Source organism: Hyla sarda, chromosome 10 (genome assembly GCF_029499605.1).
Source record: "Hyla sarda isolate aHylSar1 chromosome 10, aHylSar1.hap1, whole genome shotgun sequence".
Classification (NCBI taxonomy): Eukaryota; Metazoa; Chordata; class Amphibia; order Anura; family Hylidae; genus Hyla; species Hyla sarda.
The window spans coordinates 85,878,097-86,012,437 of record NC_079198.1 but is presented as its reverse complement, the minus strand read 5'-3'; the positions used below and the strand labels follow the sequence as shown (position 1 = coordinate 86,012,437).

Sequence of the window (134,341 nt, the reverse complement as noted above, 5' to 3'; positions counted from 1 at the left end):
AAGGAACTAATATTGTAAATTAGCTAATGACTTTTGAACATCTTACAATTTACATACAGAATTACTCATAAAATATAAACACCTTTAATTACTTATCTTGTATTTATTCTGAGTTAGTAATTTTTTTAAGCTGAACTGCACTGATTCTACATAATACAACTGCACCGTTTTTCCTATAATAAAATTTCCTTTTGATTTTAATGGGGGATGTTAAAAAAAAAAAAAAAAGTGTTGTTTTAAGAAAATAAATTACCCATTTTTTCCTCATGGACTTCAGTGACCTCATTTTCCAGTGCAGTTCCACATGGAAGCTCCCCTTGAAATTAAATGGGATCTTTACAAAATACATGGAAAAACTACATCAAAATCAGGACTAAAATCCACAAGGCAGATTCAGTTCTGATTTTGAGTCCCCCCCCAGAAATGATGTTGTCCATGAGACTATACCCTTATAGTCTGTATTTAAAGGGGTACTCCGGCCCTGAGACATCTTATCCCCTATCCAAAGGATGGGGGATAAGATGTCTCACTGCGGGGCTCCCGCCACTGGGGACCCCCGCAATCTTGGATTCGCCACCCACCTGTTTGAGTTGCACGCCGCAGTGCCACAAACAGCCGGGTGGCGACCACATGACTCTGCCCCCATGTGATGTCACCCCCACCCCCGCTATGCAAGTCTATGGGGGTCCATGGTGAATCTGCAGCAAAATCCGCAAAATCAAGCAGTGTTGGGAGAAGTCTTGGATCACTTAGATGACTACTCTCACTAACTCATTTTAAATTATGAAATCTCTGGACTTCTGTTACACGCTGCCGGTGGTTCGTGCAGTATAAATCATTTGAGAGAATGTGAGGTTATTCTTGCCATTGTATGTGTCTATAATTGTAAGGCTTCAAAATGACTAAACATTATTCTGATAACGTAAACCTATTGAACTGTTCATAAAATCTGCTTGTACTTTCTTATAGGTTACCTAGTAATAAAGCTTATACTAATCTTATACTATTTGTTTTATACTCATAGTTGAAGTAATATGCTGTTACTCATTAGAAATGTCACCTGTTGGATATGGTTTCAATAAAATGAACTAACTATTACAATTTTATTCAGAAATCCCGTTTATGACTAAGTGTCCATAAATTAAATGTTTAGTAGTAATGATACCAATTGTTTATGTCCTGCTGCCTAATACACGTCATGATTACACATTGATAGTTACATCACAATTGTTCAGTCATAATGTTCACAGCTCTGTTCACGACATGTCTGCGGTACAATCTCATGATTTATGTGTCTAATATCCCCATAGAGTATCAGAAGCCAAACCTATGCACATAAGTGACCTTTTGTCATACATACTGTACAAACATACATCTGCCTAAACTGTACTGAAATGCCATTCAGTACAACAAGAGCTAACAGATTCCCTTTAAGTCCTTCCCCCCTCAATACTGCTGCCCTAGACATAGGCTCTCAGGTGCCTATAGTTAAAGCGTACGTGTCATACTGGCAAAAAGAAAAAAAAAAAAAAAGTGATATGTTACTCAGTACCTAATCCTGATCATGTACATAAAATCTTTATGTGTCTTGGACCTATATATCTCTGACATCTAATATCTTGCTCACTTGCTTTGTGATCTTACCTTATGGAGGGGGCGTGTCCATCTTCTCCCTCACTGTGGATGACTCATCTGCTCATGGTCTGGCAGTCTGCAAATCACTGCACTCTGTAACCTTTTCCTCTCTGATTTTATGCTGTACATGTTACACAGAGAGAAAGATTATAGTTTGCCTGCAGTATTGCTAAGACATTATGGTGAGTTTATAACAATATTAAATGTTTAAATATAAAAATAGATCTTTCTAAATTAGTGCAAGGATTTTAGTGATAAAAGCACAGTAGTTTTATGCGTACCGTACATTTTCTATCTGCTCCTAGTAAAGCTGGATGCTAATCTACATAGCTGTCACTATGTGTGGCATTCAGCTTTCACATCCTCCTGAATGTCTGATCAGCTTCTTTGTCAGTCAGGAGTCAGAGAAAACTTTGGCTGTTTAAGCATGCTGGGAGTTGTAGTTTTGCAACAGCTGGAGCTGCAAGGTTTGTAAAGCACTATGTTATAGCAGTGTTGCCTTTAGCTGTTGCAAAACTACAACTCCCAGCATGCCCACACATCCTTTGTCTGTAGTTTTGCAAGAGCTGGAGGCACACAGATGGAGAATACACAGCTCTAACACAAAGTTTTACAAAGATTGTACCCCCCAGCTGTTGCAAAACTACAACTCCCATCATGGGAGTTGCAGTTTAGGAACACCTGAAGGCTGCAGTGGTAATCTCCTATACTGGATACCAACACACTTTACAGCCGATATTCAGTATGCTGCAAAACACAGAGTAGTCTGTCTGCATAAAGACAGATTTTCATTTTTTAGTATTTTTTTGTAAAATTGACATTTAAAAAATAAATAAAAGTATATTTATGCCTCTTTAAATACATTCCTGTGTATTGCTATAAAACTCCATCAGCTAAAAGTCAGACAACAGGTCAGGAGAGAATGGGTTAAACAGGCACAGATCAAGGAGTAATCACAAAACACAGGGAATAAACAAACAGACAGAGAAAGAGATGTCAGACAGGCCAAGTCAAAAGAAAAGAAAGCAGGAGAGTAGTCAGTTCACAAGCCATGGTAATAACCCAAGTATACAGGAATGCAACAGATAAAGAGCCAGTAACAAGGAAGAACCTCTTTCACAGGCAATGTATAAAGGACATGCTGAGGTTTAAACAGCCCACCTCAGGAGGTGCGCTTATTTGGCCATTGGCTTGTTGTCCATGTCCCCGGGCCCGGGCATCATGACGGCAATGAGTGTCACCGCCGCTGAACACAGGCGGTGTTCTAGAACCTCTTCTGCCAGAACCAGATGCAGGCACATCTGTTACATTATTCAACTCATTCTAAAATATTATTTAAAGTGACATCTAGAAGAGCTTCATATTTGTAGTTTATGAAAACAACAGGCACCTGACCCCATGATAAGCCAATGGAGTACATTGGGCACCGTGGGTGTCCATCTTGCAACAGATGTGTCACAGTATTGCAGCTTCTGCTTTAAAGAAAAAATACAGCACTGATATGTAGATGCTAAAATCTAATAAAGTCATTAAATGATAAAAATATGTATTCTTGAATAATAAAATCTATTGATGTTCTCATCCGGTGAAATCATGGCTGTGGCAGCTTCATGAAGCATTGTCCCATCTGTGTAGATTATGCATTCTATTTTACATTGAAGAGCTGCAACAGATCTGACTATTTTCTCTTGTCACATCCTATTGCTGTGAGTCCAGAAAAAAAACTAGGAGACATGGGATTCACTCTACAGATAATATAAGGCTCCACATTCATTGTCAGAACTCTGTATGTGAGGAGGTCTCAGATCAGTCAGATATTTGTCTTCAGAAAGGCTTCCTCCGCCGCTGATGGCCTCACATCCATAATTTAAATTATCCATGACGCTTATTAGATCAGTGAGCCGAATAAAATAAAGTTTAATGTTTAACGCTGCATGGAGTGAGCACACTTCTTGATCTAATCACAAAGCTAACAAGGTACCAGAGCTTGGCTGAAAACTTGATACCTCTCTAGGGCCTGATTCCGTACAATTATCAACCCGAGGGATGGGAAATCAATGGGGAGCAATTGTCTGCAGATTCATATTGCACTCTATCCCAGTGTATACATCAAACGTTCCTGTAATGTTGCTATGCATGGCGTCACTTAGAGATGAGACAGTCTTTACACATTATCTTCTACATTTATTTTATATGCTGCAAATCTGCACAGTTAGCTGTGACTTTCGAAACAAGTTAGCTCAACCGACTCTAATGTAAGTAGTCAGGTACTTGTATACCGGGGTATTGCTATAGGATTATTGCAGAGGTAGCAGGCGCACACAGGCCCAGACACCTGAGGGAGCCCAAAGGCAACTCTGTCACATAAACAAATACCAGTATTTATAAATAACACGTGAAATGTGGGTGGGTCCTGTTAAAGATTTTGCTGCTGGGCCCAGGAGCTTACACTTATGCTTGAATATATTCAAGTACTATTGAGAGGCTTGCTTAAAGGAGAAATTCAATAAACAAAAGAATGAGATTGTTAATGCAACAGTCGTAGGTTATATAAAGTTGACTTCTATTCATTGGACTTAAAGTGTAGCCGTGCTTTTCAGGATAAGCTGTTACTGTATGTATGCACATGAGCAGTTGCTCTATTTCTGCCTTGTATATGGCATTTTTCACCAGATTTCACCCACTGGCAGTCTAAGAAGTAAGGAACCTAATGTGGTGAGTGTGTGATGAGGGCAGATGGAATTACCCTAGGGGCAGATGGCATTAACCCCTTGTGTTCATGACGCCAGGGCATGGTTTAACCTCTACACAACCCGAAGGTATACCTCTGGATCCTGGGCTAGGCAAGGGGGGAAATAATGACTCAAATGCCAAGTTATGGAACAACGCCAGCTGTACTGTACTTAGACAGGTGTAACAGTCTTAACAGCTTGGCTCGGCCAAAGGAGGTGACCAGTGACTTCAGAAACCTCAAGGCTTGCTGGGACTTGTAGTGGGCTTGGACAATTTGATGCAGGGCCATGCTGACATGACACATATTAATCTTGACTGACTTGACTGGGACTGACTAGAGACAGACTTCTCCCCATTTGTAGCTTACCAGGTTTTGACGTTCACTTTTGGGGCAGTGGACTTGTGGATGCGTGGCTGCGTGGTAGGCTTCAGGCCTCCTCAGGACACTAGATATCCTCTCCCTGGACTTGACCTCACTGTAACTCAGCTAAGCAGGAAAAGAGACTGAACTAGCTCCCCCCTGGGTTTATATGGGGGTGACTCTGGAGGGGTCCCATAGGTCACCCTGTAGGTCACATGGTCACTGGTACCTTCCTTGGTTACAATGCATAGCAATATTACTTAAAGGTGTATGACAATTTATACACTTTACATTAGCTAACATAAGTGTATAACATTAGACATGGAACACAGGTACAGGGGGGGGGCAGGGGTCACTGAATGGAGTCTGCCTGACAGGGCAGCAAGGATACAGGGGTGCAACTCCTGTACTGGGCCACCACAAACTTCCCCTCTTAACAACAGCCATCCTTGATGCCCAGTCCTGGAGGCCGGACGACATGAAGTGACCACTGAGGCCTAGTGACAGCAACAAACAGTTCCTGGGGCATTTCACAAATGTCCTTCTCAGGGCTGGTGAACAAACAAACTGGGGAAAGAGTCTATGTGGCATAGCTTTCAGTGTCCTTACAAGCTCCATTTTGGTAAGGGTATGAATAACTGGGATAAACATGTTCACATGTGGGATTTTTAGGAATCACAACTGCATACTGGAGAACAAAGATGAATTCGGATTGGGCTGCCGGAAGATTTCTACCCGAATACCTCTGCTAATGGGGCCCTTTGGCTATAGCTACTTCTCCCTATAACATTATACAAGTCAATACACACTTTCTGACAACATATGACAATTTTTCACGGTCAGTAAGAACAGACTCAGGACTTCCAAAGGTTTGCACCCATTTAGAGTAGAACATCTGGGCCAATGTTTTGGCTGTGAGATCTTTGATAGGTACCACAGCAACCCACTTGGAGTAATGATTGACCATGGTGAGAGCATAGGTATACCTGGACCAGGTAGGAGACAATTTCACATGTTCTAGCACGACCAACTGGTTGGGTCTGTCATCCTGGATGGAATGGAGGAGTTCTCTTGCGTCCTTGTGCACATTCTTGGTGACGTTACAGACAGAACATTCACTGCATTATTTATCAATGTCGCTCCGCATTCCAATCCAATAGAATCTTCGCCTGACAGTGGCTTCGGTCTTGTGGACTCCAAAGTGTCCCGACTGGTCATGATATGCATTGAGGACCATCGCCGCATCTCTTCGGGGAACCAGAATCTGATGAAGTCAATCACCAGAGACTGGATCCAAAGAATTTCGGTACAACGGTCCTTTGTGCACAAAAAGTCGCCTCCTCTGTCGCCACAGACGTTTCAACTCGTATTCACACTGGGCCCGGCGTACACGGGTTGGTACCTTTTTTGCCAGAAGGTAGTCCAACAGATCCCCCATAACTCGACTTTCATCTTGTAGAGTCTTCCAGGTGTTCTTTAACCTTTTCAGATCTGGGCTCACCATCCATGAGGGCGGCCACAACATTCTGGTTCACAAATCTTTGACAAAATGGGGGCATCTCCACATCTTCCCACACGTCTTCACCGGGGGTCATCCGAGACAGTTCATCGGCATTGATGTTTGACTTGCCACTTCTGTGCCTGATGGTGAAGCTGTAATTAGCTAATCTTGAAACCAATCGTTGCTCAATGGCACCCAACTTGGCAGTGTTCAGGTGAGCCAGGGGGTTATTATCCGTGTAAATGGCATGGCAGCCAAATAATCTTTGAAATTTTCTGTCACGGCCCATACCAGGGCAAGAAGTTCCAATTTGAATGAGCTGTAATTGGCATCGTTCTTCTATGCTCCTCACAGGTTACGACTGGTGTAGGCATCACTCTCTCTTGTCCATCCTGAACTTGGGACAGGACAGCTCCCAGACCTTCAAAACTAGCATCAGTATAGAGCCGGAACTGCTGACTGTAGTCTGAAAACGCCGGGATGGGTGGTTCTGTCAGCAGGCGTTTAAGAGCTCGGAACGCTGTCTCTTGCTCTTTGGCCCATTCAATAGGTAATCTTCCATTGTAATTCTCCTTTACCCTACCCCATAGGAGAGCTGTGAAGGGTTCTGCAATTTGGGCGAAGTGAGGGATGAAGCTGCGGTAGTAGCCGGCAAATCCCAGGAAGCTCCTGACATCCTTCACCATGCGGGGGTAGGCCAGTTCTTGACAGCATCCACCTTTTCAGGATTTGGCTGAACTCCCTCTGTACTGACAACATGGTCCAGGTAATGGACTTGAGGTTTGAGCAAGTGACACTTTGATGGTTTGATCTTCAACCCATGCTTGATTAAGACTTGAAAGACATCTGACAGATGACTGAGGTGTTCCTGGTAAGACTTGGAGTACACAATGACATCGTCCAGGTACAACAAGACACTTTGGAAATTCAAATTACCCAGGCACCTTTCTATCAGATGCTAGAACGTAGCGGGGGCATTGCATAGCCCAAACGGCATACTTTTAAACTTGAACAACCCCATGGGTGTCACAAAGGCAGTCTTCTCCCGATCCTTCACAACCATGGGTACTTGCCAGTATCCGCTGGTCAAATCCAGGGTGGAGAAGTGAGCAGCAGACCTGAGGACCATAAGCGACTCCTCGATCCTTGGCAAAGGATAAGCGTCTTTATACGGTGCTGGATCATCAAAGTCTTCCCGAAGTCTGTGGGGTGTTTGTTGAAAGCTTCATGATACCTTTTGGCGACATTGATGACTCCATTGACCTGGTCCCTTGGGGTAGTATCATCTCCCACCTGGAGCTGCGCCCACCAGGGCTCTATAGCACTGGATCCATGGGTAACTTGAGCTGCATGCTGTCGGACCACCAAACATTCTGTCACAATGTCTTTCGACTCTAGGAGGTGCAACTGAGCCAATGGAATTTACTTGGGTAAGACAATAGCAGAATCATACAAGTTTACGAACCGCATTGGGACTCTCCTGTTGGTGACAGTGACGAGACTTCTGGCAGCTCAGGCGAGAGGATGATCTTCCAACTGCATAGGTTCCAGCAGGGTCTGATAGTCCCTATTCTTGACTCCGGGACGTGTACGACACCAGATGATGGTTTCAGTGTTGGGTTGTAAGGTCACTGACCTGATATCTTGAACTCGTACTCTGCAGATTTCACCTTGCCTGTTAGCAAACTTCTGCCCCGCCTGTAGGACTTTCAAGTGGTGCTGCTCAGCCCTCTGGCCTGAAGGGGACATATGGGGAAGAGAGACATACAATCATCTAATATCTCAGTGAAATAATTTTTCATAATGTTCATCCCCAATATAAACTCAGCAGACCCCTTATCTGTTACATTAGTTACAATTACAATTAAGGTTGTTCTTTTCTGTCTAAGTGCTCTCTGATGACACGTGTCTCGGGAAACGCCCAGTTTAGAAGAGGTTTGCTATGGGGATTTGCTTCTAAACTGGGCTATTCCCGAGACACGTGTCATCAGAGAGCACTTAGACAGAAAAGAACAATTTTAACTTCAGAAGCTCATAAGTACTGAAAGGATTAAGATTTTTTAATAGAAGTAATTTACAAATCTGTTTAACTTTCTGGAGCCAGTTGATATATATATATATATATATATATATATATAAAAGTTTTTTCCTGTATAACCCATTTAACTCCCTTGGATGTCACGGTCAAAAATGACTGTGGCATCTAAGGTATTTAACAGAAAAAGGGAACTACCTTATTCATCCAATACTTTGGTGGGAAAGGGGACTTAAATGGGCACTCATTAAAACTAATTTTGCTATTGCACTCCTTATGGGAAATAAAAAAATATTTCTTATATACTTTGTTTAAAAAAATCAAGTTTTCTATGTTTTATTTGTGTTTAGAAAAGCTGCCACTAGGTGTCTCCCTACTTATCCAGAGCACATTTCCCCCCATATTTTGCACAGAGTTTGGACTCCTGCTGGTCAAACACAGGAAATGCAGTCTGAAGAACTGAGGTGTGTGTGTCCAACCTTATCCAATCATAGCTCATCTCACACTTAACTGCTGTTTGCTGTTGGTTGCAGAGTAAGGAAGTTCTCCCCTGTATGGCTTCAGATGATGTCACACCTGCTGGGGAACCCCCCTTCCCAGTCTGTGAACCTGAATCTGAGCCGAAAATGCAGAGCAATATCAAGGTAGAAAACTAAGAAATAATAAAAATAAAATCGGGGGGTATCATGATGGGGGCAGAGAACTGGGAGGATTATAAAATGTATCAAGTCAATGAGAGGTACTCTTTAACATATGCCCCTAGGTGGGCCTATCATTTTGACAATGAAAGGCAATACTGCTTTCTTTCTACTTAGTATTCTAAAGCATTATAGTGATCCAAAGATTGCAGTTTGTACCCAAAATGGTGTAAATTTTTTTTTAAACTACACCTGTCGAAAAAAACAAAAAAAAACCCTATCCCACAAAAACAAGACTTTTTATGACTAACAGAAAAAATATAAGATAATGTTAATATGTCTTTTCTACTGGAGACCATTCTGATGAAATTCCATCAAACTCTGTTATCTTAATTCTTAACTTAAAACAAAATTAAAAAAAAAAATCAGCTTACTACTCCAAATGAGAGCAGCCAAGCAAGCAGAAATTTTATACACAATTTACTTGTAGTTTATGGGTCCCCTCAGTGAAACAGTGTGGTCCTGCCGCAACTATGAAAGCTCACAAATTGGTGAAGCTCCCAGATGTCAATACACTCATTTAAGATAACCTGTAAGCTGTTTCATGCTGCCCAAACCACCTTCACTACAATGCACCATGTATTCGTCTTTTCAGAGAAATCATAGTCTTAACGCGTACCTGTCATATCACAGAAAAAATAATGATCATATATGTTTCTCACTTAGTCATGCAGATGGTCTTTTTATATGTCAAGCTTATGTATTTGGCTCAAATATCCATCTGTTCTGCTGTTTACTTATTCTGACATCCATTGCTCATGAAAGGGCATTTCCGAGGCAAGGAATGAGCCCGACCTCACTTACCATGCATTCACTTCCTCCCTAAATCTGCTGTACTGTACATGGTCTCTTCATCCAATCACTTCAGACTACTGTGTCACCCCCTCCTCTTTGTTTTTAGACAGATAGGACAGGAGTGAGCACAGAGGAGGGCTAGTCCCACTCTCACATACTGGATCTTGTTCATGCCTGTGCGTCAGCTTGGACAAAGATGATTCAGCAGCTAGACAGGATTATGTTCTGGATAGTATGGGACCCCTAATGGTCATTTTTATAAGCTATTATTTCTATAAATAAAATATATATATATGTATACATATATATATATATATATATATATTGACATTTTTGTATATTAGAAAGGTTAATGTTTTGCCAAGATGTAAAACATATAAACATTTTTGATTTTGACAAGTGCCCATTTACAGATACATCAGCTACTCCCTGCCTCACTGGGCTTAACTGACAGATCTATCCCTAAATTTCTTAGCTTTAGGTGTTGTGCTTGTGGGTGAGATGATCTTACAATAATTAAAGATAATAGGGTAAGTGCAGCCGCAATTTTCCCAGGTTCTTGGGTTTCACCCTTGTGTTAGGGAGTAGAGTGGATCAGCTGGACAATGACCAATGAAGAAAAATGGATGCGAAGGGTATGGGTATGGAGAGGTATGTTGAGGTTTTGCTAAAGTCCCCATACAACATAAACTTGATTCACAGGGTTATTTTATTCAGACAACAGGTTTTATGTACTACATTCCACTTCCTCATGTCTATAAGTTACAACTAATTAAAAGACAACAAGTATATACATTAAAAGAAAATAGCAAGTTAATGTCCACAAGGATAAATAATCACATGATATACCTTGACGGCAGAAATGCTCGTCTGTTGTCTATAAAAAAGAGGCAAATGTAAGCGATGGTATAAAATTGACAAAATTAAACTAAATTGAATCATGCCGAGATGATAAAACACATCACCATAAAAATGTATATATATGCTAGAAAGTACAGAAAACAAATGACCTGCCGTGGGATTAATACAATATTTGTAATGAAACTGTGTTAATAAAACAATAAAAATAAATGTTCTCATTATAGAAAGGGAATGTTACGCCGAGCGCTCCGGGTCCCCGCTCCTCCCCGGAGCGCTCGCTACACTCCTCTCACTGCAGCGCTCCGGTCGGTTCCACGGACCCGGGGCGCTGCGATACCGCCTCTGGCCGGGATGCGATTCGCGATGCGGGTAGCGCCCGCTCGCGATGCGCACCCCGGCTCCCGTACCTGACTCGCTCTCCGTCAGTTCTGTCCCGGCGCGCGCGGCCCCGCTCCCTAGGGCGCGCGCGCGCCGGGTCTTTGCGATTTAAAGGGCCACTGCGCCGCTGATTGGCGCAGTGGTTCCAATTAGTGTTTACACCTGTGCACTTCCCTATATCACCTCACTTCCCCTTCACTCCCTCGCCGGATCTTGTTGCCTTAGTGCCAGTGAAAGCGTTTCCTTGTGTGTTCCTAGCCTGTGTTCCAGACCTCCTGCCGTTGCCCCTGACTACGATCCTTGCTGCCTGCCCCGACCTTCTGCTACGTCCGACCTTGCTTCTGTCTACTCCCTTGTACCGCGCCTATCTTCAGCAGCCAGAGAGGTTGAGCCGTTGCTAGGGGATACGACCTGGTCACTACCGCCGCAGCAAGACCATCCCGCTTTGCGGCGGGCTCTGGTGAAAACCAGTAGTGACTTAGAACCGATCCTCTAGCACGGTCCACGCCAATCCCTCTCTGGCACAGAGGATCCACTACCTGCCAGCCGGCATCGTGACAGTAGATCCGGCCATGGATCCCGCTGAAGTTCCTCTGCCAGTTGTCGCTGACCTCACCACGGTGGTCGCCCAGCAGTCACAACAGATTGCGCAACAAGGCCAACAGCTGTCTCAACTGACTGTTATGCTACAACAGTTACTACCACAGCTCCAGCAACCATCTCCTCCGCCAGCTCCTGTACCTCCCCCGCAGCGAGTGGCCGCTTCTGGACTACGACTATCCTTGCCGGATAAATTTGATGGGGACTCTAAGTTTTGCCGTGGCTTCCTTTCCCAATGTTCATTACACTTGGAGATGATGTCGGACCACTTCCCCACTGAAAGGTCTAAGGTGGCTTTCGTAGTCAGCCTGCTGTCTGGAAAAGCCCTGGCTTGGGCCACACCGCTCTGGGACCGCAATGACCCCGTCACTGCCTCTGTACACTCCTTCTTCTCGGAAATTCGAAGTGTCTTTGAGGAACCTGCCCGAGCCTCTTCTGCTGAGACTGCCCTGTTGAACCTGGTCCAGGGTAATTCTTCCGTTGGCGAGTATGCCGTACAATTCCGTACTCTTGCTTCTGAATTATCCTGGAACAATGAGGCCCTCTGCGCGACCTTTAAAAAAGGCCTATCCAGCAACATTAAAGATGTTCTGGCCGCACGAGAAATGCCTGCTAATCTTCATGAACTTATTCACCTAGCCACTCGCATTGACATGCGTTTTTCCGAAAGGCGTCAGGAGCTCCGCCAAGATATGGACTCTGTTCGCACGAGGCGTTTCTTCTCCTCGGCTCCTCTCTCCTCTGGTTCCCTGCAATCTGTTCCTGTGCCTCCCGCCGTGGAGGCTATGCAGGTCGACCGGTCTCGCCTGACATCTCAAGAGAGGACACGACGCCGCATGGAGAACCTCTGCCTGTACTGTGCTAGTACCGAACACTTCCTGAGGGATTGTCCTATCCGCCCTCCCCGCCTGGAAAGACGTACCCTGACTCCGCACAAAGGTGAGACAATCCTTGATGTCCACTCTGCTTCTCCACGTCTTACTGTGCCTGTGCGGATGTCTGCCTCTGCCTTCTCCTTCTCTTCTGTGGCCTTCTTGGACTCTGGATCTGCAGGAAATTTTATTTTGGCCTCTCTCGTCAACAGGTTCAACATCCCAGTGACCAGTCTCACCAGACCCCTTTACATCAATTGTATAAACAATGAAAGATTGGACTGTTCCATACGTTTCCGCACGGAGCCCCTTCTAATGAGCATCGGATCTCATCACGAGAGGATTGAACTTTTGGTCCTCCCCAATTGCACCTCGGAAATTCTCCTTGGACTTCCCTGGCTTCAACTTCATTCCCCAACCCTGGATTGGTCCACTGGGGAGATCAAGAGTTGGGGGCCCTCTTGTTCCAAGGACTGTCTAAAACCGGTTCCCAGTAACCCTTGCCGTAACTCTCTGCTTCCTCCAGTAACCGGTCTCCCTAAGGCCTATATGGACTTCGCGGATGTTTTCTGCAAAAAACAAGCGGAGACTCTACCTCCTCACAGGCCTTATGATTGTCCTATCGACCTCCTCCCGGGCACTACTCCACCCCGGGGCAGAATTTATCCTCTCTCTGCCCCAGAGACTCTTGCCATGTCTGAATACGTCCAGGAGAATCTAAAAAAGGGCTTTATCCGTAAATCCTCCTCTCCTGCCGGAGCCGGATTTTTCTTTGTGTCCAAAAAAGATGGCTCTCTACGTCCTTGCATTGACTACCGCGGACTTAATAAAATCACGGTTAAGAACCGCTACCCCTTACCCCTCATCTCTGAACTCTTTGATCGCCTCCAAGGTGCCCACATCTTTACTAAATTGGACTTAAGAGGCGCCTATAACCTCATCCGCATCAGAGAGGGGGATGAGTGGAAAACAGCATTTAACACCAGAGATGGACACTTTGAGTATCTGGTCATGCCCTTTGGCCTGTGCAACGCCCCTGCTGTCTTCCAAGACTTTGTTAATGAAATTTTTCGTGATCTGTTATACTCCTGTGTTGTTGTATATCTTGATGATATCCTAATTTTTTCGGCCAATCTAGAAGAACACCGCCAGCATGTCCGTATGGTTCTTCAGAGACTTTGTGACAATCAACTCTATGCTAAAATTGAGAAATGTCTGTTTGAATGCCAATCTCTTCCTTTTCTAGGATACTTGGTCTCTGGCCAGGGACTACAAATGGATCCAGATAAACTCTCTGCCGTCTTAGATTGGCCACGCCCCTCCGGACTCCGTGCCATCCAACGTTTTTTGGGGTTCGCCAATTATTACAGGCAATTTATTCCACATTTTTCTACCATTGTGGCTCCTATTGTGGCTTTAACCAAAAAAAATGCCGATCCCAAGTCTTGGCCTCCTCAAGCGGAAGACGCCTTTAAACGACTCAAGTCTGCCTTCTCTTCGGCTCCCGTGCTCTCCAGACCTGACCCATCTAAACCCTTCCTATTGGAGGTTGATGCCTCCTCAGTGGGAGCTGGAGCTGTCCTTCTACAAAAAAACTCTTCCGGGCATGCTGTTACTTGTGGGTTTTTTTCTAGGACCTTCTCTCCGGCGGAGAGGAACTACTCCATCGGGGATCGAGAGCTTCTAGCCATTAAATTAGCACTTGAGGAATGGAGGCATCTGCTGGAGGGATCAAGATTTCCAGTTATTATTTACACCGATCACAAGAACCTCTCATACCTCGAGTCTGCCCAACGGCTGAATCCTCGTCAGGCCAGGTGGTCTCTGTTCTTTGCCCGATTTAATTTTGAAATTCACTTTCGGCCTGCTGATAAGAACATTAGGGCCGATGCTCTCTCTCGTTCCTCAGATGCTTCTGAAATTGAACTCTCTCCTCAACACATCATTCCTCCTGACTGCCTGATTTCCACTTCTCCAGCCTCCATCAGGCAAACTCCTCCAGGAAAGACCTTTGTTTCTCCACGCCAACGCCTCGGAATCCTCAAATGGGGTCACTCCTCCCATCTCGCAGGTCATGCGGGCATCAAGAAATCTGTGCAACTCATCTCTCGCTTCTATTGGTGGCCGACTCTAGAGACTGATGTGGTGGACTTTGTGCGAGCCTGCACTATCTGTGCCCGGGATAAGACTCCTCGCCAGAAGCCCGCTGGTTTTCTTCTTCCTCTGCCTGTTCCCGAACAACCTTGGTCTCTGATTGGTATGGATTTTATTACTGACTTACCCCCATCCCATGGCAACACTGTTATTTGGGTGGTCGTTGATCGATTCTCCAAAATGGCACATTTCATCCCTCTTCCTGGTCTTCCTTCAGCGCCTCAGTTGGCTAAACAATTTTTTGTACACATTTTTCGTCTTCACGGGTTGCCTACGCAGATCGTCTCGGATAGAGGCGTCCAATTTGTGTCTAAATTCTGGAGGGCTCTCTGTAAACAACTCAAGATTAAATTAAATTTTTCTTCTGCATACCATCCTCAATCCAATGGACAAGTAGAAAGAATTAACCAGATCTTGGGTGACTATTTACGACATTTTGTTTCCTCCCGCCAGGATGACTGGGCAGATCTTCTACCTTGGGCCGAATTCTCGTATAATTTCAGAATCTCTGAATCTTCCTCCAAATCCCCGTTTTTCGTGGTGTACGGCCGTCACCCTCTTCCCCCCCTCCCTACCCCCTTGCCCTCTGGTCTGCCCGCTGTGGATGAAATTTCTCGTGATCTTTCCATCATATGGAGAGAGACCCAAAATTCTCTCTTACAGGCTTCTTCACGCATGAAGAGATTCGCGGATAAGAAAAGAAGAGCTCCTCCCATTTTTTCCCCTGGAGACAAGGTATGGCTCTCCGCCAAATATGTCCGCTTCCGTGTCCCTAGCTATAAGTTGGGACCACGCTATCTTGGTCCTTTCAAGATTTTGCGCCAGATTAATCCTGTCTCTTACAAACTTCTTCTTCCTCCTTCTCTTCGTATTCCTAATGCCTTTCATGTTTCTCTTCTTAAACCACTTATCATTAACCGTTTCTCTCCCAAATCTGTTCCCCCCACTCCTGTCTCCGGCTCCTCGGACATCTTCTCCGTCAAAGAAATTTTAGCATCTAAAAAGGTCAGAGGGAAAACCTTCTTTTTAGTGGATTGGGAGGGTTGTGGTCCTGAAGAGAGGTCCTGGGAACCTGAGGACAATATCCTGGACAAAAGTCTGGTCCTCAGGTTCTCAGGCTCCAAGAAGAGGGGGAGACCCAAGGGGGGGGGTACTGTTACGCCGAGCGCTCCGGGTCCCCGCTCCTCCCCGGAGCGCTCGCTACACTCCTCTCACTGCAGCGCTCCGGTCGGTTCCACGGACCCGGGGCGCTGCGATACCGCCTCTGGCCGGGATGCGATTCGCGATGCGGGTAGCGCCCGCTCGCGATGCGCACCCCGGCTCCCGTACCTGACTCGCTCTCCGTCAGTTCTGTCCCGGCGCGCGCGGCCCCGCTCCCTAGGGCGCGCGCGCGCCGGGTCTTTGCGATTTAAAGGGCCACTGCGCCGCTGATTGGCGCAGTGGTTCCAATTAGTGTTTACACCTGTGCACTTCCCTATATCACCTCACTTCCCCTTCACTCCCTCGCCGGATCTTGTTGCCTTAGTGCCAGTGAAAGCGTTTCCTTGTGTGTTCCTAGCCTGTGTTCCAGACCTCCTGCCGTTGCCCCTGACTACGATCCTTGCTGCCTGCCCCGACCTTCTGCTACGTCCGACCTTGCTTCTGTCTACTCCCTTGTACCGCGCCTATCTTCAGCAGCCAGAGAGGTTGAGCCGTTGCTAGGGGATACGACCTGGTCACTACCGCCGCAGCAAGACCATCCCGCTTTGCGGCGGGCTCTGGTGAAAACCAGTAGTGACTTAGAACCGATCCTCTAGCACGGTCCACGCCAATCCCTCTCTGGCACAGAGGATCCACTACCTGCCAGCCGGCATCGTGACAGGGAAAACAATCACTCACTAAAACCACCTCTCTCTATACACACATAGGGATAGACCTGTCACTCAAGTCCAGTGGGGCGGTGACTAGCAGCAGAAATCCAACCTCCTCGACTATATCATATTCCCAGATCATTTTTTAAAACTATGTTTTCTCCAGCAATGTAATGGCTAAGTTCACATATTGAAAAATTTAGCAATGCCATTTATTTTACGTATACATTTTTGTAAAAAAAATATATATATATAAAAAAATTGGATGAAAATACATACGTTGTGTGAACTTAGACTTATGCCTGGTTTATTTTGCCTGTGGTTCATGCAACATGAAACATCTGACAGGTTCCCTTTGGTTGAATAAAACATAAACATTCCCGTACAACCCAGCGTGGTGCAAATTTACATCCATTTTTATGACTACTTCTCCAACAAAGCTCATCCATACAAACAGCTGTATGAGGAAGCCCAAACAGCTTGCTTTTTAAGTCAAGTGAATTGCAAAGTGGTTTACTAATTCATTTTCAGTACAATGAATAATAAATGTTATAAACCACTTGTGTGACACGAGTGGATAGTGCAGAGAAAAAATGTGATCTGCAGTGGCACGGCCTTTCAGAGACCAAATCGATTCCAGTCCGGCTTAAAATATAAAAGCACATTGATTGGTATATAAGTATGAGAACAGACATGCAAGACGTGTTTCGTGGGCAAGTTCCCCCTTTCTCAATTGCAGAAAGGAAATGAGAATGGGGGAACTTGCCCCCAAAACGTATCTTGCATGTCTGTTCCCATACCAATAAATGGGATTTTATATTTTAAACCAGACTGGAATCAATTTGGTCTCTGAAAGGCCGTGCCAGATCAAATTTTTTCTCTGCACTATCCACTCATCTCCTTGCCGACCGACCAAGTATCCAGCCAGATCCTGCAGACTGCAGCACAAGATCTTTTCTCTGACCCCACACAGAGGGGTGATATGTCTTTATCAAGACAAACCCCAGATGAGCATAATTTATAACCGGGGTCTGTTTTGGGAATTTTACCCATGGAATTATGCAAAGTGCTGTCCTCTCCTTCCTTTTCTTCTTTCACATACACTTGTGTGACACCTTAGACATAGCTGTTAAGAGCAAAATCTTTTTACAAAATTGCAACCAGAGTAATACGGGGAATGGGAGGACTACAGTACCAAGAAAGATTTTCCGAATTAGGGTTATTTAGTTTAGAAAAAAGAAGGCTTAGGGGAGACCTTATAACTATGTATAAATATATCAGAGTACCATACAGGGATCTCTCCCATGATCTATTTATAAACAGGACTGTATCTATAACAAGGGGGCATCCTCTACATTTAGAAGAATGAAGGTTTCTACACCAGCATAGAGGGGGGTTCTTTACTGTAAGAGCAGTGAGATTATGGAACTCTCTGCCAGAGGAGGTGGTCATGGGGAACTTTGTAAAAGAGTTTAAAAGGGGTCTGGATGCATTTTTGGAGAGTAATAACATTACAGGTTATAGATACTTGATTTATAGGGACAGAAGGTTGATCCAGGGATTTATTCTGATGTCATATTTGGAGTCGGGGAGGAATTTTTACCTCTAGTATGAGTTTTTTTTTTTGCCTTCCTCTGGATCTCAGTATAGACTCATTAGGGTTATAGGTGGAACTTGATGGACACTGGTCTTTTTTCAACCTTATGAACTATGTTACTATGCTACTATGCCTAGCATTTATATTCCGGCTTTATACATCTTATCCCCTATCCAAAGGATAGGGGATAAGATGTATGATCTCAGGGGACCCACCGCTGGGGACCTCTGCAATCTCTGTGCAGCCCCCGGCATTCTGTGTCGGACGTTGCCTCCGAGATGGGGACATGGCGTCACAGTCACGCCCCCTAATGATGTCACGCCACGCCTCTCCATTCATGTTTATGGGGGGCATGAAGACATCATGGCCACGCCCCCTAGTGTCATCACACCCCCTACCGTGATGATGTCATGGCCACGCTCCCTAGTGACACGACCGTCACACCCTCTCCCACAGACATGAATGGAGGGGCGTGGTGTGGTGTGACGTCACGTCACATCCCTGTTTCGGAGGCAGCGCCTGCCACAGAATGCCGGGGGCTGCACCGAGATCGTGGATGTCCCCATCGGCGGGACTACTCCGATCATACATCTTATACCCTATCCTTTTGATAGGGAATAAGATGCATAAGGCCAGAATACAGCTTTAAGTTGTGGGGTTCTCCCGTTTATCACTTTAAAATATATACATGAAGAAGGTAACACTCAGATATAGACATATGTGAAGAAATGGGTTAAGACAAGTGAAGAAACGGTTGAAGACACCGTCACGGACTTTCACCCAGGCCTTCAGGTCACAGCTGTCTTTGCGGGATATGCTCCACTATCTATGTTTTCACAGATCATGTTCCACATAATTTGTACATGTTTATTTTCAATTAAAATGTATGTTCATCTATCATGGTTTCTTATTGGAATTAACATGTAGGAAGGAGCTGGGGTTTTAATATTCTTAGGCTTCTTTGGCCCATGGCTCTGCTCACAGTTGTACGGAAATGCCTCTTCCCCTCCCTTCTTCATCTTCTAAAACGAATCAGGAGCATATATTGCATTTATGCACATGAACAAGCCTGTATTCAAATAAATCTCCCATCTGAATAGAATGCAGACATAGTGGTGGACATCAGGTGTATGGCGTTAAATTATAAATGACGTGTAATTCTGTAAACACTATCATCTGCTGGAGCCGACACCTCCAAGCATAGCAAGGGGACCTGCATCTTGGCACTTTATAACTATTTATTATTGATCCTGACAGCTGCAGCTGACTCCTAGATGGAATTCTTCACAACTGGCAAAAATAATCTCATGAATTCTATTTTTTTCATAGATTGCTTTAAATAGTTTACCATGTGGACTCCCAGGGACATTCTTTTATGTCGTGTTCATTCTGGAGAGTAGTTTTCTGTAGTTCCTGCATAGAAAATTATAATAAAGCATGGTATTGTTAAATTATTATAGTGTTTATTGTCAAGTGACGTATAGCTTCTTCTTCTAGAAGTTAAACCTATGCGTTATACCAAATGTGAAAGAGGTTGTAAACTTTTGATATTCTGTTTTAAAAAAAAAATTTGTTGGTTATATGAAAGAAAGGTTAACAGAACAGAAGGTAACCTAAATCAAAGACATGTTCAAATCCAACATAGTGCGAATGTTTTTGCTTTTAGGGACCCCATTGACATCTGTAAAGTGTTATACTGTATGGGGGGTGAAATGGGAAAAAAATATGCAATTCTGGCATATTGTGGGGTTTCACTTTTACACTGTGGGGGGGGGGGGGGTGAAAAAAAAAGACATGTTAACTTAATTCTACAGTAATGTACAATATTAGTAATATATATATATATATATATATATATATATATATATATATATATATATATAGGTTTTGTTATGTTCTACTACATTTAAGATATAATAAACCAAATAAACTGCTTTGCATCACCATATTCTCACTCCTATGATTTTTTAGTCTTTAGGCTATACCATTTTAGGGTAGATGTGACTTTTTAATCAATTTTTTGGAATGTAACCAAAAAGAGCAACTCTGGCATTTGCCTTTTTACTCCTGTACATACACCATTCTGGATAGAAAATTCAATTTTATAATTTCGGAGATCAGCATTTAGGAATACTGATTATGTTTGTTTGTTAATTCATTTTTAAGTGTTTTTTTGCAGTTTGTTTTTATTTTTATATTATTTTGCTTTTGCATTATTTATTTGTATGTTAAATATTTTTAAATCAATTTTGGTTATATTTTTCTCTTTTCTAATGTTCCATTTTACTATCAGTATTGTAAAATAATTCTGAAATCCTGCAGTTTATTCTGGTGCCAGTTACAGAACTGTTCTGTAACTAGCACTTTTCAGGATTCTTCTCATCATCACAGACAGGATTACAGTAAAAAGTTACGCCAGCACATAGATAATATTGAATCAGACTAGTCACAACACAACAGAGCTCAGCCTCCTGCCACCTGGCATATTGGCCTCTGCACAGGTCACAGAGCATGTCTAGAAAGCTCTCACATAGTAGAGCCTGCTCCACATCATTGTACCTATGTTCATGGGGATTTCTGTAAAACATATCTTTAAATGCTGTGAGAAATTACTCAGGCAAGATGGCTGCCAAGAAGAATATTCTAATGTACTACAATCAGAAAATAGAAACTGAATACAAAAAAAAGGACATGTACAGTTTCAGTATCTGTCTCTAATAAATTAAGAAAAAATCTAGGTGATACATTTACTTTAAAGCATACCTATTGTTTCAAAGGATTTTTTTTTAAACCTTCATGGTTTTATTAGATTAGTGACACCATGATTTTAGAGCTTTTACTGTTGTTATTGAACACCTTAGAGTACCCTCCATGGTGCACAGCTATTTCTCCCTCTCTTCCTTTTAGGGGCAGGACCAGAGCTGGGCTGTTTGCTTGTAGTACACACATGGGCTTTGTACACTGACTTCACTGACCAGTACATACTTCACTCTGCTATGCCATGACATAATGTTGGTGAAAGTGCACTGAACAGGCTGGCGCTATTCTGGATATGATTTATACAGTACGGTACAGATCGCTGAGCTTTATAGGAGGTGGTTGGGGTAGGAGGATTAGGTGAGAAATAAAAGGGAAGTCTTGATTGACTTTTCAGGCACAGTGTGGATCATTATCAACTGGCAGACTGGCTCCCCCTCTCCCGCACATAGCAGTAGCGAAGCTCCACCTCAATGTCTGGTGTTCCATCTTGATCTAGCTGTTACTAAGAATAACAACAGGCTGTGAGCAGAAAATTGCAGAGAAGGGAGACACCTAGTGGCCAAGACTCTGGGTATAGAGTCATTTTCGGTAAATTAAGAGATTTACAAATATGGTAAAAATCACATCAAATGAAGGGCACATTTAAATATGCTACTGCCAAACTGTTATTTCCTTTACAATCTGAAGTTGTCCATATACTTTAGTCTAAAGTTGATCAAAATGGATGATTTCATCCAAAACAATTGTTCACAGGGTACATTTTTACAACAGGCTTTTGGGTGTGGTGCTAGAAGGCCCACCGGAACCCCCCCCCCCCTCACCTGGATAGGAAAGGACCAAAGGGCTTGGTGGGGTCCTACCAACTACAGGAGAATACTCCCACAAGTTTCAGATCAAGTACCTTGCTGAAGAACTTTAGTCACTTCCTCCTTTTCCAACAGGGATGCACAAACTTAAACAACGTTCTAATTACCACAACGCCGAAATGTGCACAAGATAGCTTCAGACCACTACCCTCACCAAGCACTTTCATCTTTGACCACACACCACTGTATGTGCGGTTCAAGGGCCAGACTACACTAATTCATGGGGAACAGGAGAACATCCATTGCATGCAAGTACCAAAATATGCCTCTCCACTCCCTTACACAAGGAACATCATCATTGTGTCGAAATAAGTAAAATAGTTGCTAGTACTTATGTGTATAATGTCTATAACTGACTGTATTCTATGACCTTAGTGGGTTACATAACCTACCTGCCATCAGGTGCAAAGATATAATATGCAACAAAAAACCATGCCATCTAGTGGTCATGTTCTGCACATTTTTCAGTCTAGGCTCCATCTAGTACTTGATATACTACACATCTTCATTCTACATTTATGTTTGTTCTTTGTTTGATTAACACTGCTAGTTTGATTTCCTCATGAATTGTATTGATCATAGAATGTCTGACATCTACTGTATTGTTTAGTTATTTTGATTATAGCATTTGTTCATATAACCGACTTCCCAGAAACACAATTATAGATCAGCCGGTTACAGTACTCCAATGAAATCTCATTACGCCAATTGAATTCAGGAAGAATTTGATACTTTACCTCAGGTTCATTATGCACCAGACACAAACAGAGAAAATCTATTTTAATAATCTCTAGGCATTTAAGATCCAGGATTTTGGTCTTCTGGAAGACTGAGATGACTGTGACAAGAGACGGAAACATGAAAATGGGTAGATGATTTTGTCAGATTACTGTGGAACAGTATATCTCTCACCATGTCACGCAGATTATTCACAAGATCTGTTCTTAAAATTATATTTATTGAAATAGATTTTGGTGCCACACAAAACTAAGTTCTGATGTTACTTTTCTACAGAAGAGCTTACAGAATGATATATGTATTGGCAGCATTGGCACAAAGTAAGTAAACACTCATTGAGACATGAGTGAAAATACAGTATCCTATAGTCAATACATTGCTGTCCCCAGACTGTAATGTCAGAAAACTAAACTAAACATCTGATGGTCCAACTCAAGCTCTGAATCCTTTATAAATTGCCTATGTATATAAAAAATTATATTAGATAGAAGTTGTTCTGCCCGGGGTAGGTAGGAGTGCAGACTAACGCTTGCCACAATATATGCGCAGACTAACGATTGCCCCTCTGCCTACCTACTTGGACGATGCACCTTAAATGGCGGCCCTTAAATGGTCCCTATACTAGATGTACAGAGGTGTCAGGGTAGTCACACAAACCAGGTTGGGAACACACCTGCAGACACAATTTGAAGACAAAGGCCGAGCCAGGAAATGCAATGGCTCAAAACTAGAAAGCAGGGTGGTACACAATCATAAGGCAAAGACAACATTAAGAAAACAGGCATGGGTGTTATATATTATAGTGACAGACCTTGTGGGTGCTCTGATGCCCTTCTAGAGAGTGTCCCACCGTGGTTGGTCTTATTCCTTTTTCTATTGGTAAGAAACTGTGCAGAACTCCTCTCTACAGGGAACTGCATTGTCAGCAAAATAATTTTTCCGTTCTCCTGGTCGGGATGGTATTAGCCTGAGGGCCTCCAGCGGTTCCGGAAGCCATTACAGGTGGGTGCCGAATGGTAGAATGCAGGGGTCCCCAGCAGCGGGACCCCCGCCATCAGGCATCTTATCCCCTATCCTTGGGATAGGGGATAAGATGTCTAGGGGTGGAGTACCCCTTTAGAGTGCTCATATTTGAAATTTTCTGTGATACCAAAGTTCAATCCCTTAGCCAGGGCACGGTTGCGTTAATGGTAAGTCCGTTAAATTAATAACATTATCATAAGCTACTATTTCTTCCAAGTCACTGTTTTTCTCTTCTTGGATTGCATCCATGGGGGTAAGATTTCTTTTCCTCTTTGATCTCCTTGTGCGCCTCTTAAAGGGGCTTCTCTTCCCGAAGGTTGTTGGTTTGATACACTTGGAATCTCTCTCATATAATCCTCTGAGGTACTGCTATCGGATTCTGTAGTCATGTTGTCACTCCTGCCTTTTTGTTGTATTTTTTTCTTTATGTTTTTATTCTTCCCATGATTTTTGTAGTATTGTCTTTGTGCCCACTGGAAGATTTGATTGTTTTTATAATCCTGTTTGTCGTGGACAAATTTATTGCGTTTTAACGCTTTGATCTCCCCTTGCATCTTTAACCCTTAAGGACTCAGGGTTTTTCCGTTTTTGCATTTTCATTTTTTCCTCATCACCTTCTAAAAATCATAACGCTTTCAATTTTGCACATAAAATTCCATATGATGGCTTATTGTTTGCGCCACCAATTCTACTTTGCAGTGACATTAGTCATTTTACCAAAAAATCCACGGCTAAACAGAAAAAAAATTCATTGTGCGACAAAAATGAAGAAAAAATTCAATTTTGTAGATTTACGGTAAAAATGACACCTTCTCTTTATTTTGTAGGTCCATACGGTTACAATGATACCCTACTTATAGAGGTTTGATTTTGTAGAACTTCTGAAAAAAATCATAACTACATGCAGGAAAATTTATATGTTAAAAATTCTCATCTTCTGACTCCTATAATCTTTTTATTTTTCCGTGTACGGGCTGATATGGGGGCAAATTTTTTTGCGCCGTAATCTTACGTTTTTATTGGTACCCTTTTTGTATTGATTGGACTTTTTGATCGCTTTATATTCATTTTTTCATGATGTAAAAAGTGACCAAAAATACGCTATTTTGGACATTGGAATTTTTTTTGCGCGTACGCCATTGACCGTGAAGTTTAATTAACAATATATTTTTATAATTCTGACATTTCTGCACGCGGCGATACCACATATGTTTATTTTTTGCTTGTATTTACACAGTTTTTTTATGGGAAATGGGGGGTGATTCAAACTTTTATTAGGGAAGGGGTTAAATGACCTTTATTAACTTTTTTTTTCACTTTTTTTGCAGTGTTATAGCTCCCATAAGGGGCTATAACACTGCACACACTGATCTTTTACACAAATCCCTGCAAAGCCATAGCTTTGCATGGATCAGTGTTATAGGCGGTCGATTGCTCGAGCCTGTATCTCATGCTTGGAGCAATCAAATGCCAATCGGATGCGACAGAACAAGGTAAGGAGACCTCCGCTCGCGTCCTAGCTGATCGGGACATCACGATTTTATTGCGATAGTCCCAATCAGCCCGACTGATCTGTCTGGAAGCTTTCATTTTCATTTTGGAAGCGGCAATAAACTTTGATCGCCATCTCTAAAGGGTTAATAGTGCGCGGCACAATGATCGGTACCGCACGCTATTAGTCCAGGGTCCCAGCTATCATTAGCCGCCAGGACCAACCCGGTATGACGGGGGGTCACGGCGTGAGCCCGTTTTAAATACCGGGACCGGGCGTAGGGCGTACAGGTATGCCCTACGTCCTTAAGAGGTTAACAGCTTAGTGTCCAGGATTTTTAGGAAAGATGTATATTTCTCTTCTGGTACATGTGCTCTGAACTCTATTTTTGCCTTACATAGCTGGGTGGTAACCAGTTCATCATTTTTGCGTTTTTTTCTCAATACAAATTTCTGTAAATTCATGGAATTTTACAGTCCAAAATGCTCTCATTTTTTATTCAGCCAATTGGCTGATTTTGTACTCCAAGGCTTTAAGACTGAGTAATTGAAGCATGTCTTTGGAATCACATGTTATGAAGTACTCTCCTGCATCTGCCTGACCTCCTGATAGAACTGAATTGTTGGTGTTCATGTCTTGCTCCATATCCACTGGCATACTGGAGTGAGTAGGCTGTTGCGTGCTCATAGTGAATTAGCAAACATCAAAAAAGAACGGTGCAGAAGAACAGCACTATTCGTGTGGTGAGTGCATTCTTTCTATTCCTTCACTTGGAGTTTGCATTGGACTTTGTACATATCTGAATGGCACCCCACACATGAGAAGCAGCATTACATGGCTCCCAGTGAGAATGTTCGCGCTAGCAGTGCCAAATGAGCTCCCTCTCAGTACTTTACCTATATTTTTTTTTGGCATGTTTTTCCCATATTTGTATTTTCTTCACATTTTCCAGTTTTCTCCCAAACTCCAGTACTTGGTTATATGACAATAACAGGATAATACTTTAGACAGCATGAGATAGAAAAAATGGCTGCTTAAGACTAAGGGGAGGGGATAAGTATACCACTGTCTGACGGAGACAAACTTCTAAATGTAACTGGAGCATAATAACAATAAAACAGTGAAGAAAACCAAAACATCAATTACTATATGTAATACTTTATATATAGCATAAGCATTTGTTCACACAGCAATTTCCCTAGCGTATTTTTGCAGCACAAAATATTCCATATAATAATAGTGATATATTGTTTCTTATTTAGCGGATGCATATTTAATTTCCATTACTTTTCATCGATTAAATAAGTATGCACCTGCCCAAAAGGCCAATTTTCCACATTTAACTTTTTCTAAAGTCAAAACTCAAATTCCTTCTGCCCCTTTAACACCCTTTTGGGAGGGGAAATTCATTACTTAAATTGATATAGTTCAAAACAGACACTTTTTAAAAAAGATTTCTACCTGTCAAAACAAAATGAGTGAACAATTAAATAAAGGGGTCGTATACATATACACTGTGTGAACAAAGTCTCAACTAAAAAATGGTGCATGTCATTAAATGGGTTATCCACAATAAGGTGATTTTAGTAGTACGTACTTGCCAGAACGGGGTATTTCCTGTTGTATTTCATTGTCTAAAATACACATCCCATAGTTCCATAGTTTATAAGTATGAGGTCACCCCACCCATTGAAACACACCTGTGATCTCTTCAATGCAAAACACCAGTGTTTGCTAATCAGGGTGCCTACAGCTGTTGCAAAATGAACTCTCTCCCACCCAGCGGGCACTCCACCCATTGAAGCAGACAGACTCTCTCTGATCACCTGACTAGTTGTGTCAGGTCTCGACACACTGCAGTCTGGGAAATCCTGAGACATGAATAATTTTGTATGTTGTTAAAAATAAATTTTGGGGAGATAAATAATCCCGGAAGAATTGTGAGAAAACAGTCACACACATGTACAGACACTATATTATGAACTAAACTAACTTTACAGCCCCTGTAGCATAGTCAAATAAAGTAAGATCCTGGAATACCCCATTAACAAATGTGGTTCATTTTAACTCCTTCAAGCCACACTTCTTTATCTGAAAAATACACTTTTCAAAAGTTTTTAGGCACTAGAATTCTTGTGCATTTTACTTGGTAAATGTGCCCCAATGTTTCTGCTTTTGAGTGCAAAGCAAGGCAGCAACAATAAATAGACTAATTTATAACAATAAAATCAATCTTCTTTAGGACCCATATGTGTGTAGAAGGCGAACCTACACTTTAAATATTATAATATAGTGGAATATTAAAAGAGTATATTAAGCCAAGCAGGACATGACCATCAACTATTACACTTTTCCAATAGAGAGATACCAATTGATTGGATAGACTGTCTGTCATGGGTCTCCAGGCCTTTATCTGGAGCACTGGTGTCAGCACTCTTAGTAGAAGTAATTGTAGTATAATTAGATTAAGTCCCAATATGAGCTGAGGATAGAGACTTGCTTCCTGAATTGTTTGTTTCTTATTGAGTTTGGATAATAAAATGAGTAATTCATGCTAGCACATTTGTTAGAGTGGTGTACATAGTGTGTTAAATAACACATGTCTGCCAGGATACCATCCCTGGATAAAGATGTACATACTGTACTAATATTAATACCACTAATGGCTTTAATAGTCTGCATAGATTTTTCAAATTTAACATTATAGTTGGATTGTCCCACCAAAGGATATTCTGGTTGGTATGGGCTCCAAAATGTTAACCAGAATACAGTCTTATTTATTTATTTATTTATTTATTTATTTATTTATTTAGGGCCCATTACTTGCCATTAGGGGCAATTTTTCTTCTTAATTTTCATAACAATTAATCTTGGATTCAAGTGTGGAAATTTCTTATGCTAGTTCATTTAGGGACAAAAGTACTTTGTCATTTTACAAATGACCAATGTGCTGGCAAGATGTTTGGCAGAATTCCCCGTTTCACATATAGGAAAGGCAAATCATTGGCCAATAGTCTGGTGAGAGCGGACATTAGGAAAAAGAAAAAATCTAAACAAACATTTTTGCGACAAATAAATGTACGTTTGCATGCCTATCTTGTTCTAATTGTTCCAGCATTATTAAAAGTGACCACTCTGTACACCCCTATATGGAACTATGTTCCCTATTAGGGGTTGGTACAGTTGTGAAATGAAACAGATGTTGTACTTACTTAAATGCCCTTGTGGCAGAATTTATGTAGGTCAAACAATGTGAAGTGTTCAATTCCGGATTAACGAACACCGTTGTGTAATTCGGAATGCACTTACTAAAACATTGGAAAAAATAAAGAACATTGAAGAAATCAATAAGTACGGAGAGACGGGAGTTGCCAGACATTTTGCCAAACAGAGACATAAGGTAAGTGAATGTGGATGTGTGTGGATTTAAGATATTTATTCACTAAAGCAATTTAAGAAAAAAAGATTTTTGTGTGGCGTTGAATTCTTTTTCTGCATGGTTACAAAGAGAGTGAAGAGCCCTCACAAGAAACGCATAACACGGACCCAGGTGTGAATAGGTGGCTTACTTTCTTTTTTTGTGTTATTCAGCATAGGGAAGGGTACACAGGAATTGGTGGGGATAGTCTTTCCCCCTGGCTCATCCTTTGTAGTATATCTGGTAGTGGGGTGCCCTTAATTGTAGAAGTGCAGTTATCCAAACAGACACAGGCATGTAGAGATACATAACATTCTTGTACTGAATTAATTTGTACTGAAATAATTGCTGGAATAAGGAGGTGCAACTTAGAAAAGGACTTAGCAGAGTGTATTCTGGGCCTAAAGTTTGAGGTCCGGTCACAAAACCAGAGACGGGTCAAAAAATGAGCCAACCAGAGTCCCTATCTGACTCCAGTCAGCTCATTAAAGTGAATTGGGTTTTGGCGCCGGTCCGGCTGGGATACAGGAGCTCCCGTTTTGAAATTTTCCATCTGGACCCGGCAGCCATAGTGACTAATTGTGATGTGAATGCAGCCTTAGTTTGGCAGGAACAATTGGGAACAGAGTTACTGCGCTTTTTCCACAGCAGGAACACTGTTCCCATTAGCAGGAGTCCTGCAGGACCACATTCACCCGTATGCCTCTGCAGTATGCTGTGTCTTCACTTGGGATGGAATATAAAACATTATTTATCCTGTATGTTGAACGTTGCAAATGTGAAAAAATATCAAACCTCAGAAACCTTTTTTTAAAATCACCTCAAACCCCTGAAATAGTATGTAAAAAGTCATCAAAAAGACTGATCAATACCACAATGGTAAAGATAAACCTAGAGATCACAGAGCAAAAAAATGAGCCTTCAAACAGCCCAGTATATGGAAAACAAGTTATAGAGGTCAGAAAATGGCAATTCATTTTTTTTTTAAGTTTAGAATTTTTAAAATTAGTAAAACATGATGCAAACAAGTTATCCTGCAAAATACAAGCTCACATGTGGCTATAGTGACAAAAAAATAAATAAACGATGGCTCTTGGAAAATGGGAATGAAAAAACATAAAGTCACCATCCAAACAACTGCAGCACCAAGGGGTTAAAAACCAGCTCTAATGGTAATGATGTCTCACATGCCACCCATAATATAAATCAAAAACGAGCGCATACGTCTTTAAGATCATTATTTGAAAGCATCCACAGCAAAGACAGAGCCTGTGCAGACTTCATAAGGCTTTTAAAATGTGATGTCCTGTAACCTTATCTATACGTTTGACCTCTGTCTTGTTGTTTTCAAGGTCGACACTCAACGCAATGGCATATGAGCATTTCTGGAAGATAGATGTGGTAGAAAAAGGGTTAATCGGACCTCAGGTAACTAATTGCTCTGTGCAAACCTATCCGTCTGCCCGATTAGCATTAAGTGGACATGACAGAACTAATGGGCAGGGGAGCAGGGGGCAATAGGTCCAGCCTGACTCCTTACATTACAGGGTGACATCACGTAGAGGAGTGACAAGCTGCCAGATGCTGACAGCAGGAAAACATATCCAGGAAAGTTACTGAACATCAAGTAAAAAGAAGAGATGGACGGACAAGAAGATAAGTACTGCTAGCACAGAGGGGAGAAGATAGCAAGGTAGGAATTCTTCATAGTAGGTGCTTGAGGGGGTGGAATGTGATTTTAGGTAATATCTGACATCTTCTATAAGGTTAGGTATGAAAGATTATTAAAGACAGGGGAGACTTGTTTTTAGGGTATAGCACGTAAGAGACTGGGACTGATGCTGAGGAAGGAGAACAAGCTTTAACATAGAGCTGGAAACCTAGTAAAATAAAGAGAGGAATCTAATAACAAGAAGCCAAAAATATAGAACACCTACTTCTGCTCAGAAAAACAAACCCCCATTGGGCCTACAGGGCAGCGCCAAGTCAATGGCTATATCAAGTGTTTATGGGAGATAAAGGAAAGATTCTAAGCCAGAGCTGCAAGAAGGACTGATGCCTGAGCAGCAGGGACGACCTGAGGTATAGGACTTTAAGCTTGTTCCAGAAGACTAAACCAAACATATCTCGGTGCCTAATTGCATTACATGTTATAGCTGAAGCTATTGGACAAAATGGTGCCAAAAAGAAGCTGGATCCACCACAGTTTGCTGGTCCCTGCTCTTCTCATGTTCAGTGCAGGTGAGTTCTACTCTTCATATCATTGCACTATATGTGGTTGGTTTATATATGCACAGTAGGTGTAACAGTATTACATTTATGCATATGTGGAGATATGGAAGAATCACGTTTGTTATACAACTGTGCCATTTCGTGTTATGTCAACTCTTTGCTTTAGGATAATACAGCAGATTTATCTGCAGTATCATACATAACACATTGTGGTAATATCACTTCTCGTACCAGGAGCAACCTCAGCTCTGCTGAATGCATTTATATGAATTTCCATGTATAGAAGCAGGGTCCCGACAAACTAGGTCATGGAGGAGTCGGTTAGCGTCATTAGATTGCAGTGGTTTATCTGTAATAAACGGGTGGCATTTGTACCCCCTGTTATGTAACCACCGCTTACCTGTAAATTTACCCATTTGATTCTTTACTGTTGGAACAGATGAGTTTGCATTTGTCCCTAATTTGGTATATATATGTTGTGTTTTGAAAGAAAACTGATAGAAAACCATGTATAAATATGCAATTTTTTAAAAATGAATCCAAAAAATTTACAATGGATGAACGGATGATCTCAACTAATATTTATTGTGACCTGTTAACATACTTCTGATGTTCTAGAAAAAAATCCGATGACATCTGTCTACTCTGAATCCCAAGGGTGCCAATGGGGAGCTGTAATACAATAATGAAGATGTTATTTGTCAATAAAATATTGGGCTGCTATAACGATAGGGCTAGGGCTCCATAGTCAGGGTAAAATCACTGGGCACCATGACTCTTGGTCAATATCAATGTTCCTTGATAGGGGGAAAGTTTAGATTTTTTTGTGGTGGTCCTGATTGATCATGATGACTACCAATAGTATCCTGTGACCAAATATCTGTCTGGAGTCTTAGAATAGTTTGCAAAAATCTTAGACCAATGCAGTTATGTGTTGCATTTTGTCAATCAAATGAGGACAATACACGAACTGCGGTATATTCCCATTTAGTAAGGTATGTCTTATATTGCAGCACACCGGCCGGATAATTCCTCCAAACCAACCCTCCTCCGTCTGTCAGACAAACTAATGGATGGATACAAGAAGGGTGTGAGACCTGTGTACAACTGGAGGCAGACGACTACTGTGTTTATAGACGTCATGGTATATGCTATATTAGGAGTGGTAAGTGAAATAAGACATAGGAGGTATATCAGTAGTAAATGGTAGTTATATGTGGTCCTGAATACATACAGTGTCAGGGATAGCATGCTGGTGCAGAGGTTACTAAAGCATAGCATAAGATAGAGTATCAGTAATATTACATTGTGGATGTTCAGTGGTAACATTAACTCTATTTGTATTCTATAGTGAAATACAGTACACAGTAATAGAAAAGTAGATAACAACAAACTTACAACATTTAGATTAATCTGAATTGTAAGTGATTTTTTTTTACCCATTAAAGGAGAAGTATCATGTAAAAAAAACATATCCCCTATCCAGGGGATAGGGGATAAGTTTTAGATCACGGGGGTCTGAGCGTTGGGCTGTTTGAGCCCCGGCTCTCCTTCACAGAAGCGAGTCACGACCCCTGCCCAAAGCGGGGGCCACCATGCCCCCTCCATGTAGCTTTATGGGAGAGCCATTCAGCAATCTTCAGTTCTCCCATAGAGCTATATAGAGGGGGCGTAGTGGCCCCCACTTTGGGCGGGGGGTAATGACGCACCATTGTGAAGAAGAGTCGTGGCTCTAAACAGGAGATCGCAGGGGCCCAAGAGCTCAGACCCTCCAGCAGTCTAAAACGTATCCCCTATCCTTTGGATTGGGTATAAGTTTTTTTAACATGATACTTCTTTTTTAAAGGGGTGTTCCAGGCATAAACTTTTTTTTTTATATATATATATATATATATATATATATATATATATATATATATCAACTGGCTCTGGAAAGTTAAACAGATTTGTAAATTACTTCTATTAAAAAATCTTAATCCTTCCAATAGTTATTAGCTTCTGAAGTTTTCTGTCTAACTGCTCAATGATGATGTCACGTCCCGGGAGCTGTGTATGATGGGAGAATATCCCCATAGGAACTGCACAGCTCCCGGGACGTGAGTCATCAGAGAGCAGTTAGACAGAAAACAACAACGCAACTTCAGAAGCCAATAACTATTGGAAGGATTAAGCTTTTTTAATAAAAGTAATTTACAAATTTGTTTAACTTTCCGGAGCCAGTTGATATATATAAAAAAGTTTTGGCCTGGAATACTCCTTTAACATTGCTACAGTTGTCTATAATGCTAGGTTCACATTGGCGTTGTCCTCGGTCCCGTTTAGGGTCTGTTTGGCTCAGAACACAAAGGACACTGCTGGTTCCTGATGGACGCGTTCACTTGAATGAGGCCCATCAGGGATCCGGTAGTTCGGCGGAGTTTAGTAGGAAAAAATAAAATGCATGCACTATTTATTTTTCTGCTAAACTCCCGTCAATCTGAAGGAATTGCCAACGGAACTCCCACATTGAGTCCAACGGCAATGTGAACAAGGCTTAAATTGTGTCTGGTATTGCAAATCTGGGAAGTGGTACTGTTTCTGGGAAAAAAATGGATTATTTTTATTTTTTCAAATCTTGTGCAAACTCTAAGACTAGGTTGTAATAACACAGGAGGATAGTGCACAGGGTTGAAAGATGAAAACATCACAGATTGATAGTCTCTTTGGCAAGAGTTCCAAATGAATTCCACCAAGTAACCAAACAATCCTATGCGGTCATATAAGATCAGACACCACCTGACCACTTGTCGTTGGAACGCCATCAAAATTCTGTTGGTCTGTATCATTGGAAGATGACCCCTTATACCACAGAAGATTCACTTTCCAATCACATTTACCATTTTGAATATCAACTAGAGAAGCTCACCATATAGGACAGTGTTCTCAAACTGTGGCCCTCCAGATGTTGCAATGCTTGAAATGCTGGGAGCTGACGTTTTGCAACATCTGGAGGGCCAAAGTTTGAGACCACTGATATAGAACATCGTGGCACTAGGGATGGATTTTATTTAGACAGATGACGGTTGTACATAGGATATAGGATTTGGAAATATATCTGGGGAAGACTAAGCAAACTTTTTTTTTTTTTTAAATGCACTTGCTTCCCAGGTTTTATGTAATATAGGGAATAGGGAAAATATTTCTTATCAGATCATTAGGACCTTAAAGGGGTACTCCACTGGAAATTTTTTATTTTTAATTTTTAAATCAACTGGTGCCAGAAAGTTAAACAGATTTGTAAATTACTTCCATTTGAAAATCTTAATCCTTCCATAACTTAATAGCTGCTATATGTTGCACAGGAAGTTCTTCCCTTTTTGAATTTCCTTTCTGTCTGACCACAGTGCTCTCTGCTGACACCTCTATCCATTTTAGGAACTGTCCAGAGCAGGATAGGTTTGCTATGGGGATTTGCTCCTATTCTGAAAAGTTCCTAAAATGGACAGAGGTGTCAGCAGAGAGCACTGTGGTCAGACAGAAAGGAAATTCAAAAAGAAAAGAACTTCCTGTGGAGCATAAAGCAGCTGATAAGGACTGAAAGGATTAAATCTTTTTAATAGAAGTAATTTATAAAATCAGTTTAACTCTCTGGCACCAGTTGGTTTAAAAAAAAAAAAAAGCCTTTTCCAGCGGAGTACCCATTTAAATTCCAATCATTAAAGGGGTACTCTGGTGGAAAACATTGTTTTAAAAATCAACTGGTGCCAGAAAGCCACTGGAAAACATTTATTTTTTTATTTTTTTAATCAACTGGTGCCAGAAAGTTAAACAGATTTGTAAATGATAAGCAAAGAGAGACTCGGCACCACCTATACTAGCATTCAGGATACCACAATCTGCTCGGTTTCCCTGTGTCTTCCCTTGCAACAGCTGGAGGGACTTCGGTGATGCTCAACGTGTAAGACAAGTCTATTCAATATTCATATAATAGAAAAGGAAAGATACGGAACAACTCACCACACCGACCCAGGTATTCTTTGCAAGTGGTACTTTATTCCAAAGATTCAACCATGGAAGACAAGCAGGGGAGAGTGAATGTAGGACGCGGGGGTATCCTCTCGCCTCAGGCGCCAAACGGTCCCGTCACCGAGAGGATACCCCCGCGTCCTACATTCACTCTCCCCTGCTTGTCTTCCATGGTTGAATCTTTGGAATAAAGTACCACTTGCAAAGAATACCTGGGTCGGTGTGGTGAGTTGCTCCGTATCTTTCCTTTTCTATTGCATGAAGATTTGTAAATTACTTCTATTAAAAAAATCCTAAACCTTCCAGTACTTATAAGATATTGTTATGATCCACAGGAAGTTCTTTTCTTTTTGAATTTCCTTTCTACCTGACCACAGTGCTCTCTGCTGACACCTCTGTCCATTTTTAGAAACTGTCCAGAGTAAGATAAGTTTTCTATGGGGATTTGCTCCTACTCTGGACAGTTCCTTAATTAGACAGAGGTGTCAGCAGAGAGCACTGTGGTCAGACAGAAAGGAAATTCAAAAGGAAAAGAACTTCCTGTGGATCATACAGCAGCTGATAAGAGCTGGAAGAGTTACATTTTTTTTAATAGAAGTAATTTACAAACCTGTTTAACTTTCTGGCACCAGTTGATTAAAAAAAAAGTTTTCTAGTGGAATACCCCTTTAAACAGATTTGTAAATGACTTCTATTTAAAATATTAGTCATGCTCTGGACAGTTCCTGACATGAACAGAGGTGTGAGCAGAGAGCACTGTGGTCAGACAGAAAAGAAATTCGAAAAGAAAAGAACTTCCTCTGTAGCATACAGCAGCTGATAAGTACTGGAAGGATTAAGATTTTTTTTTTATAGAAGTCATTTACAAATCTGTTTAACTTTCTGGTACCAGTTGATTCAAAAAATGTTTTTCCACCAGAGTACCCCTTAAGTCTAATAGAAATTACCTGAAGTAAAAAAATAAATAAATAAAAAGTGTCAGTATCTATATTAGTAATGTTTGCAATTACTTCTTGGTTGTTTTTACTTCTAGTTATGCAGTGAGATTACATTATATGATCACATATAACATCTGACATATTTACTACTACTAACTCAACTTAACAAGTTAATAATTATGTGTAAATCATATGGAAATAGTAATAATATATCATTTTATGTTCATTATTGATGTGAAAACAGTAATGACTATTAATTACACTCAATCTACTTCTCTTTTCATTTTACGCTTTAATTTTCTATGATAATTTTATAAAATCTAATAAAAACTTATTGAACTTTTCACAGAATTTGCTGGAAGACTATAATATATGCACTGTTGTATTTACATAAAGGAGCTAGATGTTACCAGGGGCTGAAGCGAGCTAGTTAGGTTATGTTCACACGTCGGAATGTCTGTACGGAAAAACTCTGTGTAAAGTTTGTGCCGTATCATAGACGGCAATGCATTCCATGTGGAGTCCACAGAAAGAAGGGACAGGTTCATCCTTTGTGCGGACGTGAAATTTGGAAACATCTGACGCAGAAATTCTGCTGTGTGCACAACACAGCAGAATACAATGGGACTCTGCTGCTGCGGAATTCCGGCGTGTGAATATAGCCTTAATGATAAAGGCAAGACAGTAGTAGACAGTAGAATACAGTACACTTCTGTATGATAGCTTGTTATATTTCTTTTAACCATTTAACTGTATATTATGTTAATCAGGTAATTATAATATGTAATTACAAATGAAATGTTACATCTGTTTCAAGAATGTATTATTAATCCTTCTCATACATTATATATATATACTTAGGATGAGAAGAACCAAGTCCTTACAACATACATATGGTATAGACAGGTAATGTGACCAAATCGTGCTTCAATAAAATATATGTATTTCATTAAAATAATATTAAAAAAAACTTTTCCTAAGGTGATGATTGTTAATTTGTTATCTTTATAGCCATCCCTATATGATCCCTGGGTACTCAACTTGCAGATGATCTATTTTTGTAGGGATAGTCTTCTCCATAAAATCAAACCCCTTATCCTCCTGTTCTTTTGCAATTGAGGGTTCAGCTTTGCATTAATAGTTCCTATCTGTATATTAGCATATACTATTAGGCTTAGTTTCCACTTGTTTTTTTTTCTGGCAGTTTTTAGAATACTGCCACTGCAGTTTTTGAGCCAAAGTCAGAAGTGGATCCATAAGGGAGGAGAAGTGTAAGTCCTTCCTTTATATGTCCTATTCCTTTTGAATACTCTTCTGGCTTTGGCTCAAAAACTGCAGTGGCAGTGTTCCAAAAACTGTCAGAAAAAAACCCAAGTGGAAACTTTGCCTGAGTGCATTGCCTCTTCGATAAATCCTATGTCGTGCTTAAAATATGTATATTCAATAAATGACATTGATATTGTATACAACTACTAAAAAGCATGGAATTACATTGTTCCTATAGTTTAATGTTTCTAGTTATCTTACTCCAACAGAAGTAGCTGAGCTCAGTAGGTCATTGTACTGTCCTGTCCTCATTGCCTATATATACTTGTTATTTTATAGATAAATACATCATGATACATTATGACAAATGACTTACTCAGCTATGCTAAATCAATATCTAATCCATTAAAATTGTGTTACATATTATATGATTATATCTATCTATCCATCTATCTATCTACAAAAGCAAAGGATTCTGCAGCACTCCGTAGTAAGTGATAAAAGATGAGTAGTTTATTCCATCAGACAAGTGCAACATTTCGGTCGCCAATTGCGGCCATTGAAAATGGCCGCAATTGGCGACCGAAACGTTGCACTTGTCTGATGGAATAAACTACTCATCTTTTATCACTTACTACGGAGTGCTGCAGAATCCTTTGCTTTTGTCTACAGTGCCTGGGACCGGGCCTTTGTCTGCTTGCACCCCCCTGCGTGGCTTACACTTCAGGAGTGCTGCTCTGCCACAATTTTGTATCTATCTATCTATTTATCTATCTATCTATCTATCATCTATCTATGTATCTATCTATCATCTATCTGATCTTTATCAGTTATATTTGCATATTCTATATTATCAGTTGAATTACTCATTCATTTATTTATTCATCTATTTATTAATTTAGTTATTTATTTATTTATGTAGTCTTTATAATATTGACAAGAATTTTTCTTTGCATTCCAGTTTTGGGTTGATGAATTTCTTACATGGGATCCAAAGGAATATGAAAATGTATCCCAAATTTCCATCCCTACGGAGAAGATCTGGGTCCCCGATATTCTGATCAATGAATTGTAGGTAACACTATGGCTGCTTTTTATAATTTGCCTTTCAAATTTTTTAAAATATTTTTCAAAGAAAAAAAAGTGTCAAGGAATAGAAAAACATGTCTGCTTTCTTCCAGAAACAGAGCAACCTCTGTGTACACACTGGCCCCGATTTACTAAGAGTGGAGTGTAGTTTTCTTTGTGGGTTTTAATCCCCTACAATTATTTTCCACGGTATTTACTAAGGTTTCCCTACATTTTCCACTTTTCCCTACATTTTGCTTTTTTTACACATGCTCTGATCTGTCTGGTTTTCCTCAGCTCAAATCCACCACATTTTCTGTGGAAACCTTAGTAAATATGTTGGGTTTTTGTGAAAATATGGGGACACGGCCCTCCCCCTTTTTGGGTTTTCCCAGTAAAATGGAGAATTGGTCGGGGTTTTTTTCAAATTCTGGTGCAAATTCTGACGCACAACCCAAAAAAACATGTTGGGTTTACAAAGGTAAATCAGGGCCAATAAGTGAGGTGTGGCTGCTAAGACCTATTTATTTCAATGGAGCAAATCTGTATACAAGATAATTTAGAGGGACAAGGATTAATCTTTATTTTTAAATAGACGACTACCTATTTGTGCTTGTTCATCATTTATTTAATAGTTGCTGGTGAATTGGTAGGATACTAGGACCACCCCATGCATTGTTAACAAAAAAGGGAAAGAACCGGTTAGAATTAACTACTGTCTCTTTTGTCCTATAAGGGAAAACATAAATTTGGCATATATTCATACTACAGCGGGACCAGAGAAGAGCGGCCGCCCGCCAACATCTATACATTATACAGGACGATCGCAGCGGTGTCAGGAGTGACACCCCCAATGATCTTTCCTTATCTGCAGGAACTACTACTCCCAACATGGAGCACACTCTGCTCCATGCTAGGAGCTGTAGTACCTGCAATAATAGACAGAAAGCAACAGGTATCTATTGCCGATCCCCCTTTGCCATTTCAATTCCCAACCCCCCCCCCCTTCTGTACCATTTCAATCCCCCCCCCTGATCCCCTCCGTGCCATTTCAATCCCCCTTCTGATAGGGAGAGGGGATGAAATAGTACAGGGGATCAGAGGGGAACAGGGAATTGAAATGGCACAGGGGGATCAGAGGGAGGGGGGGTTGAAATGGCACAGGAGGGATCAGAGGGGGGATTGGGAATTGAGGTGGTCCCTCTGATCCCCCTGTGCAATTTTAATTACCCCCTATGCCATTTCAATTACAACCCCCCTCCCCTGTGCCATTTTAATTACCCTCCCAATCCCCCTTTGTCATTTCATTAACCCCCCTCCCTGTGCCATTTCATAGGCCCCCCTCCTCTCATTCCCTGTGCCATTTCATTGGCCCCCCTCCTCTCATCCCCTGTGCCATTTCATTAACTCCCTCTCCCCTCTGTGCCATTTTATTAACCCCCTTCTCCCCTGTGCCATTTCAGTAACCCCTTCCCCTTCTGTGCCAATTCATTAACCCACCTCCCCTCCCCCCCCACTGTGCCAATTCATTAAGCCCCCTCCCCTCCTCCCCCCTGTGCCAATTCATTAACCCCCCTCCTATCCTCTTCCCCCCACTGTGCCAATTCATTAACCCCCTCCCCTTCTGCCCCCCCACTGTGCCAATTCATTAACCCCCTCCCCTCCTCCCCACTGTGCCAATTCATTAACCCCTCCTCTCCTCCCCTCCTCTCCCCCCCCCTCTGTGCCAATTCATTAACCCCCCCTACTCTCCTCTCCCCCCACTGTGCCAATTCATTAATCCCCCTCCTCTCCTCCCAACTGTGCCAATTTATTAACCCCTCCTCCCCTCCTCTCCCCACACTGTGCCAATTTATTAACCCCCTCCCCTCCTCCCACCTGTGTCAATTCATTAACCTCCCTCCCCTCCTCCTCCTTGTGCCAATTCATTAACTCCCCTCCCCTCCTCCCCACTGTGCAATTAATTAAGCCCTCCTCCCCCTCACTGTGCCAATCCATTAACCCCCCTCCCCTCTGTGCCATTTAATTAACTGCCCCCCTCCGCTGCTGCCTCAACTTAACACACACTCACCTGGTCTGTAAGTCCAGCAGGCTCAGGTGGTTCCCTGTGTCCACCATATGCGCACGGAGAAACGTTGCAGATGCCACAGAAGAGAAGAACGTCTGCGTGAGTAAGTTGTGGCAGGCTTAATTAAAGCGGCCGTGGCGGCGGCCCAGCTGACTATTAAGTAGTTCAGGCTGCGACGCGGCCGCTTTACAACAGTGAGCCGTGGGGCTGCGGCAGCCAGGGCCGGCCCTGCCTGGACCGGCAGTGGCTAACTGCTTTAGCGTGGGGCTAAAGGTTTGGGCCCCCAGGAATGACAGGGCCCAGGGCAGCTGCCCCTTTTGCCCCGCGTTAAAGAAGGCCCTGTATATATATATATATATATATATATATATATATATATATATGTGTGTGTGTGTGTGTGTGTGTGTGTGTGTAGAGAATACTCAGGGAGGTGCTGACCTTTTGAAGAACATTTTAATAGTTTGCTATGGCATGCATCGGATCTTCAGTATTGTTTTATAATAGTGACAGTATTACATGTCATAATGCCAATTATTGCATTACATATTAGCAGTCAATGATATGGTCCTAAAGAAAATTTCATCTACATTGTTTGAACTGTGATATCTGGGAAATCTTTCTAAAAAAAGAAACATTATTGTGTTATTAGTGTGGATGTTGGAAAGTCCCCAGACATTCCCTATGTCTACGTGAACTATGAAGGCAGGGTGCAGAACTACAAGCCTATCCAAGTGGTCACAGCCTGCAGCCTCAACATCTACAACTTCCCATTTGACTTACAGAATTGCTCTTTGACATTCACCAGCTGGCTACATACAAGTAGGTTCTGTACCTAAAGCTAAAAAGACTTAAAGCCTAAATGTCTTAAAGCGTACCTGTCATATCGCAGAAAAAATAATAATGCTGATATGTTACTCACTAGGTCATGCACATGCTTTCATTTCTTTTTTTCTATGCCTACCCTCTGTATTTGCCTCACAAATCCCCCTCTTCTACTGCTCACTCATTCTGAAATCCACTGGTCAGGAAGGGGCATATCCGAGTCCAGTAAAGTCAAGTCCTTACTGACCATGCATTCACTTTTGCTGTGCTGGGTCTCTTAATCCAATAACTGCAGGCTGCTCTGTAACTCTATCCTCCCTGTTTTCACTCTGCAGTCTGATAGGACAGGAGTGAGCACAGAGGAGTAATAGTCCTGCTCTGACTTTTTCCCAGCCAGAGCTTTAGCTGGGACAAAGATAATGCTGCAGCCATACAGGATTATGTTCTGGATGGTATAGGGACCCCTAGTATTTTTTTTTTTTTTTATATATAAGCCAAGATTTCTATACAGTGGTCCCTCAACATACGATGGTAATTCGTTCCAAACGACCCATCGTTTGTCGAATCCATCGTATGTTGAGGGATCCGTGCAATGTAAAGTATAGGAAGCTGTACTCACCTGTCCCCGTCGCTCCGCACCAGGTCCTCACCGCTCCCGATGCTGTCCCAGGGGCTCCCGATGCTGTCCTGCTGCTCCGGTGTCTTCTTCCCGATCCTCCAGCTTCTTCCGCATCTTCTGCAGGGTCCGGGCCTCACTTTCTGATGACGTTATTACGCTGCTGCGCCGGCGCGGCGTGCGTAGTGACGTAATAACGACGCCGGAAAGCGAGGCCCGGACCCTGGAGAAGATGCGCAAGACACCGGAGGATCGCCAAGTGGACCCGGAGCAGTGGGAATAGGTAAGCGAACCTGCCAGGGATGCTTAAACTGCTATCTGACAGCAGCTTAAGCATTTTGCGCTGTCGGATAGCAGTTAATGCGATGGCCCCGACATATAAAAGCATCGTATGTCGATGCTGACATCGACATGCGATGGCCTCTGAGAGGCCATCGTATGTCGATTTTATCATATGTCGGGGCCATCGTAGGTCGGGGGGTTACTGTATAAAGGAGATACATGTTTGTAAATTATACCAGCTGAGTACTCGGCGTTGCCCGGTTTTTCCTTCCTAATCCTTGTTGGGGAGGAAAATAAACAAAGGAGGAAGCTTTCGACTTCATATCCAGTCCTCATATATTGTTGTCATATCCTGACCTCCTATCCCGTCATCATATCCCGACCTCCCATCCCGTCATCCTATCCCGTCCTCCTATCTCGACCTCCTTTCCCATCCTCCTATCCCGTCCTCCTATCCCGTCCTCCTATCCCGTCCTCCTATCCTGTCCTCCTTTCCCGTCCTCCTATCCCGTCCTCCTTTCCCGTCCTCCTATCCCGTCCTCCTTTCCCGTCCTCACATCTCGACCTCCTTTCCCGTCCTCATATCTCAACCTCCTTTCCCGTCCTCCTTTTCTGTCCTCCTATCCCGTCCTCCTTTCCAGTCCATCTATCCCGTCCTCCTATTAGACCTCCTATCCTGTCCTCCTATCACGACCTCCTATCCCGTCCTCCTATCACAACCTCCTATCCCGTCCTCATATCTCGACCTCCTATCCCGTCCTCCTATCATGACCTCCTATCCCGTCCTCATATTTCAACCTCCTATCCCGTCCTCCTATCACGACCTCCTATCCCGTCCTCATATCTCGACCTCCTATCCCATCCTCCTATCATGACCTCCTATCCCGTCCTCCTATCATGACCTCCTATCCCTTCCTCATACCTCGACCTCTTATCCAGTCCTCCTATACCGTCCTCCTATCCCGACCTCCTATCCCGACCTCCTATCCCATCCTCCTATCCTGTCCTCCTATCTCGACCTCCTTTCCCATCCTCCTATCCCGTCCTCCTATCCCGTCCTCCTTTCCCGTCCTCCTTTCCCGTCCTCATATCTCGTGTCAGGATCCGGACTGGTATGCAGCGAGGACACAGGATGTGGATCCTCTGTGTCAGTGGGGTGATGGCGTGGGCTTTACCAGGGGAACGGAATCTAAGGGGTTACTGGTTTTCACCAGAGCCCGCCGCAAAGCGGGATGGACTTGCAGCGGCAGGTAACCCCCAGGTCGTTCCACCCGATAGCGATTCAACCCCAACTGACAGCTGAGACAGGCGCGGTACACAGGGACAAGGCAAGAGCAAGGTCGGACGTAGCAGAAGGTCAGGGCAGGCAGCAAGAGTCGTAGTCAGGGGCAACAGCAGAAGGTCTGGGTACACAGGCTTGGGAACACACTAAACGCTTTCTCAGGGCACTAAGGCAACAAGATCCAGCAAGGACAGGAAGGGGAAGTGGGTTTTTATTCACATGGAGCAGGTGGGAGCTAATTAGGATGATTGGGCCAGGCACCAATTAGCGGTACGCTGGCCCTTTAAATCTGAGAGCCCCCGTGCACCGGGACCCAGCAGGAGATCGGGACAGGTGAGTTATGACGCGGTGCGATCCGCGAGCGGGCACGTCCTGCTAGGCGGATCGCATCCCCGCCGGGCACAACAGAGCAGCGTCTCCGGTCAGCGCTGCCGACCGGAGCGCTGCAGGGCAGAAGACCCCACGAGCGCTCAGGAGGAGGAGGGGGAGCCGGAGCGCTCGGCGTAACAGTACCCCCCCCTTAGGTCCCTCTTTTTGGAGCCCAGGAACCTATGGATGAGCTCCTTGTCGAGGATATTGTCCTCGGGCTCCTAAGACCTCTCTTTGGGGCCACAATTCTCCCAGTCAACGAGAAAAATGTTTTTACCTCTGACAACCTTGGAGGCGAGGATTTCTTTTACCGTGGAGATATCAGAGGAGCCAGAGACAGGAGCAGGAACGGTGACCTTGGGGGAAAAGCGGTTAAGAACGAGAGGTTTGAGAAGGGAAACATGAAAGGAGTTAGGAATACGAAGAGAAGGAGGAAGATGAAGCTTGTAGGAGACAGAGTTGATTTGACTTTTGACTTTAAATGGTCCAAGGTAATGTGGACCCAGCTTGTAGCTAGGAACATGAAACCGGATATATTTGGCAGGGAGCCACACTTTGTCACCAGGAGCAAAGACTGGAGGAGTTCTTCTCTTCTTATCTGCATGTCTCTTCATACGAGACGAGGCCAGTAGGAGCGACTTTTGAGTCTCTTTCCAGATAACAGAGAAGTCCCGGGTTACTTCATCTACGGCAGGAACTCCAGAAGAAATGGGAATGGGGAGGGGGGGCAGAGGGTGACGACCGTACACCACAAAGAACGGGGATTTGGTGGAGGATTCAGAATTTTTGAAATTGTACGAGAATTCAGCCCAGGGCAGAAGGTCGACCCAATCATCTTGGCGGGAGGAGACAAAATGTCGCAAGTAGTCACCAAAAATCTGGTTACTCTCTCTACTTGTCCATTGGATTGGGGGTGATAAGAGGACGAGAAATTTAATTTGATCTTTATTTGGTTACAGAGAGCTCTCCAAAATTTCGACACAAATTGAACGCCTCTATCCGAGACGATATCGAAGACGAAAAATGTGCAGAAAAAATTGCTTCGCCAACTGTGGCGCAGAAGGAAGGCCTGGAAGCGGAATGAAGTGAGCCATTTTGACAAAACGATCAACGACCACCCTGATGACTGTATTGCCATGGGATACGGGAAGATCACTAATTTGGGACCATGGTTGCTCAGGGACGGGCAAAGGAAGGAGGAGTCCAGCAGGCTTCTGGCGAGGGGTTTTATCCCGGGCACAAATAGTACAGGCCCGAACGAAATCAGTAACATCACCCTCTAGTGTAGTCCACCAATACAGATGGGAAATGAGCTGAATGGACTTTTTAAAGCCAGCATGACCAGCCAGGTGAGAGGAATGCCCCCATTTGAGTATCTTGAGGCGAAGGCGTGGAGGAACAAAAGTCTTTCCAGGGGGGTTTGCCTCTGTGAGGCTGGAGCAGAGGAGACCAGGCACTCAGGCGGTACGATATGCTGCAGAGGGGCTTCAGATTCGGAGGCATCAGAGGAACGAGAAAGGCGTCAGCTCTGACATTCTTGTCAGCGGGACGGAAGTGTATCTCGAAGTTAAAGCGGGCAAAAAACAACGACCATCTAGCCTGGCGAGGATTCAGATGCTGAGCGGACTGGAGGCAAGAGAGATTCTTGTGGTCAGTGTAAATGACAATGGGGTGTTTGGAACCCTCCAATAGATGTCTCCACTCCTCGAGTGCTAATTTGATGGCCAGAAGTTCACGATCTCCAATAGAGTAATTCTTTTCTGCTGGAGAGAAAGTTTTTGAGAAAAAAACACAAGTAATGTTATGTCCGGTAGCGTTTTTTTTTTAAGAAGAATGGCTCCGGCTCCGACTGAGGAAGCGTCAACTTCCAGGAAGAAAGGCTTCAACGGATCAGGTCTGGACAGAACTGGTGCAGAGGCGAAGGCAGTTTTGAGATGATTGAAGGCCCCATCCGCTTGTGGAGGCCACGATTTAGGATTAGCATTTTTCCTGGTCAGAGCCACAATAGGGGCCACTATGGTGGTGAAGTGGGGAATAAACTGTCGGTAATAGTTGGCAAATCCCAGGAAGGGTTGGATAGCGCGAAGTCCAGAAGGGCGTGGCCAATCCAAAACCGCTGACAGTTTATCTGGGTCCATTTGAAGCCCTTGGCCAGAGACTAGGTAACGTAGGAAAGGAAGACTGTTGCATTCAAAGAGACATTTTACAAATTTAGCGTACAGGTGGTTTTCACGGAGTCTTTGGAGCACTTGACGGACATGACGACGGTGTTCCTCTAAGTTAGAGGAAAAAATCAAGATGTCATCCAAGTAAACCACAACACAGGTATACAATAAGTGCCGAAAGATCTAATTAAAGAAGTCCTGGAAGACTGCAGGGGCGTTGCAGAGCCCAAAGGGCATAACTAGATATTCAAAATGACCATCTCTGGTATTGAAAGCGGTCTTCCACTCATCACCTTTCCGGATGCAAATAAGATTATACGCGCCCCTTAAGTCCAATTTGGTGAAGATACTTGTGCCGCGAAGACGGTCAAAGAGTTCAGAGATCAAAGGCAGGGGATAGCATTTTTTTATGGTAATTTTATTTAAAGCGCGGTAGTCAATACATGGTCGTAAGGATCCATCCTTTTTAGAAACAAAGAAGAAACCCGCTCCAGCAGGGGAAGAGGACTTCCGAATAAAACCTCTCTTTAAGTTCTCCTGGATATACTCAGAGATGGTTTGAGTCTCTGGGGCTGACAGAGGGTTAATCCTGCCACAGGGTGGAGTGGTACCAGGAAGGAGGTCAATGGGACAATCATAAGGTCTATGAGGAGGTAAGATCTCTGCTTGCTTTTTGCAGAAAACATCTGAAAAGTCCTGGTAAGCCTTGGGAAGGCCCGGTAAAGGTGGAGCCTCAGGGGTTTGACAAGTGAGAGCAGATGTGAGGCATCGTTTGAGACAAGAAGGACCCCAACTTTTGATCTCCCCGTTGGTCCAGTCGAGGGTAGGAGCATGACGTTGGAGCCACAGCAGGCCGAGAAGAGCTTCAGAGGTGCAGTTAGGCAGAACAAAAATTTCAATTTTTTCTTGGTGAAGTCCAATGCTCATGGGCAGGGGTTCTGTGCGGTAGCGCACAGTGCAGTCTAATTTTTCTCCGTTAACAGAAGAGATAAAGAGCGGTTTGACGAGACGGGTTACTGGGATGCTGAACCTATTAACGAAAGAGGCCAAAATAAAGTTTCCTGCAGAACCTGAGTCCAAGAAAGCCACTGCTGAGAAGGAGGAGTTGGTGGAAGGAGAAATCCGCACAGGTACAGTCAGGCGTGGAGAGGCAGAGTTCACACCAAGAGCCGTTTCACCCTTGTGAAGTAGGTGCGTGCGTTTCTCCTGACGCGGAGGGCGAATAGGACAGTCTTTTAGGAAGTGTTCGGTACTAGCACAGTACAGGCACAAATTCTCACTACGGCAGCGAGTCCTCTCTTGTAGGGTCAGGCGGGACCGATCCACTTGCATAGCCTCCTCGGCGGAAGGCACAGGAACAGATTGCAAAGGACGCTGGAAGAGAGGAGCCTGGGAGAAAAACCGCCTGGTGCGAACAAGATCCTTTTCCTGTCGAAGTTCCTGGCATCTTTCTTGAAGGTCGCGCAGAGGGCCTCATTGTTCCAGGATAGCTCAGAGGCGAGGGTATGGAACTGGATGAAGAACTCCCTTGGACGAGGTTCAGCAAAGCAGTCTCGGCTGAGGAGGCCCGGGCTGGCACCTCAAAAACACTACGTACTTCAGAGAAGAAGGACTGGATAGTAGCGGTGGCGAGATCGTTGCGGTCCCAGAGCGGTGTGGCCCATGACAAGGCCTTTCCAGACAGGAGGCTGACCACGAAAGCCACCTTAGACCGTTCGGTAGGGAATTGGTCCGACATCATCTCCAGGTGTAGGGAACACTGGGACAGGAATCCACGGCACTGTTTAGAGTCCCCATCAAACTTGTCCGGTAGAGACAGGCGGAAGCTGGGAGCAGCCACTCGCTGCGGAGGAGATGCAGGAGCTGGCGGAGGAGATGATTGCTGTAATTGTGGCAGAAGCTGTTGTAGCATAACGGTCAGTTGAGTCAGCTGCTGTCCTTGTTGCGCGATCTGTTGTGATTGCTGGGCGACCACCGTGGTTAGGTCAGCGACACTAGGCAGCGGGACCTCAGCGGGATCCATGGCCGGATCTACTGTCAGGATCCGGACTGGTATGCAGCGAGAATACAGGAGGTGGATCCTCTGTGTCAGTGGGGTGATGGCGTGGGCCGTACCAGGGGAACGGAATCTAAGGGGTTACTGGTTTTCACCAGAGCCCGCCGCAAAGCGGGATGGACTTGCAGCGGCAGGTAACCCCCAGGTCGTTCCACCCGATAGCGACTCAACCCCAACTGACAGCTGAGACAGGCGCGGTACACAGGGACAAGGCAAGAACAAGGTCGGACGTAGTAGAAGGTAAGGCAGGCAGCAAGAGTCGTAGTCAGGGGCAACAGCAGAGGGTCTGGGTACACAGGCTTGGGAACATACTAAACGCTTTCTCAGGGCACTAAGGCAACAAGATCCGGCACGGACAAGAAGGGGAAGTGGGTTTTTATTCACATGGAGCAGGTGGGAGTTAATTAGGATGATTGGGCCAGGCACCAATTAGCGGTGCGCTGGCCCTTTAAATCTGAGAGCCCCGGCGTGCGCACGCCCTAGAGAGCGGGGCCGCGCGCACCAGGACCCAGCAGGAGATCGGGACAGGTGAGTGGGATGTGGTGCGATCCGCGATCGGGCACGTCCCGCCAGACGAATCGCATCCCCGCCGGGCACAACAGAGCAGCGTCTCCGGTCAGCGCTGCCGACCGGAGCGCTGCAGGGCAGAAGACGCCGCGAGCGCTTAGGAGGAGGAGGGGGAGCCGGAGCGCTCGGCGTAACATCTCGACCTCCTTTCCCGTCCTCCTTTCCCGTCCTCCTATCCCGTCCTCCTATCCCGTCCTCCTATCCAGTCCATCTATCCCGTCCTCCTATCCCGTCCTCCTATCACGACCTCCTATCCCGTCCTCCTATCCTGTCCTCCTATCACAACCTCCTATCCCGTCCTCCTATTCTGTCCTCATATCTCGACCTCCTATCCCGTCCTCCTATCACGACCTCCTATCCCGTCCTCCTATCCCGTCCTCATATCTCGACCTCCTATCCAGTCCTCCTATCTCGACCGCCTATGTCGACCTCCTATCCAAACCCGTATATCGTGTCCTCCTATCCCGGTCCTCCTATCCCGGTCCTCCTATCCCGGTCCTCCTATCGCGTCCTCCTATCCCGACCTCCTATCCCGTCCTCCTATCCCATCCTCCTATCCCGTCCTCCTATCCCGACCTCCTATCCCGACCGCCTATGTCGACCTCCTATCCCAACCCGTAATATATCTCCAGCCATACAGAAGTTATGTGGGAACATACATTTCCCATTGATTTGCATGGGACTTAAAACAAAAACCCTGACCCTCACAAATGGGGGTAGTTAAGGGTTAAATTAACTATCCTATATTTTAAGTGGACATATAAATAACATGTGACCAAGTATTATCGAAATATCTCCAGCCGTTTGGAAGTTATGCAGTAACATATATTTCCCGTTGACTTGTATGGGACTTTAAACATAAACCCCGCCCCTGGCAAATGGGGGTGAGTAAGGGTTAAATCACCTATCCTATGTTTGTTGTTGACATATAAGTAACATGTGTGCCAAGTTTCATGTTAATATCTTTAGCCGTTTGGACGTGATGCTGGAACATACACACATACATACACACATACATACACCCACACACGTTGAGTTTTATATATGTAGACTAGCTGAGTACCTGGCGTTGCCCGGTTTTTCCTTCCTAATCCTTGTTGGGGAGGAAAATTAACAAAGGAGGAAGCTTTTGACTTCATATCCTGTCCTCATATATTGTTGTCATATCCCGACCTCCTATCCTGTCATCATTTCCCGACCTTCTATCCCGACCTCCTGTCCCATCCTCCTATCTCGACCTCCTTTCTAGTCCTCCTATCCCGTCCTCCTATCCTGTCCTCCTATCCTGTCCTCCTATCCCATCCTCCTATCCCATCCATCTATCCCGTCCATCTATCCCGTCCTCCTATCCCGTCCTCCTTTTCCGTCCTCCTTTCCCGTCCTCAAATCTTGACCTCCTTTCCCGTCCTCCTTTCCCGTCCTCCTATCCCATCCTCCTATCCCATCCTCCTCTCCCGACCTCCTATCCCGTCCTCCTATCCCGACCTCATATCTCGACCTCCTATCCCGTCCTCCTATCTCGACCTCCTATCCCGTCCTCCTATCTCGACCTCCTATCCTGTCCTCCTATCCCGTCCTCCTATACCAACCTCCTATCCCGTCCTCCTATCCCGACCTCCTATACCGTCCTCCTATCTCGATCTCCTATCCTGACCTCCTGTCCCGACCTCCTATCTCGACCTCCTATCCCGACCTCCTATCCCGGCCTCCTATCCCGATCTCCCATCCTGTATTCCTATCCCGACCTCCTATATCGTCCTCCTATCTCATCCTCCAATCCCGTCCTCCTATCCCGTCCTCCTATCCCATCCTCCTATCCCGACCCGTAATATGTGTACCAGGTATTGAAATAGCTCCAGCCGTATGGAAGTTATGTGGGAAAATACATTTCCCATTGATTTGCATGGGACTTTAAACAAAAACCCTGACCCTCACAAATGGGTGTAGTTAAGGGTTAAATTAACTATCCTATATTTTAAGTGGACATATAAGTAACATGTGACCAAGTATTATCAAAATATCTCAAGCCCTTTGGAAGTTACTCAGTAACATATATTTCCCATTGATTTGTATGGGACTTTAAACATAAACCCCGTCCCTGGCAAATGGAGGTGAGTAAGGGTTAAATCACCTATCCTATGTTTGTTGTTGACATATAAGTAACATGTGTGCCAAGTTTCATGTTAATATCTTTAGCCGTTTGGACGTGATGCTGGAACATACACACATACATACACATACACACATACACATGTTGAGTTTTATATATATAGATTAGAAAGGTTCATGATTTGCCAACATCTACAACATGTAAAAAGTTTTTGATTCTGACGATGCCCATTTAATAAGGAAAGTAAGGTCATATATATTTTGTAGAATAATTACATAAATAACAACATATTTGCATTACCCTCAAAATTCCTAAGGGTACATTTGTTGAATATTTTTGACCACATAGTTGTCAGGACTAGGTTTACAATATTCCAAACAACATTTAGACAGGACTCCGGTGGAAAAAAAAACATTTTCAAATCAGCTGGTGTCAGAAAGTCAAACACGTTTGTAAATGATTTCTATTTAAGTAGTTCTATTTCATTACTTATCAGCTGCTGTATACTATAAAACAGTTTGTTTCCACTATTCCAGTAGATGAACCTATCACTGTAGAGGAGCTAGAGAGGGCCATGGGGCCCTATCTACTGAAAAGTCACTGGGTGTGGATGGGTTGCCCAATGAATATATTAATTAAGCAATGAGGTAATGTGCTGCTACCCCAACTGTTGAAGGTTATGCGGGCTGCTGTGGAAGGGGAGGGTTTGCCCTGTTAGAGGCCTCATAGTTCTGCTGTTAAAACCGGGAAATGATCCGCTTTTGGCGGGTTCATATAGGCCGATTTGTTTACTTTGCTCAGATGTAAAATTACTTATCAGCTGCTGTATACTACAGAGGAAGCTGAGTAGCTCTTTTCTGTCTGTCTACAGTGCTCTCTGCTGCCACCTCTGTCCGCGTCAGGAACTGTCCAGAGCAGGATAGGTATGCTTTGAGGATTTTCTCCTACTCTGGACAGTTCCTGAGAAAATCCCCATAGCAAACATATGCTTCTCTGGACAGTTCCTAAAATGGACAGCAGAGGTCAGCAGAGAGCACTGTGGTCAGGACATCACAGGAAATGCATTTGCTTTTGGATTTCTCTTTAGTATACAGCCCCTAAAAAGTACTGGAAGGATTAAGATTTTTTAATAGAAGCGATTTACAAATCTGTTTAACTTTCTGTCAGCAGTTGATTTAAAAAATAAAAGTTTTCCACGTTAGTACCCCTTTAAATTTTCTTGCTTATATTTAATCCATTTTTTAATCCATGGTTTTTATAGTTTTATTTAGAAACATTCAATTTTAGGTCCTCATGTGCTTCTGGATACAGGATTCTAGCCTTAACCCCTTAAAGGAAAACTGTCACATATTTTCTCCTGCACTATCCACATGTACTGGTGGATAGTGCGGGAGACGCTGATTAAAACGAGCCCTAACTTGGTCTGATCCACGCCGCCATTCACCCTCACTTGTAGTTTTAATCTCTGTGTATATCCGGCTGCAACTGGCAAAGGTGGGGCTTCTGCGGGCTAACTGACACTGACGTCAGCACCGCTCATGAATATTCATCCCTCCCTCTGGTTAGGAGCGGCGAAGAGATGGAGAACAGGAGGGATGAATATTCATGAGCGGCGCTGACGTCAGTGTCAGTTAGCCCGCAGAAGCACCGCCTTTGCCAGTTACAGCTTGTCACGATGCCGGCTGGCAGGTAGTGGATCCTCTGTGCCAGAGAGGGATTGGCGTGGACCGTGCTAGTGGACCGGTTCTAAGCCACTACTGGTTTTCACCAGAGCCCGCCGCAAAGCGGGATGGTCTTGCTGCGGCGGTAGTGACCAGGTCGTATCCACTAGCAACGGCTCACCTCTCTGGCTGCTGAAGATAGGCGCGGTACAAGGGAGTAGACAGAAGCAAGGTCGGACGTAGCAGAAGGTCGGGGCAGGCAGCAAGGATCGTAGTCAGGGGCAACGGCAGAAGGTCTGGAAACACAGGCAAGGAACACACAAGGAACGCTTTCACTGGCACTAAGGCAACAAGATCCGGCAAGGGAGTGCAGGGGAAGTGAGGTGATATAGGGAAGTGCACAGGTGAACACACTAATTGGAACCACTGCGCCAATCAGCGGCGCAGTGGCCCTTTAAATCGCAGAGACCCGGCGCGCGCGCGCCCTAGGGAGCGGGGCCGCGCGCGCCGGGACAGAACAGACGGAGAGCGAGTCAGGTAGGGGAGCCGGGGTGCGCATCGCGAGCGGGCGCTACCCGCATCGCGAATCGCATCCCGGCTGGCAGCGGAATCGCAGCGCCCCGGGTCAGAGGACGTGACCGGAGCGCTGCCGCGGGAAGAGTGAAGCGAGCGCTCCGGGGAGGAGCGGGGACCCGGAGCGCTCGGCGTAACAGTACCCCCCCCCTTGGGTCTCCCCCTCTTCTTAGAGCCTGAGAACCTGAGGAGCAGACTTTTGTCTAGGATGTTGTCCTCAGGTTCCCAGGATCTCTCTTCAGGACCACAACCCTCCCAGTCCACTAAAAAAAAATTTTTCCCTCTGACCTTTTTGGCAGCTAAAATTTCTTTGACCGAGAAGATGTCCGAGGAGCCGGAAACAGGAGTGGGAGGAACAGATTTGGGAGAAAAACGGTTGAGGATGAGTGGTTTGAGAAGAGAGACGTGAAAGGCATTAGGGATACGAAGAGAGGGAGGAAGAAGAAGTTTATAAGAGACAGGATTAATTTGACACAAAATTTTGAAAGGACCAAGATAGCGTGGTCCCAACTTGTAGCTAGGGACACGGAAGCGGACATATTTAGCGGAGAGCCATACCTTGTCTCCAGGGGAAAAAACGGGGGGAGCTCTTCTTTTCTTATCCGCGAACTTCTTCATGCGTGATGAAGCCTGTAAGAGAGATTTTTGGGTCTCTCTCCATATGATGGAAAGGTCACGAGAAATTTCATCCACAGCGGGCAGACCAGAGGGCAAGGGAGTAGGGAGGGGGGGAAGAGGGTGACGGCCGTACACCACGAAAAATGGGGATTTGGAGGAAGACTCAGAGACCCTGAAGTTATACGAGAATTCGGCCCATGGGAGGAGATCTGCCCAGTCATCCTGGCGGGAGGAAACAAAATGTCGCAAATAATCACCCAAGATCTGGTTAATCCTTTCTACTTGTCCATTGGACTGGGGATGATATGCAGAAGAAAAATTAAATTTAATCTTGAGTTGTTTACAGAGAGCCCTCCAGAATTTAGACACGAATTGGACGCCTCTATCCGAGACAATCTGCGTAGGCAACCCGTGAAGACGAAAAATGTGTACAAAAAATTGTTTAGCCAACTGAGGCGCAGAAGGAAGACCAGGAAGAGGGATGAAATGTGCCATTTTGGAGAATCGATCAACGACCACCCAAATAACAGTGTTGCCACGGGAAGGGGGTAAATCAGTAATAAAATCCATACCAATCAGAGACCAAGGCTGTTCGGGGACAGGCAGAGGATGAAGAAAACCAGCGGGCTTCTGGCGAGGAGTCTTATCCCGGGCACAGATAGTGCAGGCTCGCACAAAGTCCACAACATCCGTCTCCAGAGTCGGCCACCAATAGAAGCGGGAGATGAGTTGCACAGATTTCTTGATACCCGCATGACCTGCGAGATGGGAGGAGTGACCCCATTTGAGGATTCCGAGGCGTTGGCGAGGAGAAACAAAGGTCTTTCCTGGAGGAGTCTGCCTGATGGAGGCAGGAGAAGTGGAGATCAGGCAGTCAGGTGGAATGATGTGTTGCGGAGAGAGTTCAACTTCTGAGGCATCCGAGGAACGAGAGAGAGCATCGGCCCTAATGTTCTTATCGGCAGGACGAAAGTGAATCTCAAAATTAAATCGGGCAAAGAACAGAGACCACCGGGCCTGGCGAGGATTCAGCCGTTGGGCAGACTGGAGGTAGGAGAGGTTCTTGTGGTCGGTGTAGATAATAACAGGAGAACTTGATCCCTCCAGCAGATGCCTCCATTCCTCAAGTGCTAATTTAATGGCTAGAAGCTCTCGATCCCCGATGGAGTAGTTCCTCTCCGCTGGAGAGAAGGTCCTAGAGAAAAAACCACAAGTGACAGTATGCCCGGAAGAATTTTTTTGTAGAAGAACAGCTCCAGCTCCCACAGAGGAGGCATCAACCTCCAATAGGAAGGGTTTGGAAGGGTCAGGTCTGGAGAGGACGGGAGCCGAAGAAAAGGCAGACTTGAGTCGTTTAAAGGCGTCTTCTGCTTGAGGAGGCCAGGACTTGGGATCAGCATTTTTTTTGGTTAAAGCCACGATAGGAGCCACAATGGTAGAAAAATGTGGAATAAATTGCCTGTAATAATTGGCGAACCCCAAAAAGCGTTGGATAGCACGGAGTCCGGAGGGGCGTGGCCAATCTAAGACGGCAGAGAGTTTGTCTGGATCCATCTGTAGTCCCTGGCCAGAGACCAAATATCCTAGAAAAGGAAGAGATTGGCATTCAAACAGACATTTCTCAATTTTGGCATAGAGTTGGTTGTCACGAAGTCTCTGAAGAACCATACGGACATGCTGGCGGTGTTCTTCTAGATTGGCAGAAAAAATTAGGATATCGTCCAGATATACAACAACACAGGAGTATAACAGATCACGAAAAATTTCATTGACAAAGTCTTGGAAGACGGCAGGGGCGTTGCACAGTCCAAAGGGCATGACCAGATACTCAAAGTGTCCATCTCTGGTGTTAAATGCCGTTTTCCACTCGTCCCCCTCTCTGATGCGGATGAGGTTATAGGCGCCTCTTAAGTCCAATTTAGTGAAGATGTGGGCACCTTGGAGGCGATCAAAGAGTTCAGAGATGAGAGGTAAGGGGTAGCGGTTCTTAACCGTGATTTTATTAAGACCGCGGTAGTCAATGCACGGACGTAGGGAGCCATCTTTTTTGGACACAAAGAAAAATCCGGCTCCGGCAGGAGAGGAGGATTTACGGATAAAGCCCTTTTTTAGATTCTCCTGGACGTATTCGGACATGGCAAGAGTCTCTGGGGCAGAGAGAGGATAAATTCTGCCCCGGGGTGGAGTAGTGCCCGGGAGGAGGTCGATAGGGCAATCATAAGGCCTGTGAGGAGGTAGAGTCTCAGCTTGTTTTTTGCAGAAAACATCCGCGAAGTCCATATAGGCCTTAGGGAGACCGGTTACTGGAGGAACCACAGAGTTACGGCAAGGGTTACTGGGAACCGGTTTTAGACAGTTCTTGGAACAAGAGGACCCCCAACACTTGATCTCCCCAGTGGACCAATCCAGGGTAGGGGAATGAAGTTGAAGCCAGGGAAGTCCAAGGAGAATTTCCGAGGTGCAATTGGGAAGGACCAAAAGTTCAATCCTCTCATGATGAGATCCGATGCTCATAAGAAGGGGCTCCGTGCGGAAACGTATGGTACAGTCCAATCTTTCATTATTTACACAATTGATGTAGAGGGGTCTGGCGAGACTGGTCACCGGGATGTTGAACTTGTTGACGAGAGAGGCCAAAATAAAATTTCCTGCAGATCCAGAGTCCAAGAAGGCCACTGTAGAGAAGGAGAAGGCAGAGGCAGACATCCGCACAGGCACAGTAAGACGTGGAGAAGCAGAGTAGACATCAAGGACTGTCTCACCTTTGTGCGGAGTCAGCGTACGTCTTTCCAGGCGGGGAGGACGGATAGGACAATCTCTCAGGAAGTGTTCGGTACTAGCACAGTACAGGCAGAGGTTCTCCATACGGCGTCGTGTCCTCTCTTGAGGTGTCAGGCGAGACCGGTCGACCTGCATAGCCTCCACGGCGGGAGGCACAGGAACAGATTGCAGGGGACCAGAGGAGAGAGGAGCCGAGGAGAAGAAACGCCTCGTGCGAACAGAGTCCATATCTTGGCGGAGTTCCTGACGCCTTTCGGAAAAACGCATGTCAATGCGAGTGGCTAGGTGAATAAGTTCATGTAGATTAGCAGGAATTTCTCGTGCGGCCAGAACATCTTTAATGTTGCTGGATAGGCCTTTTTTGAAGGTCGCGCAGAGGGCCTCATTATTCCAGGACAATTCTGAAGCAAGAGTACGGAATTGTACGGCATACTCGCCAACGGAAGAATTACCCTGGACCAGGTTCAACAGGGCAGTCTCAGCAGAAGAGGCTCGGGCAGGTTCCTCAAAGACACTTCGGATTTCCGAGAAGAAGGAGTGTACAGAGGCAGTGACGGGGTCATTGCGGTCCCAGAGCGGTGTGGCCCATGACAGGGCTTTTCCGGACAGAAGGCTGACTACGAAAGCCACCTTAGACCTTTCAGTGGGAAACAGGTCCGACATCATCTCCAGATGCAGGGAACATTGGGAAAGGAAGCCACGGCAAAACTTAGAGTCCCCATCAAATTTATCCGGCAAGGATAAGCGTATCCCTGGAGCGGCCACTCGCTGCGGAGGAGGTGCAGGAGCTGGCGGAGGAGATGACTGCTGAAGCTGTGGTAGTAACTGTTGTAGCATAACGGTCAGTTGAGACAGCTGTTGGCCTTGTTGCGCTATCTGTTGTGACTGCTGGGCGACCACCGTGGTGAGGTCAGCGACAACTGGCAGAGGAACTTCAGCGGGATCCATGGCCGGATCTACTGTCACGATGCCGGCTGGCAGGTAGTGGATCCTCTGTGCCAGAGAGGGATTGGCGTGGACCGTGCTAGTGGACCGGTTCTAAGCCACTACTGGTTTTCACCAGAGCCCGCCGCAAAGCGGGATGGTCTTGCTGCGGCGGTAGTGACCAGGTCGTATCCACTAGCAACGGCTCACCTCTCTGGCTGCTGAAGATAGGCGTGGTACAAGGGAGTAGACAGAAGCAAGGTCGGACGTAGCAGAAGGTCGGGGCAGGCAGCAAGGATCGTAGTCAGGGGCAACGGCAGAAGGTCTGGAAACACAGGCAAGGAACACACAAGGAACGCTTTCACTGGCACTAAGGCAACAAGATCCGGCAAGGGAGTGCAGGGGAAGTGAGGTGATATAGGGAAGTGCACAGGTGAACACACTAATTGGAACCACTGCGCCAATCAGCGGCGCAGTGGCCCTTTAAATCGCAGAGACCCGGCGCGCGCGCGCCCTAGGGAGCGGGGCCGCGCGCGCCGGGACAGAACAGACGGAGAGCGAGTCAGGTAGGGGAGCCGGGGTGCGCATCGCGAGCGGGCGCTACCCGCATCGCAAATCGCATCCCGGCTGGCAGCGGAATCGCAGCGCCCCGGGTCAGAGGACGTGACCGGAGCGCTGCCGCGGGAAGAGTGAAGCGAGCGCTCCGGGGAGGAGCGGGGACCCGGAGCGCTCGGCGTAACACAGCTGGATATACACAGAGATTAAAACTACAAGTGCGGGCGAACAGCGGCGCGGATCAGACAAAGGTAGGGCTCATTTTAATCAGCGTCTCCCGCACTATCCACCAATACCGGTGGATAGTGCGGGAGAAAATATGTGACAGTTTTCCTTTTAGGACACAGCCCTTTTTCACCTTAAGGACTGAGCCATTTTTTGCAATTCTGACCACCGTGGCTTTACGAATTAATAACACGAAAACGCTTTTACCGAATATTCTGATTCTGAGATTGTTTTTTCGTGACATATTCTAATTTATTTTGTTGGTAAATTTTTTGCCTTACTTGCATCCTTTTTTGGTGAAAAATCCCAAAATTTCATGAAAATTTTGTAAATTTTGCATTTTTCTAACTTTGAAGCTCTCTACTTGTAAGGAAAATTGATATTCCCAATAATTTACATTTTTATTCACAAATACAATAGGCCCACTTTATATTGGCATCATAAAATGGACATATTTTAGCTTTTTGAAAAAATTTGAGGGCTTGAAAGCAGAGCAGCAATTTTCAAAAATGTCATGAAAATTGCTAAATCTGAAGGGACAGATGTTACAGAACTACAACTCCCAACATGCCTGGGCAGTCCAGGCATGCTGAGAGTTGTAGTGTGGCAACATCTGGAGGGCTACCGTTTGGGCACCACTGTAACAGTGGTCTCCAAACTGCCTTCGGCTTCAGCCTTCGGCTGTCTGGGCATGCTGGGAGTTGCAGTTTGGCCTTCCTAGTGGTTGCCACAGTAAAGATCACTTTACTTTCACTTTCAATTCCTCCCCCCCCCCCCCACCGTCGCTTCAGTACCTGAGCCAGGATCCAGCAGTCTCCAGCGAAGATCGGGGGGGTCCCCAGGCATCTTCTTTGCAGGTACCCGGCCTCCATCTCCTGTCCATGTTCCCCTCGACATCCAGGGGTGGGCAGAACGGGGGGTTGCCATGGCAACCCACTGTCCTGCTCTGCCATTGGTCAGAATCAGTTCTGACCAATGGCAGGGGATAGGAGGAGATCGCAGCACTGCGACCTCATTCCTAGCCCTCAGGATGATCGGGGCTGTCTCTGACAGCTCCGATCATCCCTATCTTCCGGGTGATCGGGTCGCCAGAGACCCGATCAGCCCGGAATAGCAGAAAATCGCATGTCTGAATTGACATGCGATTTTCTGCGATCGCCGACATGGGGGGGGGGGGTCTCAGGTCCCCCCTGGGCGATGTGCCGGGATGCCTGCTGAAGGATTTCAGCAGGCATTCCGGTCCGGTCCCCAACCGGCGGGAACCGGAATTCCCACGGGCGCATGCATACGCCCCACGTCCTTAAGGACTCGGGATACAGGGCGTATGCATACGCCCGGCGTCCTGAACAGGTTAAAAATAAAAAAGCACTTTGTGACTATTGGGCCCTCCTTTTTAAGGCACTATTTGAGGTTTGCAGATGGCTTGTGGTGCCAAAACATAAGACCATTATAAGGCTAGGTTTTCACACAGGTTTTTTTTCTGGCACTTTTTGAGAAAACTGGCACTGCAGTTTTTGAGCCAGAGCCAGAAATGTATTCAAAAGGAAGGAGAAATATAAAGGAAGGACTTATACTTCTCCTTCATACCAGATCCACTGTGGGGAAACCTACTCTAACACCACCAAACAGCATTTTATAAAGTAAGCCCCAGAAGATCTTCATCTAAAGGTTAACAATGTTTTTGACGCTGCAGGTGCTTCATATAAGTTTTGAAGTTGGATTATGAAAATGTCAAATTTTAAAAGGGCTTTAGCTCATGGCTGTAGTGAGTGTCAATCCTGGTTCTTGCCACAGAGTCTTTACCCTTTAACCCTTATACAGGGATTTAGACTTCACTGGTATGTATCCCTAGGTTGTGTCTGCAGAGTAGCCTCTGACCGATGGAGCTGAGAAGTGAGAGAAAAACAAAATGGATCAATACCTTCCAATGATAAATCTAATATATGAACCAGGGAAACAGTGTCATACCAGGACCATGACCAGACAGACTGCATACAACAGAGGGTCAAATAAACCTAGGTTGATACAAGTAAGACCAGTAAGGGACATTTAGAAGTAGCCAGATAGTAGCTCAGTCAAAATTTGGCTATAGCAATGCAAGAGCCCATCAAGTAGTATGAACAGAATAACTGGTAAAAAGGAAAAGCAGATATAAATAGAGATTCAATGTAGAAACATCTACAATTTAATTCTGCAAGTCAATCCAATTGCTGAAGTAACATACAGTTGTTTATGCTTTACTACTTTTGAAAGAAATAATTTTTTTGTCACCACATTCTGGGAGTTGGGGCCTTTCTTTTGCTTTTGTAAGGAGATAGACCGAAAAAGTCTGTGGCCAAAAAGAGGTTTTAAGACTTTAAAGGTTTTTAAAGCAATGTTAAGGACTTCATATCCAAAAATGCTTTGCTAGCAATGTATTGAAAATATGGTGACAGAGGAATCTCCATCTGTCTTGAATAGTATGAAACGCATGATGAAAGAGGAAATCTGTAATTCCCTTAAGGCAAGGTCTTCTATATATAGAAATCCTCCCAGTGTGACTTATGCTACATTTGAATATTTGGATGTCCCCAGTAATAAAAAAAAAGTCTGGTATATGAGAGAAAACGTTGATTTGAATTCATCCCATTTCTTTCTCAAATGAGGTAAAAGGGAGTAAAACCTTATTTCCAGTTGAAGACAATGGTTTGTTTTAAAAGCCATTATAGGGCTGTGATGAATATTGATGACTCTAAAGAGCTGAAATTTCTACTGGATAATATGTTTGAAGGGTTTGGAGGGGTGCGCCAGACACAGTTGACTCCTGCAGAGGATGAAGTCTGCAGCGAAAAAGGACTACCGATAGAACCAAGTGAATTTTCGAAAAATCTGATTTGGCCGATTCGGCGAATTTTCCGGAAAAAATTGGTTCTGTCTGAATTTATTTGCGGCAAATTGCTATTAAAAACAGGTATTTCTGGCCTACAGAGAGCCTCAATAGGGGTGTAGAACATTCTGCCTTGCTGTAACACGCATAGGGTATGTGCTGGGTTATTGAAATAATACTGTTATTCAGTATGACATGCAGATCAGAGGCATTGCTATTAGAATCACTGTCGGACAGCGGCACAATGACAGAGCCTGGAGGTGGCATCAGTATGAGGAGACCATATAGTGGCTGAATGACACAGCGTGGAGGTGGCGGCAGCATGAGGAGACCAGATAGTGGCCGAATTACACAGCGTGGAAGTGGCGGCAGCATGAAAAGAACATATAGTGGCTGAATGACACAGTCTGGAGGTGGCGGAAGCATGAGGAGACCATATAGTGGCTGAATGACACAGCCTGGAGGTGGCGGCAGCATGAGGAGACCATATAGTGGCTAAATTACACAGCCTGGAGGTGGTGGAAGCATGAGGAGAACATATTGTGGCTAAATGACACAGCCTGGAGTTGTCGGAAGCTTGAGGAGACCATATAGTGGCTGAATGACACAGCGCTGAGGTTGCGGCAGCATGAGGAGAACATATAGTGGCTGAATGACAGCCTGGAGGTGGCGGAAGCATGAGGAGACCATATAGTGGCGAAATGACACACCCTGGAGTTGGCGGCAGCATAAGGAGACCATATAGGGGCTGAATGACACAGCATGGAGTTGGCAGCAGCATATAGTGGCTGAATGACACAGCGTGGAGGTGGCGGCAGCATGAGGAGACCATTTAGTGGCTGAATAACACAGCCTGGAGATGACAGATGCATGAGGAGAACATATGGTGGCAGTATGAGACAGCTTGGAACTGGCATCAGCATGAGGAGAACATATGGTGGCAGAATGAGACAGCCTGGGGAGCAGCAGCATCATGCATCCTGAAATTGACCCGGTGAGTGGTGGGGTGGGTGGCAATACTAGTATCCAGTGACGAAGGTGGGTGAAAAAGGAGAACTTGGCATCAGATGTGTGGCATCAGCGGGTGGCAGGATCAGAATAGTAGCTGAGGCAGGTAGGCAGAAGAAAGCGGACTCTTTTGCAAAAGTGTTAGTGTGCACAAGTAAGTATTGAGGATATGCATTACGTAAAACTTAACTTTTAATAATATGGTTAGGATAAAATATATATATTTTTTTAATGAAACAAAAGGAAAGGTGTGCAAAAAACATGTTTAAGGTGCTGCTCCCCAGTTACAGACATTCCTCGCCATCAGACCACAAGTAAGTATTGAGGATATGCATTAGCTAAAACATACTTTTTTTTTTTTTAATCAAACAAAAGTTAAGGTATGCAAAAAAAAAACATGCGCCACCTACACCACCAAGTATTGCTGTGATACAAAGACCTCTAAAAGGTGGAAGGGAACAACATATGGTCCATTGTAACTGGTGGGGGTAAGCACTTCCCCTGTACGGCCCTACTCTCGCATTATTAATTCCCTTCTTGGCAAGTGTTACTCACCCTAAAAAGGGCGGCCCCACACAGGAACCTCTCCCTATTTCCACCTACAAACACTGCCATTTCCTAGGGTTTCTAGGTTGAAATAGGAATTGGTTCCTGTGTGGGGCCGCCATTTTTAAGATGAGTAACACTTTCCTCAAAAAGTTGGAAGGGAACTACATGTTGCCCATTGCAGCAGGTGGGGGTAAAAACTTTCCCTGTAAGGCCCTACTCTGGCCCTATTAATTCCCTTCTTGGCAAGTGTTACGCACCCTAATAAAGGACGGCCCCACACAGGAAACTCTCTCTATTTCCCCCTAAAAACCCTGGGAAATGGCAGTGATTTTTAGGGGGAAATAGGGAGAGGTTACTGTGTGGGGCCACCCTTTTTAGTGCGAGTAACATTTGCAAAGAAGGTAATTAATAATGCGAGAGTAGGGCCTTACAGGAGAAGTTTTTACCCCCACCGGTTACAATGGACCATACATTGTTCCCTTCCACCTTTTAGAGGTCTTTACATCACATCAATACTTGGTGGTGTAGGTGGCGCATGTTTTTTTTTTGCATACCTTAACTTTTGTTTGATTTAAAAAAAAAAAGTATGTTTTAGCTAATGCATATCCTCAATACTTACTTGTGGTCTGATGGCGAGGAATGTCTGTAACTGGGGAGCAGCACCTTAAACATGTTTTGCACTATCCATATTTGTGAAGTGTTGGTGTAGCAGCATGGTCAATCTACTCTGATGCATCAGGCATTGGTCGGTGGAAATCCTGGCTGATCCATGCCTGATTTATCTTCACATAGGTCAGTCTCTCTCCATTTTTTGTGGCCAGATGAGTTCTCCATGGGGTTACTATGGCCCCCGCAGCACTAAACACCCTCTCTGGACGCACACTACTGGGAAGGGAAGGACAGCTTTTTCAGGGCAAACTCTGATAGTTGTGGCCATAAACCAAGTTTGGCTGCCCAGAAGTACAGCGGATCTTCAAGGTGTGTTGGCATGGTCATTTCAAGGTATGCCATCACCTGCTGGTTCAGGTCTTGCTCCAGGTCTGCCTGCAGCTGATGAGTTGCCTCACTATGCGGGTGAAGAAAGCTACTCATCAGCAACTGTAGACTCAAGGTGCTGCTGATGGAGCTGGTACTGCTCCTGCCACCCCACCCCTCCCAAGCAGCCGTGGCAGTGGAAGGTGAGCGCAGAGGGCCACCCGAGTATGACCTGCAAGAGGATGGACGATGGCGCCGATAGGCATCGTCCAACTGACTACGTAGGATGTCTCTGTAGTAGGTTTGTTTGTCCTCCTTCTCGGTGGGTGTTAAAAAGGCCTCCAATTTGTGCCGGAAGCGAGGGTCCAATAGGGTGTAGAGCCAGAAGTCATCCCGCTGCCAAATGGTGACAATTTGGCAGTCACTACGCAAGCAAGTGAGCATGCATCGTGCCATTTGTGCAAGTGACTCGGAGGGACCCCCTGTCTCCATCTCTACTGCATACTGCCACGGTGTGTCTGGGTCCTCTGTCTCGCCTTCCTCATATCTCTCTAGCTCCTCTGGCTGCTCCTTCTCCTCCTCCTATCAGATGACTAGAAAAACCGCCCATTCCACGAAACCTAAACTGTGCTGCACTGTGCCCTCCTCCCCCTCCTCAGCCTCCACAGGGCTCTTGTGGCCATGAGATGTAGGTGCCATGTCTCCAGTGTCCTGACCAGCCATCGTTTCCAACACGTGTTGTAGGAAATGAAGCAGTGGAATAACATTGTTCATTCCGTTATCCTGGGGACTGACCCATAATGTGGCTTCCTCAAATGGCCTGAGCAAATGGCAGGTGTCACATATGAGCTGCCACTGGTTGACACTGAAGTTACACAGGGGAGTCCCCCAATCCGCTTGGATCATCTAGAAATCGGTGATGGCTTTTCTCTGCTCGTATAGTCGGTCCAACATATGGAGGGTGGAGTTCCAACATGTGGCAACATCGCAAATTGGGCTATGTTGTGGGATACCGTTCTGACGCTGCAGCTCAAGGAGGGTGTGCTTTGCGGTGTACATGTGGCTGAAGTGCATGCAAAGTTTCCTTCCCATTGTTAGGATGTCTTGCAAATGGGGGGAACACTTCAGGAACCACTTTACAACCAGATTGAACATGTGCGCCATGCAGGGCGCAAGGCTCAGCCTTCCTTGTCGCAGGGCAGACAAGATGTTCTTTCAGTTGTCAGTCACCATGGTTCCCATTCCCAGTTTTCGTGGTGTAAGCCATGCTCCGATTTTTTAATGAATTACTTTTAGCAGTTCCTCCCCTGTGTGACTCCGTTCGCCACATGGTATGCTGGAGGGGCACTGAGACTTGACCTGTCCGAGTTGCTGTTGTGGTTGTGCAGGAACCACATTCACCCAGTGGGCCATAAAGGACATGTATTGTCCTTGACCATAGTTACAGCTCCAGACGTCGGCGGTGCTGTGCACCTTGGTACACACAGACAGGCTCAAAGACTGGCCCACCTTCTCTTCCACAAAATTGTGCAGGGCTGGTACTCCCTTCTTCGCAAAGAAATGACAGCTTGGTACTCTCCACCTCGGCTTGGCAAAAGTCATCAGTTCTCTGAAAGGTGCAGAGTCCACCACTTGAAAAGTGATGGACTGCAGCACCAGTAACCTGGACAGGAGCACCTTGAGCTTCTGCGCCATTGGATGAGTGGGCGCATACTGTTGTTTCTCGGACATGGCTTTCTGAAGGATTGCTGCCAGAATGACTGATTCAAAGTAGGAGGAGCAGGAGCATCTGGAGCGACAGAAGGAAGGTATGACACACAGCTCCCTTTGGCTGAGGTGGTGGAGCCTTGGCTGGCTGAAACAAGGAGCAGCGTGCCACTGGGTGATTCAGCAGTCTGGACCACCACATCGTAGTATTGGTTCTCCCAGGCTGCTTTATGGTGGTGCAGCATATTTTGATGCAGGGCCGTGGTGCCTACATGGGGACCCTGGCCACGCTTCACATTCTACCGACACATCTTGCATGTTAACCTCCTCTGGATGCTTGATGAAAAACTACCACAGCGCCGAGTAGCTGATTTTCCCACCAACAGTCCGCACTAATTGACTGCTACTTCTGCCATCTCCAGGAACCCCTTTTCCACTACCTCCCGGGAAGGTAGGCTGCTGCGAAGCAGGTGGTCTCCTCCGGGCACTTTTGGCTCCAGAATTTCCACCTCTGCTACCATGCTGACTGCCAACCATGCTACCACCTTGCTGGCTCAGCTGCTGCATCATGGGCAACCTGCAACCCTCTTCTCCTGATGATGAAGCCCCTTCTACACCTGGCTACCAATTGCGATTGGCTTCATCATCATCAACAAGTGTCTGCACATCACTGATGTCCTCCTCGGGTTCCTTAACAGTGTCTGCTTCAGGACCCTGAACACTGGCAACACCGCCTCCCACGTCACTCTCCTCATCACTACTTGCCTGCCTAGCGGAGGAAGCGGCAGATGTCTCCTCCACTCCTTGGCTGGGCAGTAGCTGCTGACTGTCCTCTCTAAGATCATCCTCACTGAATAGTGGAGCTGAACCCACAGCATAAGATATTTCTGTAGGGGAGGGAAGAGGATAGGACAGAGGCAATGGGAGGACAGTGACTACTCCCGAGCCATGCCAACTGAGGGTTGTGTCTGAGAATCCCACCGACTGTTGACTGGGGGTATCAGATGTCACTTGTGATGAAGTGGATGACCATTTTAACCAATCGATGACGGTAGATGGGTCGTCCCTAGTCTGCTGCGACCTCGTCCTGCGCCTGATGAATTTAGGCCTCTGCCACTCCTCTGTGCACGTCCTGGCACTTCTCTGCCTGACATACTTAGTGCGTATATGAGGGGAGTACAATACGCTTCGCTACGCTTAAAACAGTATTTGTCTAGAACAGCAGCAGGTGTGTACTTTTGGCTGGCCTTTCAGTAACTAGGCCCCCTTAAGACTTTATCAGGAACAAAATGGTACAACACTTAGATGTACGTATGTGGTATACACTTATGATGGCAGTTGAATGAGCTCCACTATGCTTAACAGTATTTAGGCAGGATTTGTGCTTGAGCTGAATCACTGCTGTTCTTCTGTGCAACACACTGCTCTCTGTAATACAACTCTGTAGACATTGTTGGGGAGGTGAATCACTGCAGTAAGAATGCTTTTCTGTGAAACACACACTGCTCTCTGTCCCTCTCTTTGTGCAATAGAACACTGACTTGAAGGAGGTGAATTGCTGCTGGAAAAAGCTTTTCTTTACAACACACAATGCTGTCTGTCCCTAGCTATCTCTCTTCAGTGAAATTCAGAAGTGACAGGCCACAATATGGCTGCTGATTATATAGGGCTGTGACATCACAGGGGTTATTGGCTGCTGATAGGCTGCATCCTGCATGTGATTCAGGGTCATCCCGCCTACCCTTGTTCCCGCCTTCCCAGGATTCCTTGCCCCATGTACTCACATGTGGATCTGCCATCTTAGATGCCCTGGAGCCTGGACTGCACTAAATAGAGTTTAAAGAAGCGATTTGCACGAAGGAATCACGGCGATATTCACATTCGTTGCAAAACGAATTTTTCCTGAAATTCGTAATGAATTTGGATTCGTCAGATTTGATTTGTTCATCCCTAACAACCGAGCATGCAGCTGGGCCGAGGTAAGAGGCAGGAAGCGCGGCACACCGGTGGCTACCAACCGCCAGCATTACGTAAGGTTGTTACGATGAGAGCCCAGCTGGATATTGCAACTGGCTTGAGTTGCGAATGGTTTTTGGCATAGCTGTTATGTAATACTACATCATAGGTCATTAGAATGTTAAGCTGCTAAGTAATTAAAGGGGTTGTCTAGGATAGGAAAAACATTGCTTCTTTTTTTTGCAAAAACAGCTCCACTCCTGTCCACAGGTTGTGTCTGGTATTGCAGTTTGACTCCACTGAAGTGAATAGGTACTACATACAACCTGTGGACAGGAGTGGTGCTGTTTTTGCAACAACAAAAAAGCAGTATTTTTCTAATCCTGGACAATAATATATATTTTTCTTTTGTCCTGGCTTTACCAGATATTTTTAGAAGTTTGACATTGGACAAGCGAAGGTTTAAAGGGGTATTCCAGGCAAAAACTTTTTTTTTATATATCAACTGGCTCCGGAAAGTTAAACAGATTTGTAAATTACTTCTATTAAAAAATCTTAATCCTTCCAATAGTTATTAGCTTCTGAAGTTTTCTGTCTAACTGCTCAATGATGATGTCACGTCCCAGGAGCTGTGCATGATGGGAGAATATCCCTATAGGAGCTGGACAGCTCCCAGGACGTGAGTCATCAGAAAGCAGTTAGACAGAAAACAGCAACTCAACTTCAGAAGCTAATAACTATTGGGAGGATTAAGATTTTTTAATAGAAGTAATTTACAAATCTAATAGTGAGAAGTTGCCCGGACCTTCTAAGTGAGTAAATAATGGTATGGATATTGAATGAGAAAATTCAAGTAAATGATTGTTTGGATCGTGCTTCAATGATAATAATACAAACAATTTATTAAAATAGGATAAATAGACTGTAGTTAGTTACTTCTCACAGGGCCCATGTGAGAAGAACATATACAATAAAAACAACCTTTAGGTAATAATGTACATAAAATTGTGAAATGACAAAAATACCAAAAATTAAGACAATATTAATGGCATAATGATAGTATCACTGGCATATAGTGAATTTTTAATGTGCAGCTGGTGTTTTACCGCTGGTATCTAAGCACCAACTGCACAATAAGTGAAATGTGGCTGAGGCTGCCTGTATAATCGTTTCCCTCTTTTCCTTCTTTAGAATATAATGTATCCTTATAATAGTTCAACAATTTACAACAGTTTCAAATGTGTGTTACCGATCCTTTTGGTGGCAACCTGGGTAAGAGGCGCTGTTTCCACAGTGTGTAGATGGTACCGGTACACTGGGTCCTCTGTGCAACGTTCCAGATGGTAGTAGTAGAGTCCAGCAAGGTCCTGGTGGAAGCGGTGGCGATTGGCGCTGGCAGGCGCCGATGATCGCAGATCGCCGGGAGGACGTTGGCTCTGGCAGGCGCTAGAGATGGTAAGTCCTCACCGCTGGCTAGATGGAAGCGAGGACCATACACTGGATACGAGGAGCTCACCTCGTGTTGTCGGCGTGTGACGTCAGCTGCTGCTGGAGCCGGGTTTGTTGCACTGGAGGTAGTTGGCAATATTGGACCGAACTGATGTCAGACTGGATGTCCTGGTGGTCTTAGCAGTTTGAAGGCGATAGACCAGCCTTGGTGGATAGGCACAATTAATAAAAATATATATGCCAGTGATCATGCCCAAGTGGACTAGACGCGTTTCAGGGTTATTTAATGTAACCCTTTCCTCAGTAGTCACATGGTTGTCATAAACTATTTCCTTTTTTATAGGAGCACAAATCCCGCCCCTTGTCTCATTACTGGGTGTTAGTGAAAACGGTGAATGGAATCTACGGATAGGTTCCCTAGAGAGCAATACTAAGTAAAGATGGGTATAAAAAAGCTGTGTGAATACTGTTGAAGATGTAAAGTTGCGTTTTTGCAAACAATGATTTTATAATAAATGTGGAATCAGACAGAACAAGAAATTAGTGTTCAATAAAAATAAATATTTTGAACAAGTTAATTTCGAACATAGGAATAAAATAGCATTTAAGAGAGAAATGTAAATTAAAAGACGAATATGAATGTGAAAAATAAGAAGTATGTTATGAATTAGGATAAAAGTGAAAAATGAAATAAATAATAAACATAAGAAAGAATATACATAAACAAATGAGAAAAATAGATGAAATAAAAATGGAATTGAAAATGAAAAATAATAAATAAAAAATTAAAAATTAAAATAAAAATGAAAATAAAATAAGATAAAAATAAAAATAAAACTGGTAAAAATATAAAAATATATAAATAAAAGTAAAAATGAAAGTAAAAATGAAAATGAAAATAAAAATAAGAATAAAATAAAAAAAAAAATAGAAAAATATATAAAGGAGAGAATGTGGGAAATGTTGCATTTGTAGGGGATGGTGTCAAACCATGGAGCACCCCCCTTGAATTAAACAGGGGTGTCCACATGGGTCGAGTGCATCCCCTACAAAAATCCAAAGAGTTCAAAGTTGGAGTTGAGCCCGCCTGGTTCTAATGTTGCAAATTCAAAGATTTTTTTTGCTTTCAGCCTTAGACATTTTGAGTAAAAAACTTCCCCCTCGCCAGTCTTTTTTGACTAGCTGGAGACCAGTGAAGGAGAAAGAAGACAGATCACTATTGTGAACTGTAGCAAAATGTGCCGAGAGTGGATGTTTCAAATTTTTATTTTTAATATTGTTTAAATGTTCTGCTATCCTCATTTTAAGGGCCCTCTTTGTTCGACCAATATATTGTTTTTTGCATCCACATTCAATGATGTATAGAACCCCCTTTGAATTACAAGTAATCAAGTCTTGGATTTTCCATTTGAAAGAGTTGGTTTGAGAACAGATCTGTGTGATTTTCTTGGGGCCTTTTATTTTTATGCAGTTAGCACATATCCCACACCTAATGAATCCTTTTGTGCTTAGCCACAAATTGGTCTGTTTAGTTACGGGTGGTTTGATTGATGGCGCTATGGTGAGACCTAGATTTGGAGCCCGAGTATAGACTATTGGGGGGCGTGATGGTAGTAGTGGGCCCACCTCTCTATCCTGCTGTAGCAGATGCCAATGTTTTTTTTATAATGCCTTCTACTTTTCTGTATGATTTATTGAAAGGGATCACCAGCTTTCCTCCAAAATTTGCAGTACTGTCATTTTGCTCTTTTGGTGTAAAAAATGTAGTCCTATCTAGTGACTTTATATATTCCAGAGATTGTTCAAGTAGCTGATCAGGATAATCCTTGTCTTTAAATTGAGTAGTAAGTGACTGTGCTTCTTGTAAAAATTGTTCATCTAAAGTGCAATTTCTTTTTAACCTTCGATATTGTCCTTTTGGGACGTTCATTAGCCACCTGGGTAAGTGACAGCTAGAGTAGCCTATAAAGCCATTCTTAGCTGTTGGTTTATGGTATGTCTTACATATAAGACTATCCTGATCAGCACTAACAACAATATCCAGAAAATTAATACTATCTTTGCTGATAGTGGATGTGAATTGAAGATTATGGTCATTAGTGTTTAAATTAAGTATAAAGTGCTCTAAATCAACTGTGTCCCCTTCCCAAATTAAAATAATATCATCTATATACCGCTTCCAGAGCACCAGGCCCGCGCCAAGCCACGGCAAGATGTTACTCTCCTCCCATGCCACCATAAATAGATTTGCGTAGCTTGGCGCGAACCTGGTGCCCATCGCGGTACCAATTAACTGTAAATAAAAATCCCCTTCAAAATAAAAATAATTGTGAGTTAAAATAAAACGGATGGCTGAAGTGATAAAATTAATTTGTGATGGTTCAATGTGTCCCTGTTGAAGAAAATGAGTAACAGCCGCTATCCCTAAATCGTGCTTGATGATAGTGTACAATGATGAAACATCTAAAGTGGCTAAAATGTATTTATCAGACCACTTAAATTTTTCTATGATTTCTATGATCTGGGTGGTATCCTTTAGGTACGTATGTGTTTTCTGTACAAATGGTTGGAGAAACCTATCAACGTACTGGGATAGGCTCGAAGTAATCAAGCCTATCCCAGACACGATAGGTCTACCTGGAGGATCATCCAAAGATTTATGTGTCTTCGGAAGACAATAGAATATTGGTATCCGATCGGGAGTCCCAAGGATAAATTGGTGTTCTTTTTCATTCAAAATTTCCTCCTCTACTGCCTCTTTGCATAATTGCTGTAACTGTTGACTATATTCTTGGGTGGGATCTGCCTTCAGTTTACAATAGGTAGCTGTGTCTCCCAGCTGCCTATTACACTCTTGTATATAATTGGTAGTGTTTAGAATGACAATTCCGCCCCCCTTATCAGCGGGGCGGATCATGATTCCCTCCAATGCTTGGAGTTCTTTTATAGCCAATCTTTCTTTCTGGGAGATATTATTTTTTGGATGCCTGGTACCTTGGATACCCCTCAGATCTTTTTCAACCAATTTTTTAAAAGTAGTGATATCAGGACCCATTAAGTGTTTCGGATAAAACCATGATTTTGGTCTACATTCAGTATGTATATATTTTGTTTCTCCTGTTTTGCGTTCCAACTGAGTTTTAAAAAAATGTTTTTTTAGGCAAATATTGCGAATGAACTTCTCTAAACCAACATATGTTTGAAATTTGTCTAATGTATGTGATGGAGCATACTTCAGACCTTTATTTAAAAGTTTCTCCTGAGCTGGTGTCAATTTGTTATTACTTAAATTTATAATGGGTGTGTTCCCTGATGTGGTTTGACTATTTTCTGTGGGGGTTGTGTTATGTGGTCGAGCTCGATATCTTCTGCGTAACCTCTTTTTTTGTTTGGTGTCCCTAATAGATGTTGTGTGAGGGGAGCTGAATGTATCTCCGCTGATACTGTTTGGGTTTTCTGTGGCACTCTGGTTGGTGGAATTTCTCTGTATGTTGTCTGATTGCTGTAATGTTTTGACTGATACTTGTTTTGGTAGAGTTGATTTTTGTAATAATTGGGACGAAAATTGTATGGACTGGTTCTGTACCCTGTGTGTGTGGTCTGTAATTGTTTCTTTGGGGAGAGTTTCTGTATTGAATATCTTCCCTCACATAGTGGGGTTTCTTGTGATTGTGGCTTACCTCTAAAAAATCATTAGTTTCTGTCAGAGGAGCAAAACGGTTCTGGGTTGGTATGACATACTGATTAGAATTATCTTTTACAGTAACTGTATGTCTTTGTTTTTGAGATTGCCATAATAATTTCTTATTTTTTCTATTGATTATCTCCACCTCCAGTTTATCTAATTTATTGCAGATCTCTTCTTGTTGTTTGAGGTACTCAGAGTTCTGGTCGAACTTGTCTATCTCAACTTTGAGTAGGTTAATCCGGGTATCACAGGTGTTTAATAATTTCTGTCTTCTTTCTATGACTAGTTGGACCAGACCTCTAGAGTACTCCTTAAGTGTTTTATTCCACTTGTGGTTAAATGTCTCTCCTTCTAAGTCTCCAGCGGGGGTTTTAAATAAGCTCAATCCCTTAGGGATAATATCAATCTCCAATAAGTGGGATAGACTTTTGATTTCCCACTGGTTTCTTAACCTTTTGGCCATAACTACCTCCAACTTTCTGAACGCTTGGATTAATGCTAAGTTATTCTGTTCAATGGGTAAATCATGTTGTGAATTATTGAATTTATACTTATCAATGGATTGTTTTTTGCTCTCTAGGTGTAACCAAATATTCATTTTTGAAAATTATAGATTATAATTGGAGCACGTTTACAATAGGTATAGTAATTAAGATAAAGAAAAAAAAGGGGTGTATGTGCAGCTCACAATAATAGTACACACCGAGGTCAAGATAGGGCATGCAACTATACCCTAATTGCACAAAAAAAGAAAGCCAATAATGAGAAGTTGCCCGGACCTTCTAAGTGAGTAAATAATGGTATGGATATTGAATGAGAAAATTCAAGTAAATGATTGTTTGGATCGTGCTTCAATGATAATAATACAAACAATTTATTAAAATAGGATAAATAGACTGTAGTTAGTTACTTCTCACAGGGCCCATGTGAGAAGAACATATACAATAAAAACAACCTTTAGGTAATAATGTACATAAAATTGTGAAATGACAAAAATACCAAAAATTAAGACAATATTAATGGCATAATGATAGTATCACTGGCATATAGTGAATTTTTAATGTGCAGCTGGTGTTTTACCGCTGGTATCTAAGCACCAACTGCACAATAAGTGAAATGTGGCTGAGGGTGCCTGTATAATCATTTCCCTCTTTTCCTTCTTTAGAATATAATGTATCCTTATAATAGTTCAACAATTTACAACAGTTTCAAATGTGTGTTACCGATCCTTTTGGTGGCAACCTGGGTAAGAGGCGCTGTTTCCACAGTGTGTAGATGGTACCGGTTCACTGGGTCCTCTGTGCAACGTTCCAGATGGTAGTAGTAGAGTCCAGCAAGGTCCTGGTGGAAGCGGTGGCGATTGGCACTGGCAGGCGCCGATGATCGCAGATCGCCGGGAGGACGTTGGCGCTGGCAGGCGCTAGAGATGGTAAGTCCTCACCGCTGGCTAGATGGAAAACTAACACCGTTTTCACTAACACCCAGTAATGAGACAACGGGCGGGATTTGTGCTCCTATAAAAAAGGAAATAGTTTATGACAACTATATGACTACTGAGGAAAGGGTTACATTAAATAACCCTGAAACGCGTCTAGTCCACTTGGGCATGATCACTGGCATATATATTTTTATTAATTGTGCCTATCCACCAAGGCTGGTCTATCGCCTTCAAACTGCTAAGACCACCAGGACATCCAGTCCGACATCAGTTCGGTCCAATATTGCCAACTACCTCCAGTGCAACGAACCCGGCTCCAGCAGCAGCTGACGTCACACGCCGACAACACGAGGTGAGCTCCTCGTATCCAGTGTATGGTCCTCGCTTCCATCTAGCCAGCGGTGAGGACTTACCATCTCTAGCGCCTGCCAGAGCCAACGTCCTCCCGGCGATCTGCGATCATCGGCGCCTGCCAGCGCCAATCGCCACCGCTTCCACCAGGACCTTGCTGGACTCTACTACTACCATCTGGAACGTTGCACAGAGGACCCAGTGAACCGGTACCATCTACACACTGTGGAAACAGCGCCTCTTACCCAGGTTGCCACCAAAAGGATCGGTAACACACATTTGAAACTGTTGTAAATTGTTGAACTATTATAAGGATACATTATATTCTAAAGAAGGAAAAGAGGGAAACGATTATACAGGCAGCCTCAGCCACATTTCACTTATTGTGCAGTTGGTGCTTAGATACCAGCGGTAAAACACCAGCTGCACATTAAAAATTCACTATATGCCAGTGATACTATCATTATGCCATTAATATTGTCTTAATTTTTGGTATTTTTGTCATTTCACAATTTTATGTACATTATTACCTAAAGGTTGTTTTTATTGTATATGTTCTTCTCACATGGGCCCTGTGAGAAGTAACTAACTACAGTCTATTTATCCTATTTTAATAAATTGTTTATATTATTATCATTGAAGCACGATCCAGTCAATCATTTACTTGAATTTTCTCATTCAATATCCATACCATTATTTACTCACTTAGAAGGTTCGGGCAACTTCTCACTATTGGCTTTCCTTTTTTGTGCAATTAGGGTATAGTTGCATGCCCTAGCTTGACCTCGGTGTGTACTATTATTGTGAGCTGCACATACACCCCTTTTTTTTCTTTAATTTACAAATCTGTTTAACTTTCCGGAGCCAGTTGATATATAAAAAAAAAGTTTGGGCCTGACTATGCATTTGACAAATGCATACATATTCATGAAACCCTGTCAGGTGATTTATGTTATCCTGTCTCTCCAAAAAGTCCCGATAAAATTTATGGGACTCCTTGAAGAGATAGTTAGAGTTCTGCTTATCCCACCCACACAAGGTGATACGTTTCTCGGTACCAGTGTGTATACAGAGAAAGATGCCAATTTAGCCTGTGTGGGTGGATTAACCAGGACTCTCATTGTCTCCCCTAGGACTTTGTCCGGATTTACTCTACTATTCCTGATTTCAAGGAGTTTTAACAGAGGGACTGTACAGGGCAGAGTTTTGCATTTTAAATAAGGAATGCAAATATTTACTAAAAAGACATGCCATTAAAGGGGTTATCTGAGATTAGAAAAATAAAAGCAAAAACATAACTGCTTTTTTCAAAAAACAGCACCACACCCGTCGTCAGGTTGTGTGTAAAATTACAACTCAGCCATTCAACACCCTTTGTGAGAAATGTGCTAAGGTATGTTGTTATTGATTTCTTTTCTTCAGTCCCCCTCAATGGTCAAGTATGGTTTGCAAAAGCTATATAAAGTTTGGGATATTTTAAAAGGTTTTATGACCCAATAAATACTATTGTATTAAAACCTCTGCAGTCTATCAGTACCTTCAACAGTGAAGTTTATGTAGATAATTAGTATTCATTAAAATTTTTTATTATTTCCTACATGTTGGAAAAACTTTACTCATAGTAACATACACAAGTAGGATTTTGATTTCACCTGAACTTCAAGGGTCATGATTTACAACTAGTTAATCAATGAAAATTGAATTTAAGGGGTAACATCCCTTATCCCCTATACACAGGATAAAGGATAAGTGTCTGATCGTGGAGGGTTGGGGGGGGGGTCTGACCCCTGGGGCCCCCTGCAATCTCCTGTACGGGGCCCGTCCTACTTACCCATCCGGGGCACGCTTCAGCCCCCACCCTCCTGGACAAGTGATTGCTTGCTTAGCCATGATTGGTTGAGTAGGCTGTCACTTAGCCACATCCAGAAAGGTGGGGGTCGGATTGGGAAGATCGGGAAGGGGACTTCATCAGTAAGTAGTATGGGCCCCTTACAGAAGATTGGGAAGGGGACTTTATCAGTCAGACCCCCTGCAATCAGACGCTTATCACCTATCATGTGGATAAGTGTCTGATAAGGTCAGTTCTCTGGAGTACCTCTTTAATAACAGCTTGCTGTCTACAAACTCTAAATATGTTCAATATGCTTTAAGTGACAAATAATTATATATTGAGATTAACTGAGAAAAAGACTGATGACACTTTGACGTGTTTTGTCTAGTTCAGGACATCAATGTGTCTTTATGGAGGACACCAGAAGAAGTAAAGGAAGACAAGAGTGTTTTTATGAACAAAGGAGAGTGGGAGCTGCTCTATGTGTTGTCTCAATACAGGATGTTTGTGGAACATGAGGACAGCTTTGCAGAAATGAAGTTCCATGTGAGTTCTGCATGAGTTGTGGTTTACAAGACAGTTTTCTTTTTTATTTTATTTGTGTGTCTCGTACATTACTAAGGGAGGGTTAATAGCTGCTGTACTTCCACCAATCTACCCTATAAAAAATAAGAAAACCCCAGGATTGGTTAAATGGCCACAACCAACTGTTTATTTTTAAAATGTTTACACATTAAAAGAGTGTATATATTTCCATGTGCCAATAAGCCACCTTAGGATTTACAAAATATTCTCAACTATTCCATTAAACATCTTCTTGAAATACATCCATTATGCTTCAAAGTCCTGATTTTGCTTTTCAAATGTTTGGAAGTATGGCTTCACCTGACCTGGAGACACTAACACTGTTAAGACCTGCAAGGCTCTGCCCATGAAACATTTATTATATAAGCTGGAAAACTACTTAAATCCATTAAGCACCATAATCAAGGGGGTTAATTGCCCCCAATTGTATAATAAAAAAAAAATGTCCCCATCTACATTCAAAGACCCCTTCTATTCCCACTGCCATGACAGCTAAATTGAGTCCTGCAGTAGACGTACACCACAAGTTTAAGGACAAGTGGGCAAACTGCTCTTTGTCTGCTCCTGAGGGTAAAGACCCTTCTTCTTCCCTCTTTCCTCATAATATTAATAACTAAGACTAAAAGTGATGTTATACGCCTAAATCTTGGCAACAGGAGGTTCAGCTGTGTCAGCTAATACCATGTCATGTCATGAAGCTACTGTGGGTGCTTTGAGGAGGGGACCATAGCCTGTTTAGTCCCATCCCCTTAGCAACTTGGTCGTGAAAATTTGGTCAGGATTTTTTTTTTTAGAGGGACATCATTATTAGCAAATAAATTTCCCTATGGATCATGAAGGTGGAAACAAACATAAGGCCCTTCCTTCCTGGGTGGCAACATCTGTCACCATAATGGGGGGCCTTACTATGATTTTAGACCTTTCAGTTTTTTGCACCACTGCATTATCTACTCAGCTACCAGCATTTACAAATATCTAATATTTAACATGTTATCTTTTTATAGGTTGTTATCAAAAGAAGACCACTCTTCTATGCTGTAAATCTACTTCTCCCTAGTATGTTCCTTATGGTCATGGATATTATTGGGTTCTATCTACCTCCCGATAGTGGTGAAAGGGTTTCCTTCAAGATCACTCTCCTTCTAGGTTACTCTGTGTTTCTCATTATTGTATCTGACACGTTGCCAGCTACAGCCATTGGGACCCCACTGATAGGTAACATTAGATATTCTATTTTTTAACTAAATATAACTCGTCTATTTTGTGGTTTAATAATGAATCCCTTTTGCCTGTAACAAATCCTAAAACTTTTTACTGAATGCCCTGGTTTCTCTCCTTGAGCTACTATGGTCCATTGTGTCCCTGAGTCTAATTATGTTTCCAAGGCTTTCATGATTTTATTGCAGCCAAAAACGATATCAGTACAGAACAATCAAATAGTAAAATAGTAAAATGATGTCTGAATATTATTGAGATGTCGAAGCACAATAAAAATTAATGATCTGAACAGATACATCAATGTCTATGAGGTAATAAAAGGAAAACAGATGTAATGAAGAAGAGCACATTAAAGAGAAGAAAAAAAATAGAACATCTGCTGGTAAAGCAAAACTAAATTAAGAGTAGATTCAGCAGATTACCAATACCTGCACTTAATACAATAAAAATAAAGGTACTTGAACTTGAAATGGTAGGTATGTTCATGAAGGGTAACCTTAAAATTACAGTAGATCCAGAAGAAGCCAAAAATACTCCATAGTTCAGTTTGATTTTCAAATAAAAAATATATTCTTAAATTGATGCTGGCAGTCAGACAGGTGGTAAAGGGGTTATATAGAGATGATAATTATTATTATTATTATTATTAACAATAATAATATTTATATAGTGTCAACAGATTTCACAGTACTTTATAATTTTTTATATAGGGTAGGTTAAAGGGGTACTCCGGTGCTAAGACATCTTATCCCCTATCCAAAGGATAGGGGATAAGATGCCTGATCGTGGGGGTCTCGCCGCTGGGGACCCCCCGTGATCTTGCACGCAGCACCCCGTTAGAATCAGTCCCCGGAGCACGTTCACTCCGGGTCTGATTACTGGCGATCACGGGGGCTAGAGCATTGTGACGCCCCGCCCCTGTGTGACATCACGCTCCGCCCCCTGAATGCAAGCCTATGTGAGGGGTGTGACAGCTGTCTTAGCGCCGGAGTACCCCTTTAAATAAAGCTGAGTAAACAATTCACCAACCAATCTCTGAATGTCTGTCATGAATATGGCACCTTTGATGTCTCCAAGACCAGAGGTCTCAAAAGGGGGCAAAGTAAAAATGACATATCTTAAAATGCATTTTACTGGTATATATAGATTCTTTAGGGGGGATGATCACATACCTTTTTACAATTGTCGATCCTTCCCCCGCTCCGAAGTTATATAAAACGCCCTCCCCTAAAAAAAAAATCAAATCCCCCTTATTTTTCCATTTTACAAAAAAAACAATTTTTTTACATTATCACCACGTGCGTAAATGTCCAAACTATTAAAATATGATGTTTTTTATCCCGCACGGTAAACAGCGTAAACGAAAAAAAAAAAAAACAAACACCAAAAATACCAAAAAGTCCCATCCAACCAAAAATGGTACCATTAAAAACTACAGATCACAGTGCAAAAAACATCCATGTATACGGAAAAAAAAAAAGGTTACAGGGGTCAGAAAATGACAACTTTATGCATACCAATTTTGTTTAAAAAAGTTACATTTTTTTATATAGTACAGTAATAGAAAATCGATAAAAACTGGGCATCGTTTTAATCGTATTAACGTACAGAATAAAGTTAATGTATCATTTTATTATACATTTTTTTGGTTGCGCCATACATTTTATGGTAAAATGAAAGATGTCATTACAAAGTACAATTGTTTGCACAAAAAACAAGCCCCATATGGGTCTGTAGGTGAAAACATAAAAAAGTTATGGATTTTAAAAGGAGAGGAGGAAAAAACAAAAATGCAAAAATGAAAATTGTCCTTAAGGCCAAAATGAGCTTGGTCTATGTCATTTCAATTATTTTTGTTGCTTTCACTTATTTTTTTTTTCCTGCATTGAACAAGAAATCTACATTAGATACATAGATTGGATATTCATATGAACTGCCATTCTATATCAGTTGTGATGTAGAACTTTCTGCTAACTCTTATAGATTTCCGCTTTTGTTCTTTTGTAGGTGTATATTTTGTGGTGTGTATGGCACTGCTGGTCATCAGTCTGACAGAGACTATATTCATTGTTCGTCTAGTACACAAGCAAGATCTTCAACCTCATGTTCCTGAATGGGTAAAGAAATTGGTTTTGGAAAAGATTACAGTTTTGCTATGTATCCGAGACAATAACAAATTTAGTGCATCTCGCATCCACAGTTCCAATATGTCCAGACAAACAGAGAACAGCAGCACTGGTAAGACAACCTTAAATCTATGAGCAGGTGTACTTTAGAATTGGCTATTAGTAACATATGGGGTCAGTCCAGAAAATGTCCAGCCATGTCGTATGAAGAACAGAGACATATACTGAAGAAGATTAAAGATATAAGAAACATTCTATATTGGACAATGATGTTCCATTCTTCTTCAAAATAGGCACCTTGGGCCTTCACTCGGTTCTTCCACTGACGAAGCTGTCAATCACCAGTTTCCCATAACTTCAGCCATTTTCTTTATATTATCTCTTAAAGGAAAACTGTCAGCTTGCTCCCCCTGCACTAACCAGCGGTACTGGCTGGAAGTGCAAGGGAAGCTGATCAGTTTGATGCTTACCGTGCCCGGATCCTTGAAGTAACTGCCGCCCGGCCCGCAGCACCGCCCGGCTTATGAATATTCATGTCCTCCCTCATCATCTCCCTCTCCTCCCGCTGATTTCAGGGAGTCCTGAAATCAGCAGGGAGGAGATGATGAGGGAGAACATGAATATTCATAAGCCGGGCGGTGCTGCTGACCGGGCGGTGGTTAAGTCACAGTGCCAGATGAAGGCAGTAACCCTGCCCGTGCCAGTTAGCAGCTAAGAAGAAAGAAGATAACGGGCGAACTGCGTGGCGGATCCGGGCATGGTAAGCATCAAACTGATCAACCCCCCCGCACTACCAGCCAGTACCGCTGGTTAGTGCGGGGGGAGAAGGCTGACAGTTTTCCTTTAAACAATGAAAATTGAGATAGTATTCTTTATTAATTGTTTGGCTTGGAGAAACATATTTGTGATAGACAACACCTTCACAATCGAAAAACCCAGTTGGTCTTCCTGATCTTTCTGGGCCTTTTTCAGGTGTGGACAACCAGGTGATTTCCATTAATATGACTAGACCTTTATTTTCAGATCATAGCCATAGAACCACGATTCATCTTTGGTTATGACCCTATTGAGGTCACTCATTTTGAATGAGACGGCCACACAGTACAAATCTAGCACCCCCACTAGCTGGTGTAGTGAAGTTGTCATTGTTCATGCTTGTGCATCCCAGTCCACTCTTTTGGCCGTTGTGTAAACCATTCTGATCATCTTACCAATGGCTGGATACTTTTCAGATTGAAGTTGTATGTTACGTCAATCTTTAGCAATCAGGTCAAATGTCTAGTTTAAAGTGTGTGCTCTTGGTTTGGCATTGACTATGCATTTAAAGGCAATTCCTCTCTGCTGCTTGGATGAAATTCATTAAAGGGGTACTCCACTCCTAGACATCTTATCCCCTATTGAAAGGATAGGGGATAAGATATCAGATCGCCGCGGTCCTGCTGCTGGGGAGCCCCGGGATTGCCGCTGCGGCACTGCGCTATCATTGCTGCACAGAGCGAGTTCAATCTGTGCGTAATGAGGGGCAATACAGGGGATGGAGCAGCGTGACGTCAAGGCTCCGCCCCTCATGACATCACGGCCCATCCCCTTAATGCAAGTCTATGGCAGGGGGGTGTGACGACCGCCACGCCCCCTCCCATAGACTTGTATTGAGGGGGGGCGGGCCGTGACATAACGAGGGGCGGAGCCATGACGTAACGATGCTCCGGCCCCTGTATTGCCCGTCATTACGTGCAGAGCGATCTCGCTCTGTGCAGTAATGATAGCGCAGTGCCGCAGCGGCGATCCCGGGGCTCCCCAGCAGCATGACTGCGGCGATCTGACATCTTATCCCCTATCCTTTGGATAGGGGATAATATGTGTAGGGGCGGAGTACCCCTTTAATCATTGGGTTCATCCCTAATCATAGGGTCCATGATGTTGCTGGTTCATTCATTTAGAGCTCTCTTATTCTCGTGCCCAAATTTTCATCCCTTGCTAAATGTGCTGTGCTTTTTGGATAAGTAGGACTCCTATGATGGTTTATATTGTCCATCGGAAAGGTGCATAGAGGTCCATAGGGCCCAAAAACATTTGTATAATTTGCCTCATTCATATGTATCTTAATGAATTCAGAAGTAAAAGTTGCTACAATGCCCATACACTTGTAGGAATCTTAGAACTCTAGTGCTACACAAGAGATCAATAGTGCTACATGTACACAGCCTTAAAGTATTTCTATAAAAAAAGCTGTGGAAATAATACTTGACATTTATATAATACATACTGTAGATACTAAGTGGAAAGTAAACCTACAGTTTCGTCCTGTTAAATCAAGGTACAGCTCTTGCCTCAGTTTTCACAAGCTCCAGGCTAAGTTTCTACATTTATGTAGTTATCTTTGAAAAACAGATTCTTCTGTCTTCAATTGACCTAATGTTTGAAATGTCTTATATTAATATACCGATTCACCATGTGGCAATATTTATGATATGTAGGAACTTTATCTTTATTTTCTATGGTGTACCTAAAACAGAGGTTATCCCTTCGCAATGATAAATCCCCCCCCCCCTCAATTATGGTGCCACATATTGCTACTATAATATTATTACTGTTTCCCCTCTACACCGTCTCTATGACCCTTCAGATCTGTAAGGAATATAATTTAGGAGTAAATCTTGCACAAGATGATTTGTGTAATGAATTTTTCTGTTCCCTGAATTTTTCGGTTCCCTGAACAGCTGATGAAACCTGAACAGCTGATGAAACCTGAACAGCTGATGAACCCTGAACAGCTGATGAAAATGCTGAGTCACCTCAAGCACTGTGACGTCACGCCTGCGCCGGCGTGTGACATCACGCTCCGCCCCTAAATGCAAGCCTACGGGAGGGGGAGTGATAGCTATCACGCCCCCTCCCGTATGCTTGCATTGCAGGGCGGAGGGTGACGTCACACGCCGCCCGCCCTGTAGTCGCATAACCAGTCCCGGAGCGAACACGCTCCGGGGACTGATTACAAACGGCACCGTAATCATGATCCCGGGGGTCCCAAGCGGCGGCACTCCCGCGATCAGGCATCTTATCCCCTATCCTTTGGATAGGGGATAAGATGTTTAAGCATCGGAGAACCCCTTTAAAGCTCATAAAATGAAAATGAACTTGGTTATAACTAACACAAAATATCTTGTGACGTCCTGAATCACGAATGGAAGGGCACAATCTAGAAAGAAAGAAAAGAATCTGTAAAACTGTTAATCTGGGAAGTAACTTTATTGTGTTATGTTTTTTTTTCTTCTTGTGTACTTGTTATGCATTGTGTCAGATGGCAATACCTTACCATTTGAAACCGTTTGGAAAATGGGTAACCGGGGAAAAAAAGAATCAACATTGTGAAAAAGGGGTTAAACAACCATTGTTTTGAAATAAGAAACCTGACAAAAAGAGTAAATCTACACTAGAAATAAGTCCTATTTATACAGTGTTCCCTCAACTTACAATAGCCTCAACATACAATAGTTTCAACATACAATGTTCTTTTCTGGACCATTGTAACTTGAAACCAGACTCAACATACAATGCTATGGTATCTGCGAAACATGTTAATGGCTGGAAGAACTGACCAATCAGAATGGATATTTCACTGGTAATACCCCTGTATTACTGAAGCGTATGCACTGACTGGTGTCTGTTAGTGCCCCCTACTGTACAGGGAGGTATTACATGTTCTTTACTCTTTACCTGTGCCAGAGTTAGCTGCTCCTTTGGGCATCAGGTGAGGGCGGCTCCATTTTCCTTTTTTTAGGACATTGCGTGTTCTGTACAGGACCCTGAAGAAGCTTCTGTCCTCTACATAGACCAGTGTTTCCCAAAGAGTGTGCCTCCAGCTGTTGAAAAACTACAACTCCCAGCATGCCCGGACAGCCGAAGGCTGTCCGGGCATGCTGGGAGTTGTAGTTTTGCAACAGCTGGAGGCACCCTGGTTGGGAAACACTGAAATAGACAGTGATTTACAGCTCCCAGCAGATCTTTATTACTTTTATATGTAAGGATTTGCTTTATCTACATTAGTTATCTACTTATTTATCTTTAATCCTCACTTTTTCCTATTTTTGAATGACATTTTGGTGGCTTCAGAACCAATTACCAGGTTTCCATAGAGTTCTGGTCTCAACATACAATGGTTTCAACATACAATGGTCGTCCCAGAACCAATTAATATTGTAACTTGAGGGACTACTGTATAGTATACTTTAATATACTTTAAAGTTATTTGATGCAATTCAGGAGTTTAAAGTACTTATATCTGAGCAGCATTGTACTTTACATAACCAATACATCATATAGCTCGGCTCCATGGAGGTTGTTGCCCAGCTTTTTAAACCAACCCTAAACTAGATCTGCCTAGTTGTGCACTGATATATATTCCTAAATCCCACGGTCCTAGGGAAGCTGCGTAAACAACGATATAAAAAGAGTATATGGCCACAGATGCCTCTTACATGCTACCTGACCGAAAAGTAAATAGGAACATAAAAGTCCCTTTTTCCAGGTGGAATACTAACCCTGCACTGGTAACTTGCATCAGGTACTTTCTCATTGCCCAACTAACAGGTTGCATTATAGTCAATGGGATATAAGCCCCAACTCCTCATACCATCAGATCCGTAACTTAAGATGAAGGACACTGGTGGGAAGGGGCTACTTAGTGCCTGCAAGAGTTTTGCTCCTTTCTGCAGCTCCCTAATCCCCTAATGACAAGGCAAGAAATTAACATTTTTAGGTTTTCATTTTTTTCCTTTTGTGTCAGTTTTGGCATTTAAACCGTTAAATAGCTGTTCCTGCTATTAGCGGTGGCCCTCAGCTGCTGGAAGCAAATAGGAGGCGCCAGATTTGGAGTGGGCTTGAGTCCCTCCCAATCACATTACATACATTCTAAATGGCCCTAGGACAAGTATACCCATCCTCGGTCGTTAAGAGGTTAAAGGGAGGGGTGGAGACCCCTGACTGACATTAGATGCCGGCGAGATGCCGGGGGTATACCAACAACGCTGCCTAAAAAAAATAAATGCCATTTTGGGCGACTATTACCAAACTCTATATCAGGGAGATGATCTAAACAGGGAAAAGGGCCGTGCCTTTTTGCAGTCACTCGATTTACCTCGCTTATCTGAGGAAGATCTAGCTTATTTGAATGCTCCAGTTACTTTAGAAGACGTTACAGCGTCTATCGGTGGACTGCAGAGAGGTAAGGCACCAGGGCAAGATGGCTTTGGACCAGATTTTTATAAATTGTTGGGAGAGGAAGTGGCCCCTACATTAACATTACTGTTTAACTCTATACTAAGTGACAAGCATATGCTACCGTCTGGGGACATGGCGTATATCAAAGTCCTACCCAAGCCGGGTAAGCCCTCTGACTTCGCATCATCCTATCGGCCGATATCACTCATTAACCAGGATTGCAAACTGCTTTCTAAAATATTGGCTGATAGGCTGGCGAGACTCCTACCAAAACTAATTGGAGCGCACCAGGTGGGATTCATAAAGGGGAGGTCAGCTGTTACTAATATTAGGGCGGTTATTGCTGCCCAGGACATAGAAACCAGGCAGGATCCCTCCAGGACTCCCCCAGCCTTGCTGGCTATAGACGCTGAAAAAGCATTTGATAACATCAGCTGGCATTGGCTGGGGGATGTCTTGGACAGATTTGGAGTTAGAGGGACGTTCAGGGAGTACATTCAGACCATGTACAGTGCCCCGGTAGCAAAAGTATATACCCCGGGTTTTCTGTCAAAGCCGATTCGTCTGCAGAAGGGTACGCGACAGGGGTGCCCATTGTCACCTCTTCTTTTCGACTTGGCCTTGGAGCCTCTGGCGCGTCACCTGATCTCCTCCACGGAGTTCGGGGGTATTAGGATGGGATCTAAAGAACTCAAATTGACGTGTTTTGCAGACGATATGCTGATCTTTCTTGAATCACCAGATCTCCACGTCCCGTCAGTATTATCCATGCTACAAGATTTTGGCACTTTTTCCGGCTTTAAAATAAACCCCACCAAATGCCAGCTGCTATTCTTGGGGACGGGTAGAATACCACGGATACCCATGCCGGTGGTGGAGGTCCCAACTTCACACATGACATATCTAGGTATACAGATAGGACGTACCACGACGGACCTGTACAATCTAAACTACAAACCCATTTTTAATAAGATTAAAAAGGACTTAGACAGATGGGCCTCTCTTCCGTTGTCTGTTGTGGGTAGAGCGCACCTGGTCAAGATGATGTGCTTCGGTAAGCTTCTATACCCCCTACAGACAATACCATTGTTGCTCCGACATGGGGACATCCGATCTCTTCAGTCACTCATAATCAAATTTTTGTGGAAGGGACGCAGGTCGCGTATTGCCTATGGTAAATTGCAACTCAGTAAATCCCTGGGAGGTTTGAACATGCCATGTATCCGCACCTATAACTTAGCGGCCCTATAAAGACATGCCAGAGACTGGATACTACATAGCTCCCATTTCTCTGACTTGACGGTGGATGGACAATTAGCAGCCCCTTGGAACCTTAATGCTTTACTACATTCCAAATACTCTGAATTACCATTGTCAGTTAGACATAGCGAGCTACTAAGGGACACAATCGCTGCTTGGAAAGCCATTAGAAAAATGTATAACTTACCCTTTGGGATTTCTCCGGTCATGTCTCTGTGGAATTCCCCAGCCTTCCTCCCTGGACATTCTAATAAACTGTTCGATAAATGGAAGGCTGAGGGAATCACTTCTATAAAAGACCTCTTACTGCCCCCAAGAGGGACTCTCATGTCATGGCCGGAGGTGCGGGACAGGTATCACTTGCCCTCCTCACAGATACTACAGTATTACCAGGCCAGAACCTTCTGTAGATCTAGGGCCTCTAATTTTGATGAACTGCCGGGGGAAGTACAGTTTGCGGACTTGTTAGGCCAACGCTCTGAGCCGTTGTCCTTATCCCATATCTATAAAGCAATGAGAGACCATGGCTCCAGAGGACTAGCAGACAGATTGTTTGATCACTGGGCCCCGACTGTTTGATCACAGACGACCTGACACCTAAACTGCTGCAGGGACTACGACACGTAAGGGATGCGATTGTGGGGGAGGACTGGAGGGAGATGCACTTTAAGATACTACACAAAGCTATATACGCCTTTAACCTCTCCCGCTGGGAAGTCCCACCTCATTATCTAAAGGCGTGTCCGAAATGTCTACTGGAGGGGGCTGACCTCTGGCACTGCCTGTGGTACTGCGACAGTCTTGATGGTTACTGGAAGGACATACAGACCTTTATATCTCAAATCTTTGACACCCATATACCTCTAGACCCATTGCACTTTATATTTCACTATATACCTCGACCGACACCAGGTGGTGCATCGCCACCCTGGCCTCCAAGGATGTGCATATTTCCTTATTAATTGGGGTGAAATGTTTATTGCGCCATTGGCTTGTAGACACAGTACCTACACTTACTGAGGTGAGAGACACTCTGCTGCATCTTTTGAGAATGGAATCACGGGAGACGCTTAAAGACCCTGACAAACTTGCTAAGTCGTTTTTTCTTAAATGGAGAAGGGTCATTGAAAAGGTTATGCCTGCTGGGGACAGGAGACATCTGATGCTCAAATATCGGATGACTGAATGGTATGCTTTGGAGTCCCTGAAGGGAACTCTTGGAGCTCTTGCTGTAGTAGAGGAATGATTACCTGCTTATATGAAAATATGATGATATTGTTTCATAACGCTCTGTTGTGTTCTTTGTTTTTGGATTTGGTATCTCTATATTTCGATTGAAACTTTACAGACCACGATGTGACATGAGATACATTGTTCTATCCTGGTTGTAGTCCTTGGTTGCTCTGTATGTACGACATAATCACATTTTAAGAATATGTAAGTCTCTTTTATTATGTTGCGGGAATCTCTGTACTGCGCAGATACTTTATGCAATCTTACTATATGACTACCTGACATGAATGTATGTACATTTGCTTTATAAAAAAGTTCAATAAATTGTTATTTAAAAAAAAAAAAAAAAAAAAAAAAGAGGTTAAAGGGGTACTCCGGTGGAAAACGATTTTTTTTTCAAATCAACTGATTCCAGGAAGTAAAATAGATTTGTAAATTACTTCTATTAAAAAAAATCTGAATCCTTCCAGTACTTATTAGCTACTGTATACTACAAAGGAAGTTGTAAAGTTCTTTTCAGTCTGACCATAGTGCTCTCTGCTGACACCTAGGTCCGTGTCAGGAACTGTCCGGAGTAGGAACAAATCCCCATAGCAAAACTCTCCTGCTCTGGACAGTTCCATACACAGACAGATGTGTCAGCAGAGAGCACTGTGGTCAGACTGGAAAGAACCAAACACCTTCCTCTGGAGCATACAACAGCTGATAAGTACTGGAAGGATTAAGATTTGTTTATAGAAGTAATTTGCAAATCTGTTTAACTTTCTGGAGCCAGCTGATTTAAAAAAAAAAAAAAAAAAATTCCACCAGAGTATCCCTTTAACCCCTGGATGTAAATGTACATCATGGTGCCGTGGTACTTAACGCACCGTGACATAGATTTATGCGCCGCCATGACCGCGATCACCGGAGCGGTGCTTGCATCATGCGCAGAAGGTCCCTGCTGCTATCAGCAGCCAGGGACCCGTCGCTAATGGTTGACATCCGCGATCACGCAGATGTCCGCCATTAACCCCTCAGATGCCGTGATCAATACACGGCATCTGCAGTGCGGTACTTTGAATGGATGATCGGATCGCCCGTAGCGCTGCCGCGGAGATCCGATCATCCAGCATGCCGGATGGAGGTCCCCTCACCTGGCTCTGGCTGTCTCCCGGGGTCTTCTGCTCTGGTATGAGATCGAGCAGACCAGCAGAAGATCATCAATAATACTGATCAGTGCTATGTCCTATACATAGCACTGAACAGTATTAGCAATCAACTGATTGCTATGAATAGTCCCCTATGGGGACTATTAAAGTGTAAAAAAAAAAGTAAAAAAATGTTAAAAAATTTGAAAAATCCCCTTCCCCAATAAAAAAGTAAAACGTCCGTTTTTCCCATTTTACCCCCAAAAAAGCGTAAAAAAGATAATTAATACACATATTTGGTATCGTCTGAACTATTAAAATATATTATTAGTTATCCCATATGGTGAACGGCGTAAACGTAAAAAAATTAAAAAAGTCCAAAATTGCTGCTTTTTTGTCACATTTTATTCCAAAAAAATTAATAAAAACTAAAGATCATGGTGCAAATAATGAGCCCTCATACTGCCCCATATACGGAAAAATTAGAAAGTTAAAGGTGGTTAAAATAGGGCAATTTCAAACATACTAATTTTGTTAAAATGGTTTGGTATTTTTTTTAAGCGGTACAATTATAGAAAAGCATATAACATGGGTATCATTTTAATCATATTGACGCACAGAATAAAGAAAACATGTCATTTTTACCGGAAAGTGTACAGCAAAACTGAAAACAAAACCTTCCAAAATTTGCTAAATTGAGGTTTTCTTTTCAATTTTCCCACATAAATAATATTTTTTGGGTTGCGCCATACATTTTATGGTAAAATAAGGGATGTAATTACAAAGTACAATTGGTGACGCAAAAACAAGCCCTCATATGGGTCTGTGGATGGAAATATAAGAGAGTTATGATTTTTAGAAGGCGAGGAGGAAAAAACGAAAATGAAAAAATAAAATTGGTCTGGTCTTTAAAGGGGTTCTCCGGTGCTTACACATCTTATCTCCTATCCAAAGGATAGGGGATACGATGCCTGATCGCGGGAGTCCCGCAGCTGGGGACCCCCGGGATCATGCACGCGGCACCCCGTTTGTAATCAGTCCCTTGAGGGGCGGAGCGTGATGTCACACGGGGGCGGGGTCGTGACATCACACGCCGCCGGCCCTGCGGTCGACCGTAATCAGTCCCGGAGCGAACACGCTCCGGGGGCTGATTACAAACGGGGTGCATGATCCCGGGGGTCCCCAGCGGCGGGACTCCCGCAATCAGGCATCTTATCCCCTATCCTTTGGATAGGGGATAAGATGTGTAAGCATCGGAGTACCCCTTTAAGGCCAAAATGGGCCTTGTCCCTAAGGGGTTAAACTCTTGCAGGTATATCTATAGGGGATATAATTTGTGTTTGTTTTTTACAGATTAGAGCCAGATAATGAAACATGTTCTTTCCTTCTAATCTGATATTGTAATTTAAAAAAAAGTTTTGTTCCTTATTATGGGGCAGCCATCTTGCCTATCCTGCTTTTGACAGCATTTAGAGATATGCTTTACATCAAGCCCCATGGACAATGACACAATAGACTGGAGTTGACCCATTGACATGAATGGGAATAAATTTTAATTATGCGTTGTGACCTGTACAGAGATCATTCTACAGGGAGGAGAAGGCTGAGCTGTGAGCTTCAACTGCAGTCTTATCTATGTACTGGATTCACCTTTCCCTGCACTCCTGTTTGTGATGATAAGGAAGACACTGCTGGAAATTAATCTGTACAATACAGGAAGAATGAGCTTTGTTTTAGGCCAGTATAAAAACTGCATGATTTTTAGGATAAATATAGATAGTAGAATGAAAAAAAGATAGAAGCCGTAAATTGGTTTTCCCATGATTAAATATTGATATACAGTGTTAAAAAAAATATCCAAAATGCTTGTTCTTAAATATTGCTGTATATTGGATTCTGGTGACTAGTGTTGCTCGCGAATATTCGCAATTCGAATATTATTCGCGAATTTCGCGGATATAGCGCTATATATTCGTAATTACGAATATTCGTTTTTTTTTGTTTTTGTTTTTTTCTTCACAGTACACATCACAGTGATCACCCCTCTCTGCTTCCAGCTTGTGTGGTGTAAAGAAGGCTCTAATACTACTGTGTGAGACTGGCGTGCAAAAATTCGCATATGCAAATTTTCGCATATGCGAATTTCCGCATATGTTAATTTTGTATATGCTAATTTTCGCATATGTTAATTTTCGCATCCGCGAATATTCGCATATGCGAAAATAAAACGAGAATATAACGAATATGCGAATATTCGCGAATATATGACGAATATTCGTCCATATATTCGCGAATATTCGCGAATTCGAATATGGCCTATGCCGCTCAACACTACTGGTGACCTGCTAGGGCTACTGAGCATTTGGGACCACCAGCTCAGGACACATTAGGTGTCCGTCATGAGAGGGAATCAAAAGAACACCAAGAGTCACTAAGTATGTAACAGAAATATATAAATGAACACAAATTAATAAATTGCTAAATATTTTTTTAATAGATGTTGATTTACTGTAACCAAATGTGTCTGTGATTGGAATGGTTTTCTCTCTTACAGCTAAACTGGCCCATTACAATTCAGAAAATGCTAAAGAGTTTGAAAGACCAGTAGGAGCCATTCTGCCAATCAAAGAAAGCTCAATTGTGGTGGACAGTATCCTCCATGAGATCGCATCCATACGGCAGTATCTAGAGAAAAGAGATGAGTACCGGGACATTGCAAAGGAATGGTTGCAAGTTGGTTATGTTCTAGATGTCCTTCTCTTCCGTGTGTACCTGGTGGCAGTGCTTGCTTATACAGTTACATTGGCAACTATGTGGTCTTACTGGCAACAGGCTTGAAAAGATTTTTCATTATGATGACCACTTCCTATATAAACCAATATTTGAAGCCATACGATAGTATGATTGTACGTTAGATGGTTAATGATAATATACATATATGGATAAAGGCAGTAGAATTCTTTTGTCGTGGTCCAGATTCACAGACTTGTATTTTAAGGACTGAGAATATATACTGTTAAAGAATACTGTTAAAGACTGTAAAAGGGGTACTCCGCCCCTCAACATCTTATCCCCAATCGAAAGGATAGCCACGCCCCCTCCCTTAGACTTGCATTGAGGGGTTGGGGTATGATGGAGATAAATTGCTTATCTCCATAGAAATATATATATATATATATATATATATATATATATATATATATATATAAATATCTATATATATACCGATTTTTCGCCGTATAAGAAGCACTTTTTCTTCCCCCAAAACTGGGGGGAAAAAGTTGATGCGTCTTATACGGCGAATACACCCCTATCGCGGCGGTCCCTGCTACCATCAACGGCCGGGACCCGCGGCTAATACAGGACATCACCGATCACGGTGATGCCCTGTATTAACCCTTCAGACGCGGCGATCAAAGCTGACCGCCGCGTCTGAAGGGAAAGTGACACTAACCCGGCTGTTCAGTCGGGCTGTTCGGGATCGCCGCGATTTCACCGCGGCGGTCCCGAACAGCCCGACTGAATAGCCGGGTTAGTGCTTACAGGACACCGGGAGGGACCTTACCTGCCTCCTCGTTGTCTTCTCCGTTCAGGGATCCCCTGTATGGCCGACGCTCTCCTTCCTCGTCATCATGTCGTCGCGTACGTGAATCGGCGTGCGTAACGACGTGATGGCGGCGATGGAGAGCAAGGATACCCGGCCGGCAGCAGAGACGTTCCGGAGCGACGGGGACACAGCGACAGCGATGGAGCGAAATCCAGGGCAGCGGTGACGGGTCCGGAGCGGCGGGGACACGTGAGTATTACCTCCTATGCAGTGGTCTTCAATCTGCAGACCTCCAGATGTTGCAAAACTACAACTCCCAGCATGCCCGGACAGCCAACGGCTGTCCGGGCATGCTGGGAGTTGTAGTTTTGCAACATCTGGAGGTCCGCAGGTTGAAGACCACTATTGGGTTCAAAATCTTTATTTTTTTAGATTTTGCACCTATAAATTGGGTGCGTCTTATACGCCGGTGCGTCCTGTAGGGCGAAAAATACGGTACTTTTGACATTTATATCTAATAAATATACTTCAGGAAAAAAAATATGACATATTATTTTTCCTTCAGCACATAAAAATAATATTTAAAACATTTGGAAAACTTCCTAATTTTAAATCATTTTGCCTAAAAATTCGAAAAATCGATGCAGTTGTTACTGCCTTTTATAAAAAGAAATACTTTCACCGAGAAATTTTAAAAGTTTTTATCGGTGAGATGCCCCTCCACTGGGCTCCACTGCAGGTTCTTTTTTTTGTTAAATGTCTATTGATAACTAGGCAGATTTCAAAGTGCAAAAAAAGGATAAAACAAGAAAAATGATAACAATTTTAATTAAAAAGTTATGCAAATTCTCTTGCACATTGAAGGGGTACTCTGGTGGAAAAAATGTTTTAAATCAACTGGTGCCAGAAAGTTTTACAGATTTGTAAATTACTTCTATAAAAAAATCTTAATCCTTCCAGTACTTATCAGCTGCTGTATGCTATAGAGGAAGTTGTGCAATTTATTTCCAATCGGACCACAGTGCTCTCTGCTGAACACCTCTGTCCATGCCAGGAACTGTCCAGAGCAGGAGAGGTTTGCTATGGGAAGTTGCTTCTACTTTGAACAGTCCCTGACATGGACAGAGGTGTCAGCAGAGAGCACTGTGATCAGACTGGAAAGAACTACACAACTATCTGTTTAGTATACAACAGCTTATAAGTACGGGAAGGGTTAAGATTTTTAAATAGAAGTAACTTTCAAATCTGTTTAACTTTCTGGCATTTGAAAACATTTGTTTTTCACTTGTTTTCCACTGGAGTACCCCTTTAACTCTTTTTACCCACACTGTTCCTCCTATTTATACCATTATATCACTCTTGTCTAAGGCAGGTACCAATATGGAGCTAAAAAGCATTGTTTGTTTGAGCTATAATAAAGTTTGTAACTGAAGTACTCCTGTAAACTTTGTTTTTTTTCCCATTTTTTCCTCTGGTTCTCTTGTTTTGACTAAACAAGTTTTGGACATACTGTATAATAATGAAATATAAAATTAAATAGCTATTTAATAGTAGGATTTGTGTTGCTATATATATAACACAGTTTTCATTCTACCAGTCCTTCATCCAGACAAAATAGTAGAAAAGAAAAAAAGACCGGAGAACGGCACCTCGTGTATTACCCTTAAACACAAACAGCAAGTGTAAATGTGGGGAAACCCACGGCACTTATAGGTGGCTGCTCACCAGATGTAAATAGAAGATGCGCATATCACCCCATATAGGGGTACTCACTGATGTCCAGGGGGGCTGCAAGCCGGAGGTCACAGGCACATAAGTCCTGACATAGTCATCAAAAGGAAAATGGAAAAGAACCTCATTCATCCAGGCGCTGCCGGTTAGGTTATCAGGTGGTGCACAAAATGATGCAATGTATACCTTGGAATATTGTATACACGAAGATTTATTTAAAAATAATAAACATACAGATTACGCGTTTTGAGGGTGACTCCCCTCTTCCTCAGATCAGGTGTGCACACCTGATCTGAGGAAGAGGGGAGTCACCCTCGAAACGCGTCATCTGTATGTTTATTATTTTTAAATACATTTTCGTGTATACAATATTCCAAGGTTTACATTGCATCATTTTGTTCATCCAGACAAGTATTCAATACAATTCACAGTGGATAATGACTGTACCATGCCATTTTATCTATTGATAACATAGTCTTTTATTCAAGTACCTTTCAAGTGTTGTAAGAAGTTTTGTCTGCTCTACTGTACATTGTACACATTGCTCTTTTGATGTATTGTATTACATGTTATTTGGAATATTTATATATTAATTCACACTATCTCTTCTAGTTCTCCTGCTAATGTACTTAATATCTGGTAGTTGTAATAATAATAAAAATAATAATAAAAAGAAAAACGTGAATTTTCCCAAAATTGTTATATTACTTTCCTCTACAAACCTAGCAAACACTTCGGGGATGTTCAACTAGCTTTTAACTTTGTGGCTAGGGTTGCCACCCAGACGGTATTTTACTGACACAGCCGGTAATTTGATGCCTCTGCCGGTAATTTTGTAGGAAAAATACTGGCCATGCAAAGGGCTGTATTTTTTTCCAGGAAAGAGCCTCTGGCCACTGTGGATAGAATCAAATGATGCACCCTTAAAGGGCTACTCCGGTGGAAAACTTTTTTTTTTTAAATGAACTGGTGCCAGAAAGTTAAACAGATTTGTAAATTACTTCTATTTACAAAATCTTAATCCTTTCAGTGCATATTAGCAGCTGTATGTTATAGAGGAAATTATTTTATTTTTTAATTTATTTTTTTGTCTTGTCCACAGTGCTCTCTGCTGACACCTCTGTCCGTGTCAGGAACTGTCCAGAACAGCATAGGTTTGCTATGGGGATTTTCTCCTGCTCTGGACAGTTCCTGATATAGGCATCAGGTGTCAGCAGAGAGCACTGTGGACAAGACAAAAAAGAAATTCCAAAAGAAAAGAATTTCCTCTGTAGTATATAGCAGCTAATAAGTACTGGAATGGTTAAGATTTTTTTTTAATAGAAGTAATTTACAAATCTGTTTAACTTTCTGGCACCAGTTGATTTAAAAAAAAATAAATTCCACCGGAGTACCCCTTTAAGCCCACTGTCCTGGCCCTGCCTGCAGCAGCCACCACAGCTCACTGTTGTAGGGTTGCAGCCCATGCTGCATAACAAGCAGCCGGCTCTGTGGCCACTTTAAAATGGTGTGCTGAAGCGGTTGCTGCAGGGACTGACGAGGGACGCCCCTGACGTTGCACCAAGGAGCTGCGCAGGAGGACTTACCTCGCCAGTTCCGCCAGCTGGCGCTGAGAGAAGCTGACAGCTGCCTTTACGCTTCACTTGAGCCTTCTGAAGACATACAGGCCAGATAAGTAGGTACAGGCAGCGGGGACACAGGGGGATCGGTGGGGGGATCAATTGAAATTAGTAAAAGAGTAGAGCACGGGGGGGGGGGATCAATTGAAATTAGTAAAAGAGTAGAGCACGGGGGGGGGGATCAATTGAAATGGTTAAAGGGTTATGGCACAGGGGGATCGATGTAAGGAGATTATAAATCAATTGGAATGGTTATGGCACGAGGGGATCAGTGGAAGGGGGGGATGAATCAATTGGAATGGTTATGGCACGAGGGGATCAGTGGAAGGGGGGATGGATCAATTGGAATGGTTATGATACGGGGTTCAGAGTTGGGGTCAATTGAAATGAGTAAAAGAGTATGGCAGGGGGGAATCAACTGGAATGATTATGGCACAGGGGTATCAGAGGGGGGAATTAATGTGACATCATGCATATATAATTAATTATGCAAATTAGCATAGCCGGTATTTTTGGGCAAGAAAGGTGGCAATCCTATTTGTGGCTTAAAAGAAGAACATTTTAGATTTGTGAAAGATATATCTGACCTAGGGCGATGCGGTCAGAGAAAACCATACCTTCAAAGAACCAGGTAGCTTGAAATCGATCTTTTCACCTGTGTATTGACTGTAAGGCCATATTCACCTGTCGGAATTTCCATGCCGGATTCTGCAATGGAATTCAGCACGGAGATTCCACGGTTGGAGTGCGGTTGAATTCAACGGGATTCTGCTGCGCTCTGCACATGGAGGAATTTCTGTGCCAGATGTTTCAGGTGTGAAAATTACATTTTCTGTCTCCACAGAAAGAACCTGTTCATCCTTTCTGCGGGCCTGGCATGGAATGCATAACCGTGTATGAGATGGGGCATCCCTGTGCGTCCCTAGCGTGGCATATTATGCCAGCACCTGCAGACTCTGGAATGTCCGCACTGAGATTTTCCGTGTGGACATTCCAGCGTGTAAACAGAGCCTTAAGGTTATAATTGCCATCTCTCTTTACCTGAATGCAGGGCTGCCATCACACATTTTGGGGGCCCCTTACACAGCTCAAGGCCAACACCCCCCTCTAGTCCCGTGGCTCACTCCCGAGTACACTCACAGAGCCTGTCCGCTATCTTACCCATTGTCTATGAAAATATATTTTAAAACACAGGACAAGAAAAACAAGAGCCCTTTAGTTATTTAGTTGAGCCCTTACAAAAGTCATATAGCGGTGACCCCGGGGGAGATTTATCAAAACCTGTCTAGAGGGAAAGTTCCTGAGTTGCCCATAGCAACCAATCAGACCCCTTCTTTCATTTCTGAAAATGCAATCTGATTGGTTGCTATGGGCAACTCAGCAACTTTTCCTCTGAACAGGTTTTGATAAATCTCTGCCACCATCAATACACAGGCGCTGTATACGGTATAAGTGATTACAGTGCAGTTACATCTACTGACTCACAGGAGTCGTCTTCTTAGAGTCGTTCTCTTTCCTTTTCTTATCTGTCTTGCTTAGACCAACCATGGGGGCTGACAGCAGGTCCTCTTTCTGTCAAGGCACAACATTTTAATAGGCTGGCAGTGGCGGGCCACCCTCAGGCCTGGGCCTTTGGGCAGTGCACAGGTGCCTGATAGTGTTGAGCGGCATAGGCCATATTCGAATTCGCGAATATTCGCGAATATATGGTCGAATATTCGTCATATATTCGCGAATATTCGCATATTCGTTATCTCCTCGCTTCATTTTCGCATATGCAAAGTTCGCGTATGCGAAAATTAGCACATGCGTAAATTCGCATATGCGAAAATTAGCATATGCTAATTTTCGCATATGCGAATTTTCGCACGCCAGTCTCACACAGTAGTATTACAGTCTTCTTTACACCACACAAGCTGGAAGCAGAGAGGGATGATCACTGTGATGTGTACTGTGGAAAAAAAAAAAAAAAAAAAAAGAATATTCGTAATTACGAATATATAGCGCTATATTCGCGAAATTCGCGAATTCGCGAATATGCGATATTCGCGAATAATATTCGAATTGCGAATATTCGCGAGCAACACTAGTGCCTGACCTGTCAGTCGGCCCCTGGATATATGAATAGATATATATGAGATAGATATGACATAGATAGATAGCAACAGGAGAATACAGCAGCACACTGATAGCACAAAGATATAGATAAAATATAAGTATATAGATAAAACATGAGTATATAGATAGAACATGAACATCAATAGTGCTGGCAAACTTATTCTTTGGTTGGATGGATAGATAGATAGATAGATAGACAGATAGATATGAGATAGATAGATAGATATGAGATAGATAGATTGATGATAGATATGTGATAGATAGATAGATATATACATAGATAGATTGATGATAGATAGATATGAGATAGATAGATAGATAGAGAGAGATGAGATAGATAGATAGATATGAGATAGATAGATAGATCATTGTTTCCCCAGCAGGGTGTTTCCAGCTGTTGCAAAACTACAACAGCAGCCCACACAGCCAAAGGCATGCTGGGAGTTGTAGTTTTGTAACAGCTGAGGGCACCATGCAGGGGGAACACTGAAGTTGTCCATTAACCACTTACTGACCCCCAACCTCTAACCTAACCCCCCCCCCCCCCGCGCCCCAGAAAGTTCCTGACCCAGATAAGTGGCACCAGCGACGGGCAGGGGAAGTCCTCAGCTTCCCAGTGGCTCGAGCGGGTGTCAGGTTCTGTCATGGAGTAGGAAATAAAAAACCAATAGGCTGCACAGCAGAGGAGCATGAGGGGGGCGGGGGCTGAACATCCCTTTCTGCACATTTCCCTGCGCGGTTGTGGCCCTTACACTGGATTTAAAGGGCCTGCAATGTTTTAAAAAATGCTGGTAGTGGCGGGCCCCATCTCCGGCTTGGCCAGTGCCTGACCGTCAGTCGGCCCTCGGGAGCATGGACCACTGTGCAGTCTTCTAATTCTGAGGCTGCTGCAGTGGGAGACAGCGGGGGCCTGGGCCCTCCTGGGAACTCAGGCCCCTTACTGGGGTACTGGCTGTACCCCTCTGAAAGCTGCCCTGCCTGAATGTAACCCCTATATTATAAATGATGAGGTAAATGTGTTTGTCTGATGGTTAATCACTGGCTAAAGAAGAGGCTCCTGCAGGGTCACAGTCCCCAACCTCGAGACTTCACACAGTTAGGCTTCTTGTATGCAAAGAAAAAATTCACAACTAAACTCCTACTAAGCTTGGATTATTCTGCCTTACAAAGAGGGATTTTACTTGTAAAGCTGAAAAGCAGATGACATTACTGTTTGGCAAGAGACATGGAGGCTTTTACTGTATTAGATCATTAACACACTACTACAGTACAGTACTTAGTACTTTCTGTAAACACTTCTAATGTACATTTAATGAATAATTGCATAAAACCCTTTGACAACTGTCTTTAGTTGATCTATTGTACTCTTGGTTTATCCTCGTATACTGTATGCAAAGGTAATAAACATCTAAAATATATTCTAGTGTGGGAAGAAAAATAACAATTAAAAGTTGCTACAGTGTTGATAACATACTGTAACAGTGAATACATATTGAATAAATATTACTTTAAAGGGGTATCCCGGCCTCATACATCTTAACCCCTATCCAAAGGATAGGGGATAACATGTATAATCACAGAGATCTCGCCGCTGGGGACCCCTGCCATCTCGGTGCAGCCCCTGGTATTCTGTGCCGGGCACTGCCTCTGAGACAGAGACGTGTTGTCACGGCCATGCCCCCTAGTGACGTCACACCACACCCACTCCATTCATGTCTATGGGAGGACCCCAGCGATCATACATCTTATTCCCTATCCTTTGGATAGGGAATAGGATGTATAAAGCCGGAATACCCCTTTAAAGAGGACTTGTTATCTATAGACAGGCATAAGGTGTCCATTTTAGGACAGCATCATCCGTCAGCTGTACCTCGCTCATCCTTCAGCCAAAACGTCATCCCGCCTCCTCCCTCAGACAAATCGCTGTCAGTTCTCAGCCGTACCTCCCTCATTCTTCAGCAAAAACTGCATCCCGCCTCCTCCCTCCTCCGTCAGGCGTCAAGCAAAACCTTTGTCAACCTAAACTCTCTCATGCCTCAGACAGAAACGAAAGTGCTGAGTCAGCAGAGCAGAGCTTCGGCAGACCGACAGTGTGTGATTGGCTGCCAGCACAGATACTGTGATTGGTTGATGGGAGCGTAGGTGTGTACAGTCCCGCTCCACTGTTTAGACACACTTCTTTACAAACCCTTATCCTCTCATCTACCCAGCTTTCCCCGATTCCTGCAAAGCAAACCTACGCTCTCAGCTTTTCCCCTATTCCTGCAAAACCTACAGTTATGTACTCAGCTTCTGATGATTCCTGCAAGACCTACAGTTATGCTAGCTGTAGGTTTTTCAGGAATTGGAAAAAGCTGAGTACATAGCTTTTCCCGATTCCTGAAAAACCTACAGCTATGTACTCTGCTTTTCCCGATTCCTGCAAAACCTACAGTTATGTACTGAGCTTTTAACAATTCCTGATAAACCTACAGCTGAGTACATAACTGTAGGTTTTGCAGGAATAGGGGAAAAGCTGAGAGCATAGGTTTGTTTTGCAGGAATCAGGAAAAGCTGGGTGCATGAGAGGAGCGGGACTGCAAACACCTACGCTCCCATCAATCAATCAAAGTATCTGTGCTGCCAGCCAATCGCAAACTGTGCTTGCAGGTCCGCCGAAGCTTTGCTGACTCAGCACTTTCATTTTCATCTGAGGTATGACAGACTTAAGGTTGACAAAGGTTTTGGCTGACACCTGACAGAGGAGGGAGGAGGCGGGACGCCGTTTTGGCTGAAGAATGAGCGAGGTACAGAGGAGGCGGGACGCCGTTTTGACTGAAGGATAAGTGAGGTACAGAGGAGGGAGGAGGTGGGACGCCGTTTTGCCTGAAGGATGAGCGAGGTACAGCTTGACGGCTGATGCTGTCCTAAAATGGACACCGTACAGGCAAGGGGAGGGGTGATCACATACAGTACCTGTTTATAGTATAGTGATCGGCTCCAGTGCATGTTAGCATATCTGATGGTCTAGTAAACAGCATCTTGTGTGTGCTGGCTGGAGCTAAATGTTGATACCAAATCTGGTAAATTTATGCCCTCCTCCCAGATACTAATAGGAACGTATCAACAAAATATGTATACCCCAAAATAGTTTGAAAAATCATTGAAAAATGACCACCTAAATGCCAAAAACTTGCTTGACTTAAACCAGCATGGCTTTACTGAGGGAAGATCATGTAAAATTAATCTATTGATTTCTTTGACTATTTTCCAAAATTGCTTGATATGTAACCCTTATCTGGACTTTCGGAAAGCCTTTGTTATAGTTTACATAAAGAGCCTATAGATCATTTATTAAAAATTGGACATGATGCATGGATAGTTTTGGGAACTTAGCGGTGGTAAGGTGTAGTATCAAGCAGACAGCAGGCATTGGTGGTCTAGTGGTAGCTGTGACAGCCAGGTAACAGGCAATGGTGAACTAGTGGTAGCTGTAGCCATCGGACAGTAGGCAGTGGTGGACTGGTGGTAGTTGTTGGTTGAAGGATAGATATCAGAAGATTGTATTCTGAGCAAGGACTGGTTACAAGTGGTGTGTCAAAAGGGTCTGATTTCAGACCCATTCTTTTTAATCATTTAATCCTTATTTTCTTATTTTTGTAAGTGACATAGGAGAATGTTTGGTAGGAAAGGTTAACCTATTTGCCGAGGACACAATAGTAACATAGTTCATAAGGTTGAAAAAAGACCAAAGTCCATCAAGTTCAACCTATATCCCTAATGAGTCCCTACTGAGTTGATCCAGAGGAAGGAAAAAAACCCTCATACTTGAGGTAAAAATTCCTTCCTGACTCCAAATATGGCATCAGAATAAATCCCTGGATCAACGTTCTATCCCTATAAATCGAAAAACCATAACCTGTAATGTCATAACTCTCCAAAAATGCATCCAGACCCCTTTTGAACTCTTCACAGAGTTCCCCACGACCAGCTCCTCAGGCAGAGAATTCCACAGTCTCACTGCTCTTACAGTAAAGAACCCCCATCTGTGCTGGTGTAGAAACCTTCTTTCCTCTAAACGTAGAGGATGCCTCCTTGTTATAGATACAGTTCTGGGTATAAATAGATCATGGGAGAGATCACTGTACGGCCCCCTGATATATTTATACATAGTTATTAGGTCTCCCCTAAGCCTTCTTTTTTCTAAACTAAATAACCCTAATTCTGATAATCTTTCTGGGTACTGTAGTCCTCCCATTCCCTGTATTACTCTGGTTGCTCGTCTTTGAACCCTCTCCAGCTCCACTATATCTTTCTTGTACACTGGTGCCCAGTACTGTACACAGTATTCTATGTGTGGTCTGACTAGTGATTTGTACAGTGGAAGAATTATTTCCTTGTCTTGGGCATCTATGCCCCTATTTATGCACTCCATGATTTTATTTGCCTTAGCAGCAGCTGCCCGACACTGGTCACTGCAGCTAAATTTACTATTAACTAAGACCCCTAAGTCCTTTTCCACATCAGTTGTCCCAAGTGTTCTCCCATTTAATACATAATCCCAGCCCGGATTTTTCTTCCCCATGTGCATTACCTTATATTTATCAGTGTTGAACCTCATCTGCCTCTTCCCAGCCCAAACCTCCAACCTATCCAGATCCATTTATAACAGTACACTGTCCTCTATAGTGTTTACCGCTTTACAGAGTTTAGTATCATCTGCAAAGATTGCTACTTTATTATTTAACCCCTCTACAAGGTCATTAATAAATATATTAAATAGGACAGGACCCAAGACGGACCCCTGTGGTACCCCACTAGTAATAGTCACCCAATCAGAATAAGTACCATTAATAACCTCCCTCTGTTTTCTATCACTGAGCCAGTTACCTACCCACTTACACACATTCTCCCCCCAGCCCCATCCTTCTCATTTTATGCACCAACCTTTTATGTCGAACCATATCAAATACTTTGGAAACTCTGGTCCAGTCTGGATTTCACCTCCTCATAAAAGCTGATCAGGTTAGTCTGACAGGACCGATCCCTCATAAAGCCATGCTGATATGGGGTCATGCATTTATTTTTATTAAGATACTCCAGAATTGCATCCTTCAGAAAACCCTCAAACAATTTACATACAACGGTGGTTAAACTAACAGGCCTATAATTCCCGGGGTCACCTTTTGATCCCTTTTTAAATATTGGTACCACATTTGCCTTGCGCCAGTCCTGGGGAATAATCCCTGTTACTATAGAGTCCCTGAATATTAAAAATAGGGGTCTATCTATCACATTACTTAATTCTTTTAGAACACAGGGGTGAATGCCATTTGGACCTGGTGATTTGTCTATTTTGATTTTTTGTAGGCGGCACTGTACTTCTTCCTGGGTTAGACAGGTGATCTGTACTGGGGAGTTTACCTTATCTTGCTGTATTTCACCTGACATTTCATTTTCCTCGGTAAACACACAGTGGAGAAGAATTTGTTTAATATATTTGCTTTTTCCTGATCCCTGTTTATAATTTCTTCCTTGTCATTCTTTAAAGGGCCAACACTTTCATTTTTGATATTTTTGATATTTATATAGTTAAAGAACATTTTGGGGTTAGTTTTACTCTCTTTGGCAATGAGTCTTTCTGTCTCTATTTTTGCGGTTTTTATCATTTTTTTTTTACATATTTTACATTTTTCTCTATAGCTTTTTAATGCTTCCTCACTGCCGTCCTGTTTTAGTAGTTTAAATACTTTATTTTTGTCATTTATTTCCCCCTTAACATTTTTGTTCATTCATATTGGTTTTCTTTTATTTCTGACCCTTTTATTCCCATAAGGTATATACATCTTGCAGTGAAAATTTAAAGGGTACCTCTCATCAAATAAACTTTTGATATATTTTAGATTAATGAATGTTGAATAACTTTCCAATAGCATGTTAATGAAAAATATGCTTCTTTCTATTGTATCTTTCCCAATCAGTCCTGTCAGCAAGCATTTCTGACTCATGCTGGAGTCCTAAACACTCAGAGCTGCCAGCCTGCTTTGTTCACAGACAAACGGGCTGTGAACAAAGCAGGCTGGCAGCTCTGAGTGTTCTCCTTTGTGAACAAAGTAGACTGGCAGCTCGTAGTGTTTAGAACTCCAGCATGAGTCTGAAATGCTTGCTGCCAGGACTGGTAGGGAGACCCCTAGTGGTCATTTCTTCAAAGTGGAAAATTAAATAGAAAGAAGCATATTTTTTAATAACATGCAATTGTAAAATTATTCTGTATACATTAATCTATAATATATAAAAAGTTTTTTTGATGAGAGGTACCCTTTAAGATATTTTTAAAAGTCTCCCATTTAGTGTCAGTATTCTTGTTTTTGAGGACATTATCCCATTTTATATTGTTAAGGGCTTCTCAGAGTTGATTGAACTTTGCCTTCCTAAAGTTCATTGTATTTGTGGCCCCTCGAGAGATTCCCTTATTGAAGGACAAGTTATAATGTATTATATTATGGTCACTATTTCCTAGGTATCCTTCTACTTGCACATTAGTTACTCTATCAGGTCCGCTGGTTAATATTAAGTCTAGTAGGGTGCCCCCTCTGGTCGGGCCCTGCACCATTTGGGACAGATAATTGTCTTTAGCTATAGTCAGAAACCTGTTTCCTTTATGAGATTGACAGGTCTCAGTCTCCCAATTTATATCAGGATAGTTAAAGTCCCCCATTATTATCACGTCATTTTGATTTGCTGCCTTGTTTATTTGCCTCAGTAATTGATCTTCTGCCTCTTCCATTATGTTTGGTGGCTTATAGCAAACTCCTATCAGTATTTTCTTTTTTATCTCCATATAATTCTACCCATAATGACTCTTACATAAATACATTATCGTTTCCCTCCCATATATCCTCCTGTAGTGCGGCCTTCAGACTCGATTTCACATACAGACAAACTCCTCCCCCTTTCCATTTTTTCTGATCGTTCCTGAATAGACTATAACCCTGTACGTTGACCGCCCAGTCACAGTTATCGTCCAACCAAGTCTCTGTTATACCCACTATGTCATAATTCTCCTCAGACATCAACCACTCCAGTTCGTCAGTTTTATTGGTCAGACTTCTGGCATTTGTCATCATGCAATTCAATGGTATCTGTTTTTTCTTCCTATGAAGCCTATCCCTATTAATTTTTCTAACCCCTCCCACCGCTCCACCCCCAGGTATATTAATAAGTCCCCCCTCTCTATCTACACTATCTTCCCCCTCTATGTTGTAGGTTCCCTCCCCCTACTCCCTAGTTTAAACACTCCTCCACCCTTCTAGCCATCTTCTCCCCAAGCACAGCTGCACCCTCCCCATTGAGGTGCAGCCCGTCCCTACGGTAGAGCCGGTAACCGACAGCAAAGTCAGCCCAGTTCTCCATGAACCCAAACCCCTCCTTCCTACACCAGCTTCTGAGCCACTTGTTTACCTCCCTAATCTCCCGCTGCCTCTCTGGTTTGGCTCGTGGTACAGGTAATATTTCAGAAAATACTACCTTGGAGGTCCTTGCCTTAAGCTTGCGGCCTAAGTCCCTGAAATCATTTTTAAGGACACTCCACCTACCTCTTACTTTGTCATTGGTGCCAATATGTACCATGACTGCTGTGTGATAGTGTTGATGATCCTGAAGGTGTCTAATACAGAAAAGGATTTAGCTTTGCTAGAAAAGTGGTCATATCAATGGAAACTGCAGTTTAGTGTTCTCAATTGTAAAATAATAACACACTTGGGGAGAAGGGATCCTCTGTCTAAGTATATTATCGGCAATTCTGTGCAGCCAAGCAGTAGGGGAAGAAAGTCAAAAGCTTGGCTTCATAGCCAGAGGTATAACCAGTGGGAAGAAGAAAATTTTACACACTATGGTATAGAGACCCCATCTAGAATACTGTGTTCAGTTCTGGGGGCCTCACCTGCAAAAATATATTGATAAAATCAAACAGGTAAAAATATGTGCAACAAAAACGGTGGAAGTAGAGAAGTGCAAACTGAACCCATTAAAGTGTGCTAATAGTGTGGTTCTGTGTAAACTCCCTCTTCTGGCTCAGTTCTCAGTTCATTCTGGCATTACTTGCTAAAAGGGCATTGGCAGTAGGGAGTACAGAAGATGATATAACCCCAGGATAGCCATAATGCCTTGTAAAAAGGAGGAAATGTCACTTGACCTCAGAGTAGCCCATAATGCTTTGCAAGAAAGAAGAAGGATAACATGATCTCAGGGTAGCCCATACCTTGCAAATAGGGCTCCCTGCCAATCAGAAGGCAGTATAATGGTGCTGTCAAAGCCACTATTTAAACTTATGCAGATTGCTTCAGCAGCTATTGTAGAGATAGCTGGTGTTAGGAGAAGAATCGTTATGGACAGAAAGCAATAAACAACCTAGATAAGTGTAGGACCACACATACACAAAAATTGTATTTAAAGCAGTACTGCAAAGAATGTTCTTTAACAGTTCTGTCTGTACAGAATCTATTTAATTGCAAATTCATATGCACCAGTTTTGTGTGGTACTAAGTTTCCACTTGGTCTTCTTTTCCCACCAGCAAAAACACCAGAAACAGAAACGGTGTTTGGAAACAGCCTATTTTGTACCCTATGGCAGTTCACGGCCTTCAGGGTACCACTCCGTGGGTCGAATGCAAAGCACATAGCCCACAGAGTAAAATGAGGTCTGGGCATTTTTGGGGGCATTTTTGCCCCCCAAAAAAACTAAGTGGAAACATAGTCTAATTGTTGTGAAAAAGCAGTGCATAGGGTTTATTTTTTATTTTTTTTTAACTTTTGCTCACAGTCTGTTTAATTGCAAATTCATATGTAAAAAACAATTTCTTCTTCACTTTCCAGGACACAAAACCTTTGCTACTCCCATATCTAGTAGTAGTCCTATTTCTGCCTTGGAAAGAGCAAGTCCTTAGTTATAGTTTCAAGATGTGCTGGGACTTATAGTCCTTCCATACACTTCAATGGATACTATTAAATACTGTCCCGCAGGCTGAAATAAGTTATTCTCAGATCCTTATGTCAACACCAGTGCCCGTGTACAACATTCTTATAAGACATAAATCCAATGTTGTGATAGCATTGATAATAACGTTGGTGAAAAGCTCTAATATAGTAATTTACGTCCCATATATCGACCAATAGCAGACTCCTCCACTGACCGCAAAGTTATATTGCATATGTGCCCGTACTGGTAGATATAGATAATCAGAGTGGATCTTACCCGCTCCTCAGTGCTACACACTGGTAGGCTCATAGTGGCTGGTTTGCTGTACCGCACACTCAGCAACACAGGTTGCGCTGTAGTGGTTCTGCCAATGTCGGCCGCTCCGCTAGTTTGCGCATGCAAAACTAAGCTCCGGACACTTGCGGGATGCTCTATTGCTTGTAATATGTTGCGGACTGCGCTGCTTGACTGCAGTAGATATAGGACTGCGTTGTTTAGCTGTAATAGATAGCAGCCTGCACCACTTAGCTATGATATATTACAGACTGCGCTGCTAAAGTTCAATAGGTAGCAGGAGATAGAGAATGGTAGAAGTAGGGACAGATCTAGGATGGCGTGCTCGTGCAGCCCTGGCCGGAGACCGGTAATTGACAGGGCAATTCAAACGAAGGATGAATGGCGATGGCAGATACAAAAGTAATATTTAGCAGCAATAATAGTCCATAATAAAATAATGGCTAGATGTGTTTCATGACCACCCCTAGGCCCTTTCTTCAGCAGCAAATTAATATAGTGACACAGGGGTTGCATCACATCATTTATATATGCTACACTATTTAATTTCTTTATATTATTTTTTATTAATACATTTGTATATTATTGATTATTCATACAGTCCCAAATTGTATGGTTTATTATATGTATTGTAAGCATTGGGGTAGCGGGTTGGTCGTCTCCCGGGCAGCAGGCACAAAAGTCCACACAACCAGGAAGTATATTCAATTGATTTCAGCCAGTTTTTATTGCCGGTTTGTGGTATAAAGGATAAACCAAAAATAAGCAAACCAAAAATAAATCCTATGCCTGTCCGGCTCTAACTAAACAGTATGTGCTCCTATCTAACCTGGTGCCGGCCTAGTACCGGGCACCACAACATAACAGTACATACCACAGGCATTGCTTCTAGCAGATGTCCTGTTCCCAGGTTGAGAGAGAGAGTGTGTCTGTACTCCTGGCCTTATATCAGGCAAGCACACCTTGGACTAATCAGACAGCCCAAGACCCGGATTGTCCGGGTGGAGTGGGGGCCCACCCTCTCTTCCCCACTCCAGCAACACAGGCCCTGTAAATGGGTTTTTACTGAAACCCTAAATCTAAAGATCCTAGATCTCTAGTGATTCTAACTTCCTGGTTGCTTTTACCTGACAGATACAAGAAATCTTGGGCAGATATACACACCCTCTATGACTTGTCAAGACACTCTGTCACACATCCCCCCCCCCCTGTTTCAGACCCGGGGCTGGAACACATTTGGACATCAGACATTGTCCCCGAGATAAGGCATCAGCATTTTTCATTTGGGTCCCTGGCCTGTGTTTTACTGTAAACCTGTATTTCTGTAAGGCCAAGAACCATCTTGTAACCCTCCTATTCTTTTCCTTATTTTCACACATCCACTTGAGGGGAGCGTGATCCGTAATCAATTCAAAACGACGGCCAAGCAGGTAATAACGGAGGGCTTCTAGGGCCCATTTAAAGGGGTATTCCGCCCCTAGACATCTTATCCCCCATCCAAAGGATAGGGGATAAGATGTCAGATCGCCGGGGTCCCGCTGCTGGGGACCCCGGGGATCGCTGCTGCATCACCCCGCTATCATTACTGCGCAGAGCGAGATCGCTCTGCACGTAATGATGGGCAATACAGGGGCCGGAGCATCGTTACGTCACGGCTCTGCCCCTCGTGACGTCACGGGCCGTCCCCCCGTCAATACAAGTCTATGGGACGGGGGCGTGGCGGTCGTCACGCCACCTGCCATAGACTTGCATTAAGGGGACGGGCCGTGATATCATGAGGGGCGGAGCCATGACGTCACGCTGCTCCGGCCCCTGTATCGCCCGTCATTACGCACAGAGGGAACTCGCTCTGTGCAGTAATGATGGCGGGGTGCCGCAGCGGCGATCCCCGGGGTCCCCAGCAGCGGGACCGTGGCGATCTAACATCTCATCCCCTATCCTTTGGATAGGGGATAAGATGCCAGGGGCGGAATACCCCTTTAATGGCTAAGCACTCTTTTTCTACAATCGCATATTTTGTTTCATGAACATTTAATTTTCTACTTAAGTACAGCACCGGGTGTTCCTCACCATTCCGCACCTGTGACAGTACTGCCCTCAGTCCCACATCAGATGCATCAGTTTGAAGGACAAACTCCTTGCTAAAGTCTGGAGTTATCAGCACCGGCTGAGCACATAGTAGGCTTTTAAGGGTCTGAAATGATTTTTCCGCCTGTGGCGTCCACTTAACCATAACAGAGTCTTTGCCTTTCGTCAGTCAAAGGGGCCGCAAGGGAGGCAAAATTAGGTATAAACCTTCTATAATAGCCTGTAATTCCCAAGAAAGCACGGACTTGCTTCTTATTAACAGCCAAAAATGTACTTTCTACCATAGGGATCAGTACTAAAACCCGGTCACCTGGTGCAAAGGTATGTATTCTGGCACTGCGGTTGTATACTCTTTGTTGGGCCTCCTGAGGCTGAGCCATATGTTCTCGCACAATCGGCAATACTGCCGAGATTCGATCCTGCATTTGGGCTACATGTTCAATGACACTCCTATAGGGGGTAGCTTCTTCTTCCCAGGTTTCTTTTGCTATATCTAGAAGACCCCTCGGATGACGGCCGTATAGTAACTCAAATGGAAAATACCCTGTAGATGACTGAGGGACATTACGGATGGCAAACATGAGGTAAGGGAGAAGGAAGTCCCAATTTTTCCCATCTTTGTCCACCACCTTCCTTAACATGGCTTTTAGGGTTTCATTGAATCTCTCTACCAGTCCATGGGTCTGCGGATGGTAGACAGAAGTACGTAGCTGTTTCACCTGGAATAATTTACACAGCTCTTTCATGACTCGGGACATAAAGGGGGTACCCTGATCTGTAAGCATCTCCTTTGGTAGTCCTACCCGGCTAAACACGTTCACCAACTCTATAGCTATGGCCTTGGATGAGGAATTACGCAGGAGTATAGCTTCCGGGTAACGGGTAGCATAATCCATAATTACAAGAAAATGCTGATGGCCGCGAGCATATTTTACAATAGGCCCCACCAAATCCATCACTATTCTCTCAAACGGCACCTCAATAATTGGTAGAGGAATCAGGGGACTACGGAAGTGTGGCCGTGGAGCTGAAACCTGGCACTCTGGGCAGGAGTCACAATAATCATTCACGTTTTTGTGAACCCCAGGCCAGAAGAACCGTTGAAGAACTCTATCTAAAGTTTTCTCTGTCCCCAAATGCCCCCCCATAAGGTGACCATGAGCCAGATCAAGCACAATCCTTCTATATGCCTTAGGGACCACTAGTTGCTCCACCATATCCTCTCCCCTCTTTACCACTTGGTACAGCAAGTCATGTTTTACCACCATGTATGGATAGAACAGTCTGGTGTCAGGCTCCACCAGGTTACCATCAATCATTTTTACATTTTCCCGGGCTCTGGTAAGGGTGGGATCTTTCAACTGTTCTGCACATAAAATGATCTTTCCGCACCTCAAGATCAATCATGCTGTCACAAGGGGGTTCTAGACTACTCTGACCCTCTGGGGACACCACATTGTGGGGTTCAGCTTCTTCTCCCTCCCCAGCCATAACCGAAAAGGGAAAAGTTTCCTTCTCAATTAGGGCCCCATTTACAGGCAGTGTATTTGAGACTCTCTGTTCCCACATCTTCCAGAAATGTGGAAAGTCCCGCCCCATGATGACATCATGCATTAACGATGGCACTATCCCCACCATAAATTTTACTGCACCAAACTGTGTATGTATGTCCACTACAGCCGTGGGGTAATGTTGAGTGTCCCCGTGTATACAAGTCACCCCAAAAGTTTTCACCCGACGGGTTATTGGATGTACCAAATCTGCGTTTACCAGGGTTACTAGACTACCTGAGTCTAACAACGCATTTACCTCTTTACCTTCGACAGTAATAGGACACATGTGTTTTTCACTCCCAAAATTTGGTATCGCTACACATGCAGGCTAAACATACAGTGATAAACGGCGGTTTATGTAGGAGACATCACATTGCATGGCATCATCATACCTCGGGCAATTGGCAATAACATGACCGGGCATTTGACATCGGAAACACTTTATAACGTCCTTACTGAGTCTCTTATAGGCCCCTAACTTCCCTGGCACGGCTTGCCAGTTTCTAGAGCCTGGGCCTTCAGTCTCTCCACTTGCATGCAAAAACCCATCAGATCTGCCAGCCCCCTTTTCCCATAGAACAGTCTTACCAGGAAGTCCTGGAGATCTCCGCTGCTGGGCTAGGGGGTGCTGTGGCAGACTCATCAGATCCTCAGCTGCTTTGCACCTCTCCACCATCTCCACCCTCTGGTCAGCATCTTTAGGGTCTCCATGGCTCACCTACTTGCGCAAGGTAACTGGGAGGGATCTTAAGTACTGGTCCATCACAACCCGTTCCACCATCTGGGGGCCTGTCAGGATCTCCGGCTGCAACCACTTCTTAGTTAGGTGAATGAGGTCATGCATTTGAGAGCGTGGAGGTTTGTCCATGCTGTAGATCCAGTTGTGCACGCGCTGTGCGCGGACAGATACAGTGACTCCAAGACAGGTTAAAATCTCTGTTTTGAGCCTGCCATAGTCCATAGCATCCTGAGTTTCCAGGTCAAAATAGGCCTTTTGAGGTTCTCCTAAAAGGAAGGGTGCCAAAAGTCCTGCCCATTGTTCCTTTGGCCAACACTCTCGCTCAGCAGTCCTTTCAAAGGTTGTCAAATAGGCTTCCACATCATCAGCTGCAGCCATCTTTTGTAGAAAATGACTAGCTCTTATGGAGGCTTGAGTAGCATCTGCAACATCTGGGGCCCGCACAGCAACACTGGCTAGTTGCTGCAGAACAACTTTTAAGGTCTCCTGGTCTTTTCTTTGCTCTTCCTGTGTCGCCTCCATTTGAGCTGTCAGCCTGCGGCTTGATTCCTCAAGTGCTCTTTGCTGCACCCTGGTAGCCTCCTGCTGCACTCGGGTAGCCTCTTGTTGAGATGCCACAGCTTGCAACATAGCTTTAATTATGTCCTCCATTTTCCCGATGCAAAGAAACAGTCTGCAAAAAGAAGACTCCGGCCTTTAAATTTCCAGTTTCGTTTTCTTGTGCCAAAATTAGTGCCTAAAGCATCCTCCACCAATTGTAAGCGTTGGGGTAGTGGGTTGGTCGTCTCCTGGGTAGACGGGCACACTTTCAGCAGGCACAAAAGTCCACACAACCAGGAAGTATATTCAATTGATTTCAGCCAGTTTTTATTGCCAGTTTGTGGTATAAAGGATAAACCAAAAATAAACAAACCAAAAATAAATCCTATGCCTGTCAGACTCTAACTAAACAGTATGTGCTCCTATCTAACCTGGTGCTGGCCTAGTACCGGGCACCACAACATAACAGTACATACCACAGGCATTGCTTCTAGCAGATGTCCTGTTCCCAGGTTGAGAGAGAGAGTGTGTCTGTACTCCTGGCCTTATATCAGGCAAGCACACCTTGGACTAATCAGACAGCTCAAGACCTGGACTGTCCGGGTGGAGTGGGGGCCCACCCTCTCTTCCCCACTCCAGCAACACAGGCCCTGTAAATGGGTTTTTACTCAAACCCTAAAGCTAAAGATCCTAGATCTCTAGTGATTCTAACTTCCTGGTTGCTTTTACCTGACAGACACAAGAAATCTACACACCCTCTATGACTTGTCCAGACACTCTGTCACAGTATGTATTGATAGATTGCAGAGGAGTGCATTTATTTTGATGTTAAAATCCATATATGATTGACATTTGACCCCGATCTCCATCTATCCTTGATCGTCAGAACCTTGAAATAATACATTTGCTTGATTTTACACCTTAAGTGTGGGTGTTTGTTTGGTTTGCTCTGGTTACTTGCACACAGTAAGAGTGAGTCCTCCACATACAGTTGTTCTCCTCGTTTTAATCACAAGAACCTTTACAGGCAAGGCATAACTGAGAAAGACTTCCTTATATATCCCTGTGCTGAGAATTCAATTCTGAAACGTACCCAGAGCACAGAGGCGTAGTCCCAGCAACAGAATAAACAATGGGGCTAGAAAAAATTAACCCTACAGGTTCTGGCAGAACCAGTCATCACAGTGGTAAGGTAGAAAATAATTTTCACACAGCAGAATACCGTAAAGAGATAGGTAAACCACCACCTGGCTGTGCCCCTCCTTTGGAAGACTTTTTTCTCAAGCCTACAGATGCAGGAGCATCACGGGCATCGGCTCCTGAGTGTCATAATAGCGCATCATGTAGGGCAGGGAAGAGTGAGCCCTAAGCTGACCCTGAACCTCTTTCGCTGCCTACCTGCACCACCGCCCTTCACTAACTAAGGTTTAGGGCCGTCATAGTCAAAACAATAAACAAGTACTGTTCTGTACAGGTCAGGGACACACAGTCAATAAAGCAGAATACAGAATTACAGCAGGAATACAAAGTGGCACAGAACAGAGATCAAGGAAACATGATAACAGAAATATAGCATACAGACAACAGCCTAAGAACCCAGAGGAAGATAAACAGCGTATATGATAATGTGAACAAAACATGTAAACTAGCAATTATGTATGGCAAGATATATCCAGGGATGTAGGGAAGGAACAAGGTTAGGCTGCAGACAGACACTATAAACTCATATATGCAAATACTAGAATGACTAGAACAAACACAAAAGTTCAAGGACCAACTAGTCTGAACACGGACCAAGAACAGGATACACAGAACTAATTCACTCTAGATACAAAGCAAACTGACTCTTAAGTTAGGGACAAAGTGAAGATCAGGAAATGGATCTAACACTAGAAAGAACCACATAAACTTCAACACCAAACTCCAAAAATATGGAGAGACACAAAATACCAAATTCTAATAGACTCCAAGTTAAAGGGCACACCACTGTGTGAGAAAGGTCCAAACTTGTAGGAAACTCAAAATCCAAAATACTATATTTAATATCTAAACACAGGTACAGATACTAAACAGTTTAATAAACACACAAAGCACAAACAGGTATGAACAGGGGGCAAGATTCAAGGCTCACAGAAGCAGGTGTGTGAAAACAAACCAACAGAGAATATATAACAAGATACAAACGGGACTGACTAAACCCGTCAGCATATCGACCATGATGCCTTAAAATATCATCACCACACCTACCACCACCAGTCCCACTAGTGCTATACTCGGCCAATGCTTCTACCATCAACACCTCTGCAACACACTCCAAAGGCTGACTGTTCTCACACAACATTTCCTCATGGTTATCCTTCTGCTTGGCACTAGTGAAGGGAAACAAAAACATAGATAATGGAACAGACTGCCTAGGAAAGACATTTACACTGCACCATATAACTGTAGATGATGAGGAATCCAATGATACCTGGCTCATGTCATATCATCAGACTCTTACTCCTCCTTAGATCATAAAGAACGAGCCAACCAGTCCACAATGGCAGCATTATTCTCCAAAATAACATATTTCCTGGATGAAATGGACAACTTTTGCTAGCTACTAATACCCCCAGGCAAATGGCTGCTGTTACCTGTACTGAGCCTGAGCTAATTGGTAGTGCCAACTGTGGTGAAACTGGGATTATGTGCCTAATCTGCCCTTGTACCAGTAACTACCAAGTGTGACCTCTTTAGTTATTTTTTTCTCATTTTTCTATGATTTTTTTCTCTAATGTTAGTTTAGGGACTCGCAAGAGACTGAGGACTCTTGAAGTGGGTTGCGAGCTTGCAAAATATCCACTAATACCTCATGTTTATTATATGGTGTATATATTTTTTATGATTTGGTATGGCCTTGTGATGCTGGGGGAGCCTGGGGTGTCAGTGCTTTGTTGGGGGCACATATAAGATACTGGGCAGTGCGCCTGATCGAATAGTATGGGCGTCACTAATAGGATGTAAGCCTACATGGTGCACTACATGTTATCATCATGTGGCACCGTGTGTATGCCTTATCTGTGTGTAATTATAACACTAAGCAGCTACCCCCCTCATGAGTAGTAGGCATGCAAGTGGTTGTTAATCAGTATTTTGCACCTGTGCGACTTCCCCTTATATAGTATTGCGGCTGATCTGCATTATGTTGGGAATAGGTTTCTACCCAGCCCTGTTTCAGTAACTAGTTAGTGTGGCCTCATGTTTGTGATTTTTTACTGTGGTCATACTGCCACCAACATGCCTGCTGGCAGAGGACATGGCAGGGGTACCAACAGATTTTGAGGTAATTTGATTTAATTAATTAATTTATTTTTCTTTTAGACCCACCCCTATTATGTCTCCTGATTTGCCTGGGAAGCCATGTGCAAACAATGATTGGCTAACCTGTAGTGATGTGGCCTTGCTGATAGCTGAAACATATTTTGGGCTACCCTGACATCATCTAAGTGTGCAAGCTCCTGCCTTAGTGTACAGAGTCCTGCTTGTCCTCAGTGTACAGAGCCCTGCTTGTCCTCAGTGTACAGAGCCCTGCTTGTCCTCAGTGTTCAGAGCCCTGCTTGTCCTCAGTGTACAGAACCTTGCTTGTCCTCAGTGTACAGGGTACTGCTTGTCCTCAGTGTACAGAGCCCTGCTTGTCCTCAGTGTACAGAGCCCTGCTTGTCATTAGTGTACAGAGCCTTGCTTGTCCTCAGTATACAGAACCTTGCTTGTCCTCAGTGTACAGAGCCCTGCTTGTCCCCAGTGTACAGAGCCCTACTTGTCCTAACTGCACAGAGCCCTGCTTGTCCTCAGTGTACAGAGCCCTGCTTGTCCTCAGTGTACAGAGCCCTGCTTGTCCTCAGTGTACAGAACCCTGCTTGTCCTCAGTGTACAGGGCCCTGCTTGTCCTCAGTGTACAGAGCCCTGCTTGTCCTCAGTGTACAGAGCCCTGCTAGTCCTCAGTGTACAGAGCCTTGCTTGTCCTCAGTGTACAGAACCCTGCTTGTCCTCAGTGTACAGAGCCCTGCTTGTCCTCAGTGTACAGAGCCCTACTTGTCCTAACTGCACAGAACCCTGCTTGTCCTCAGTGTACAGAGCCCTGCTTGTCCTCAGTGTACAGAGCCCTGCTTGGCCTCAGTGTACAGAGCCCTGGTTGTCCTCAGTGTACAGAGCCCTGCTTGTCCTCAGTGTACAGGGCCCTGCTTGTCCTCAGTGTACAGAGCCCTGCTTGTCCTCAGTGTACAGAGCCCTGCTTGTCCTCAGTGTACAGGGCCCTGCTTGTCCTCAGTGGACATAGCCCTGCTTGTCCTCAGTGTACAGAGCCCTGGTTGTCCTCACTGCACATAGCCCTGCTTGTCCTCAGTGTACAGAGCCCTGCTTGCCCTCAGTGTACAGAGCCCTGCTTGCCCTCAGTGTACAGAGCCCTGCTTGTCCTCAGTGTACAGGGCCCTGCTTGTCCTCAGTGTACAGAGCCCTGCTTGTCCTCAGTGTACAGAGCCCTGCTTGTCCTCACTGCACATAGCCCTGCTTGTCCTCAGTGTACAGAGCCCTGCTTGTCCTCAGTGTACAGAGCCCTGCTTGTTCTCAGTGTACAGAACCCTGCTTGTCCTAACTGCACAGAACCCTGCTTGTCCTCAGTGTACAAAGCCCTGCTTGTCCTCACTGCACAAAGCCCTGCTTGTCTTCAGTGTACAGAGCCCTGCTTATCCTCAGTGTACAGGGCCCTGCTTGTCCTCAGTGTACAGAGCCCTGCTTGTCCTCACTGCACAGAGCCCTGCTTGTCCTCAGTGTACAGAGCCCTGCTTGCCCTCAGTGTACAGAGCCCTGCTTGCCCTCAGTGTACAGAGCCCTGCTTGTCCTCAGTGTACAGGGCCCTGCTTGTCCTCAGTGTACAGAGCCCTGCTTGTCCTCAGTGTACAGAGCCCTGCTTGTCCTCACTGCACATAGCCCTGCTTGTCCTCAGTGTACAGAGCCCTGCTTGTCCTCAGTGTACAGAGCCCTGCTTGTTCTCAGTGTACAGAACCCTGCTTGTCCTAACTGCACAGAACCCTGCTTGTCCTCAGTGTACAAAGCCCTGCTTGTCCTCACTGCACAAAGCCCTGCTTGTCTTCAGTGTACAGAGCCCTGCTTATCCTCAGTGTACAGGGCCCTGCTTGTCCGCAGTGTACAGATCCCTAATTGTCATAACTGCACAGAGCCCTGCTTGTCCTCAGTGTACAGAGCCCTGCTTGTCCTCAGTGTACAGAGCCCTGCTTGTCCTCAGTGTACAGAGCCCTGCTTGTACTCAGTGTACAGAGCCCTGCTTGTCCTCACTGCACAGAACTCTGCTTGTCCTCACTGCACAGAACTCTGCTTGTCCTCAGTGTACAGAGCCCTGCTTGTCCTCACTGCACAAAGCCCTGCTTGTCTTCAGTGTACAGAACCCTGCTTGTCCTCAGTGTACAGAGCCCTGCTTGTCCTCAGTGTACAGAGCCCTGCTTGTCCTCAGTGTACAGAGCCCTGCTTGTCCTCAGTGTACAGGGCCCTGCTTGTCCTCAGTGTACAGAGCCCTGCTTGTCCTCAGTGTACAGAGCATTGCTTGTCCTCAGTGTACAGAACCCTGCATGCCCTCAGTGTACAGAGCCCTGCTTGTCCTCCGTATACAGAGCCCTACTTGTCCTAACTGCACAGAGCCCTGCTTGTCCTCAGTGTACAGAGCCCTGCTTGTCCTCAGTGTACAGAGCCTGGCTTGTCCTCAGTGTACAGAGCCCTACTTGTCCTCACTGCACACAACCCTGCTTGTCCTCAGTGTACAGAGCCCTGTTTGTCCTCAGTGTACAGAGCCCTGCTTGTCCTCCGTGTACAGTTCACTGCTTGTCCTCAGTGTACAGAGCCCTGCTTGTCCTCACTGCACAGAGCCCTGCTTGTCCTCACTGCACAGAGCCCTGCTTGTCCTCCGTGTACAGTTCACTGCTTGTCCTCAGTGTACAGAGCCCTGCTTGTCCTCAGTGTACATAGCCTTTCTTGTCCTCAGTGTACAGAACCCTGCTTGTCCTCAGTGTACAGAAACCTGCTTGTCCTCAGTGTACAGAGCCCTGCTTGTCCCCACTGCACATAGCCCTGCTTGTCCTCAGTGTACAGAGCCCTGCTTGTCCTCAGTGTACAGAGCCCTGCTTGTACAGAGCCCTGCTTGTACTCACTGCACAGAGCCCTGCTTGTCCTCGGTGTACAGATCCCTGCTTGTCCTCAGTGTACAGAGCCCTGCTTGTCCTCAGGGTACAAAGCCCTGCTTGTCCTAACTGCACAGAGCCCTGCTTGCCCTCAGTGTACGGAGCCCTGCCTGCCCTAACTGTACAGAGCCCTGCTTGTCCTCAATGTACAGAGCCCTGCTTGTCCTCAGTGTACAGAGCCCTGCTTGTCCTCAGTGTACGGAGCCCTGCTTGACCTCAGTGCACGGATCCCTTAATGTCCTCAGTGCAGAGAGCCTTGCTTGTCCTAACTGCACAGAGCCCTGCTTGTCCTCAGTGTACAGGGCCCTGCTTGTCCTCAGTGTACGGAGTCCTGCTTGTCCTCAGTGTACAGAGCCCTGCTTGTCCTCAGTGTACAGAGCCCTGCTTGTCCTCACTGCACAGAGCCCTGCTTGTCCTCAATGTACAGATCCCTGCTTGTCCTCAGTGTACAGAGCCCTGCTTGTCCTCAAAGCACAAAGCACTGCTTGTCCTAACTGCACAAAGCCCTGCTTTTCCTCAGTGTACAGAGCCCTGCTTGCCCTAAATGCACAGAGCCATGCTTGTCCTCAGTGTACAGAGCCCTGCTTGTCCTCAGTGTACAGAGCCCTGCTTGTGCTACGTGTACGGAGCCCTGCTTGACCTCAGTGCACGGAGCCCTGCTTATCCTCAGCGTATAGAGCCCTGCTTGTCCTCAGTGTACAGAGCCCTGCTTATCCTCAGGGTACAAAGCCCTGCTTGTCCTAACTGCACAGAGCCCTGCTTGCCCTCAGTGTACGGAGCCCTGCCTGCCCTAACTGTACAGAGCCCTGCTTGTCCTCAATGTACAGAGCCCTGCTTGTCCTCAGTGTACAGAGCCCTGCTTGTCCTCAGTGTACGGAGCCCTGCTTGACCTCAGTGCACGGATCCCTTAATGTCCTCAGTGCAGAGAGCCTTGCTTGTCCTAACTGCACAGAGCCCTGCTTGTCCTCAGTGTACAGGGCCCTGCTTGTCCTCAGTGTACGGAGTCCTGCTTGTCCTCAGTGTACAGAGCCCTGCTTGTCCTCAGTGTACAGAGCCCTGCTTGTCCTCACTGCACAGAGCCCTGCTTGTCCTCAATGTACAGATCCCTGCTTGTCCTCAGTGTACAGAGCCCTGCTTGTCCTCAAAGCACAAAGCACTGCTTGTCCTAACTGCACAAAGCCCTGCTTTTCCTCAGTGTACAGAGCCCTGCTTGCCCTAAATGCACAGAGCCATGCTTGTCCTCAGTGTACAGAGCCCTGCTTGTCCTCAGTGTACAGAGCCCTGCTTGTGCTACGTGTACGGAGCCCTGCTTGACCTCAGTGCACGGAGCCCTGCTTATCCTCAGCGTATAGAGCCCTGCTTGTCCTCAGTGTACAGAGCCCTGCTTATCCTCAGTGCACAGAGCGCTACTCATCCTCAGTGTACAGAGCTCTGCTTGTCCTCAGTGTACAGAGTTCTGCTTGTCCTCACTGCACAAAGCCCTGCTTGTCCTCAGTGTACAGAGCCCTGCTTGTCCTCAGTGTACAGAGCCCTGCTTGTCCTCACTGCACATAGCCCTGCTTGTCCTCAGTGTACAGAGCCCTGCTTGTCCTCAGTGTACAGAGCCCTGCTGTTCTCAGTGTACAGAACCCTGCTTGTCCTAACTGCACAGAACCCTGCTTGTCCTCAGTGTACAAAGCCCTGCTTGTCCTCACTGCACAAAGCCCTGCTTGTCTTCAGTGTACAGAGCCCTGCTTATCCTCAGTGTACAGGGCCCTGCTTGTCCTCAGTGTACAGAGCCCTGCTTGTCCTCACTGCACATAGCCCTGCTTGTCCTCAGTGTACAGAGCCCTGCTTGCCCTCAGTGTACAGAGCCCTGCTTGCCCTCAGTGTACAGAGCCCTGCTTGTCCTCAGTGTACAGGGCCCTGCTTGTCCTCAGTGTACAGAGCCCTGCTTGTCCTCAGTGTACAGAGCCCTGCTTGTCCTCACTGCACATAACCCTGCTTGTCCTCAGTGTACAGAGCCCTGCTTGTCCTCAGTGTACAGAGCCCTGCTTGTTCTCAGTGTACAGAACCCTGCTTGTCCTAACTGCACAGAACCCTGCTTGTCCTCAGTGTACAAAGCCCTGCTTGTCCTCACTGCACAAAGCCCTGCTTGTCTTCAGTGTACAGAGCCCTGCTTATCCTCAGTGTACAGGGCCCTGCTTGTCCGCAGTGTACAGATCCCTAATTGTCATAACTGCACAGAGCCCTGCTTGTCCTCAGTGTACAGAGCCCTGCTTGTCCTCAGTGTACAGAGCCCTGCTTGTCCTCAGTGTACAGAGCCCTGCTTGTACTCAGTGTACAGAGCCCTGCTTGTCCTCACTGCACAGAACTCTGCTTGTCCTCACTGCACAGAACTCTGCTTGTCCTCAGTGTACAGAGCCCTGCTTGTCCTCACTGCACAAAGCCCTGCTTGTCTTCAGTGTACAGAACCCTGCTTGTCCTCAGTGTACAGAGCCCTGCTTGTCCTCAGTGTACAGAGCCCTGCTTGTCCTCAGTGTACAGAGCCCTGCTTGTCCTCAGTGTACAGGGCCCTGCTTGTCCTCAGTGTACAGAGCCCTGCTTGTCCTCAGTGTACAGAGCATTGCTTGTCCTCAGTGTACAGAACCCTGCATGCCCTCAGTGTACAGAGCCCTGCTTGTCCTCCGTATACAGAGCCCTACTTGTCCTAACTGCACAGAGCCCTGCTTGTCCTCAGTGTACAGAGCCCTGCTTGTCCTCAGTGTACAGAGCCTGGCTTGTCCTCAGTGTACAGAGCCCTACTTGTCCTCACTGCACACAACCCTGCTTGTCCTCAGTGTACAGAGCCCTGTTTGTTCTCAGTGTACAGAGCCCTGCTTGTCCTCCGTGTACAGTTCACTGCTTGTCCTCAGTGTACAGAGCCCTGCTTGTCCTCACTGCACAGAGCCCTGCTTGTCCTCACTGCACAGAGCCCTGCTTGTCCTCCGTGTACAGTTCACTGCTTGTCCTCAGTGTACAGAGCCCTGCTTGTCCTCAGTGTACATAGCCTTTCTTGTCCTCAGTGTACAGAACCCTGCTTGTCCTCAGTGTACAGAAACCTGCTTGTCCTCAGTGTACAGAGCCCTGCTTGTCCCCACTGCACATAGCCCTGCTTGTCCTCAGTGTACAGAGCCCTGCTTGTCCTCAGTGTACAGAGCCCTGCTTGTACAGAGCCCTGCTTGTACTCACTGCACAGAGCCCTGCTTGTCCTCGGTGTACAGATCCCTGCTTGTCCTCAGTGTACAGAGCCCTGCTTGTCCTCAGGGTACAAAGCCCTGCTTGTCCTAACTGCACAGAGCCCTGCTTGCCCTCAGTGTACGGAGCCCTGCCTGCCCTAACTGTACAGAGCCCTGCTTGTCCTCAATGTACAGAGCCCTGCTTGTCCTCAGTGTACAGAGCCCTGCTTGTCCTCAGTGTACGGAGCCCTGCTTGACCTCAGTGCACGGATCCCTTAATGTCCTCAGTGCAGAGAGCCTTGCTTGTCCTAACTGCACAGAGCCCTGCTTGTCCTCAGTGTACAGGGCCCTGCTTGTCCTCAGTGTACGGAGTCCTGCTTGTCCTCAGTGTACAGAGCCCTGCTTGTCCTCAGTGTACAGAGCCCTGCTTGTCCTCACTGCACAGAGCCCTGCTTGTCCTCAATGTACAGATCCCTGCTTGTCCTCAGTGTACAGAGCCCTGCTTGTCCTCAAAGCACAAAGCACTGCTTGTCCTAACTGCACAAAGCCCTGCTTTTCCTCAGTGTACAGAGCCCTGCTTGCCCTAAATGCACAGAGCCATGCTTGTCCTCAATGTACAGAGCCCTGCTTGTGCTACGTGTACGGAGCCCTGCTTGACCTCAGTGCACGGAGCCCTGCTTATCCTCAGCGTATAGAGCCCTGCTTGTCCTCAGTGTACAGAGCCCTGCTTATCCTCAGTGCACAGAGCGCTGCTCATCCTCAGTGTACAGAGCTCTGCTTGTCCTCAGTGTACAGAGTTCTGCTTGTCCTCACTGCACAAAGCCCTGGTTGTCCTCAGTGTACAGAGCCCTACTTGTCCTCAGTGTACAGAGCCCTGCTTGTCCTCAGTGTACAGAGCCCTGCTTGTCCTCAGTTTACAGAGCCCTGCTTGTCCCCACTGCACAGAGCCCTGCTTGTCCTCAGTGTACAGATCCCTGCTTGTCCTCAGTGTACAGAGCCCTGCTTGTCCTCAGTGCACAAAGCCCTGCTTGTCCTAACTGCATAGAGCCCTGCTTGTCCTCAGTGTACAGAGCCCTGCTTGCCCTAACTGCACAGAGACCTGCTTGTCCTCAGTGTACAGAGCCCTGCTTGTCCTCAGTGTACAGAGCCCTGCTTCTCCTCAGTGTATGGAGCCCTGCTTGACCTCAGTGCAGAGAGCCCTGCTTGTCCTATCTGCACAGAGCCCTGCTTGTCCTCAGTGTACAGGGTCCTGCTTGTCCTCAGTGTACGGAGTCCTGCTTGTCCTCATTGCACAGAGGCCTGCTTGTCCTCAGTGTACAGAGCCCTGCTTGTCCTCAGTGTACAGAGCCCTACTTGTCCTCACTGCACAGAGCCCTGCTTGTCCTCAGTGTACAGATCCCTGCTTGTCCTCAGTGTACAGAGCCCTGCTTGTCCTCAGTGTACAGAGCCCTGCTTGTCCTCAGTGTACAGGGCCCTGCTTGTCCTCAGTGTACGGAGTCCTGCTTGTCCTCAGTGTACAGAGCCCTGCTTGTCCTCAGTGTACAGAGCCCTGCTTGTCCTCACTGCACAGAGCCCTGCTTGTCCTCAGTGTACAGAGCCCTGCTTGTCCTAACTGCACAGAGCCCTGCTTGTCCTCAGTGTACAGAGCCCTTCTTGCCCTAACTGCACAGAGCCCTGCTTGTCCTCAGTTTACAGAGCCCTGCTTGTCCTCAGTGCATGGAGCCCTGCTTGTCCTCAGAGCAGAGAGCCCTGCTTGTCCTAACTACACAGAGCCCTGCTAGTCCTCAGTGTACAGAGCCCTGCTTATCCTCAGCGTATAGAGCCCTGCTTGTCCTCAGTGTACAGAACCCTGCTTATCCTCAGTGAACAGAACCCTGGTTGTCCTCAGTATACAAAGCCCAGCTTGTCCTCAGTGTACAGAGCCCTGCTTATCTTCAGCATATAGAGCCCTGCTTATCCTCAGTGTACAGAGCCCTGCTTATCCTCAGTGCACAGAGCCCTGCTTATCCTCAGTGTACAGAGCCCTGCTTTTCCTCAGTGCACGGAGCCCTGCTTGTCCTCAGTGCAGAGAGCCCTGCTTGTCCTAACTGCACAGAGACCTGCTAGTCCTCAGTGTACAGAGCCCTGCTTATCCTCAGTGTATAGAGCCCTGCTTGTCCTCAGTGTACAGAACCCTGCTTATCCTCAGTGAACAGAACCCTGGTTGTCCTCAGTATACAAAGCCTAGCTTGTCCTCAGTGTACAGAGCCCTGCTTATCTTCAGCATATAGAGCCCTGCTTATCCTCAATGTACAGAGCCCTGCTTATCCTCAGTGTACAGAGCCCTGCTTGTCCTCAGTGTACAGAGTCCTGCTTGTCCTTACTGCACAAAACCCTGCTTGTGCATCCAATTTTCCTGTATTTTGTCTCTCCAGAGAGACACACAGCCAAAAGCTGCAGGGACAAAATACAATTTGTTACCCAAAAATATACATCAGCCGGTATATGCTGTGATCAATAGCGATAACAGCATTTCAACCTTAAATGCTGGTAATCCCTGTTGTCTAGGGGACCCATCAACAGCTCTGCAATTTAATTGTAGGCGGTTGATGGGTTGCTGGGAAAGAACGTGGACTTATCGGTCTTTCCCAGTGCTTAGAGGATCGGCGATTGCTTAGCATTCGAGCACCGAAAACATTGATCAATGCTATGCAATAACATTACATTCAGCTATGTAGGCCATCTACTGATAAACATTTGGTATCACCTTGTGCATAATTGATGGAAATTAAATTATGACATTCTTGATGCTGCATGGTAAACGCAAAAAAATTCTGAATGCCAAAATTGCTTATTTTTGGTCACAAGATGTCTCAGAAATAAAACACAATAAAAAGTTATCCAAAAAGTCCTATATAAGCAAAAGTGGTACAGTGATAAACTACAGCTCATGGCGCAAAAAATACATTAACATTTTTTTTTAGCCTTAAAATGATCCAAGTTTGGTATAATTGGAATTGTACCAACACAAAGATTAGAGATAGCATGTCAGAATTACCATATTATGAACTTTGAAAAATTGTTACCCCACAAAATTGCGCAAATCCATATTTTTTAAATCTTTCTTTACATTTAAAAAAAATTCCTGTTTCTGTAATATATTACAGATAATACCACTTTGTCAGTGGAAAAATTATAGGACGTTATAGACATCTTTTCCTTTGCAAGTGGAACATACTGTTGAACCCTATACAACATGTGCACATTGTGAAATAAGCCGCAATTATAGAGAGATACGTGCAGTGTTATGGACGTTAGGGATCTTTCTTTCTTTACAGATGTTACACTATTGAATCATATGTTATACGTGTGCATTGTGAAATATGCAATGTGTCTTTATTAAGCTGCTATTATTGTAGGGATATACGTACTATATGACCGCAAGGGCCCTGCAGATTCAGTTTTAATAGTTATTGAAAATCCACTATCTCTAGATTTTATATTGGGATTGTATATTATGGCTATTAAATGTTTTTACAGTTAGCTGGCTCCATTGAATTATCTAAACCATCTATCTGCCACACACTCAACCTTTAGATTGAGTGAGCCACTGAGGACTGCTTTTTGTTTTACTTTTCATTGTTGTTCCAATTATTTCTCTTTGAGGGAGAGGACTGGCATTTAAAGGGGTACTCCACTGGAAAAAAATGTTTTATTTTTATCAACTGATGACAGAAAGTTAAACAGATTTGTAAATTACTTCTATTAAGAAATCTTAATTCTTCTAGAACTTATGATTGGCTAATTTATGTATGCTTCACAGGAAGTCCTTTCCTTTTCCAATTTCCTTTCTGTCTGACCACAGTGCTCTCTGCTGACACCTCAGTCCATTTCAGAAACTGTCCGGATCAGGAGGGGTTTGCTATTGGGATTTTCACCTACTCTGGACAGTTCCTAAAATGGACAGAGGTGTCAGCAGAGAGCACTGTGGTCAGACAGAACGGAAATTCAAAAAGAAAAGAGCTTCCTGTGGAGCATACAACAGCTGATAAGTACTGGAAGGATTAAGATTTTTTTAATAGAAGTGATTTACAAATCTGTTTAACTTTCTGGCACCAGTTGATTTAAAAAAAATAAAACTGTTTTCCAGAGGAACCTCGTGTCTTCTATTGTGAGCTCCTCAACCTATTCATCGTCAGTTTTAGTACCAAATTTTTAAGCCTCAATTTTTATTAGTTAATGTATTAACATTTTTGTGGATTCTTTTATTTTAATATTTATACACTTTTTAAATGCATATGCATAGCAACAAGATAAAAAGAAGTAAGCAAGAATATCCAACACCTGGACACCGATAAGAGTAGCTTTCAGCAAAAATAAAACTTACACCATTTCATTGTAATGCTTGACTAAGTCCCCAGAATAATGGTATTATTTTTTTAAACTCTAAGCAAGTGTTTCCCAATTGTGGTCCTCAAGTACCCCCAACAGGTCATGTTTTTAGGATTTCCTTAGTCTTTCACAGGTGATATACTTGCGGTGATGCCTGACGCAATGTCCATAAATATATTACCTGCGAAAGACTAAGGAAATCCTAAAAATATGACCTGTTAGGGGCATTGAGGACAGCGCTTGGTGGGAAACACTGCCTTAAGCCCTTCTCAAATTTTCTGAAAAAAACAAAACCCCTACACTTTTTCAGAAGACCTGTCTCCCTTCCCTAGATTCCCAATTCCCACATATGCAAGCAGTGCACATGTGTTAGGCTAGGTTTCCACTTGTTTTTTTGGCTGCAATTTTTTGAAAAAAATAAAGATATATATATATATATATATATATATATATATATATATATATATATATATATATAAATAAATAAAAAAACACCAGAAAAACAGCTATGGCATTTCCCTGCATTTTTGTTTTGTCTTTGTGCTTTTTTCTGGCATTTTTACCTCTATGTAATAATTGCTTTTTTTTCTCTTTAACCAGTTTTTCCTGTTCCAGTGTCCACCCTGTTTGTTAACTATTTCTTAAAAATACCATGTAAAAATGGCAGAAAAAAAATTCCATGCTGGTATTTTTTAAAACTGCCTGAGGCCAAAAATGCAGAAAACCTCCAAAGAGAAGTGAAAGAACACCAAAGACAAAAACTTCAAGTGCGTACGACATTTTATAAATCACCTATTGATTTGCAGCTAACATCTGACCACAGGTTTTTTCACCCCAAAAGAAACCGCTGTGCCGCTTTTTGGGCAATTTTCTTGCCGTTTGAAAGTTGTGAGGGACAAGAAGAGGTGAATTAAACTCATTAAGGACTCAGCCCATTTTCACCTTAAAGGGGTATTCCGGTGAAAACCTTTTTTCTTTTAAATCAACTGGTGGCAGAAAGTTAAACATATTTGTAAATTACTTCTATTAAAAAATCTTAATCCTTCCTGTACCTATTAGCTGCTGAATACTACAGAGGAAATTCTTTTCTTTTTGGAATGCTCTCTAATGACATCACGACCACAGTTCTCTCTGCTGACGTTATTATAATAATAATAACACTTTATTTATTGTTGTCCTTGGTGGGATTTGAACCCAAGTACCCAGCACTGCAAGGCAGCAGTGCTAACCACTGAGCTACCATGCTGCCCTTAGCATACATCTGCTATGCATCGTTGCTAAAATGGACAGAAATGTCAGCAGAGAGCACTGTGCTCGTGATGTCATCAGTGTTCCAAAAAGAAAGGAATTTCCTCTGTAGCATTCAGCAGCTAATAAGTACTGTAAGGATTAAGATTTTTTAATAGAAGTAATTTACAAATATGTTTAACTTTCTGTCACCAGTTGATTTAACCCCTTAAGGACCAAGGACGTACCGGTACGTCCTTGGTCCTGCTCTTCTGATATAACGCGGGGTTACACAGTAACCCCGCGTCATATCATGGCGGGCCCGGCATCATAGTGAAGCCGGGACCCGCCTCTAATAGCGCGCAGCACCGATCGCGGCGCCGCGCGCTATTAACCCTTTAGCCGCGCGCTCAAAGCTGAGCCGCGCGGCTAAAAGTGAAAGTGAAAGTTCCCGGCTAGCTCAGTCGGGCTGTTCGGGATAGCCGCGGCTAATCGCGGCATCCCGAACAGCTGACAGGACAGCGGGAGGGCCCCTTCCTGCCTCCTCACTGTCCGATCGCCGAATGACTGCTCAGTGCCTGATATCCAGGCATGAGCAGTCATGCGGCAGAATCGTTGATCACTGGTTTCTTATGAGAAACCAGTGATCAACATAGAAGATCAGTGTGTGCAGTGTTATAGGTCCCTATGGGACCTATAACACTGCAAAAAAAAAGTGAAAAAAAAAAGTGAATAAAGATCATTTAACTCCTTCCCTATTAAAAGTTTGAATCACCCCCCTTTTCCAATAAAAAAAAAACACAGTGTAAATAAAAATAAAAATAAACATATGTGGTATCACCGCGTGCGGAAATGTCCGAATTATAAAAATATATCATTAATTAAACCGCTCGGTCAATGGCGTGCGCGCAAAAAAATTCCAAAGTCCAAAATAGTGCATTTTTGGTCACTTTTTATATCATTTAAAAATGAATAAAAAGCGATCAATAAGTCCTATCAATGCAAAAATGGTACCGTTAAAAACTTCAGATCTTGGCGCAAAAAATGAGCCCTCATACCGCCCCATACATGGAAAAATAAAAAAGTTATAGGGGTCAGAAGATGACAATTTTAAACGTATTAATTTTCCTGCATGTAGTTATGATTTTTTTCAGAAGTCCGACAAAATCAAACCTATATAAGTAGGGTATCATTTTAATCGTATGGACCTACAGAATACATATCAGGTGTCATTTTTACCGAAAAATGTACTACGTAGAAACGGAAGCCCCCAAAAGTTACAAAACAACGTTTTTTTTTCAATTTTGTCGCACAATGATTTTTTTTCCTGCTTCACCATAGATTTTTGGGCAAAATGACTGACGTCATTACAAAGTAGAATTGGTGGCGCAAAAAATAAGCCATCATATGGATTTTTAGGTGTAAATTTGAAAGAGTTATGATTTTTTAAAGGCAAGGAGCAAAAAATGAAAATGCAAAAACGGAAAAACCTCCGGTCCTTAAGGGGTTAAAAGAAAAAAGGTTTTCACCGGAGTACCCCTTTAAGGACTCATAATAATTTTTGTTTTTGCACTTTCTTTTTTCCTCCTCCCCTTGTAAAAATCATGACGCGTTCAATTTTGCACCTACAGTCCCATATAAGGGCTTGTTTTTTGTGAGTTGAAAACAACAACAATGCCATTTTGCTAATTTTTTTGAACTTCCATTTCTACGCAGTGCATTTTTAGGTAAAAATTACACATTATCTTTATTTTGGAGGTCCATACGATTAGAAGGATACCCAATTTATATAGGGTTCATTTATTTTACTGTTTTGAAAAATTATAACTACATGCACCAAAATTTATATTTTTAACCCCTTAAGGACGCAGGGTGTACAGGTACGCCCTGATGTTCTAGTACTTAAAGGGGTACTCCGGTGGAAAACTTTTTTTTTAATGAACTGGTGCCAGAAAGTTAAACAGATTTGTAAATTACTTCTTTAAAAAAATCTTAAACCTTTTAGTGCTTTTAGCAGCTGTATGCTACAGAAGAAATTATTTACTTTTTGAATTTCTTTTTTGTGTTGTCCACAGTGCTCTCTGCTGACACCTCGGTCCATGTCAGGAAGTGTCCAGAGTAGCATAGGTTTGCTAAGGGCATTTTCTCCTTCTCTGGACAGTTCCTGATACGGGCATCAGGTGTCAGCAGGGAGCACTGTGGACAACACAAAAAAGAAATTAAAAAAATAAAGATTTTCCTCTGTTGCAAACAGCTACTGAAAGGCTTAAGATTTTTTTTTTTAATAAAAGTAATTTACAAATCTGTTTAACTTTCTGGCACCAGTTCATTTAAAAAAAGTTTTCCACCGGAGTACCCCTTTAAGGACTCAGAGCTCACGACTGGAGAACACTTTAAACTATGTGGGTCCCGACTGCTATCAGCAGCCAGGACCCAGGGTTAATGCCGCACAACCCCATTCGGGCCAATGCCCGGCATTAACCCTTTAGACACCACAATTTGATTGTGGTGTCTAAAGTTAAAGTAAAACTATCCAGGCAGCTCAGCGGAGCTGATCGGGGCTATCGCCACAGAATCACGATGTCCCGAGCAGCTTACTGGACGACAGAAGAGTCCTCACCTGCCTCCTGGTCGTCTCAGCAGGCTGAAGCAGAAGAGCACCAATAAAACCGGTCAATGCTATGCTATGGCATAGCATTGATCAGTGTATGCAATCAAAAGATTACATGGCATAGCCCCCGCTAATAAAAGTTTGAATCACCCTTATATGGGTCTGTAGGTGCAAAATTTAACACGTTTAGAAGGTGAGGAGGAAAAAACGAGTCCTTAAGGGGTTAAAATTGTCATCTTCTGACCCCTATAACTTTTTTTTTCCGCATACGGGGCTATATAAGGGACTTTTTGATCGCTTTTTTGTTAATATTTTTATGGTATATGAAGTGACAAAAAAATGCACAATTTTGGTATTTTTTTACATGTACACCATCGGCCGTGCAGTTTAGATACCCTTATATTTTAATAGTTACGACATTTACGCACGCGGCGGTACCACATTTGATTATTTTTATTTTTTATTACATTATTTTAATTTTAAAAAATGTCCTTAGGTCCTTAAGTACCAGGATGCCAGGGCATACCTGTACACCCTGCGTCCTTAAGTGGTTAAGGTGTTTTTTTGTTGTTTTATTTGCTAACCCATGTCCAGCCATAGAAACTTTTTCTTTTCAATTTCTACACAACCTGATTAATGTTTACCAAGTATAATATCTTATAAGTTAAAGACAGTTTAATGGTTAACTCCAGGGATTAATATAGTAAGGCTTAACTGTTAGGTAGGAAAGGTTTTAGCCTGTACTGGCTACTACAATAGGGATGCGGAGGAGAATAGTCAGATGATCGTGCTTACATTGCTGGCCTGTTCAATTTTACCACACCAGCAGGTAATGCCACTTTATGTGCTATCTGCAGTTCAAACACTTTTACACGAATGGCCGTGGCATATTTTCTGACCGCAGAGCTTGCACACTGAAAAACTGTCATTTGGACACAAGCTGAAGTATGATGATGCTGTCCAAACGCTTGCTTGACACAGAACAAGCACATTTTTGTGCCACTAATATTTAGATTAAAAAGAAACCTTTTTACAAAGCAGCAATAATTAAATTGCTTCTTTCAGACAGGTTTAAGAATAACAGCTCTTTTGGTAAACTTTGTTGACACAAATTAGTACAATGTTTGGTGGCACTAAATTTTATACAAAAAAAAAAAGAGAACATCGGCAGGAAATTATATTTTCCCCTTTACATAGGTTGACATATAATAATGCTATATAAATCTTTGCTAAATCTTTTTTTTTTTTTTAAATTCAATAATTTGTATGGCATTTTACAATTTGTTTGAAAAAAAAAATCAGTATTTTTCTTGGCAATCATATTAACATGATCCCTTGAAGAAAGACACATTATAAACATGTACTTGATGCAGAACAACAACTGGTTTGGTGGTACTATCAAGTGAAAAATTGTGCACTGAACATTGCTATGGGCACAGTATTTAAATTACCAGTTGGATGCAGACTGCTGCACAATGCTATGAACAACAACGTTTAAACTGCTGCTTGGACACAAGCTGTTGTAAAATATTGCGGTGTTAATGTGTAATACACCCAGGGGCAAAAAATCATCCACCAAAATAATACAGAAAAATATTGTTAATTCACAATTTAAATGAGTTGCAGTCAATCATGTGTCTAAAATGGATGTTTGCACGTGTCAGCCTTCCAAAGTCCACACACAGACTCTTGCTCCTCTATAACCTCTAATAGACAGAAAAGAACATATGTTTACAGGTCAAAAATTACTTTATTATTACAAAAAAATAAGTCATGAAATACACAAATAATTGTTCAAAACAAGGATGTGGAGGTCCAAGAGAAATGTTCAGGAGGACAAAAAATAAAGACGGAGGCTAGAAAATTACATACAGCATATATGCAGGAAATCCAATCACAGTCATGGCAGTAAATGTTGGCACCCCTGAATTTTTTTCTAGAAAATGAAGTATTTCTCACAGAAAACAATTGCAGTAACACGTTTTGCTATACACATGTTTATTCCCTTTGTGTGTATTGGAACTAAACCAAAATAGGGAGGAAAAAAAGCAAATTAGACACAATGTCACACCAAACGCCAAAAATGGGCTGGACAAAATTATTGGCACCCGTTCAAATTTTGTGGAAAAATAAGATTGTTTCAAGCATGTGTCGCTCCTTTAAACTCACCTGGGGCAAGTAACAGGTGTGAGCAATATAATCACACATGAAAGCAGATAAAAAGGAGATAAGTTCACTTAGTCTTTGCATTGTGTGTCTGTGTGTGCACACTACGCATGGACAACAGAAAGAGGAGAAGAGAATTGAGGACTTGAGAACCAAAATTGTGGAAAAATATCAACAATCTCAAGGTTACAAGTCCATCTCCAGAGATCTAAATTTGCCTTTGTCCACAGTGTGCAACATTATAAAGAAGTTTGAAACCCATGGCACTGTAACTAATCTCCCAAGGCATCATGAAATCTGAGGATTACCAACAGATTTTGGGTCGCACTGTACAGCCCAGTATCAGAAAGCTGGGTTTGCGTCCGAGATCTAGGGTCTTCCAGCAGGACAATGACCCGAAACATATGTCAAAAAGCACCCAGAAATAGATGGCAACAAAGCACTAGAGAGTTCTGAAGTGGCCAGAAAAGACTCCAGATCTAAATCCTATTAAAGACCTGTGGAAAGATCTGTAAAAGTTTGCTGTTGGGAAAAGGTGCCCTTCCAATAAGAGAGACCTGGAGCAGTTTGCAAAGGAAGAGTGGCCCAACATTTCGGCTGAGAGGTGTAAGAAGCTTATTGATGGTTATGGGAAGCCACTGATTTCAGTTATTTTTTTTCAAAGGGTGTGCCACCAAATATTAAGTTAGGGGTGCCAATAATTTTTGTCCAGACCATTTTTGGAATTTGGTGTGAAATTATGTCAAATTAGCTTTTTTTCCTCCTTTTTTTGGTTTAGTTCCAATACACACAAAGGGAAAAAACATGTGTATAGCAAAACATGTGTTACTGCTTTTCTGTGAGAAATACTTCATTTTCTACAAAAATTTCAGGGCTGCCAACATTTATGCCCATGACTGTATGATCCTCACAATATCACAAAGTACATGCAGGGAATTAAATACTAGGTGTATCATCAACGGTAAATGCTTTCAGATGCAGTATCTAAACATAAAACAACAGTGTGCGAATAAACCTAAATGGAAGGCTAGAATACCAAGCCACAAGCCTACCCCAACGTTTCGCTATTGCCGCATCCGAGGCGTGGTCAAAGTCAGAACTATCCTCTTATTTATGTGCTGCCGAAGCCAATCATCTACAGCTCCCTGTGTCAGCTGGTAACGACGTGAGAAAGCCACGACCTGTCAGTGTCACAGACATGGCTCTGATGATACGGACGGACCTTCAGAACGCCAGTATGGGATGTCAAGCCGACACTCACATCGGCGCTGCCCACTCCCCGCCCCTAGGACGGGCTCAAGCGAGCAACAGGTAGAACGTTACATAAAAAGGATGCCGATTACTGCGCAACCAAGGGATACAAAGACTGCAGAACACTGCAGCAGATGCTTAGTGTCAGCAGCGGTCCTCCGCAGACCCCGGCTCCATAGGTGCCTAGACGAAAAAAAAAAACTGTAAGCATATATTGACATAAACAGTGGCAATAATGTAAACATGACATCCATAGATTTAATATTCAGTCTATATGTGAACTAGGTATATATATATACATATATATATATATATATATATATACATATATATATATATATATATATATATATATATATTACTAACAAGGCTTGCCGACAGTACAATTCTTTATCATTTTCAAATAATATTAGTATTAAAGGGTAAGTATATAAAATCCATAGTGATAAAGGAAGATATAATACATATAGGGTGGTAAAAGAATATTCACACAGTGACACCACGGCATCTACCCAGAGCCATTTACCACTGGTGAATCAGCTTAATGTGCAAAAAAAAAAAAAAAGCATGTAAAAGGTACTATCTAGACTTACCAGTCAAAAAATGTGCAAAAAGCATGTGGGGGTTCAATAAAAGGTATCCAAAGTGCATGTGCAAGAACAATTTATTTAAGAGGAAGAGGACCATGAACAATGTCCATGCAGAGAACAAAAATAAATAAATAAAAGATAGTGAGAAGAAGAGTGGATGTGCAAGAGTGCAAAAGGGTGTAACAGTGAGTCAATACTTACCCATAGCAATCAATGATCCATAATGTACAGGCAACATATACATAATTATAAGTAACACCCAAGTGAATACCTAAATAAATAAACATAGTGAATTATGATAGCCTACAAACCAATAGCCCCGTTGGCAACAGCAAAATAAAAAGACATGTAGATAAGCATAAAATAAATAATCTAGGGGATCATAATTGGACAAACTATCACAATTTAATATGGCCCAGAACATAGTGACCAAGAGATACGCATTAGTAATCTTGAGTAGATAGAGCAATCCTGAGGATGAGAAGATCAGTCCGACAAAAATACAAAGGAGCTGCTCCAGCAATAATCTGAAAATAAGAGGAGATAAAAAAAAGAGGAGAAAAAAAGAGGAGAAAAAGAGGGGAAAAAAAGAGGTAATTAATTTGTCTGATGTTGTGTTAACTAAGGCACAGGAACAGGTGCTAGAGCTGGGTCTTTCATCTTGCCCACAGGCTCATTTTAATCTTTTCACAACAGTGAAGCACGTACATTTATTTGCCCGTAAACTCACCTTAAAGAAGCTACAAGGGCAACGGTATCCAACTGCACAGAGTAGCGAGGCAACAGCTATGGATATGGGTTTAGACTCAGAGGCGGAAATTAACACTATACGACTTGGAATCACTACTATTGGAACAGGAGGTTCAACCAACAGGCAAGTATCCCAGTCATCTCTTACCTGAAAGTATGAAATTTCCTCCAACTGCATTATTTCCAGTGATAGACTTGTTTGTCAAAACAGTGACTAGTATGGATGAGCAAATCGAATCTGACGAATCCAAATTCGTTACAAATTTTAGGAAGAATTTGATTCACAAGGAATGCGCAAATTGCTTAATCGAACTCCATTTAGTGCAGTCCAGGCTCCAGGGAATCTAAAATGGCGGATCCACATGTGAGGATATGGGACAAGGAATCCTGGGAAGGTGTATGTGTGATGACCCTGAATCACATGCATGATGCAGCCTATCAGCAGCCAGTCCCCCCAGTGAATTCACAGCCCTATATAATCGGCAGCCATATTGCGACCAGTCACTTTAGCCTTTCATTGCAGAGAGATAGATAGGGACAGACAGCGCTGTGTGTTGGCCAGAAAAGCGTCTTTCCAGTAGCTATTCACCTCCTAGTCACATCAGCGTTCTGTTGCACAGAGGGAC

The 134,341-nt window shown here is 43.8% G+C and overlaps 1 protein-coding gene across 1 annotated transcript; it reads left to right on the top strand.

The window, feature by feature from the left end:
* Nucleotides 1-30,044: 30,044 nt before the first annotated feature.
* Nucleotides 30,045-91,217, top strand: LOC130293546 (5-hydroxytryptamine receptor 3A-like). The gene is made up of 9 exons (XM_056542356.1): nt 30,045-30,608; nt 31,613-31,764; nt 36,404-36,448; nt 37,770-37,879; nt 40,594-40,763; nt 75,757-75,914; nt 76,958-77,168; nt 79,179-79,409; nt 90,695-91,217. Exons 1-9 carry the CDS (start codon nt 30,542-30,544, stop codon nt 90,976-90,978), a joined length of 1,428 nt encoding a protein of 475 aa, XP_056398331.1. The 5' UTR covers nt 30,045-30,541; the 3' UTR covers nt 90,979-91,217.
* The last annotated feature ends 43,124 nt before the right edge of the window (nt 91,218-134,341 follow it).

Coding starts and splice junctions, on each gene's coding strand:
- LOC130293546 (XM_056542356.1), top strand. CDS start 30,542: ATGGTGCCAAAAAGAAGCTGGATCCACCACAGTTTGCTGGTCCCTGCT. Junction 36,449..37,769: donor CATACATATGGTATAGACAG/GTAATGTGACCA, acceptor TTTGCATTCCAG/TTTTGGGTTGATGAATTTCT. Junction 79,410..90,694: donor AACAGAGAACAGCAGCACTG/GTAAGACAACCT, acceptor TCTCTCTTACAG/CTAAACTGGCCCATTACAAT.